The 104,720-nt window shown below is 41.4% G+C and overlaps 1 protein-coding gene across 2 annotated transcripts; it reads right to left on the minus strand.

Moving 5' to 3' along the window:
* Window positions 1-476: 476 nt before the first annotated feature.
* LARP4B (La ribonucleoprotein 4B) lies at window positions 477-56,438 on the minus strand. Of its 2 annotated transcripts, XM_050970668.1 has the most exons (18): window positions 56,390-56,438; window positions 56,105-56,120; window positions 37,891-38,025; window positions 25,411-25,558; window positions 25,060-25,221; window positions 22,986-23,067; window positions 22,406-22,542; window positions 20,987-21,090; window positions 19,145-19,255; window positions 18,584-18,637; window positions 18,037-18,246; window positions 14,997-15,103; window positions 14,262-14,516; window positions 12,809-12,854; window positions 9,640-9,804; window positions 5,591-5,712; window positions 4,855-4,966; window positions 477-4,317 (listed from the first exon to the last, which is right to left on the minus strand). In XM_050970668.1, exons 3-18 carry the CDS (start codon window positions 37,969-37,971, stop codon window positions 4,036-4,038), a joined length of 2,178 nt encoding a protein of 725 aa, XP_050826625.1. In that variant the 5' UTR covers window positions 37,972-38,025; window positions 56,105-56,120; window positions 56,390-56,438; the 3' UTR covers window positions 477-4,035. The 2 variants fall into 2 exon arrangements, with proteins under 2 accessions (XP_050826625.1, XP_030085929.1); XM_030230069.2 differs by lacking the exon at window positions 56,390-56,438 and having other exon boundaries at window positions 14,262-14,399; window positions 56,105-56,265.
* Window positions 56,439-104,720: the final 48,282 nt, after the last annotated feature.

The raw sequence follows: 104,720 nt of genomic DNA on the forward strand, positions 1-104,720 counted from the left end.
ACAGGATATCCCAGAAGTTCTTTCCCAGATGCAAGACCTTCTTCGAGAAGAACTTTAAAGAACAGCTAAAGCCAAAAATAATCCCCAAGACATTTCCAGATTCAAATGCCATACAACCAAAGCACCAACCTAAACATTAAAATCCATATTTAGGACCAAGCCAATACCTTATCTAATAAATTGATGAAACCAATGAATAGAACCTTCAGTAAACAACACATCAGCTTTTGTGTTTGCTTTAAAAATGTTAACCAGTCATAGTTACCGAATAAAGACACTGCAGCCTTCAGATATATCACAGTTCTTGCTGCTGATACAGAGCCTTAGGTGATGGTTACAGGAGCTGGGTTGAACAGGAAAGCAAAAGGGGTTTTTTTTCCCAAAATCAGAAATATACAATTTCCAAAAATGGGAGCAAAAGACAAAAGGTAATGAAAAATACTGCTGAATAAATGTTTAATTAAAAAAATCAGGAATTCAACAGTGCCTAAATCTTTATTTTTCATAACCTACATATTTTTTTCAAATTAGACAGTTTTACATTTTTATGACACAAAAGGAAACTTAAATTACTGATAGTTTACATGTAAGCTTGATTCCAGTCTTAATGGAAGAAGAACAAAAACAAAAACCCTCAAAAAGGCTCCCATATTACACTTCTATTTTGTGAATTGGCAGCTGTTAGGTGTCCTCAGAAATCTTGGATTGTCTGCTGCTATTAGTGTAATAGGTTCCGAAGCACAAAACCCCTGCCTGTAGCTGAAGGAGATACAGAGATAGGTGTGCACCATTACAGTCAGCTGTTGCTCCTGATACACTGCCCCATGCTCCAAGGGCCTTTCCAAGCCAAAGGCTCGAGGCTTTGAAGGACAAGGCAGCAACATAAAAAATTTGCCACTGCTCACATGTTTCCAAGTGACAGTGTCACGGGGCAGGACTGATCTGAAATTACATTCAGTTTTGAAAGCAACCTTTTTTTTACAATTCCTGGAAGAACCTCAGATCCCATTTTGACTCATTTTCAAAATGAAAAGCATCAGCACACAGTTCTAACAGGGTAAAATGCCAATTTTAATTACTGGAACCCTGAACCTTGACCTCAGCTACTGCTTTTGGGAGATTTTTAATTTTAAAAGCTATGTTTTAATCCCTCTCTGTATCATAGCAACAGTCTGCATGCAACTTCACAACTCTACTCCGAAAACTCCATTTTGTCACTGAGTGGGGGGGGGGAAATAAATGTCAAAGCAAAATACAGTAAGGAGAAGTTGTATTGTATATTACACAGCGATTTGGCGTGTCACTTTTTTTAAAAAAAAAGCTATAAAACCACATCAGAGGAAGGTTTAAACTTTAGATGCAACAGACTGTTGCTGGGTAAGCAGTAATTACAGTGTATTGACCTATCACAAATGGCAGCAGAATACATTAGAACAGCACAACACATCCCACTGGCCTCAACAGATCACCTCGGGCACCGGCTGAGCACCAGGACGAGCCGCTCACAGCCGCTGGAAGGGACCACTTGCCACTGTTTGCAGCTGGTAAAGCCTTTCACTTGCAGCAGACAAACAAAATGAATCATACAGCTGGCCTAAACCATACACAAATCTAGCTACCGCTTTCACTGCCGCTGGGGAAAGGAGAAGGGGATAAAAATCCAATGACAGAAGTAGTTGAGCAGTTTTGGTGATGGTGTCGGGGTCCTATCTCCTCCCACAGCATTCACAAAGTGCGCTTTTGAAACAGAAAAAAAATCAACAGACTCCACATGCCCTATTTTGACCAATTCTGCAGCATACAACAGGCTGGATTTACAATGCCAACTAGTTACCAATTGATGCTTGTAATAGGAAATTTATCAGGAGTCCACTTCTATAGTTACTTTACAGTTCTATGAACCATGCATTGATACTCTTTGAAAGCAGACAAGTAAGCTTCAAGTGTATATTTTTGCAGCAGTCAAGTTTTTCCCCAATTAGACTTGATTTTTATTAATGACTTAAAAACTACAGTTTGACTGCTGAAATTCATTATTTACATTGCAGAACACTTTTGAATTGGTTAAATTGTTTGGTTTTAAAGGGACTTTAGGAAAATATTTGAGGGCTTTCAAATAAGACTTTTGTTCCATTTCCCTTTTGCAGTGAAGAGGCAGAGTCAGTTCAACACACCAGAATAAAATAAGAAAAAGAAAAAACAACAAATTAAAGTAATATTCAAACCACAACATTTAGTTTATCTACATCCAGCTCAACAGCAACATTTATAATATCAATAATTTTTATCAGATTTTTTTCTTTAGGGTACCTTTTTATATGTTCTGATTATTTACAACTGTACAAGCAAAGCACACACTTCCAAGTGCACATATTTAATACAGTATTGACTATTTGCATTTACAGGTTTTTCAACAATCTGAAAAAGATCAACTGTTTAAGATCTTTAAGGTATATTACAAAAACTGCTGCTAGTTCCTGTACTACAGTATGTTTACCCAGTAAGACCAGTGACAATAGATACATACTGTAACTGAGTAATTCTGTATGCCATTCATGCTAACCCTCCACGGGGTCAGACCTCATTAACTCTAAACTGTCTTGTACAAAAGTTAAGGCAAAGTCATTTTCAAGTTTAAATAAAATTCAAGTCTTTAAATATTGGATGGAAATAATTCTTTAAAAAAATCAGTTGTTTAAATAAACATTTTTGTGGAATAAACTGTACTGTCATAGTCAGCAGGAATGAGTTTTGTCTGAACTTCCTGCAGTTTAAACACTTAAAGAAAAGCTTTAGGCATTTTAAAACAAAAATAATTTATATTCAACTTTATTAGAAACTTGCTAATTTAGTGCATCCTTGTCCTTCAGAAAGCGCATCACTTCTAAAGTAAATAAGTGTGAGAAACCTCATCCCAGAGGTAAATATCAGGGATCTCTTCCTCCACCACACAAAACAAACACCATTATCTCACGGCTTGAAAAATTTAAATCCGTATGCCAATGCTTGTAGTTACAGGAAGATGTCAACACAAGGCTGACTAAGATATGAACTCTTTCAAAGAGCACTTGGGGCAGAGTTTTAAAAAAAAGTCTACACAGAGCACAGGGGTAACCAGAATATACAGCGCTGACTCAGTTAACTCCCTTACAAGCATAGGGAAGCTAAGGTTATCACAAGAAGGCTACTCTGCTTTCTCCTGATAACATCCACTAACGGGCTTCACCACCATAGAAGCTCACAGACTTGATTCTTTCTATTCACAATGTGCTTTGTATTTGCAAATTATAACATCAGTTTTATTCTGGAGTGAGAAGATGGTTACTTGCTTGCAGTAAGTCAAAAAAGGAAATATTTCAGAAAGACTGCTATGGTGCCCTGTAGAATTCATTTTGTGTGTGCAAAACATCAAAAAAAGATTAAGTTTTTAAAAATGCTAGAAACAGCTACTCATTTAACCTAAAAGTGCAAGTTCGTTTGCTGACACTTAGTACAGCAGCCCAATAAAAAAAAAATCTTCAAGGTCACGTACTAATTTGTAAAATATATCTACTGTCTTGCACTCTACACACTAGCTGCCATTATCAGTCTTTTGGACACTAATTTAGATATGTACTTGCAGACCAGTTTATTAAAAATATTGCAGCAGCATGTTTCTGCTTAACAGTTTAGAAAAACTCACTATACAGAGCTTGCACTCACACAGCCACAGAGAGGCTTAATAAAAAGTCGATTTTTTTTTAAAGACAAATATTTTACACCTTGGAAAAAAAAAATCACACTAAGCTTCACCTCCAATTAAGCACCAATCTAAATGTAAGGTTTAGAACAACTATCCAGAAATACCCAGAAAAATAGAATGCTTGTTCAAGAGGGGGAAAAAGTATTTCACAAAAAAATAACTTACAGGCATTGTTACATGCCTAGTATCACTGCAAGCTCCTAACCAGCAACTCATTCTCAGTATCTTAGTGGGAACATGGGTTTAATTTGTGGGAAACAGACCTCTTCTCAAATCCCTCCCAGGTGTTATTTTCACTGAGGAGATTTTGGAGGGGTACTCTGTTCTTTATTTAAGCGTTTGCCAACGGCTGGAGGGGACGATCTGCGTCCTGACTGTCTTCTCTGGTCTTTGGGTTGTCCAGGATGTGACTTTGCAGGAGGAGGTTCTCTGTTTTTCTCTATTGTTTCTGTGGGCTTTTTTTCTTCTTTCCCACATGCTACAGTGTTTGGCTTCTGTTCTTTCTGGGGTTGCAATGTAGGAGGATCCTTAGTTGTTCTCTGGCAAATTTCCGCATAACTAGGTTTTCGAAGTTCCTGGGAAATCAGAAACAAACAGGATAGAGTTAAACAAAGCATCCTGAGGGGAAAAAAACTTTTATGAATAAAAAAGGGTGAATTCCTGTCTGAAAAGACTGCTGCACTTAAATATGCAGATAAGGGTCTGAATATGAAGTTTACAAAAGCTGCATAGACAATAAAGCTGAAGAAAAGGCAAAATGTAAAACAGCATGCCAGAAAAATGGGGTACTGGCACAGGGAAAACTATTTCTCCTTCAAACTCTAAACCAACTGAAACAGATGAATACTTGGTTTCAATATCAACATATGGATTAATACTTCTACCTCAAAGATACTACCAAGAAAAAGATTCAGATAAGAAGATCTCTTTTACACTGTTAATTGCATAATACTGTCATGCAAGTAATCATGAAGCCAAACAAGCAAATTTAAAGCTGTTGGACAAATTCTACGATGCTGGGCTCACATGATTAGGCAACATTGGGTAGCAATAAGTATTCTGTTAAATGTAAACTGGATCATTAAGCAAAAATTAATAATAAGGTCACTTACTATGGCAGTCCCATTGACTTGTACCGATTTACATGCAGTACTCTGAGTGGAAGAAGAAAGTCTCTCTGTACTCTGTGTCTCTCTCTGCTGTTTGTCCACAACTTTGGAGTCCCTGTAATCATCCAGCAGGAAGCAAGGCTCATGAAAAATAAAACTTAAGGATAGATGAATAGTTTAATAATAGCTCTAAAAAGTTTGGGTATCACTGCAAGCAGTTACAGCTATAATTTGCCTAGCACATGTTGACTAGCATTGCATTAAAAAACGCTATTGAAAATAGAAAAATATATTCTTGTGCAATGTGACACTACCTCTAATTTGTCATGTTCTAATAGCATTTAGTTACTCAGCTATTTGATTTGCAGGTTCCAAATAAAGCGTTACCAAAAACCTTTTTTTATGGTATGGATATCAGTACTGCCCACAGGGCCATGGGTTTACTCTCTGTGTTTCAAAGCTATCTAAATACAAGACAGTAAGATATTCATTAAACTTCTACTCACAGAAACTAAACCACAACATGAATTTTTTTTCTGCTAAATGACTATTATGATTGAATCACTATTATGATATTGTTCAGAAATTAAGCTTTATTGCCTTTACTACAAGTACAACAAAATATAACTTCTTTCATTGATTAAAATTTTAATAGCTATTTACATTGTTCTGCCTGATGAAAGAAAATGCAAATGTGACGCAGAGCACACTAATTATACCCATGTAATTAAGTGCTTACTCAGTAGGCTGGGGTGGCGAAGGAGACCTTTCAAAGGTCCTGGGCAATGTAGTAGAAACTGGTAACGGCTCTCGAGGAATTCCTGATGGAATAGTGTTTGTACTTGCATCCACATTAATGTTCTGAAGGAGGAAAAAAGGCACAGAAAGATAATCAAAATATCCAATTAATATGGTCTGCCTGAAAATTACAACAACCAGGAAACACTTCATAGTTTGATTTATACTGGTAAAATGACTATAGGAAGGTACAGAAGGAGCCAATATTGATATTGTAATGAACATGTTATTTTTTCCTTTACATTTATTTAGAAACACAAACAGATAAGACACTGGGGTTATTTCCAAAGAAGTTAGAAGCTTAAGTCCATTTGGGACACATCTGAATGACAAAATCACTTTGATCATTAAAGTTAGAGAAGACCTTTAATCAATCATCACCTTGTCAACTAGACCACGGCACTAAGTGCCACATCTGGTCATTTCTTGAACATTTCCTAGGGTGGTGACTCCAACACTTCTCTGGGCAGTGAGAAGACTCCAACACTTAACTTGCCGTACAGTAAAAAAAAATTTTTTCCTGACTTTCAACCTAAACTTTCCCTAGCACAGCTTGCAGCCATTTCCTCTTGTCCTGTCACTGGTTGCCTGGGAAAAGAGACCAACCCCCACCCGGCTACAACCTCTGCTCAGGCAGTTGTAAGGAGTGATAAGGTCTCCCCTAAGCCTCCTTTCCTCCAAGTTACACCACCCCAGTTCCCTCAGCTGTTCCTCGTAACTTGTGCTCCAGACCCTTCACCAGCTCCACTGCCCTTCTCTGGACACACTCCAGTACCTCAATGTCCTTCTTGTATTGAGGGGCCCAAAACTGAACGCAGGATTCCAGGTGCAGCCTCGCCAGTGCCCAGGACAGGGGGACAATCACTGCCCTGGTCCTGCTGGCCACGCCATTTCTGATACAGGCCAGGATGTCATTGGCCTTCCTGGGCACACCTGGCTCATGTTCAGCTGCTGTCAACCAGCACCCCCAGGTCCTTTCCCCACAGGGCCACTTTCCAGCCACTCTGTCCCCAGCCTGTAGCACTGCCTGGGACTGTTGTGACCCAGATGCAGGACCCAGCACTTAGCCTTATTGAACCTCACACAACTGGCCTCAGCCCATCAATCCAGCCTGTCCAGACCTCTCTGCAGACCCTTCCCTTCCTACTCTCCAGCACATGAGCACTCCTGCCCAACTTAGAGCTGCCTGTGAACTAACTGAGGGTGCTCTCGACCCCCTTGTCTAGATGACTGATGAGGTTCTTAAACGAGACTGGTAACAATACTGAGCCCTGGGAAATACCACTACTGACTGGACTGCTTTCCACCTGAAAAATCTGCACCTGCTGGTGACAAAGCAGGCTTTGCAACTATAGACATAACCACAGGCATGGGTTATGAAGACAGAACCATGAAGACAGAAGTCTCCTAGTGCTGTGCACTAAGAACTTTCAAAGCCCTAATTCTGTATCATCCCAATATAATGATTAGCTACCAAGCAAATGCTTTTTCCATAGCCCTCAAAAGATTCTGCTAGTGCCAAGTGATACTGTACTTCCAGATAAATGTCAAACAGGTTCAAGATGCATACATTAATTTAAATGGTCACAAAAAAAAGAAAAGGACTATTTTGTATCCTAAAAAACATATCTCACATTTATAACCATTTTGTTTGTTTTAAAGGGTGCTATGTTCTTTGTATTGCTTCTGATCTGCTTCATACTAAAAACTCCAAACCCCAAAGAGATTCTGGTATGCAGAAGGGGAAGCAATGTGAGAACACAAGCTCAGAAGGAATAAGATAACCCTCCTTTTCCCTCAGCCAAGTCACCATTCAAAAGGGCATAAACCCTAAGACTCCTATGGTTGCTTTTATAAAAGAAAATGGTATTTGATGGTACTGTTTTAAAATCAGGCAGCAAAGATTATTGCTGTAGATCTAAGCCTAGTTTGATTCAAAGCAAAAGACTGCAAAAGGTGGATATTTAGAAATAACAGAACAGCTTTTATAGTTTTATTTACTGCAATAGTGTGTGCAAAGGCTTGAAATTGCAAGCTGTTGAGCATTCTGACCCAAATGCATCAGAACTTATAGGTACATGGTTAAGTGTGAACAGCTTCAAGTCAAGCAGACGTGCAAGAGCTTTTCCTTGCCAAACACTCAGCCCTTGATCTGACAGTGCTGCACTTCCTAGTTACAAAATGTGGGATGATTATTACCTGCCCTTCCCCAGAGCTACTTCTAGAAAAGCATCACTAAGCAAAAGCATAAAGATGTGATGCTTGCATAACAGCTGCTGGAAATGATAGACCTTTAGTCCCCTCAGCCTCCATTGGACTCTCCCATCTACATGAAACAAGGGAAGCACTGTGTAATTCTACTTTAGTGCTTTGTAATACCACATCAAGTGACACGAAAAAACATTGAGATCAAGGTGAAAAGCAGCCTGTATACATTGGCAAGACTGATGTTAGCTCAAACAGCTTTGTAGCAGAACACAATCATTCTTTGGAGCCAGCTGCTGTTATCTTACTCTTTACTTAAATGCCAACAAGGAAAGGCAGCATAATCCCTTTTTTCCACACAATGGTACAGAATAACTCCTGTATGGTGGAAAATGAAACCGGTAAATTGAAGGATGCTTTTTAATGTGGCAGTGCACTGCAACTATCATAAAGCCTAAGTGCCTGACTGATATGAAGACTGCCTCTACAGGAGAGAAGTCTAAGCTCTTTACCATAAATACAAAGCAAGTACTAGATCTGTAATGCTAGATCTGTAATGGAGGAACAAAGGGTTTTCAGCTGCAGCATTAAAAGCAAGTGCTGGAATTATATTTAAAACCTAAAATACAATAGTCAAAAAACACTTCATAAGTAACAGAGGTAAAATACTTCATAATTAATAGATCTTAGCCAAGAACAGCCTACCATCTGTAGTACTGGCTGGCAGTAAGTTAAACACTGCTCTTACCACGGCTCTGAACTGCACATTCCCCCTAAATTTAATCCTGGAACACAGCAGCCCCTCCTACCACTTGCAGGAGACGGAGTTGATGGCTTCTCTGTACAGTCACAGCCCTGGGTGCAGGCTCCCCTACTGCCTCCCCTTTTCTTTACCAACCCCTGACACATGGGCACCAAAGAAAACATTCTAAACCCAGCTTATTGCAGGAGAAGACACCAGAGAGTGAGTTCACCACGTCACTTTGCACTGCTAATCCAGGGCTTAACTTCTTCAGTTGTGGCACAGCTAGAAAAACACAAGTTAAATTTGAGCTATCAAAAACAGCCAATAGCTGTTTCATAGCCCAGAGAATTCCACACTGCAGAGGGTTATTTGAGTTTTCCTGGAGAAAAACATACTGCCACTCACAGATGGCATGGCAGAGACAGTTCTAAGAATGAAATCTATGAAAAACTACTGAACATTAATTTTCAACTGCATCTCTACTACATCTATACAGTAGTGATTGCCAAGTTATTCTGGTGGTTTTTTAATCTTTCTGAGCAATTTGACAAGACAACACTGGGATCCAGCTGGTTTTGGTAGCAGTTCTTGTTCCAGCTATGATGCCTAGTGTACTGAGATTATGTAGGCTGCTTCTTTACTTTGGTGCTTAGAAGTTTGTCACTTTAAAGTGTTTTATATAAAACTCAGAAGTCTCACTTTCAAGCAAGAGGGAAAATGTATCACATACTTTTCACCTGAGTCTATCAAAAAGCCTGAGGCAGTTATGTACAGCAAAGAGCATATTTTCTAATCTCTGCTATTAACATCTACTTATTAAACTGGTGCCCATATTCCACACCATTTCAAAGAGAATTCCCAGCAAATTCTAAGATAAAAGTGAAGAAGGCAGCAGTAGATCATTTGACAGCTCTTTTTAAAGAACATTTCTTACAACCCATGTAAACCCACAAGTTTTTCCATGTATAGACCACCAAATCAGAAAACAAGAGGTATGCAATTCTTTGTTTTCCCAACAAAAATGAACATCCACTACTCACTCTTTCTTTTGACGTTCCTATTACCACACTGGACAGTCTGTTTTCAAACAGGTCTTCAGTCTTTAAATTGCCAGCAGCCCCAGGTAATGGAGGAAAGCTAGATAAACCCAATTCAAAGCTGGGAGATGGAGGTTTTGGGGGTGGTGGAGACTGTGTTTGGCCTCTCTGGAATAGAAATACCATGCTGGGGTTAATGCACTAGATGACAGAGAAGATACACAACTCTAAACTGTATTTTGCACTTGATGAGTATCAGAAAACCCTTGGAGAAGGCTCCCCCATCTCATCTCCCAAAAAACCCACAGAGTACCAAGGAATAGATGCTTTCGTTTTCCATTGTTGCCCTTAAAATATTTAATTATTATTTAAATGTCATGGTATATGCATCAGCTTTAGAGACACTGGCATAATAGGAAGTTTTCTCACTGACTCTTCCTTGAGGACAGACACACAGAAAGGAAAACAGACTGGTTTATGTATCATGATATGGTGAAAATATAATGCCTCTTTATGTACAGTTAGTAACATCCTAAATAAAAAGACAGAAGTCAACAAGAATCTTATTTTCAGATTTATGAAATAAGGGCAAGATAACATGCCTTGTATGTAGTACAGACAATAGCAATTTATATCTAATTAGTATTAATCTATATTGCCACTGTGTAAAAATAGAAAAGTTAAGTGTGAAAACTATTTTTGAAACAGAGACTTTCTAACTAATTCTAAGAAGAAAAACAATGTCTCAGGCAAAAAACAACACCTGTGTGCTAAATGCAACTATTTTGTACTATAGAGAGCAGTTCAGGAGTTAAAAGTACCATGGTTTAAATCACTTGTGAGAACTGCTGGTAAGGATTTGTAAGTTATTTTATATTTACAAAGGAAAAATAAAACTCCTTTGTAATATGCTGTAACTGAAGTTACCAATTAACTTCACCTACATCATGTAAACAAAGAAGTTTTTCTTCAAAGAACTGTTTCTTGACTGTGCTGAGACCTATGCTAAGATGGTGTCTGCTGCAAAATACCAAACACAAACCAATCTCTGAAACAGTTCCTATTTTGAAAAGGAAAATATGAGTATATAGTCAAGATGGTGTGAACATGAGAACAATGCTTCTGAACAAAAAGAACAACAGATATAAGACTACTTTTGAGGTCTTTTCACAAACTACATGTAATGTCCAAAGACTTGTGTGTGAAGAGGGAAGTAGGGAAAGAAAAAAATAGAGAAGCAAGAACAATTTTAACTCCAAGCACTGCTACTGACCCAGCATTACCCCCTGGAAGAATGCGACAGCAATGGAGACTGAAAATCTCCAAAACTGAAGTCAGATGACCTGTCAAAGGTCAGGGAGAGCGACTACACTAATCCAGCTCAAACTGCAAGAGGAACAACTCAAATTTTTAAGTAATTCTTCAAATCACAGCACTTACTCTTCTTAAAGAGGACTGCAGTTCTTCAATAGCAATTGCTTTTATGCTACATTTTAAGTTACACAGTTGAATCCTAAAACCCTCAAAATATTAAGAGTGGCATTAACATCTAAAATTAGGATGATAAGGGAGGACTTCAATGAGTTTTAAGCTAACTGCATAAAATTTCTCAAGCTAACCTCTTGTAGGTTCAGTACTTGGCTTATGTCTACAGCCTCAGAAACAATCTGATCAAAAAGTTTCATACTCTTTTTCAAGCAAATGTGCATACAACTCCATACTTTTTCCTTTATAAAGAAAAATCCTCTAAAGAAGTCATTACTCCATTCAAATACACTGGTTTTAGTGTTGTCCTGTGTACACTATCTAATTGCTACAGCATTACACAAGAAATAGGATACTGCATTCAAGTCTAAAGGGAAAATTTTAATCTTTTGGTTCTAAGTATACTTCCTTACAGTCCTGGGTGTGCAGCAGCTCTCACCTCTGCTCAAAGTGCAGCACTGGACACCACAGACTAAAGATTCGTGGCCCAGAAGAGACTGGAAGGAATCTGGCTGCACAGGCTACAATTACAGCCTGGTGCTGACAGAAGGGAACTGTGGGTCTCCAAAGAACTCACATCTACCAGTTTTTACACTCAAAGTTCAAATAATCTCTGCAGTCAACTCTGTCAGAAGTGCTGCTCTGCTCAGGGAGGCATCCAAGGTAATCCTTTCACCCCAGTCACTCATATATAACCTGTACCACTTCCTTGTTCTTTTAAATATAGAAAAAAGTTAATAGGAAAACTTCACTCTAAAAATTCAAGCAGCTTTGAAAGGGCAAAAGGAAGAAGTACTGGGAATCCTACAGGCACACTGGTCTCACCGCCCCTGGGAAGTTTGATGAGAACTAAAAGCAATCAAAAAGAAGGAATCACTTGCAAAACTTTCCTGCTCCTTTATCTAAGTTCACTCAGGCCAATCACCAGCAGGAGCCACAAACACACATATGCAGTGTTTCCAGACCTTTAGGAAAGTGTTATGCTCATGCAGAAGTGTTACTTTACAACTGTAACATGAATAAAGAAATAACCTGGTTCAACTACATGAATACGCCACGTGTGGCAAAAATGAATTGCAAAGAAATGACTGGTTTTATCACACCAAACCTTAAAGCCTACAAAAACATATTTTTTTTCTCTTCTACACTTAGTGAAGCCCTTTCAAGTATCAAGTCTACTTTGGTATTAACCTTGAATTTCAGTTTCCCCAAACCACAGTATTTTAATAGTGTTAGCATACCCTTACCTGGTGGCACTTGAAGAGGCATTTAAGAAAATGAACTGACCACTTCATAACAAATATTTTAGCTACACATTATGCCACAAGGATCTATATAATGTTCTTCACTGTCACCATGATTGATAATGAAGTATCAAGTGTTTTGAACTTCAGCTGTTTAGCTATCCCTGAATGTGAACGCTGGCATGTTGTCAAAAACTAAGATGGAAATTTTTTGCTACTGCTAGAGTAATTTTAACTTTTCCCTGACTTCTGCATTAATAGAAAATCTCCTCTGATACCCAAATGCAGTAAACTCATGTGACTAATGAGCTGTTGTCTTTAATCAACTGTGATGTACAACTGCTTCTGCAGTAACTTATGTCCCCTGCTACTCCATGTAATATCCACACTCTTGCCTTGTTATCCTGCTTTTATTAGAGACAAATAAGATCATGAATACTCACTGTAAACTTGTCCTCCCTTTTCTTTCGGTAGCCATATGAGTTTTTCCTAAGAGAAAGAATGGAGATATGAGAACTTTGCCTATAAATGGACAGAAAGCAGTTAATGAAAACAGGAGAAATTAATTTCAATTGCTATTTAATCCATCTTCATTCTGCACAGGTTATTAGAAATGTTTTAGGGAAAAATTTCTAGCAAGCTGTCCTTAAAATAAAGGGATACATCTTATGCAAGTCAGAGTAAGAACACACTGGTTACAATTAATTCCTGTGTTAAAAGCATCTCAGCAGAGATTACACATAAGCATTAGACAAAATGTTACAGTATCTAAATAAGGGGGTCAAGAATTTTTGTATACCAATGTAACTTCTCAAATACAGATAACTATTTTCAATCCAGGTAAGGCTCCTTCAAAATATTTTCAGCAATTTGCCCCAGCCCTGCTTCAGGTAAAGCCCCTCTAAGCATCACAGTAAAATTTTCTAATTCAGTTTCAACATGTTTTCTAGGTCTGTTTGACCTTTATTCTAAATGTATTGAATACTGAAACATCAAAATAATATAATTTTAAGTACTGACTATTCCTGCACATTTTGGTAGTCTACAGTTTGAGCAATCTTGTTTCCTGAGTTCTTAATCATACTTTCATCCATTAGTTATAACACAATTTGGTAAATTAGATTTAGAAAAGTATTACAACCCTTGCACAAAATACCCATTTAATTTTGCAATGATACAAGTCTGAAATAGGATCATCTGCAAAACACTTTACTTATCTTCCAATTCAGTAAGTCACTCAAAATGTAATTTACTTGGAATCATAACTACAGCATTATGAAAGCTGCACAATACTTTTATGAAGCACTTATTAGAACTGTATTTATAAATATCCCAATTTTCAGCTCCCCCGGTAGCTGGTTCTGTTTTTTGTTAGGCTGCTTTTAAAACAACATAACAATGTTTCCTTAGTTGCCTGTAGCAGTTTTTCCTCCCTCCATACCAATCCATCATCCTTGCTGTTGTATGCCCAATTTGGTCAAAATTCTCATCCTTCAACTTAAAAAGTGAAGAATGAGCACTGCTAACACACATTCAGGTGTACAACCTGTGATGCTGAACAATGGAATTGGGCAGAACTTCTTAAAGTCAAGCAAATAATATACAAAAAACTTTCTTGCCCCAGAAGAAATTATAGAAGATTAGATCGTATAGATCTAAATAGCTCATCAGTTACCAATAAAGTTTTGATCTGGTAGGAAAGCATGCAAGTCTGCTTTGCCTTTGTTCTGCATTTAACACTTTCTGTGAAGTACTTTGCAAGACTTTAGGTTTGAGGAGAGAGCCTGAGTTTAAAGCAGCATTGAGAACAGTAATAATATCACACCTCTATTAAAGAGAGCAGTTTAGAAGCAGCAGTACTTGGCTGTTCAGAGGACAACCACAGAGCACACTCACCTTCCTCTCCCTAATCCAGGGGACGAGTCAAGGCTGGTCTGTTCCATCCGCCCAGTTCCCACTTCCCTCTTGGTGTAACTGGTGGTGGCACTCTGCACCCGTGTCCTGCTTTGTCCCGGCTGCCGCGTCTGTGGACTCCTGACGCCATTGATTAAACGATCAGCAGAAAAGTTGAATATTGTAGGACTGTCTAGAAGCCCAGGTCCCCTTTCTGCACTGGGTATTGTATGGCGTATATGTGACTTGCTAGGATTCCTATAAATTCAAAAGTCATTTCAACATACGCGCACTAGCAGAGACCTTCTGAGGCCTAAGCCTATTCACAGAATTCAGAAGAAGCAAGATCTTCAGTCCTTTATCACTTATTTATAAGAATGATCAACATTCATTGTAACAGGTCATGTGAATTATCAAAATTAACCTTTTCCCTGTCTGTTTTCAACTAGAGCCTTACTATATGAAAAATCCTGCTGATGACATGCCATCTCCCAGAATATTTCAGCTTAATACCCTAAATCACAGAACAGACAAGTTCTCAGCTTTCAGACTGTCCATTTACATTTTGAAACACTACATCCATTAACATTAGGAGTACCATCTGCCCTTTGGCCTCACCTTTGGCACCAGGTTCAGTTTCACAAGTATTCTCAATTAGCTGGTGTTACTAAAATAAGCAGATGAAAACCCCATGTGCCAGATAATACAACAGTATTGTTAAAAGATAGATGAACTTGCCTGTTCCTGGGAGGATATTGTCTGAGTGTTGTCAGTGGAGAAGCAGCAGGCTTGAAGGTTGGAGATGTGAACCCATTGATAAATCCAGTATTTGGAAATGGTGTTACCTAAAAAAATGTATTGCATGCTGATCACCATAAACAAACTGAGTATTACTTTTCTTAACCCCATATTTTATGTCATTCTGTGCAGGACAGTACTCAAAAGATTGTCTCAAACAGCAACAGAGCCTCTGTCTAGTGCCTTGCAGCTGACTTACAAAATTTCTGGAAAAACCCCAAGCTTCTGTTTTTCTGAGAAGTCAGCCGCTATACATATTCAACTTATGATAGCTCAAGAGGATTGAAAAACATCAAGCCAAAATTCTTGTCTGTAAGTTAAACAGCTCTCCTCCTATTTCACACCATACTACACAAGACTTCGGAGTACTGAGATAATACTTTGTCAGAGCCTCTAATCTACATGGCCTGTAACTGTAGATTAATTCCTCCCTTAAAAAAAACCAACAACTTCCTTTTAGTTCCTCATTCTACTTCCATGTGACATCTAAATAAAGCCTAGAGAATAACTGGATGTTAAGTGGAACTCTGGTGCTTTTCAGTTCTTACCACCTTATTCTACATGTGAAACACTGTCTTCTTGTCTGAAAAAACAACATTGGCAAAATATTTTCTGGGGTGGGTGCATACTAATGTCTTGTAGTAACAAGATGCCTCAAAACCTGAAGCATGTTCAAATTTCTCCAACCTCACTAGCACATTTTTGTCTTTTTTATTTAAATGTGTGAGTTTCATTTAAGGAATGTTACTGTTAGCACCAGCAAATGTTTGCTTGTATTTTCCCCCTGAAAATAACTACAAGGCAGAACAAAAAATTCCTCTCTACATTCTATTAAGCTTTGAGAAACAGCTGGGATTCAGACCATTTGCTATAAAGGTACATTTAAACTTGAAAAAGGTTTGTTGTGCAAGCTAAATCACTAACCAATGGAAAACAAAACTTAACACCAAAACTATCATATCAAACTACTGCTAGCCTAACCTAGAATGCAGTACAGCAAATGCTTCCTCAGGCTTCACAAAAAGGACATTAAAGAAAGCCTGTAACAAAGCTCCTTGAGGAACAAAGTTTCATCAAAATAATACTTTGAAGTGTTTCTGGTTTAAGAGTTACAACATGAATGCTGCAAAATTCCATCAAAGCTAGTAAGCAACCACTGAACCTGAAAAATGAGAAGACTCTGAACATATTAGGGACCCTAGCAATATTCAACTCTTCTTTTTTTTATAATGATGTGTGATCCTTTTGGAGGAAAAAAAATTTTTCCCCCATTTTCCAATAATACTTAAAGCATTCACAGAAGTCAACTGGTTCAAATATACTTTCTTTTCAAATTCTTTTTTTTCCCAAACAGGAAAAACTAGATGTTTTCTCAAATATGATTTAAGTACATGCTGAAGAATGAGGTAGTTTTAGAATCCTGAGGCCATATTCAAGTTTCAGAACTAAAATGGTATTAACCACACGACTGGGGTATTCAATCTCAAATTAGAGATGAGAGAGAGTAGAGTTTATGTTGAAGCAGAATAGAGAAACTTTGCTGTATTTTCACACAAGTCTCTATATGCAAACTGCAACCCTGTCTCATGAAAATTATTGCTGTGTCATGGTTCCTCATGGTCCCTGTTCTCCTCAAGTGATTTCTATTCAAATATAGCTCTTCCTACAAAAGAATCAAGAAACATCATGTTACAGTCATGTACATAAAATGCAGCTAGCCAATGAAAATACACTGCAGAACAGTGAAAAGCAAAGCACAGACATTTTGACTAAGAAAAGTTTGAGACCTTCAATGCTAGCAAACTCATCAAGTCTTCCCCAAAGGACAGGACTAGTAAGCTTTCTTGGATACAGAAAGTTACAGGATAACACAAGGTAGATACACAGTATGATGTGCTTGAACCTGTGACTTAATAATCTTTGTCTTTATATTATTCCCATCCAGCTCTTTCAGTATCCCAGAGCACGACTGTGCACAGTCAGTCTCAGTTTATCTACAGGCAGATTCAAATTCATTGGTGCTTGACAGCTTTTTCCTGGAATAGCACTGCTCACTGTGTTACCTTGTCTCCTCCACATTCTTCATCCCCCCCCAGAACACCTCCCCCTGCATGGCCTCTGGTTCCCTTCCCGGTGTGTGAAGTGTTTAGCACACCAACTTTTTAATTAGCTGTGTTCAGTTCAGAGGACGTTTGCTCAAGTTTGTTCAAGGACACTTTAATCCTCTGCCAAAAAAAAACATCTGAAGAACTTCTAATTTTGAGCATTGCTCCCCTCATTTCTTTGAGCCACAAGTAAAAAAGCATCTCCAGAGGGGAGAAAGAGGCTCCAGATAGGAAACCTGAGCCTCCCAGTCGTTACAGGAGATTCCACGTATTTGTAGGGTAACAAAGGCCAACTAAAAGGGGTCAAGGTAATTTTGATGAGACTGTCACAATGCAGAAGACGGAAGCAGCATTGCAGGATATAGCAGATATCTCATTAGAGTATTTAAGGATTTATTGCTACCACCCTAGCTTCAAGCCTTACCAACAGCCCCTTTAAGAAAATAACTCAAAAAGCAATTTAAAAGTGATTTTTGTAATTAGCAAAAGCAATTTCACTTTTCATTGTCAAAAGAGATGTTACCATTGCACAGAAAATATTCTGCTTTAAGAACATGCCAAACAGGGCTATTCAGCATGTTAACCTACAACCTAACTTCCTGTTAAAAGATCTTAGTATCTTGACAAGTCTTTACTAAGGAATTGCCTCAAAACCTAAAAGGCTTAAGAAGAGAATCACACTCCAGTCTGAGATCAGACACAATTTTCAAATAATCCATCTTGTACACCATGGCAAGGATTCTGAAGGACTGTTTTTCAAGTGGAACTGGAATCTGAAACTCCCCGCTTCAGGATAGGTATGTTTCCCACACCTCAATAAGAAAATAGTATCAGCTTTGAAAAGAACACAGCTGTTGCAGAATCAAGAGACTTACCAATGAAGGGTCAAGGTAGCTGTGTGTGGCTGACCAGGTCTGTGGGCCAATTAGGCTGTACAGTGGGAAGTGCTGCTGGGGACTGTATACTGGAGGGATGTAAAAGGATGTTGTGTAGCGCTGCTGCGTGTAGAGGTTCATATCCAGAGGTCTATATCCATTCTTTGGCAAAAATGTGTTTATAGCTATTGCCTTTGCTTTTATCCTTGCCTGCAAAGGAGATTAGATTATTTAATTACAGCAGTGTTTCAAATTTTATCAGGATGGTTCAAATTAGCAGCTCTCAAACTTTTACTGGACACTTATCAGTCACTGCAGAGACAGCAGGAATGCACCCCTGCTGCCTGATGCTGGGCTGGATATACCACTGCCAGAAATGAGGAAGAGGAGAGCTGAAGTCATATATGCCACATTTCTAAACCCACCTCCAGGTCAAATGGCTGCTGAGATTGGACTACTTAAATTTATATTAGAAATCACAGTGAGCATCACAAAACCCAGAACATACACACACACCCCACCCCTAACATCATAAACCTCTATTTACCTTAATTGGTTTTCCTTGGAAAGTCTTTACTTCTTCTCTAAGGTATCTGTAAGCCTTTATAAAAAAGAAATTGTTAAGATTTGTCAAACATAATTTAAATAAAGGGAACTTAAGTTTTGACAGGCTAAGCCCAACAATAATTCTTGGAGTGTCTGCTAATATTACACTATAGCAAACTCCCGTACATCACCTGCACTTAGCAACATTTAACTTATCATTAACTGCTTCAGTAGCATTAAAACAAGATTCTAATGGTTATGATTGAAGCATTTCAATGTGTCACCAAAAAAGTCAACACTCTCAGTACAAGAAAAAAAAAATCATAGCTTTAGCCAGGAAGCCAGGATATGTGAACGAGATAAAAAACCTCTTAAATGTTGTGTTTAATAGTTACTGAAAACTGGATACTACCTAAGGGGAAGCATTACTGTTTTTACAGTGTGGGGTATTTTTCTTTTCAAGTTGTTACACATTTGTAATACAGTTTACAATGTGTCAATTCATCCTCCTATAATCTTTATTTACTTTTACATACTAATAAGCTTCAAAAAACAGCATTACCTGCTGTGCATCAGCTTCCGATTCAAATGTGATGAACCAATTGTCATTATAGGCAAACTCACAGTTGATGAACTTAGGCAAATTGTCTCCTTTGAAAAGTGCTTCAACCTCCTGGGGAAAGTGGTTTGATAAAGGAGGTGGGGAGGTGAGGGAGTAAGGATGGAGAGAAGAAAACATTAATGTAAAATGCAAAACTCTGACACTATGAGAAAGAAAGACAGAAAGCACTGTTGGGCTTACAAAACATAATGGAGTAATTCAGAATATCTGCAGCAGTGTCGGGTCTCTCCAATCTCCCCCTGGAAGGAATTAAAACTAGCCCTATCTAAGGCCATACTGCAAGAGAGGTCTGGCTGGGAGCTTTTTAGGCCAGAGAAGACATTTAAACTTGGTATCAAGTGCAGAAAGATGTCTATTTCTCCCCTGTCCCCAAAACCATGGAGCCACATGAAAACCTGTGCATAAGGCATGGGACAGGAAAATCCTCCCTTTTCAGCAGAAACCTGCAAGTAAGCTTTAACTCAAATGTCTATAGATTCATGTATTTGAAATAGGGCTTATGTTAACTCAAACATAACTGGCTAGTTTCCACAGAAAAAATAGACCCTGGATTTTTTATTTGTTTTAATTCATTTGCATACTTTTTTGTTTTGTCACAGATCTGAGGTGAGCAGCATCAAAAGGCAACACTACTTGGGAGGCCTTACAGCCTTTGCTGCTTTAATAAAGCCTGACTCTGCTTGACATAGGCTACTAAATCTGGTTTGTTAAGTCCAGATTTTTCCAGCACAACAAATTTAAGCATAATGTATAAACCATTGCACTGGAGGCCAATTCTTCTGAAAATAAAGACTCCTCAGAACTTTGTTGTCAAACATTTAGGAGTGAACATCCAGTGCTAATATATCCAACCTGATGAACTCATGACAGAAAAAAAAAAAAATCTGCAATACTAAAACTTAGGCAGTCTTTGTAAGGCTACACGTCATTTGGAAAGCTAGAAGTAGCCACTGTTTTAAAGCTATGTACATAGCACATATCCAGCTTCTTCCCTCCAATTCCTTTTAGCATTTTAAGGCCACTTACTTTTTTCTTACCAGTTTCTAAACTGCAGTACTTCTGATTTTTGTATGATGGTTATTAAGAGGAGCAACTCTTTCAGAATCTTTAATTTTCCTTGTAAAATTAAATAGAAGAGAAACTAAAATATAAACCCATCATCAAGAATCTGCACCTTCTCCTTCTTGAAGATTCAAGATGGTTTAATTACGACCCCATAATTTTTTCTAATATTTCCATCAGTCATAGTCCCTGATTCAACAGAATGGCATTAAGCATCTTTCAAAGAATGAAGTTCTCCAGTCTTGCACTCATTCCACAACCCAGGGGAGATCCTTAGTGACTTATTGACACCTCTCACCTCAGCATTATGGAAACGTTTACAAAGCTTTAACTATTTTACTTGAACAAGCTTCAAGGGGCAACAGTGGCATTTTCTAGTCTAAGATTTATCTTCTTTCACCTTTGTCTGTTTATCCAAGGATCTGAGTACGAAGTGCATATAAGTAGGACAAAGCCCAAGAAAATGATGTATCTCTACCAAAGACAGCACTATCAGTTTCTCAGCCCTCTGCAGAACTACAGGTTCTAACACAGCCTTGCTATGAGCAACATGCATCTACCAAAAATATTTCTTAACCAAACAAAGAAAAATAAACTAAGAAGTTCTGTTAGAAACTAACAGTGTAGTAAAAAATGTGATGCGATTATTGAAATCTAAAATAAATCTAACTTTCAAGTCCTAAGGGAAAAGTGTTCTTTACTGAACAAGAGAACACTTACTTCAATGGGAGTAGATTCAGGTACTTCACGTAAAATCACAATACAGCGATTCTGATTTGGCCGAACTTTTTCCCCCTTTTCATCCACTTGAACTAAAGGCAACGCTAAGAGAGAAAAGACAAGAATGCATTTCAGCTGTCAACAAACCTAGGAGCTTTGCACTCCAAAAGATGCAGAGCCTCCAATATTTTTGAACATTAAGAAACAAGCAGACAATGTTTCTGCTCATCATTTACATGCCTGAAGAACCCTTTCTAGTTTTTTATAAAATTTGTAGCTCTAACCAAATACACTCTGAGCTGAGGTTTTCCATTTATAACTGCATCTCTGCACCCTGTCAATGCCCTTGTAGCTCTCACCAGGTATTCATTCACTTTTCCATCTCTGGTATGCCTCATTCTTGTTTTGAGCAGACTCAGAAGCACAAAGTTAAGTCAAGGGGTTCTCTTGATCCTCCTACTTCCCTTACCTTTACAAGGGATGAAATGCTTCCAGGAGAGAACTCCCAGCACTAGTATAGTTAGTGCCTTTATCCACCATGGAAGCTTCCCACAGAATTCTTCCCAACTGTGCTCTGAGCAAGCTGAAGTTTGCTCTTGCAAAATATAAAACCTTAGAAACGCTCAGTGTGCTCAGCATGACCCCAAACACCACAGTTCTATGATTGGTGCAGCCAAGGCTCCCACTGACTGAGACATACAAAGCAGGGTTTTCTCAGTTTCTGAGCAGTGAGTCCAGCAGTGCCTCATTCCTGGTTGGCACATCTAACATGTGTATGGGGAAACAGTCCTCTGCACGTTCCAGAAACTTGATGGATGACAGGAGTTGCTGTATTGTTCTTCCAACAAATATCTAAGTCATTGAAATCGACTGTAAGAACTAGGTTTGGCTGACCCAAAGCTCACTTAAGCGAACAAATATTGCTCTGTTGGCCTTATTGTCCTGGTTTAGGTCAGCAGTTGATGCCAACTGTAAGATTCCCCTTGGAATCAACCCCCAGAGTCTTGGCCCACGGGTACTCCGTAGAGCTTCCATGACTGATGCAGCTGACTTCTATCCATTCAAGGTTCTCCTTAACAGGGTGAGACTCCTCCATCCCTTTTTCCCCACCTGTCTTTAAAGAACAGTCTAGAGATATCCATCATGATCCTCCAGTCATGTGAGTTGTCCCACCACATCCCACAATTTAAAATCATTAATTTTCATGTGCATAGATCATTATTCAATAGCTGGAATACGGAGTAGCTTTGATAAAACTACACTCCTATAACTGTGATGGTCTAAGCTGCTTGGGCTACTTAATGCTGTACAGAAACATAATGGCATTCTACTGCAATACAGTAAGAGAGCTGAAAAATTCAGATTAATAGGTCTACACCAATAAAAAGTGCTTTCTAGCACTGAGGAACTTCTACTTACATCTCAGCACTTCAACAATCAAATCCATATCAGTACTGAGTTTCTTGACATGATCAAGATTTGCTACTGTCATTATTGGCACATACTGATCACTGTCCATCTGTGATATAAGGTACATGTCACTGGCAAGATTTTCTCTGTTGGGAGAAAAAAAAATAGGGAAATATCATAGATTAACTTTGTCCAATAAACTTAAGACAAAAATTCATCACACAGTAGAAGGCAGATTCCTTCAGCATTTTTGCTAATTAATGAAAATCACTGGCTTAAAGCTTGTTAAATGGCTTAAATTACTCAGTTTTAATTATGACTAGTAAAGATCACAAAAATTCACCTGATCTGTAATTGCTTGCAACTACTCTCATTTCAAACCCATATTTTTGCTAGTTTATGCATTAGGCACAGAGCTTTCAGGTAAGCTTTAAGAGGTACATCAACACAACACTCTGAAATTTGTCTGTTACTTTTTCCAAATTTTCATCCTTTCCACTCAGCTTTAAGTAGCAACTAAGAAATGTAGTAACATACATCCCAAGCTGTTAGTCATCTTCCAGCTTGGTACATTTAGGTAAATACATACCTAGATAAACAGAATTCCAGTGTCTTTTTCAGTAATTCTCGTAAATCTTCCTGACCTTCTGGCTGCAACTGTTCGTTTCCACCTAATAATTAAAATACTTCAAATTAAAAAGTAGCTCTGCTATATTACACAATATCTATTTTAAACAAGCCATCATGTCTATTACTGACTACATAACTAGTAATGAATTTTCAAATCCAATAGATGGTCCTTATGTATTAGTTACCAACTCCTGAAATTGCAGGGCAACTTTTTATTTAAGATAGGAAAGACCATGTCTGACTTGTTAACCTCTGTTCTCCAAATACATAAAAATCTGAAGCACTTTTAGAACAGCTACAAGCACATCTCAAAGTAAACAGTGAAGTCATCTGGCTCGTAGATCTGTGCTCCATTCTCAGGAAAGTAACCAATTTCTAGGTGACGAAACCCTGACTAGTGCATTGCAAGGGAACAATGCAATGGAGACACTCCATACTTCTGGTCTCACTCTAAATTACCAACACATTTATTTAAAGAAGGTTTTCAAAAATATAGTTATGGAATATCAGCAGATATCCAATCTACTAGCAACAAATCAATTTACAATCTTTTGGTTAAGAAGGCAAAATGAATTTTTTCTTATATGTGGAAGTTTAAAAATGATCACATGGAAAACATGAACTTCATGCTCTTTTTAGTTTAGACACAATATACCAATGTCAGTAGAGAGTAAACTCATTGTGTCAGTGGGAGAAGTGTTTAAAGAGTAGAAGTTTTGTGTGAGCTTGAGAGATTTGTAGAACATTTGGTAGAACATTGTTCATGTAAATATGTATGTATGTAAATACATACATATTTTAGAAGTATTTCACACCAATTGCTGTCCTCTACACCCTTCCCTTCACTATCTTTCATCCTTTTATTCAGCTCTCCTTAGCCTTTCTTCTTCCTAAAGCAACTTCTAATTTTCTCCCACCATGCTGTCCTCCACGTGTTCAACCAACTCTGATGAAGAGAACACCAACACCTGAGAAATACATGTATCACGTTCTAACCATATTTCCTTTTATATGCATTTTTAAAAATAATTACTAAAAAATGAAGGATCAGATTTCAGACTTGGGACCATGTGTCACTATTCATCAAATGGAACAGACCCAACCTGCTGCTCAGCTCTTTACCCCACCATCGAACTCATGTCAAAAGTTAACTATTTTGGGCACATAAAGGACACACTGACAAGTTACAGCATTAACCTGAAGAATGTTGTTCCCTTCTAGAGTGTGAGGCACTAGTAATACAATTTCCTATGTGCTAGCTAGTTACTATTTAATATTCCCCAATACTACCCTTAAGTACAAGAGTCAATGAGAACTTTCAGTTTTCAAATAAAGGTAAAGATGATGCCGCAATGATGTCTGATTTCAGTTGCCTTGATTTGTAGCTATTATGGATGCTATACTGGTAATTTTAAATACTATATCAGCTAAGCATAATGAACAGACCTGCTGTGAATCTCAAGAAACACCCAGTACATTTTCCTCTACTTCCCATCCCTCATCTCAGTTCAAGTAGTAATCCTACATGCATCTTGCAGACCGTCTGTCCCATTCAATGCAATATAAGCATGGTGAATCTCTAAGCTAGTTTCCAGAAGCTTCTTAAAACATACCACCTGGTATAGACTAGAGCTTCTAATAGTTGCACTGAAGAGAAATTCTGGAAGTTGATTGAATAAGAATGTGAAGAAGTTAATACTAAAATGTTGCTTCTTTTAGCATTTCAAGTCCAAAGCGGATCTTTCCCCACATTAACATTACTAAGTGAGATACGAATTGTATGTGAATCTCACCTCAGTACCTGACCCAACTAGAAACACAGCTGACCCAAACTAGAAACATTTGTTTGATTCTGGGCAGCACCTTCTAAGATTTAAACCAGGACTCTAAACGTGTCCAAGTTTGACTGCAAAACAGACAGGAATTCCTAGGGTCTGTTTAAAGAATGCACATATTGAACGTCAAAACTGGTATAGTTCAGGGGGCTTTTTTTGTAAAAAACTAAGTCCAAGCACACCTTAGCTTTCCCTTACCTGTCTGGGTGGTTTCGTGCATAGACTCATACTCGGAATGATCGAGAGCCAAAGGGTTCATGTCCGCTTGCTCTGAGCCCGGCACGGCCGCGTTCGGCTCCGGCAGCTCCGTCAGCACCGCGTTCTGATGCTTCTTGTCGCCATCGCCATTGGCATCCAGTCCTGCAGCACATGTCACACACACACTCAGAAGTGCTCTTCCTAATCACAGTAATGCCACAGTTAAAATTACACCTGAAATAAAGGTGCTTACATACTTGCTTTACGTTTTTTACCAGAAAATTAAAAGAGACAGTGCTGCACCAAATTTTAACTTCTGCTTGAGCAACAGCCAGAAACTCTTGTTCATACCTTCTTTACAGGAATCTGGAGGCTGGTCAGGTATTTCTTCCCACGTTTTGCTCACGCTACCATCAGTGGCACCACTTGCTTCCAAGTGTAACATATGATTTCCCCACACCTTTGCATTGGGGTTTAACTCAGAAACCTTGGTTGACTCCTGCAAAAAGAAATTGATTATGCATTTCAGGGATGCACAGCAGGCATCTGGTGCACAGACACATTCAGTTTCAAATAACAGTATCAGGCATACAACTCACGATTTTACTGTCATGGTTTTTCACACCTGAATATATTAACTCCCATAATTATAGTTCCCATAATCATTTCAGGTACAAACACAACTGAATTGTGGTGCACAGTATTCACTTCCCTGATTAAGAACCACCAGAAAGGCTATCCAAGCAGAGCAAATGACAATAAACATTTCATTCTTTGCCTCAGACAGACTAACTCAGCCTGTACTTGACCTAGACTTCAGACAGCTCTCTAATATACATGTCTTCTTGATGTTGATTATATCACTAATCATATGTTACACTTCTATCTGTAGATCAATCTAACAGATGTTAGATCTGTATCTATTGTATCTGCAAAATAATACTTGAAAATAGATCAAGAAAATACAAAAGTACAGGGATTTTTCTGAAATTATATACACATGTAACAGTTTTAATGAAACATTATAGAAAATTGAAAGCCGTAAGATGTGTATGACAACTTCTGTTACTACATTTAGAGGAGGAACAGAGCATTAGGACATAAAGAATGAATAACCATATCCAGTTAAATCTTGTCAAGATAATCTCTTTTAACCTGGATTGGAAATGGACACATCTAATGATTACATATGGTTATAAACAACCATCATGGTCACATCTGTGCTTAAGAGAGATGGCTCTCTGCAGAGCAAACATCTACTACAATACTTTAAAGCAACATGAGACCTGTTTGCTTATGTTTGAGCAAAATGCATTGAATTATTCCACACAAAAAATATATGTTGAGTGTTTTAATGTAATTACACTGGGAAAGAATATTGCTTATGATAAGATACACTAAAAAAGCTTATTAAAAAAATCTGCTTTCTAAATTTACAGATGCTAGGAACATTACAGTGTTTAAAGACAGGCACTCCAAAACCCCACAAAGCTTTAAATCTTCTTAAACACACACATTCAAATACTTATTATCACAATGCTTAGAAAATATATCCAGAAAATTTTAAAAACTTAAAAAATTTTACTTAAACACATCTCTTGAATGACAGAGAAGATTAACAAAAAGTGGAAGTGTTTGACATAACCACTTTCATAGTAAGATTCAAAGATGACAGCAAGATCCATCAGTTTCCATTTTTAATATAAGAATTTCACCCAGGAGAGAGCAAACAGCACAATGCACTGCCCACACTGCAAGTGCTGGGCAAGGTCAGAGCAGCTGTTCCAACACAGCCAGCGAGGGGAACAATTTCAGGGAAGCTCAGCAGGGAAGGAAAAGGAGCAGCAGCTGCTACAGGTTGACTTCTGCAGAGTGGGTAAGGCTGGAGGGGACCACTGGAGGTCATCCAGCCCAACCTCCCTGCCTGAGCAGGGTCACAGAGCAGCTCAGGATTGTGTCCAGACAGTTTCGCTTGTTTCTTAGCCCAGCTAGCCAAGATCCAGCCTAGCTCTTTCCTCTTACTTTTCCTGCAGCCACTCCTCTCTACATCACTACTCACCTCCAGAAGTGAGGAAAAATTTCCTAATTGCTACCAAACAAGAGCTTCAGGAAATCCACAAAAATTTCTTCCATACAAAGCTAAAGAGCACTAAGAATGATTTCTAGCAAGCTTCCTTTCTGCACACTGTTTATTTAAAGTTCAGTTGAAACTGAGAACCTGCAATCAAGTTATTTTGTCAATGATTGAACTTTCACACAAAGCAAACAGAAAAAAAAATCAATATTCAGCAAAATTTTTTACTTCTGCATTCTGTACAGCATTCGGTTTTTCAAAGGAAAGGGAATCATCATGTTCAGGACAAAATAACATCTATTTAACTAATGAAACCACAGTTTGATTTGGCTTAATCAAACTTCTAGCTTCTGCTTTAAGCTTTAAGAGCAAATCACTTCTGCAGAATACTTACAAGTTCATCTTTATTGTGCCATCCCCACGTACCAGCATATTCCGGTGCTAGCAGCTGATATGGGTATGTTTCCACTGCATATGAAGCACTTGGTAAATTTTCAGGTTCATTCTGGAAGTTTTCATTAACTATACACAGTCTGTCATTCTTCATGGTATCATTAGAAGCTGCATTATTCCATAAAAAGCCCACTAGATATTCACCATTACCAGGAGGAACTGTGTCAGAAAGCAGCTGATTTGTCCAATCAGCATTGCCAGTCTGAAGATTGATGAAATGTGACCACATTTCAGCGTGGGGATTTTGTCTGTCCAGGTCATAGGAGTGCTTCTGGTCACTTGATCCATCTTCCATCAGACCTAACATGCACTGCTCTCTGCTTTGCTGAAATCCTGCTGCACCAGCAGAGGCACTGGGTATTTCATAGGAAGGAGTAGCAGCATATTTGTCTACCTGCTTTGGGTCAACACAAACTCCAAGCTCTTTGTTTGAGAAAATCTTGTGATCTGGCTGCAACTGTTCCCAGCTTGTGGTCAAGTCATTCATCTGAGTATTTAATGTGTAACTGGTGTTTTTCAGTTCAGTAGTCTTGGCTTGCAACTGCTCCAAATTCCCCCTGGTAAAAGGTTCTAGATTCTCAGCTGATAAACCAAAACCAGTGAGGTTCTCCTTTGTGTGGTTGCTGACATACTGGTTTACTACACCATCCTGTAAATTACATTCATTTACATCACACATACTTTTTTCATGAGTTTCTGATCTTTCCTCAGTAAAAGGCCCAAGAGAAACTTGAGTGTTCCCAGCTTCTGGCTCTGGACTGGCACAGTGACACAACTCAGGCTCTTCTGCTGGTTTGTCATGCTCATGAGAACACACATTTTGACACAACACAGGCAAAAAGTTACGGTCTGTCTTCAAGACTTTACTGGCATCTTCCAGATTTTTAGTGGCATCTTTTAATTTTACGCTCCTGTACATAGAACTGTCCGTGACTGCAGGTACAGTGGAGTCAGAGGGAGCATTCTGACTGTCAGCCAACCCTTCACTGCAATTGAAGATGCCTTTATCACAATCAGCAATGTTAGCATCCAGACTCTGTTTTACATTTTCTGCCTTGCTATCAATGGACTCCTTTAGTTGACCTTCAAATTTCGTCCGTTTTACAGATTCTACTACGTGCCCAGCTATTTTGGTTGACTCAGTCTCTGCACTGCATTGATTTTCCACTGTGTGGAAGGAACATACATCCTGTTGTTCATCTTGTCTGCCGTTCATATCTGTTTTATTCATATGCTCACATTCCATAGACACAGAAGAGACAATGGATTTGTTATCTGAATTTGAATATTTGCATGCTTGACCTTTACTCTCTATTAACTCTTGCGATACGTGACACTCTATGCTGTTTTCCTTTCGGAACATTTCATCTGTGCTTGGATTATGTGCATGAGATGTCACAGTGCCATCATTTATCCCTGATCTAGTTCTGCTCAAGTTACCAGCTTCCTCAAGAAAGTCACCTTTTAGTTCAGTGGCACTCACACAGATCTCCTCCCCCATGCCACTGTGGATTGCAGCTTCCGATGATGCCCTGATATCAGTGCAACCCTTAATATGAGATTGAAAATCAGAATCTTTCTCCAAGTTTAGCTGTGTTTCAGTCATGTTCAAAGCTTCACAGCTAGGCAAAACTGTACCAGTGCATTTCTCTCCCTCTTTCAAGGATTCTTCAAAACTGCTGTGATGTTCACTAGAGTGTGGTGAAAATGTTTGGCTATCACCACATGTTCTTTCAAGTGTTTTCTTTTCCACATTGGAGTTTACTTCACTTTCTGGCTCTAGAAAGCAGACTTCATCTTTTTCTACATTGTCCATTTCATGTAACCCTAATGATAATTTAAAGTTACCCCCTATGTTGTCTACCACCTGTCTGGTATTTATTTGCTCTACAACACTTGAGGGATGCCTAGTTAGTGGCACAACAAGTGGTACAACATCAGAATGATTACTTCCCTCAGTTTTTCCTGAATTAGATACTCCAGTGTTTAACAATACACTAGAAATATGATCACTGGTTTTCACCTTTTCTGAGTTAGGGCTGTATTGGTCCTCTCCAGCAGCATTCACAGGCTTCACAGAATCACAGGCTGTATGCCGTGATTCATTCCAACTGGCAGCACTACCCATGGTATATACCTCCTCTTGCTGATTCTCAGGGATGATTTCACCAGGCACTTTTGCTTTTAAGACATCTGTTACTGTACTGTCAGTATTTAACCTCTGCACCTGACACCTGTCAGTCAGTAAGTTATCAAAAGAACACTGGATGTCTAGGCTACAATATTCCTTTGTATCCTTTTTCTCCATGTTTGATCCATCCTCTTTTTTATACTCAAACAGTTCTTTCTGTGAATTAAACTTAGCTTCCACTTGTGCCAACTGTTGCATTGGAAATTCCTTCCCTCTGTCTAGAGGTCGTGCCATGGTGCACATTCCTTCATCAGTAACAGCTGAGTTATCTATGTCTGCTGCAGTCTCTTCATGCACAGTAGCTGGCACCTCTTCATCCCCTTTCAGATCTTCGGCATCTACAACACAAATGCTGTAAAACTCCTTGTCTTTCACATTTTGACTGTTGTCTACATCAAGACAGGAAAATGTTGGAGACATCTCTCTATATGAACTCGAAACTTTCTGTAAGCTGTCACTCTTGCTGTCTTCAACATTTACTCTTGTTTCATTTTGCCTTGAATGGTCACATGGAACTGCATAATCCTCCAGAGAATTTCTATTTAAGGAAATTTCACTCTGTAAGCCTTTGTCTACGATATCTGCTACATGTGAATTAGAAATACGATCAAACAAGCAATGCTCTTCTGAAGGTACATTTTCATTATTAATATTGCTATTACTATTTTCTACATTGTTCACATGCAGACCATTACTAATAAGTTTTTTAGGTGCTCTTTTTTTAATAATCTTATCTTTCTTTTCTTCACTTCTCTGCAGATTTCCATATGTACCAGAGACTTTCAAGAGGTGACTAAAGGAATTAAAGAAGCTAAAAGGTCTGCCATACGTCCTCCTACGGCTGCCATGGGGAGTACTCCCCGTGCTGTTATATGATGAATATTTTCCTTTTCTACCCCAAATCCCAGATTTAGAATCTGACACTGCACAATCATCACTACAAACACGTTCAATGCCAACTGTCACAGCTGCCCCATTAACTGTCCTTCCCACTGTATGCAGATCCTGGCTTTCCACAGCTCCAAAAATTGAAGATAAAGTTTTACTTATCCTTGACTTTGGTGCTTCTTCTTCCACAGATTTTTCTAACAAGCTGGTTTTCTCCTCACTCGTGCTGTTACTCAATTCTTTACTGAAGCAGCAGCCCATGTTTAATAAGTAGTGTCAGAGGGTCTTCTCATTGCAAATCACCTTCCTCTTTACACTAACTTTCTATGGCTACTGAGGAGACAAGCCAACACCCAACTGCCAAAAATAGCACACTTTAAAACCATGCAGGGGTTCATATGTCATTGCCACTCAAAGTCCAAATCCCAGTTACTGAGCAATGTTTCAGTATTTCATCATATACACTGTAATATTCAAGCCAAATACTCCTTCTAATGACATTACAGTCTGTTTAGGAGTATTACTGAGTTTTACAAACTTCTATTGTTTCCTAAAAAGTTTTGTTCATCCAAATAGTTAAAATATTTAAATAACATCTTTCACAAAACCCGTATGTGCCAGAAAGTACTTGTTTTCATATTTACTACAACTCCCACCTCCTATACAAAGAAAAATGCATTCTGGCTTGACAGGTTTAAATCTGACATGTAGATCAAACATTTTTTGGACCATTTTCTCCTTCTCCTCCCTTCCCCCAGAGCTGAACCTACACCACAATTACTTCTTTAGGAAAAACAGGCTAAAGATAGATAAGACCTCATGTATTCCATTGAGTAGTCATTGTACGTTATCAGAAGCTAATTCTGTTCCAAGCCTTTTTTTAAAATGTGTTATCTGCATGAAAAAAAAAAGAATACACAATTCCTCAGTGACTTATAGCACTGAAGGGGGCCTCAAGATTATTTACCCACCTCATGATACTGTGACAGGATTAATTATACTTCAGCTCAGAAAAAAACTATGTATCCTTTTAGAAAAAATCAGAAATATTTAAAAAGTAATTTGACTGAATGCTACTCCTTCCAAAAGTCTTTCCTCAGTATAATTTTTATTGTTGTACATATACAGACTCCTTCTGACCTCATAACAACTAAGCCTTTTTATACACATGTATTTACATACTGAAATACTTCTATTACTGTAAGTTCTTGTAGTTGCTAATAAAAAGTGGTTCTGTTTCTTCAAACATAAAAGCCCAATAAAAAAGCTGAAAATACCCAGCAATCTTCTTCTAAACAGATTTGTTCTTCTTTGCCTTTCCATTACCTCATATCATTTAGACCTTCTCTCAAATGCATTGCTTTTATTTCAGATTTGGACCCCATACTTCAGAGAGCTTACAGAGTGTACAACTACAAAACCACCCTACTCCGTCACATAAAGGATATTGAAAATCAGTAAGAGAGTAAGACAAGACAGACCCTTAAACTCTATTTCAAATGTTCTTTCAGACAAACACTTAACTCAGTGCTATTTTTCCACTGGTTGTGCACCTTATGCAACTAATATTCCACTAACTCTCACCATAAAAGATTGCTGAATTGACAAAAAAGTACATTCCCTCTTCAGCAAGTCAGCTTTGAAATTGTAAAGTAAGATCAGAGGAGAACTACCCTCCCTCCGCCCTTATCTGACCCAGGAAGACTCCAAGTGCCTGCAGCTACACTGTTCCTAAGGATAGGAAGTCTGATGCATCATTGCTGCCATCTGCTGCATTTTTTTCAATTCTCCCCTGGGACAAAGTTATTCAACATGCTTGGATCCAGACTGAAAACTATGCCAAGTCACTCCTCTCTTTAGCATTCCCTGGAACTGAGAACAGGCAAAGGGGGAGGGAGTTACTTATAATAGTTTTTTTGAAGAAATGCCATGAGCAAACAATTTAACTGTTTTTAATGTCAGCTTAAAGTCACAGTAATACTTATAAAATTCACAACTATTCAGAAAACTCCCTTATCAGATAAACAAATAGCAAGATTTTTCCCTTTGTGATTTAACCATTACTAACTCGTGCTTTCTGGAGAGGAGCTAAGTGTCTTTAAGAGACAGACCAGGGCAAAGTCCATTTTTCCAGTGCCTTAACAACCACTTCTCCTATCAAGTAATGGGAAGAAAAGAGCTGAAGCAGTTCAGGCAAGCAGAAACTTATTCCAGTTTTCCCATACCGTTCTCATGTGCAAGAGCACATTTTGTACTTGTTCCTTTGTTTTTATCTTAGGGTTCCAGGGATAATTTCTATTTTAAAGCAGCTACAGAGCACATTCATTAAGTCAAATTTCTCAATACTATTTAGTGTGGGATTACAACTTTAAAAAAAAAAAAAAAAGGCAACATGAATTTAAGCAGAAAATGCCACTCCTGTTACGCTACATCACTCGAGGCACCTTCTGGCTAAGCTTAACACTGCCACCAACTTGAAAAGCACTTAACAGAGTTCATGCTCTGCTACTTCAGAGCCCAACTTGTCTGGGGAGCAAATTTTGTTATTTTGTTTTGGCTTTTTTCCCCCTTTATTCATGCATATTTTAGCTCTGGTATATTTCTCATCTACTCAAAGCCTAAACAGGTTTTCTGACTGCATGAAACAAAAGTGCTCTGAAGCAGCACTTTCATAACCTGAACAATTACTTTTTGTTAATAGGTATTTAGTCCTATGTCCTGTACACACCTACACAGAAGGCAAGAAGTCAACATGCTTATTAACTAGAGTATACTTACCCATCTTTCATTTCTCAATGTACTTATTCTTTGCCAAGGAGTAAGGGTTTATCCCAAATATAGCCTTATGGGCCTAAATTTAAAAACATATCTAGATTCAAAGTTACAATAACACAAGCCAAAACAGTCCTTACAACCTACCAAAATCTAACTTCCTTCATTCTTTCTCTATAACAAAGCCATGAAACTGTAACAAGTTCTGAAGAAACAGTGATTATGCTGCACTCCCAGGCCACACCTGATGCCTTGCCCATCACCAGTGAAGGGAACACAGAAGAGCAGCCTCACAACAGATGTTTCAGCCACACTGCTGCAGGCTTCTGAAACAGCTGATCAAACTGCCTGACTTTCCCTCCAACAGATCATGGTTAATGTACACATTCTACACACTGAAATAATTAAACATGAGCATCAGACATCATGTACATGTAAAAAACTATTCTTATGGCCTTAATCACTTTTCTTATGGCCTAAATCTAGAATACCATGACAGAAAGAGCAAACACCAACCAGTATTGATCCTTCATGATGCTGATACTGTACATGTTCAGTTTAAAGTCTAATTCTCCCATTTCTTGTTTAAAGCTAGTCATGGTCTCTTGAATGCCACCTACTCATTATACAAACTGCTGCTTAACATTAATTTGGCACACACCACATGTAACACTGTGTATTGTCCAATGATCTGAGGTTTATACGGCATACTGAATTTTCACTGAGCACATGGGTCCTGTATTAAACTAGTTATCTTGATTTCCTCAGTTCCTTTACATTTTGAGGCTTATTCTTGAATGGGCTGCAAAAGGATTTTTGAACAACATAATCTAGCAGCAATAAGCCTGAGACATCCTTTTATGGTATTTTCTAAGAAAAACATTTTTGGGAAGTACAATTAAGTGCCATCTTTCAGGAAGCTAGAGATATTTTTTCCCCTACTTTGAGCAACAGCAGGATTGAATTTTTGTTTATAGCACCTATAAGGATTGACAAAAATCAGTGTACCACACAGATTAGAATTCCCATTAACAGAAACCCATGGCAGCACCAGGTAATTATTCAACTAGGGAAAGCATGGGTGATACTAGTATTGCAATCAGATGGCAAATTTAAATGGCCTCACTGTAATATCTTGCACTAGAACACACATTTGCAGAACTTGTTGTTGCTTGGTGAATCCCTTCTAAATATATTTTCAAATTTCCAGATCAGGTCTTCAATTTGACTAATCAAGGAAAGAAAATTCTTTGGTCCTTGGAAAGTGCTCTGAGAGGCCACACATTCAAATGTTAGCATGGCAGAGGAAGAGTTTAGGCTCAACAATCAAGGAAAAAGACTGTGAGTACCTTTAGCACTAAAGGTCAGTTAAATCTTACCTGGCAGAGACAGGACATACAAACTACCTCCACCATGGGATTTGCATCTTGGTCTCTTCCCTCAGAGTAACCTAATTTCTAGCAGCAAAGAGTTACTATTGAAAAGGAAGCACAGAAGTGAGTTAAAATGGAGTGAATCGCTTCCTAAACGCTGACTCTCCTGGGTCCGGTCTAACAAGGGCTCTCTCAGAAAGAGTAGTTGCCAAATCAGGATACAAATAGTCTATTGGCAGATGTCATCTGAAGTCACAAAGCCCATCTCTAGGTCCAAGAAGTTGAAAAAACAGCACATTTAACTCCCAAAGCTAAGAAAACCATCAAAGTTAAGAATCTGCTAGTGTCCTCTAAGCTATGTACCTCCAATGTGTAAGTCTAAGCTACTATTGACAAGAAATCCATGAACATCCTCAAGATGCCAATTTCCTTCAAAGAACTTGTGTGGGCAAATTCTGCTGTTAAATACCACTAGAATCAGCCAAACTGATTGGTTGTGTTAGAAATGAACCAACTAGACTAGAACCATACTAGGCTTGTGATTGATCTAGATTATGCTTTAAACAGCATAATTTCATAGCTATTTCAATGCAGAAGAAAAGACTGCCTCACTCACTCTGAGGTTAAGACTTTGAAACATGTTAGTGAACAAATGACCTGTGTATATTTAACTAGCAATCCTGAAAAGTGATTTCTGAAGGATTCCATCCAAACATCAAAACCTTCATTATAATTTAGTCACTACTGATTACCTATTCAACATTACTCACAGCAGAATGTCTTCAGTTTTGTTCTCGCCAAATAACAGAATGACTAAATTCATAATTAGAAAAATTTAGTTATTGTTCAAAGAGAAAACAAAAAATACTTTATATAACCACTTCCAATGGAGAATTAGCCTAATACCTATTTTTGCAGGATCTAGAGAGGCGCATCAAGACTCCCCCATTGAAATAACTTTCTTCCTGAACAAAAGCATTTGGACAAGGTGTATCAAGATATCCCAGTGGAACAGCACAGCCAAAACAGCTGGGAGCGCAATTCAGTGCATTTGTTTCTAGGAGTCTGTTTTAAGTCATTAAAAACAGACTCCTAGAAAGCTCACTAGGTGCCAGGGCAGTATGGACCCAAATCAAATGCACACTGAAATAATGATCGGCACAAACATGCATCTAAGTCTTTTTGCAGTCTAGCCCTCTGATCTCAAAATAATTTAAACACAAGAGACAGCAGGTGGTTTGCACCTGATCTGAAGTATGTACTTGCTAAAGGCAACAGAGCCAGGATTCCAGAAGTTTTTTCTCCTTTCTATCACATTTATGGAAAAATGGAAGTGTCAAATGATTTCACTTTGCTAATTCTTTCCTGCACTCTGTGAAGTTTTTCTCCAACTATAATCTTGTGCACAGAACTTGCAAGTGAAGTCCTGAAGCACTGACAAAAATCAACTCATGTAAGCATGGCATTACAGAAGGGACCATTTTGAAAACACCACTGTTAACAGAATATATTGGTAATTATGCTCATACCAGAATGACCTTCTGATGTTGTACACATAAGAGTATCATACTGGCATAACTTAAAGCCTAATAAGCTACCTTATTAGACCTGAAAGATCTCATCTTTCTCAGATAAAATATTTAGCCAAAGAAAACCTTTAATCACAACAGAACAAGTTATTTGAAATGCACCATTATAGCACTATGGGTACATTCCAAGATATCTAAACTGAAATCAGCTTTCTCTTTGCATGAAAAGAACACTAAGGTCTCCTGAAATATAAATAAATGATTATGGTTATGCTCTTTTTCTCCAAATAAGTAGGGAACAACAGGAATTAAAATTTAAATACATTCTTTTAAATAAAAATTCTAGTATGTCAAATTAAATGAACTAGCACCCATATGAAGACTAATGCATTGTCTTTGATGCTAATGCGTCTGCTGAAACGCACAGACAGCTTCAAGCTCTTGAAGAAAATCTGCAAGCCACTCTTACTCAAGTTTACTGGCACTAATGCCCTGGGTACAGAAAAGAGAATGCCCCCCGCACTCCACCCCCCCCCCAAAAAAAAAAAAAAACAAACTGCCAAAGAAAATCCCCAGCACATCTCAGAAGTTCAACTTCCAGAAGTATTGCAGAAAACCAGGTTGAATTTTTTCCTCTACCGTCAAGTAAGTAAAAACTCACATCTAAGAAATGTAAAACTGAGAACTCAGATAAAAAAAAAAGGGGGGGGGGGGGAAGGAAGAGGAACAAGCAAAAAGTGCACCAGCTTTCTTAGAAAAGAAAAGCATGAGTATTTCAGAATGCTCCCTAGTGCTTGCTCCAAGCTAAGCTGGAAGCAGGAAGTATCTGCTGCTTAGCATAGCACAAGCGAAACTTCTACCAGAACATACAATGAAACCAAACCCTTCAAGATGTCCCAAGAGGAAACATTCCTCCCAATATACAGTTAACAAAGACAAAAATTTAAACATATTTGAATAAAAATCAAGTCTTTAATCTTCTTGAAGACATACTACTACATTATATATGCACACAGTACAATCTACTGTATGATCTGCCAAAAGCATCCCATACAGACACTCCCTGGATCCTGCACAGCAGCACAGCAACAGCAACACGTGCCACTTGGCACAACTGCCTGAGCAAAATTCCTGTTACAGACTGCCAAATCCTGCTTGTATGGGTTTGTGCTTTTTTCAATTACACATACATACAAAGTGCATTCTCTGCATTTTCCTGACATGGCAAGGTGTGAGCAAGAACCCAATTCAAGATTAGTGATACAATTCCTGCATAGCCTAAAAACCCCTGTACCTTAAATGACTGCAAACTGTCATATCTTGAAGTTTATGTAAATCCCCAAAAGGCTAAAGCAAAGTTAAGTTGAGGTTCCTAATCAGTATGGAGAATTCACCACCTATAACAGCTCTGCTCTGGCTGTTTAATGGTTCAATGCTTTCTGTCAGCCAACTGTCTTCTAAAATGTTCTTACCTACAATTTTGATTAAGACATAGTGAAAACACAATGTTTCCTGTAGCACACCAGGGGAACATGCAATTAGAATACTTACTAGATGAGAACCGTCCTTAACTTCTTGTACTTGCTGCACCTGCGGTTCAGCCACAACTTTAGTGTCCTGATCAGAAGTCATGAGCTGTCTGCTTTTTGGCTGCTCAGAGAGAACTTTACTGGTCACCTTTGTAAGCTGCAGAAATAAGAAGACAAAAGATTCTGTAAGTGGTTGCTGAAATTCCTGAGAACTACAGCCACTCCAGACACGCCACCCTGACTCAGAGCAAAGGCCCAAAGAACTTCCACACAATTCGGTCAGGATTATGCATCCAGAGAAAACATAAAATGAGGATAAAGCCACCTTGCAGATACACTCAGCTCCCAGTCACTGGCTGCCTTGGGATTAGAGATGAACACTTGCCACAGCACTGGGCAGGGAAATTCCACTGGGAAAGTTTCTCTTGATTCTCACCTTTCTTATTCAGACTGCATTTCAAATCACGACTTCTTCATCCCACCTGCAGACTGCACTCACTAAGAAGCATTTAGTCACAAACTAACCCTTCTTCTATAACTACTTTCATGGTCATTTTATCTTTGCAAGATTTAAGAAGCATGTTACAACAGTTCTGCTAGACTAGTAATGATCAACCAGTTCTTCTGCTCTATCATCTCAAAATCTTATTTCATTTGATTAAACAAGTAAAAAAACTCAGAGTTGAAAGTCTGATAGTGACATTGCTTTGAAATTTGATGCTATTATCTAATGCTGTTATTTTTAAAAGTTACCAAAAAAACAGTAAAAGCTAATTTAAAGCGTGAAGTCTTAAAGTAAATATTGAGGTGTGAAAAACAGGCTTTTTATTTTTTTCTTTTCTAAAAAGATGTAAAATGCATTTTCAGTTTTTTATTCACAGGGAATTCCAGTACTGTATCTGTAACAATGAATGAGAAAGACTTATTGCCTTCAAGCTGGTGACACCAAACATGCAATCTCCCTAAAATGAAAATGTAAAGATTTGTAGCACATGTAAATTAATGGTAATGTTCCATTCTTTAGGAACATAAGCTCCTTTTAGGCTACTTGACTCCAAGACTAGAGTTAAGACTTTCAGTCTAGAGCATTATGGCTTTGCATGAGTCTCCTTTACACTGTATTTTGAAATGGACAAAAGCAAATATCAAATGCAGCTGACTGAATATATTCCAACATTTTCAAAAAAATCACTATGTTCAGCTATAAACTGATTTGAGCACCTGTATTACAGAATTATGCAAATGGTATTTTATACATATAGCTGAGGAAACAAATATACTGACACCCCCAAGAAGATGAACATTTCAGCTTACACAAACAGTTGCTTATTACCTCGTGCTATTGATGGGAAGTTAGCATGAAAAGTATGTTTTCAAAAGAAATAAAAGTCCCTGTAATATTCTCAGAAGTTTCTTTTCTTAACACTATGTTTCTCACCCAAACTACTTAAGGAAGAAATGGCACAGACAAAAAAACACACTAAAATGGAACTTCCAAAATTACAGTATCCCTCACAGTGTTACACACAAATATACTCAGAGGTTATATAACAAAGTCTGGAATTCATTCAGGATATTTATATTTTATAAAATAACCAAAAACCATCCTCAGGATGAAAGCAATTTTTCAAAAGGAGTATTAAACAGCCAGACTCTGTGTTGCTCAAAGCCATGCACGGGAAGAGGTAGACACTTTAGCAGAGCACGAAGTGTCTTAGCCTCTTGGAGAACACTTCTGTTCACGTTTTTCAAAGAAATTGTGTTTAGCCTTTCAGAATTTTGGATTAATTTTTCTTTCTAAAAAGAGCCCAAGGCTCCTGACTCATTTCACGTTCACTGTGTGTAACCTCCACTGCTGTTCATACTACCCTTCATAAGCAAAAGGCTACTTTAGAGAAACACTAGCATGTTTCAGTCAGCAATGGTGGTATCTACTCAGCATTTTGATTCCCATATCCATCCCCATATTCACGTCAAGGTACCTCTTTATATCCTTCTGTCACCTATTTATCACACATATTCCCATTCCCTTCTAGTATCAGCCTGTCCAGAGCCATGCTGCAATCTCTTCCATCCTCTGGCACATTGTGTTAACACCAGAACTTTGTAAGTCTATGGATAAAGGAAGGGAAGGGAAACAGCTGCAATCATATGAATCTGTCAAACAAAAAGTAAAGTTCCACTACATATATGTCCTTGAAAGCATTTGCTGACTAGCCATCAAGCACAAAATACCCAGCTAAATCATTAATTGCAGCTGAGGATAGACAGGTTGTCAGCTAACCTGACATCACACAACTGCAGTGTGTACACTGCAACTTCAAATTCCTTGGGTAAGCCACCAGCAATTAGAGCAGCATATCACTCTACTGCTTTTCACAAGTCCCTTAGATGAGATTATGCAAGATGCTTATCACAGGCCAAGTCTAGATTGAAGCCATAGGTAACTTTGCTTACTCAGACTAATAATCATATTCTCATTAGACACACGGATTTGTTGTGATACACACCATACTAATACCACTCACCTTGTAAACAAATTATTTTTAGCAATTACAATGTCAAACCCATATATTTAAGTTGAATTTTGATCACTAAGGATCAAAATGGCACTCCAAAGAACAGCAATAAAGTAATTTGTTTGAAGAGGGTAAAACCTGCTTTCCAAATCCCGCGATTTTAACAATGATCAGCCTTTGCCTTTCTGTAAATGAGCAAGCCATACAGAAAGGTCCCAAACACAGAAGGAGGGAGCTTCTGTTGCAATTTTTCTTCCCTTAATACATCCCACTGCTACAAGTCTGCAGGATGTCAAGTGCTCAGCTGTAAAATCCCACTGGTTGTGAGATACCTCAAAACGACTCCACATGCAGGGCTGTTCTGGAAAGTTAATGCCACCTTTTCTACTACAGAGCTGCCACTTATTAGACTCCTAGAGAACAAAACCCACATGACAGCAGACTCCCATAACTATCATGTCAGAGAATGCAAGGGCTGTAGAAAAAGGCAGTGATACTTCAGGAAAGAGAAAACCAATAAAAATCATGGAATGTTAAAAGCTCTCCATATGACATGTTTTAGCATGTTTTTCATTAGTATTGATATATCTTTTCATATAAAAGCTTATTTATACAAACCACAATCAATAACTGGCAATTCTAGAAACCACAGGTATATATTCACTGAATATTTTAAAGAGTTTATCAGCTGAATTAGTGACAAGTTAAATGGAGCATTTTAATGCAGCAATAAAAATTATTATCCAATTGAAGAGTTAACTTGTCCATGACTTTAAGAGATACGGTTTACCAGTCAGCAGTTCAATGTATCTTTGCATAAACAAATGTTGCAGCAATAACCAGGAAACATTCAAGAGGAAAATGCAAGTTGGCAAACTCTTCTGGGATAGAGATAGCACTACCTAGAGCAGAACACTGAGCTATCACAATCAAATGAAATTTTTTCATCACAGAATCACAGAACAGTTTTTTAGTTGAAAGGGGCCTTTTGAAGGTCATTTAGTCTAACTCCTCTGCAAGAAGCAGGGAGGGACATCTTCAACTAGATCAGATTGCTCAGAGTCCTGTTCAACCTGACCTTGAATGCTTCCAGGGATGGTGCATCCACCACCTCTCTGGGCAAGCTGTGCCAGTGTTTCACTGATTTAGAAGCACCCATTAATTTCAATTCTGCAAATGCATCTAGTAAACCATTGTACCCTTCTGGCTTGCCATTTGGCCATCATGGAGTGATAAGTCAAATTCAGCAACTTGAGAATAAGTCTGTTCTTGACTCTACGACAGACATTTAAGTACTTATTTCTACATCTATCCCAAGAGAAACTGCCTAGCTTTTATTGAGATTTACCAAAAGTAGTCCAAACTTGATTTGTAAATAGCCAAGACAGAGAAGTTTATAGAGGAAAAAAATTTTTCTTTAGAAACAGCACAACATTCAACCATGTTTGCTTTCCCCAAAACTGTAATACACTGCTCCATCTGCAAAACTAGTAATTGCAACAGCAAGAGCAAGAGTGCCTTATTACTCCTTTTCTCATTAGTCACCCTTCACTTGCACAGATCTGTCCCTGTGGACACCTGGTGAGTGGTTAACCTGAGCAGTTACAAGAATATTTTCAGGAGGGACTGAGACCATCTGGTCAAGAAACATGGTTATTTCAGCCTACTGCAACATCCACAATCACCTTTCACAAACAGAAAGATATGGGGTTTGTTTCGGGGGGGGGGAGGGTTGATTTTTTTTTTTTTTTTTTTAGGTTTTTGTGAGGTTTTGGGGCAGTTGTAGTGTTTTGGCTTTTTTAAGGCTGACAGCATGGTTATTCTCCGTCAAGTATTTTCAAAGCCATCTAGTTATAAGAACTTCATAATTTCAGAAGATACAAACCAGCAATGGCCCACAGAATGACTACACAGATAAGTGCACATAACCACATGATCACTCTTGCCTGGGTGCCAAGCCAAGCAGAGCTGGGACGGCTCTCATCCAAAAGCCACATGTGTGTGTTAGTGTGGTGCCAACATCCAACTAACCTTTACACTGCATTTAGTGCAGGTTCAGGTATCTTAGTATGAGCAGAGTTAATGTGCAACTGTCTGAAGGTATTTATAAACACACTGCATCCACATGCACCACAACCTTGCAAATAGTTTGGAAAAGACATCCATCTCCTTGATTGTTACACAGCAAACGAAACCCCTACTGCTCTTGCTGACCTCCCTAAAAACCTCCCTGGGGTGTAGCCCCCAATCCTCCTGCTTTCACTATAGACATCTCTACTTTTTCTCATTCATATTCAAAGTGTGCTTTTCTGCACTCTGTTTCACTGTCTAGAGTTACTACAGTCTGAGTAGCAGCATGCATTCTCTCAATCAAATCAGTCACATAGATCTGTTATTTAAAAACATGCAAAACCCCAAACAATGCTCTAGGGCTGAGATCTTGCCTGCCAACTTTCAGCCCAGAGTAATCAGCCCTTAAAAAGAGATTTACAAATGCAAGTGCTGACAACTAACTTTCACCCTGCAAACAGCAACAGCATAAAACAAAAAAAGCTCACTAGAATAAAAGAACTTTTCACTGCTCTTCCAGCAAGTACAAACAAAAATAGATTTGAGTTTGGCTTTGTGCAGAATTCTTTCTAGCAAACATTTTAGAAACTTTAAACACAGATTAAGTTTTCACAAGGCTAATACAGAAATACACTTCATTTTAAGCTTTCTCATGTTACTGTTTTCCAAACAGAGGTACATCGCTTGACTTGAGCCTCATAACAAACTTCCACCTGCAAGCCAGAAATCCTCTCTCTACTGTGAGAGAGAACATTCTTTCTCACCATCTACCACACACTTGTGTACCTATGAGGGTCATGACACCACAGCAGAGGTAATCAGAGCTATCACTGACTCTGAAAAGTGTTAGCACCTGCTGAGGACATCACATAGGCATTTATATGAGAAATAAGAGATGCCTTTCCCAAAAATATGCTACAATTTTAATACATTAGCTCATCTTTAAATGAAGTTTAAGTTTTCTTTATTAGTTTCTCCACCTTTGTGAATAGCCAAAGCATATGTAATATATCATGAGTTAATCATGTTCTCAGTCCCAGTAAAGGTGCCAACTCAGATACCGGATATTTGCTTAAGCTTATACAGCATCATCAAGAAAAACTGGAAAAGCCCTAATCCTGAAAGGCTGAGAGTGTCCCTCTTAGTGTCATAAGCACTGATATAAACTTGCAATTTTCATCAGGTGCTTGTTTGAGGTTACTTTCAAAAAAACATCTCAGCTGTTAGAACTGACCCATCATCATCATTCTGCATGGGGCACATTCTGTAGATGAGTAACATCATCCAAGCTGTATCATGCCCACAGAGAAAACTTGTGACAGAACTCAGGGGTTTCCATCTTTCCCTTCAAAGCAGGAAATCAGTTTCTTTACAGAGCAGATGTGACAAGCAGTCTAGCTTTGAGGGGATGGCATTATTTAAAATAAAATATACTGTGAAGAAGTTCCATTCCCACAGCAGATACTATAGCTGTGAATAAGAAATCTAACAGCACCAAAAGCATATCTGTTTGTGGCCATCTCTGCAATCATCACTGCGCCTACATCAGTTGTAAAATCTCTATTACACAACAGCAATTAAAAAGCTGACATGACATAAATATTTAGTCACAGCATGTGTCTACAGAAGTCTTGAATTCACTACTATTAAAAATCATCACAAGGTCCTCAACTTGTTAAACTGCTGATTAGCTCAACAGCTGGGGAAAAAGTTGAAAATTCACCTCTGGAGTTTAGTGTTTAGACCCAGTGATTTATGCAAGTCCATCAGATGAAATTTCAAAACGTACAAGCATCCAGTGTACGTGCCAGCATGGTGGCTGGAAAGTTAGATTTCAAAAAACCCAAGAGAAGTACCATTGGATTTGTTTCAGTTTTCCTTCCTGCCAAGAAATTACTTATGCCCCAGCACTCTCCAGAATAATGCAACTTCTGGGTTCCTGAAGAGGAACATGGACCTAAGCACTGGGGGCAAACCTGCAAGAGAACACTTGGAAAACTCAAGGCACTTCAAAATGCACAAGGCCACCAGGCGTTAGCAAGAACTACAGTGTCAGAAAAACAATTAAACCTTAATGCTGTACCTTTTTTAACATCCTTCAACAGAAAACACAAATCATTTAGAGCTGCTGCACCTACTTCACAAGTTTGATTTTTTTTAAAATCCCTTCTGTTGTTTATAAGGTTGACAGCCTCCAAAATTGTTCTGCAATTCTATTAATTATCCCTTAAAATGTAGTCTCTCCTCTAAAAAAGGCTGAAATAGTAAATCTCGCTGTTTAAAAAGAATGCTGCAGTTTTTTATTTAAAGATCTATGAGGCATTTCTGTGTGAGACTTCCCGAGCAATTCACAACTCTCATCATTTACTGAACATTCCCACTCACACAGAAACCTGTGCTATGAAGAGCACATCAGAACTGATTACTCTGCAAGTCTGGAAATCCAGATCATTACAGTAATTAGCTGTTCAAAAGATGCCAAGCAGCAAGTTACTAAGCAAAGGCGATAAAATACCAAAGAAATCTGATACTGGTAAATGATAAGGACTCTGTACAGAGGCATACGAAAAACTCTTTCAGTAAAGAGCAAGAAAAATGGGAAGAGGGTAAAGTTACAGTTTTACTCAGCATCTCAAACAAGAAGATGATGTCAACAGTATACAGAAGATAACAGGATGACCTCCACCAATAAAAATTTATAATTATAATTTTCGTATATATTTTTGTATCATTATTATATTTTTTGTATCTAGCCTTTTATGCACTCTATTTTAAATATACATCCGTAACAAAAATTAAATAACTTCACAACACTCAATGGTCTCTCACAGAATTTCTGCAGCCCTCCTGCACACCAAGTAACTAAACATGCAGTTATTATCTGATGTGCACTCAAACATCACTCCAGAGATGGACCAAGAAGCCTGTGGCTCACATCCTCCTCAGTAATGCAATAAACCAGATGTTTAATGATATATAACCTAACAAAAACCTCACCATTTAAGAACACTAGGAGTGCCTACCAAGCAGGAATAAGCCACTAGGAAGACATTTTTATGCCTTATAAGAGTGTCATGTGCCTTGAAGACAAGAGTGATTGTGTCATGAGCAGTTTTCAGTTTGCTTATGGCTTGTTCTCAGTTTTCAAGTCTGAAGCAGCACTCTCTTGACTGCAGGCTGAAGCATATTACATTAAGAAACTCAACTCATTAATTAACAGGAGTTGCTTCATGTTGCACTTCCATCACAAAGCCACAAGCTTGTTTTCCTCACTGTAAGTGGACTAACAGCACACACCCTGCAGGTTATTCATAAAGATATATATTTAATTTCTATTATAACTATCATGTCAGATAAGATATTTATCAGATGACGATTTCAAAAGTACCACACTTAATTAAAATTCATCTCTCAACTCTCTGATTTGTGTATTTTCTAAGAAACCCCTCAAATGGCAGAGTTAAACTGTTAGCAGGTCAACCAAATCATGACAATTCTGAAAAGTGGAAAGCTAACTTAATATAAATTAATAATGATAGTAGTTCTCCACAACCTGCTCTCCATTGATAAGCTGAATGTAGAATTACACATTCTATATTCATTACAAAGGCCTACAAAGAGCAGAAAACATCTCACATTGAATGAAAAAGGTCTTTTAACTTTCTCAGGAAAGAGATCAGGAATTTAATACTCAAGTTGATTAGGTAAGTACCTTGAAGTATAATGATTTTCCACTAAAATGCTCCATCACTTGCCCTCCCTTACATTTGTAAGCATTTGACTTCCTGCCTACCTCCCAGCTCTGGTGCAACTTTTTACTTTTCCAGGACAGAAAACATCACCAGCAAGAACAGAATTTGAGTAAATCTGAACACCCTTTTCTCCAGTTAAACAGAGAACTACACAGTAGTTGCCTGCACATGCACTTCACTTCTGTGGCCACCAAAACAGCAGTAGAGGAGAGAGGACTCAAGCTGACTACCTGGTGGCATTAACCCTTCTGTCCTACTCTAAGAAACCAGAAGAGCAGAGACCAGTACTTCAGTTCTGAGTGGAACTCAACAGCTTAGGTCCACATCACTCTGCTGCTGCTGTTACAAAGCATCACCAATTAAAAAAAACCCCAAAACAACCCAAAACCAAAAAAGGAAAGTAAAGGCTACAGTAACATATCTGCAGGACCTCTACAACAGAAACCCCAGCAGATTGAACATTGCCTGTACTGAATTAAAAAGTGAAAGGACAGGCCAGTGCAAGCCACTGCCTCTTCTGCCCTGAAATAATCAGAAAACTAATTAAGCCTAAATACAGGGCAAACGATGCTTTAAAGTAGCTACTGAATGACAAGCTTGGAGTTGGACCCCATGCTCTGCACAGCATTTCATATCTGCCTCTGCTTCCAAAGTACATTTGGAATATATTTGTTAAACATGCCTATCCATAGAGGCAGACTAATTCTTCATATAATCTTCTAAAACCAGCCAGCCTAAATAATGACTAAGTATATAAATCCCCTTATATTTATGACTAACATGGGTTAAGAGAAACTGCGAGATGTGATGGAGGCTCCTTCCTTCAGCAGGATTTTTTCTTTTTTTCTTTAATTAATATATTTTAATAATCTCATCAGAGCATAGGCATCATGTATTATACTAATGCACTATTCATACTGATTTCTTGTAACATTCCCATCCACCTACAAGGCAACAGCCTATGTTCGCAGTGTCCAGCGCAGCAGGATTCTCATCTGCAAACACAACTCACAGCTGAGGCAATGCAAAGAAAAGTCTTGGTATTTTTACTAATATGCATAAATTTAACTGCTAAAAATGTTTACTTTCTACGCCAGTACTAATTCTAGATGTTTTAGGGTGGTCTTTGATAGGCTAATTGGATTTTCTCTGAAAGTCAAAGCTTTTCAATAACTTCAGAGGTCTTTATGCCAACAAATTAGCTGGGAGACTGCTCCAGGCTTTTAATGAAATACCAATATTTAATATCAAATACTGCTCACTGATCCAGAAATTGTCATTTCATGCAAATGTTAAATGATGGGGAAAAAAAACTGATGGAAAGCATCACAAAAGTATGTTTCTAAATTTTAGCACCATCAAATACAAAACCTCACCTAAACCAACTATCATCCATGTTGCTTGTCTGCACTAATGTTACATGAGTCAAAAACTGCACAACACTTCCATACACACAGAAAGCAGAAGAGCAACTGATTAGAAACAGTAAATTGAATTGGTGAGAAAATTCCAGCTTGCCCTGGAGTAGACAGAGCAGGAGCGAATACCTGTTAGCACTAATGACTGGGTTTCCCAAAAACTTGCTCATTCCTATACTATTTTTAAATAGTCATTTACAGAACACTGCATGGTAGCTTAAACTCTGGAACTCTTAAAATAGGCCTGTATTGCTCTTTCCCATAGCCAACCAAAACTTCATGAGGAGATGAACATGGATATCAGAAAATAGATTTATATTCTATTTCATTCAAACTACTCTCTATTTTGACAGGTATCTTATCTGCAGCAGCTAAGTTTACTCTGGCACTCTGGACACCAAGTCTGTCTCATCCTACCATACCTTCTCTGAATTCATGCACACATGAGGAATGCTTTTGCAAAGACATTATCTTGCATAATAATGTATTTTCTTTGTTTCCCTTCCGTCCCCACATAACTGGCCTGCTCTCATTTAACCAGTGGGGGGGGGGGATGTTTGGTATTTGCTTTTCTTTAATGTAGCTTTTGAAGGGAAGTGTAAGAATTATTTTCCTATTCCTGTGCTGAAGGAAGCAACAATTAAGCATGCTAGGAACTCACACAGAGCAGTGAAGTTTAAGGAGACTGTTGCACTTTCACTGTGAGAGACAGTTTCAGTCTAAGATTCCTGACTTGGAGCAAAAACTAGAAAGATTCTGAACTTTGCTGGATAACATACCAGCACCTCAGCATGTCAGGCTCACTCTGAGTGGACCTGTCATTTCATAAATTCTGTTTGTTTAACAAAACAACTGCCAGTTCTACGATATTTTACTAGTTGCTTCAAGTTTTTAAAGCTAAGAGGCAGCAACTGATGGTCTTCTCCCAGTTCTTCAAAGAAACACTAAATCTTCAATTGCTGTAACACATGACAAGGTTCCAGGAGGTTTAGCACTTGCTTAGAGGGAACAAGTTAAATGTTGTGCATGAAGAGTCCGAGTTTGGCAATGCTGGGAACAACGAACTTCCTTGTTTCAATTACTGAGTGTTCCTCCTTGCGATTTACCAATATCAGCTCTGAGTTTTCCGCATTCTTCACTTCACTGCTAACCAAAGAGTGGATGAAGCACTCAGAGCCTGCCTGTGACTCCAGGCAGGACACTTGGCAAAGGTGAAGGAAACAACTAACCCAGCTTTGCTGGGCAGGATTTTATGAACAATATCTTTCTCAGAAAAATTCTGAAGTTGGCAGAAGCAGATGCAGCATTTTATGATGAAAGACAAGACTAAAAACACCATTTGAAGATATAGGGTTAATATTTAGTGCAGTTCCAAGGGTGAGGTTAGAAGTCTAACCTTCTTTAAAGATCTTAATAGTCTTATCTTGGAATATTGCTATTACTTGGATTCCACTTTTCAAGTCTGCAATCAGCGTTGCACTTAAGCAAGACGAGGTCAAAAGCTGCATATGAAATTTCCAGGATCCTTAATATTTTCAGTACTTTGAATTATTATTTAAGAGACACATACAGACCTTCAAAGCCAATTTGCCAGGTTCTTTATCATGGCATTCTGGGACCATACAATAAACTCCTAACTCAGGGAAGCAGAAATCCAACCCCACGGATCTCAAATTCAAATGCACACAGAACTAGAATTCTGGAAAAGATTTGATGCAAGCCAAAGGGACAACCATTACAGTCCTCCTGGCATATATCTTCCCTCACAACAGGCCTGAGAAAACTAGGAGAGAAGAGGATCTATACCTACCTAAAGTCCAAGTGAGAGGCATATATAACCACATATGATGTTGATAATGCCAGTGATAAGCAAAAAGGTACAGAGGCAATTTTTGTTCCAACACGAATGTATACAGCAATACTTGACAATACAAAGACTATTTCAATAAACAGTCATTCTGCAAAACAAACAGCCTGGGATGAACTCCCCTCAATCTCTGGAGTTTCATTTTGGCTTTTTTTTCAGATGACTTGAAAAGCATTCATTGACCTAGAATGTTTAAGTTTTGAAACATCTTCAGTCCCAGTCTAAACTGAAATTTAACTAATTACAGAAGAAGCATGATTTAACTGTAAGGTTTTGTAAAAGTAAAGGAAACTGATGTTTTTTGCTAATGATTATTTCATTAACCTCTTCACCAAAAATAGAATTTAACTCCAATAATCCACTCATTTAAGTATTACTTCCTCTTTTAATAAAGGCTACCATCCTCCATTGCAAGCTTCACCGAAACCAGAAGCAGCTCCTGCTTAGTTTTAAATCATTGTATGAAAGACTATCACCTCCTGGGTGCACATTTGTTCACAGTTAGACTACCCCACCTTCCTAGAGTATCACTGTAATCAAAACTACTGGTAATTCAGGTTTTGACTCACAGTTAAAGGATGGACTGCCAATATCTTAGCTTGCATTTAATGACAATAATTTTTCCTTGCAAGTCAAAATAACTGGGCACAGACCCTTCTAAAAATTTCACTTATTCCTGAATACAGTTAGAATACACAATGATAACTAAGAAAATTATATTCATAATATATAGACTATAAGCTAAGCTGTAACATATGTTCATTAAAAACAGTCCCTTCCCTCCTTGATAGCATAATTTTTTTGACATTTGTTATGAAGAATTGGACAAGAAGCTTTAAATTTGAGCAGGGACACAAACCCAAGATCCTGGAGAGATGCCAATGTAGACAATGATATTCTGACCAAATTGTTTGCCTTGCTGCTTTAAACAGCCACATGGTGACCATTTTCTGTCCCTCTCTGTTGGGCAGCAACAACATTGAATGGGAATGAAACTCTGAGATAAGACTGCAAATTCTGCACATACAGGTAGCTCAGCACTTGAAGTAACTGTGACCCTGTACAGTCTTCACTTCTGCTCCACTTTTTAATTCCTAGAACAAGAACCAGAAACCAGGAGGATACATTCAAACATTTGAGCATAAACCCTCAGCACTAGGGTATGGAAAAGCAAGCTACTTTGGACATTGGCCTGTTGATTCATCAGTTCCTTGTTTGAACAACAGTCAGAGTCAGACTCTGTTGTGGGGCAACCTGTGACAGCACCACAACCTGTGAAAATACGCATATGGATACCAACAGTGACCGAAAACAAAACCATAAAGCTGCCAAGAGTCATCACTGTAAAGCTTTCAAACCTTTCATTAGGTTTCTGCCAAATGAGATTTATGAAATGATTTTTTTTCTCAACATAGTTACTATTTAACTAATATTTTGTTTCTCAGGTTTCCCTGTTGGATCACTGGCATCCTGTAACTACAAAATACTTTGCTTAAAATGGACTGCAGAACATTAGCTGGGCTGAGAAACACTGATAAACACTTTTAACAGAGTAACAGAAATCTACAGTGTTTGAAGCAAGTTTGCAATTCCACTAACAAGACAGATGAAAGTCCGTCTTATGAATAGTACCAATAAAGTATTCACTATTGTTGGTCACTTCCAGAAGTCAATAAGAGAGAATTAACCCATGCAAAAGGAAAATATTCTTTAGATACTTGTGCAAAAAACCACAAGAGATCCAAAAGCCAAATAAGGTGATACAGTATTTCGACTTCCAAAAAGCCCAGCACTAGCTTTAGATAAAATAACTGTATGTTCTTCACACTGAAAACTCAGTGTATTCCTGAACGTAATCTATGTGAAATTCTGATTGGATCTGAAGGTGTAATTTCCGAAGTCCGTGTTGCCAGTGTTTCCTGTTTTCAACAATGAAAATGATACTGGAATTTTAGAAAAGAATCCCTAACAGATAAAGCAGTTGTGTCCAATTCATCCCAGGCTACCATGGCAGACAGATGTCTATACATTTCTGTAGGCATCTATAATTCTATCTATACGTGCAACAGTCCAGAACTCAAAGTTGTGTATACCTGCTGTTACCTTAAACACACGGACACTGAACTTGATATATCTGTGAACTCTACATGGCCATAGAGGCAATCCAGAATAATCCTTTACTGTAGGATATGCTCTCTGGAACACCAGCTCCTTACATGCCAACAGCCTTATGAGAATAACAACAGAGCTGCTGGAAGTGCAGAGGTGGCAATCCATTCAGCTTATGAACAACTGATTCCTTTTGTATTACATCATTCAACTACCCATTAAGGAGCTGGACTGACAGGATCCAGAATATGCATAGCCCGGCCCTCCCTGGTAAACGAGAGCGTTCGAAAAGATTAAGACTCAAAGAAATTGGTGATTCATCAGGGTGTCAAAACAGCGCTTCCCCAATTCCCGGCAATGTTCTAGGCCAAGCAGCTAGCCACATATTAGTAACCTCTGTCAGACTTCCAATTTTGGAGTTAATTGTTGTTCCTGAAACACATACCCAGACACAAAATACCTGCAGCAGCACACATCACAGAATGAACACTGCCACGGCTATCCTAATCACACATTTATGACGTATTACAGTCACACCTAATTTGAGCACTCCAAAGTACCTTTGTTGTCTGTAGGTATTGCTCTGTAACACCTGCTTCTGAATGGGGAGGCACCCTCCTTTAAAAGGTATGGAACAGCTACACACACAGATGTGAAAGACCAATGATTTCATAAATCCTTGGCTCCATCACATCACCAAAATTTAAGTACCACCAGCTGGGAACCAATTAACAGAAATTGTTTCTATCTTGTAATACTTTTATGGCACTTAAGTAGATGAATGGGTGGAACAGAAATCAACTGCTGGTCTCCGGTTTCTAACGAGTTTCTCAGACTTGTTGGTTGTAGACACATTTTTATCATTGGACAGTCAAAGTCATTATATGCTTAAAGAGAAAAGAAACAGCTTGTTGGAATAGCAATGTGTCTTCTTCAATTTTCCGGTATTTACAGTAAATGATTTTTGACCAGGTGAAATATCACTCAGTTTTATATTCAGAGGAGTTGCTTCAGAATGCTGTTTTTGTGTTTAACTATTATGATACACTAGCTTGCCTTGAGTTTAGCACAGAGGAGTTAATGCACAGGAAAAGAAAACAGAGCTTTCCCAAAGCATTAGCTTGAAAATGCAAATACAGTTAGAACTCGTGCCTTTGACAAAGCACATTATCAGTTCAGGGGAAGAGGTTGTGCATGTGTGTCTTCTCTTTTTTGAGGGATTACAAACTTTGAAATAGTGCTAAGTTTTAAGTTTTACATCACTTACCCCATCCTAATTAAATTAGTGGCTTCTGTTGTGAAATCCACCCGTCTAGACCTTGTATATGGACTAAATTCAGAGTATTAATTTCAGCACGTGCATGCCTTGCTTTCAGAACAACATTGCTCACCTTTCCAGGGCCTTTACTACAAGAGTAGCTTTTATTCTAATCTTCTACACAGCTCTCCACACATCATTGCCTATTTCAAAACTGCAGGGAGAGGGTTAATTTTCTTCCTTATAACGTCCTGTTTTGTAACATCCTGTCCTTCCTACTCATACCTGTGCGCCCATTCTAAATGCAAATGCACAAGACTTCCAATACACCTGGTGGCTGAGTATCACTGATTACACGCTGGAAAAAAAAATGCAGCCTGAGATTATTTTCTACAGTTGTGTCTAAGACTTAGACAAACTTGTTGTCCAAAATGTCATTTTGCTAGTAAATGCTTAGAGGAACAGAGAACTTTGCAAACTACACTTATTACACCTTATGGCATGTAACAGTTTCTCACATGTGTGCATACATGCATACACACACAAATCACACTCCCAAAGCTTAATATTCTCCAGACTCCAGAACACATTTCTTTGCTTGTTTCATCTCTTTCTGCCAGCAACAGCCTTCCTGACACTGCATTTGTGAGCTACCTCCAAAGCCACCTTCGCACCCCCAAGGCAAGAGTGCTCTTCTTCAAGATCGATAAGGCTGTGCCCTTTGCAAAACCTGCTCCTTCCAGCACAGGCACAAGAAAAGTCAAGTCAGGTGCTTTACATTCTTATTTGTGTGCCTTACCTGTTAATTTACGAGAATGTGAATGCCTGATGAATATATATAGACACCACGGAATTAAACATTAATAGTGCTGAAGGTGCTAAAAGCCACCTAGTTTTAAAAAAATCAAACTGATGGAATACATCTACACCTAATTACTTTGTTTTTTGTAACTCCTTTTTTGCTACCTTTAAGCTGTCACTTTAGATTTGTCCTGCACTATGGTCATAAACATGCCTTTTCCGTGTCTAGCATGTGCATTCTGTGAGGCAATGTAATAAATATTTAACAAAGAGTTTATATTACCATGCCAATTAAGCTCTCAACTGATTTAAAGCCAAAGCTGCTGCGAGATATGAGACTTAATAAGGGACGCAGCAACAGATCAGTACAGAACATGTACATTAGACAAACCTGACTCTATTGACTTTGCATTTCAGTAAATAAACCAAGGATTTAACTTCACTCTAATCAAAATAAAACATCACCATCAGAAACTGACTACATAGTTTCTGTATGTCTCAAAGAAACAAAAACCCCCCAAACAAAATCCCCAAGCTCCCATAATTGCCTCCAGTTCCAGATGTTCTGTTTTGCTCTGTAATGAAACACTTAAGATACAGCCCCATATCTAAGCACTATATATAATAAACACACATCAGTCATCTGTGCTTTCTGTGTGTATATTGCACTACAGCCAGCCATAAAAAGCAACCAAGGCAGCACATGCTTGTGTGTGCTTACACCTTTAGTCCTTCACGGTGTTTGTGTATAAATGGGTAAAAAAAACCTGGAAAAATTTACAAGGTAAACAGTTCAATCCAACCCAGAACATTGTGTGCGCTTAAGGACCCGCTTACATACAATTGTTTATTAAGGAACATCCAAGAGATCAAATGCTTTCAATTTTCTGCTTGTAAATTCAATGTTTGTAATTCATTTAAGAAAACTTTTACCTCCATTTGAATAAAGATTATTTTTCCCCCAAAATGTAAGACCAATTAAACACAGAAGTAATTGTGGCTTCCATCCACATGAATGACAACACATCTAGAAGAATAAAATTTTCTGTAGACATTATACATAAAATATATACTGCTTTTTGTATGCATATTATCAGGCCTCAACCTAGTTTTCACCTCCCTTTCACTTCCCACAAAAAAAAAAAAAACCTTAAAAAAAAAATAAAAAAACAATGTTGTTCTAATAGCTAGAGTGAGTAAGCTGATTAGCTTTATATCTTGAGAACTCACTTGAAGAAATGCTTACAAATCAGCAGGGAGAAGCGAAAGTTCAGCTGATAAAAAGTTACCAGACCAGAATCAAAACCCAACAGTTGTGAAATACCAGCAAGTTGAAAAAAAAATATATAACACGCTTTGACCTTTGAGAACTTATCTAATCTGTAAAAAACAGATAAGTCTGACATGAAACTTCAACCACAAGACAGACCTTACAATAGCAGTCCAGTACTTAAGAAAGATTCCTTCTTCAATTTTACTAAGGATTCAGAGGCCAACAAACTAGGCCAGAGACAAGACACAGAATTGGAAGTCAGAATTCCCATGGTTTTACCCCAAGAGTGACTCAAGTTTAAACAGTGGTTTTGCAACCAGCTCTCTCTCTGTGGCCACAGGCAAGTCTTAACCACTTTGCCTCAATTTGCTTACCTGCAGAATAAAAATAATTATACTTATCTGCCACACAGGAATCTTATACAACAAACACTGTTTGGCAAGTACACATCTGTTTAAACTGTGGACAAAGCTACGTAGTAACTTTGAGCACCTGGACAAACTGAAACCGAGAGTGAAAACAACTCCGCTGAAGCAGCTACCGAAGGCCCAACAACAACTAAATCCTGGGGGCAGCGCAGCGCTCCCGCAGGTAGCGCTGTGCAGCCTGGGCGCTCCCCCGGCCCGCCGGCAATTCACCTGCTCAGGACACGGCTCGCGTGGAAAGTCAGCGACGTGCCCGGAGCGACGGACCAGGGGCCGGCACCGCCCGCTGCTCCGGAGGGTCCCGGCCGCCCATCCGCCCCGGCCGGGCAGCCGGGAAGGCTCCAGGCGGGTCCCCCCGGCGCTCGCCCCCTTCCCGCTCGCCCCGCGGCACACGCGGCTCTCCCGCAAGGCCCCATCGGTGCGGGGGCAAAGCTCACCCGCTGTGCCCGGGGCGGCGAGGCCGCAGTGCGGGAGCGGCCCCGGCGGCTCGCCCGCCCTACCCCCGCCACCATCGCGGCCCCGAGCCGGGATCCTCCTCCTCCCTCCCGTCTCTCCCCCGGGAACCGCCTCGGGTAGGAAGATGGCGGCTCCGGCCGCCTCCCCGGTGCGAGGGGGCGACGGAGCTGGGGATGTCGCTCCCCCTTCGGCCCCGCCATCCCTCCGCACCGGGAGACGCGGGTGCGGAACGGCCCCGGCGGGCGCCGCCGCCCGGAGGGCGCGGGCCGGGCGGCCCCTCGCACTCACCTGTCACCAACAGCCGCCGCCGCCCTCGGGCCGGGGCTCGGCACGGGGGACGCGGGCGGGCACGGGGGAGGGGGGGCTCCGCCGGCGCGGGGCCTTTCGCTCCTGTCGGGTTCCCGCGGGCGCCGGGGCCTCTCGCCGCGCCGCCGCCGCCGCTGGGGCCTCGCCGCCGGATGCCGTGAGGAGGAGAGCGGACCGCGAGGCGGGGCCGAGGGGGCGCGGGCGGCGGCAGCGCCGGGGACGGGCGGGGCGGGGGGGGGGCGCGGGGGGGCGGCGGCGGCTCCGGGCCCGAAACGTCTCCGAGCCGAGACTCAACCACCCGCTCGCATGAGAGACCCGCTTCCGGCTCCCGGCGGAAGTCCCGCCCCCGCCGGCGGAAGGGATTGGCCGGCGCCGCTCGGCCGGGAGCCGCCGCGCGCGGATTGGTGGGGCGGGGAAGGGGGGAGGGGGCCCCGGCGCGCGCGCGGCGTGTGACGCGCGGAGCGGCGCGTGAGGCGCCTGACGTCACCCGCCGCGGAGGGGCGCGCGGGGGTGGGGGCGGCGCCGCCCGCCTTCCCGCTCCCTCCCCCCGGAGGCGTTTTGTCCCTTCGCCCTTGCCGTAGCTCCGCCGGGAAGTGGCGGGAAAGGAGACGGGAAAGGGAAGGGGGAAGGGAAGGGGAAAGAACGGGAAGGGGAAAGAACGGGAAGGGGAAGGGGACGGGGAGGGCGGGTCACGGCTGGTGTCGCGGAAGCGGCGCCTCCTGTCCCGCTGTCTCCGCCTTGTGTCGGCGGGCAGTGTCCAGCCGGGCCCGGGCGGTGTTTCAGGCCGGAGGGACGCAACGGGCCGGGGCAGTGCCCGAGGCCGTGCCCAAGGCCGCGGTGCCTCAGCGAAGGCTGCGAGTGTGGAGCACGGCCAGGTCTGTGCTGTGCTGACACTGGGCACGTTGTCGCCTTCTGAAACCCTGCCATGGCAGCAGCGGGAGGGGCCCGAGCCTGTCCGGATTTACCGCAGAGTGTCCCAGCTCCTGCTATAGCAGCTCGTGTGTGAGTGAGCAGTTGTGGCTCAAAGGGAGGTGATAAACTTAAAAAGGAGAATTTTAGGAGAAGAGTATTTTATGTCAGAGCCTTGTGTTTCACGTGGGTTGTGAAAGGCTGGAGAGTCTCCTTTCATAGAATCACAGAATGGTTTGGCTTGGAAGGCGCCTCAAAGATCATCGAGTTCCAGCCCTCCTGCTATGAGCAGGGACACCTCCTAGTCCGGGTTTCTCCAAGCCCCGTTCAGCCTGGCCTGTAACACTGCCAGAGATGGAGCATCCACAGCTTCTCTAGGAAATATGTTCCAGTGCCTCACCAGCCTCCCACTATTCTTTGCATAGTGGAGGAAGAGGAGGCAGAGGAAGCAAAGGGCTGAGGAACAATCCTGGGAAGACAAGGGCTGCAGCAGGAAGGCAGGATTGTTTTGTAAAGCAGGATCCACACGGTGCTTCCCTCCAACAGCAAGTTCCAGTCCTCACAGAATGGCTGCTCTCTGCCACTGCCAAGGCTTGACAAAGCAAAGAAACTGCTGGAAAGTACAAATGCATTTTGTTTTTAGGTACTTGCTTCCTCCTGGGCTGGAGAATGCCAGGCTGGATTGAACAACATGCATGGGAGGAAAATGGAATGTAGACAGAGGCAGGCACACAGGTGCAGGCACGGGACATTCTGGTTGGAACATGAGGACTTTAGCCAGAGGTGAAGTCTCTGTAGGACTCTCCCAGCTTCTCAGCCTCAAGCTCTCTTACTCTACCCAAGCTGGGGAATAGAGGAAATCTTCAGTTATATAAAACTGCAGTGAGCCCCACAAGAATCAAGAGTTCTTTTGCTTGACCAAGGAACAAACAAGTCTTGGCAAACAGTTCTAGTTATTTAGTACAGATCATCATCTATTTTTAACTACAGTTAATTGGGCAAAAGGAAAACCTGTGGTTTCCTCTTGGGACTTTGGGGGGAAAAAAAAAGTCTAGAAAGGATCATCTTCCAGGGCTGCTCCCAGTCCTCAGCTTGTCTTCTACTTCAGGTGTGGCAAAACTACATCCCCTTACAAGCAGTTGTCAATAGTTACCTGTACCATGCATTGCTGCCTATCTGCATCTCAGAAATTAATCCACATAGGATGATCCAGTTTTTAATCCTTACTGATAAGATTCATATGCCTGCCTTCCAGGTGTCTGCCAGAAATTCCCATAGAGACAATGGAGCAATTAGAAGACCTATTTTAAGGACACCCAAGCAGCCTTTTGGAATTATTTTTGTGATAGTTTTAATGTTCTTGATGTTACTGTATTGTTAAAAATCCCTTGCTGTAGGAGCAATAAAGAACATCCTGGTGCAAGAAATGAACTCAGACCCCCCTGGACACAGAGCTTTGCTGTTCATTGAGGGAAGTGCATCTCAGTGCTCACTCTGGGGCAAACAAGGGCATGTTTTCCATAGTCAGTTGTTTCACTTTTGCAGAATTGTCATGAGGAAAAAGCCTTGAGCAGAGAAAGATGGATAGGATGGAACTTGATCAGGAAAAGGAATAAGCCGGCTTTGAGAGTGGGTTTTCAGAAGGACAGACATAACTCAAGCAGTGCTGGGAATGTCACTGATCCACAAGGTGGTCACCACATAGCCACTGTATAAACAATTCATTGCTTAAAAGTCTACCTAATGTTTTAAAAAAATGTGTTTTATAAAGGAGATCGATATAATTTTGTTCTTTAGTGCCAGACCATTTTTCAGCGGACTGCAGTATGTGTCAAGAAAAGAAAAAAAAAAAAAAAAAGAAAGATCTGATTTTAAACTCTCAAACATGATAAGCCCCATTACATCCTTGTTCTTGTTCAAAATTCCTTGCCCCTTTAGGCATGCAGTCTTCAGATCTTCCCAAGCTGTATTTCCATGCAACACTTGGTGAAACACTTTATCTGGGAAGTAATAGGAGTTTTCTACCTGCCTGACCCCCTTCTGATTCTCACTGTGGGGGGGTGTAGAACCTTATCCCTAAAAATGCTTCTGTTTTTAATGGCACACTGCTGAGATCAAAGAGGTTTGATGTTTTCCTTGGTACCCTGGTAGCTGAAGAGTGTGTGCCCAGATGGGAGTGAAATATTACAGATTTCATGGGTGCTATGTGTGGTAGACACTACTCCTGTTTCTTCTACCTCTCATACTCAACAGTCAGGAGAGAGAGTGCACCTCTGAAGGAGCAATGTCCATGAGTAATTGGACCCTTAGTCCACAAAAATCAAGCTAGACTAGACTAACTTATTGTTTTTTCCTTGATCTGTGGTCAGTCAGATATAAAAAGGACTATGTAAGTTATTTCTCAGTATGTTAGTGATATATTCTTAAAATTGCATTTTGGTCTGGAGGAGTCTCAGGGGGAGCCTCATTGCTGTCTAAAACCCCCTGACAGGAGGTCAAGGTCAGTCTGTTCTGTCAAAATTCAAGTGAAAGGGTGAGAGGGAATGGCCTTTAGTTGTGCCAGGGGAAGTTCAGCTTAGATATTAAAAAAAAATGTTCACTGGAAGAGTGGTCAGGCACTGGAATGAGCTGCCCAGAGAGGCAGTGGGGTCTTTGGAGGTGTTCAAGAGGTGCTTGGATGTGGCACTTGGGGATATGGCTTAGGGATGGTTTTGGAAGTGCTGATTTGATGGCTGGTCTAGATGATCTTGAAGGTCTCTTCCAACCTCTTTCATTTTGTGATTCTGTAAGTCTTTAAATTATGATTCATAGTTCAGGGGGAAAGAAAAGATCTTTGGTATGCTCAAGAGGATAACTCTGTACAAAGAGGAACTGCAAATAATGCAGTGTTCCTGAAGCTAAACCTAGAACTGAGCAGTCAGAAAATCAACCCCTCAAAAGTCACTGGATGTACTGAAACACTTGGGCTTTACAGTCTTTATGATTTCCTCTCAATATAATAAAAAGGATAATATTTCCTCCATCACAAGAGCATAGAGGATTAATTCATTGGAGTGTGTGAGGCACTTGGGTGGTATGATAAGAACTTCCACGAACACAGAACTTGATTTGTGCTTTGTAAGGAATTTCCTGGTTTGGACTACCTATTTTTTTTTCTTTTTTTGATTGTTTGTTTGTTTGTGTTTTTGTTGAAACACACTCTCATAAAATATTTTACCCTTCAGATCTATGGGACAAGGCTTCATGAATCATTAGTATTTAGGAACTGCTGACCTAGAACATTTGCCAAAAGTCACAGACCACTTAGTACTCTGCAATTTTGTGAGATCTTGTGAGTCACGTAGTATTTTACAATTCCTGAAGCTGTTAGCCAGCTTTGGAGGAAGAGAGGTATTTTGAAACCTGAGATACTAAATGATGGTACACAATGGGCTATTCCTGTCATAAAACTTTAATAGAATCCTGTAACCAGTCTCTATTGCATGGATTTGATGAGTGACATTTTAAGTATATACTATTTCTATGTCAGTATCTTTCATAAGTCACAAGTAAATATATGACCGTGCCAAAGACAGTCCTTGTTCCAAGTAGACCATCTCAGCAGTCAGTGTGGAGGAGATGAGGAGAAGCTAAATAATCCTTCCAAAGGGATGGGAAATAAGAGAGATTAGGTGACCTGATGAAAGATTATACAAGATAGGCACATCTATGTTTCCGCTCCAAGTGGTATCCTGTAGTTTAGTGAAATGTTCAGGCTTCCTTTGTGAAATAAATTATCAGGTAAACTGATGAAAGGCCACTATTGATCAGATTTATTATCCCTGTTACCTCATGCATCTCTAACTGAAGGAATGATCCAGGTTCAGATGAAGTAGACAGAGATATGTTCCAGTATAACTTTTCTTGTTTGATGTTTAATGGCATGCTCTTCACTTTCTCAGCTAAGTGCAGGTGTGTAATACAGAGTATCCAGTCTTGATAAAAGCAGGTGATAATTTAGATCTGGTTCTTTTCTAGTTGAACAATCATTTTTAACACTGTTGTGAGGCTATCAAGAAACAATTCCTTAATTACATCCAGTGCCAAAAAGCAGCTGGACTGCAGTGGTGCCTGGTGCCCAGGCAGCAGCGCTGAGTGCCCACACGTGCTTGACAACACAAACACGTGCACTTTGTGTCTTTCTTGGATCTTGATATCAAACCTTCTAAAGTGCTGCTGTAGAACCAGTTCAAACAACCTCACTCTCAGCAGATTTTCCCTCTGGCCTTATCCCTGCAGCAGGTGAGTCTGAATTCTTTAAGACCGGAGACCATTTTAAAATGAGGCTGTAGGATGGGTGTGAGCCATTGTTAAACCTGGGGTTTTGTGAACACTCTGTAAAAAAAGTCTAAGCTGCAGATGGTTCCATAAATTCTAAAACTGTTGTTAACAGCAGCTGATTGCAAACTTTCAGGAGGTGGTTTAACAGTGATAATTACTGATAATTGAGTATAATCGCAGATCTGAAAGTTGCCATTCTGTTTCATGGACCTTGCACTACTATAAAACTGGCACAGGCCTTACTCTGTGTATAGATAGCAGGTCTGTAGCAGAGACAGGGCTTGAAACCCAGATCTTGCATATTCTGGGTTTGAGCAATATTCTGTCTTTGATTTAGTTATTCTTAATCTGTGACATATTTATTTCTTTAGCTTGGGCCCATTTTTAGAGCCTAATTAAACCTTAAAAATTGTATAATTTATACATTTTCTGTCTAAGTAAAATTTTTAAGGGGTCTGGAATCTAATATTTTCTTAGCACTGAGGATGTTAGCAATTTTCTGTCTTTGTACCTATTTTCATCATTTTATCACTACAGTATCTGAGCACTTCACAACAGTCTTTAAATATCATTATAGCTCCTGTGTGAAGTATGAGTGTATTTATCCCCTATCAACAGCTGGCAAACTAAGGCATGAAGATGTTTGAGCTCTGTATTGTTACAGGTTCCATACAAATTTTTATATGCTCTGAAAAATGATCATAATTCTGTATCTCTGTCCTCTTAAGCACTGTACTAAGTTTCTTTGGGATCATATAAACATAAATTTTTATTTTTATTCCCCAAACTTCCATTTTCAAGCATGAACATCTTTAATTGTATTTCCTGCTTGTGTTCTCAAAGATTTTAAGATTTTCTGTTTCTATGTCTTGTCTGTGTGTGTGTTTGGATGAAATTTTAATTCTCTCATTCTCAATTATGTTGGACATCCTTGAGGAAAATTACGTGAAATTGTCATGCCCCTAATGAATGAATTGCAAAGCTATGAATATCAAATGTTTCTAGTTATAGAAGGAAAATATTGGATAAGGCATAATAGTGAGCTGGGATAAGGTGGTAACTTAAATACTCAAGACTTGAAAAACAAGTATATTCCCTCTATAGAAAGATATTTGTGGCATCTTCATTTCCAGTTTTCAGGAAAAACGTGCTCCTGGCTTGAAATTAACATTTTGTTTGGCCATTAGTTAGTTTGGCATCAGATAGACTGTTTAATAGGACCCTCCTATCATAGCAGAATATTATGAACAAGAGGGCCAAATAGAATTCAAGAAGTGTCTCTTTTTTGAAGTTAATATTTGGGCCAAGTGAAATATTAATTACATAGAATTGTTTCTAAAGCAATGCTTTTCCCTAAATCTATTATCAGTCATATCACTAAATATAATAGCATTAACATAGAACACAATAAATCACAAAACTCTCCTAAATTTTTAATTTACTTGGAGAAATGTGGTTTTCCACTTTAACTCTGCATAAAATATCTCTCTGTGACACAGAAATGGTCTCCAAATTTCTTGTGTAGCCTGTATGGTCCAAGTGATCTTGCTTCAACTGGGAAGCCTCAGGTTCTCCTTCCTGTTTCACTATAAAATATGTTCAACACTGGGATGCCAAGGGCATAAATTTATCCTGACACCACAAAAGAAAACTGCTGCAGGCTGCTATTTCATCTGTGTATTGGATACAAGACAGGTTTTGTAGAGGGAAGTGGCTAAAGTTTCAGATTTATAATCAAGAACTTGATGGAGACTGGTAAATTGATGAAAATCAGGCCCAGTTTAGTGTTTCGAATACCAGAAAAGAGTGACTATTATTTGTTAAAAAAATAATTTGAACTACTCTGGTCTAGCTGTAGGGTCTGAGAGATGCTTTTATGTCAAAATGCTGGATGGTCCTTTTTGCCAGGCCTTCCTAAAGGCATAGTTGCAGTAATATAACACTTGTTGCTTTTTAGGGTCACTGTGGCTCAGGTTAGAAAGAAGTCTATCCAAAAGCCCTTGCAGTGATTCCCAGGTGCTCTTTTGTCCTTTGAGACCACCAGCAGCTGGTGTAGCTGGGAAAGGACTTCCCAGGCCATGCCAAGAACAGTGAAGCTGCAAATTGTCTCTGGTAGCAGTGCAAGACTTGAGATGCACTGAAACTGCTCCGTGCAGGCAAGGAGACCATGTATCCTTCTGCCAAGCACTGGCTGTACAGTCCCTGACACTTCATTTCATGTCCCCCAAGATGATTGTTCCTGGCCTTGATTGTTTTTTTAACACAGCTCTGAGAACTGAGCTAACCTACTTCTTATAATGAAACATCCCCAACAAAAGGGATCTTTTGAGAGTTTTACACCTTATGGCTGGATTAGGAGGTTACATGTTTCTAAGTGGTGCAAAAAGTGCTTTTGCTAGAAGGTGTGATTAGGGAGGATAGCAGAGAAGGTGGCAGGAAAGCTCTGGTTGTTGAATTTATCAGTAAGGACTGAAGGACTTCTTGGTTTGTTTCTTTTCACATATCCTTTTGAATTTTGGGCTTACTGCTTCTGAAGCTGCAGGGCTCAAGGTGATTATTAGATAAGTCAAAAAAAAGGTGTCATTCTTCCCATGCTGCAATGTTTAAAGGATAATTGTCTTGTAGATCTCCTCTACTCTGCTATATAAATGAAAAAAATGAACAGCTTGTGCATTACAAAAAAGAATCACATGAAAATAGGATCTATAGTCCCTGAGAATTGATAACATCCACTCCTGAAAATCTCAGATAATTCTTGAATACTTTAAAATAATTAAATGATTTTATGGTGAGTTTTACCTATACTTGCACATATATTTCAAGATAGATTTTTTTTGGGGTATATTTCAGAGATGCTCACTAGCCTCTGTGTGCTCTCTGATAAACTGACACCAAGTTCCCTGTAATTCTAAGGAAAGGAACAAAAAGGGGACAGAGAAGAGCTCGCTGAGCTGTTTTAAAAAGACCCTTGTCACCTGTGGCAGAGGGACAGAGTGGCCTTGAGTCTTGCACTTGGCAAGCTGGGCTTGTAAATACTTGGGAATTGCTGTACATCCCAGCTGCTGGGGATTTATCTGTGTTAAAGAAACTCTGCTGTCCTGTCTCCAGTGATTTTATGCCCATAGTTTACAGATACAGTGTAGCACATACCCACCCTCACAAGGTTTTTTGATCTATCTCTTGTGCTCTGCAAGAGCTGGCAAGCCCTCAGGGAACAAAGCCAGACTTCAAAAAGAAAAGACCATCAGGTACTGATATTCTGTAAAATCACATCTGATTGTTCTTTGCGCCTCTTCCCCTCAGTCAAAGAAGACAACTAGTCTTTGGAGGCCTGTAAAAAAAATACTCCATGCTGCTGAATCCTGGAAATTGTCAAGATGATCTATTCAATACAGCCCTATGAATCCTCTTCCCTCTGGCAGAGCCCTTTTCCATGGCGTGAGGATTCATTTCTGGTTTGCAGCCAGCAGAAGGATTCCAGTGAGAGGGACAGTTTTCACACCTGTTATTTTCTAATGCTCAGAAGGATAATGCAGTTAGATCCTGTTTGAGAAGACACAATGATTTCTTCTCATTTCATGCTTCAAGTAGTGGTCTTGGCATCTCAAACATATTCCATACCAGAGGGCCTTGATCCTCTGGATGTTTTCAGGGGAAGCATTTTCCTGTATAAACTACTGTTGCTCTCATAAAAATTTCAGATTGATCTCTTTCCTCATCTACCACAGAGCTTCTGTGAAGGCTGCTGGTTGCTTCAAAACACAAAAACAGAGCTCCTGCTGAAGCAACTATCTCTGAGGAGGCAGGGCTTTAGAGTTTTTCCTGCTCTCTTCCCAGTGCTTCCTTGACTCACCTGCAACGCTGACATCAACACCAAACTCTCTCCTCTTCCAAATTATGATGGTAACACTTGATTTCAGGCAGCTGGTTTGCTTGAAAACTTGCTATCTTTCTTCCAGTGAAATTTCCCCCTTCTTAGGATGTTATGTGTTTTTTCCATCATATTGATGGGTCTTATCTTTAGTCCATGCCTTACTTCTCCCTGCTAAATCTGTACGCGTGGCTCCAGCCAGGCAGAAAGAATGTTTGCTGTTTGATTAGTACTTGTAGCTCCTGCCCAATTAGTGGAATCACCCAGAAGGAGAAAAGGTTTTTAAGTCATCCACAGGTTGGGCAAAGTTAGGCACATGGTGGTGATGGATTAAGTCTGGAGCTGAAGCTCCAGAGTACCCAGGCTGCCCCAACAGTGGTTGCTGCCCATGAAACAAGGATGAGATGAAAGCACAGCTGAGTGTACCAGACTGAGAGCTGTGGCCACCCCTGAGTGGATAACGTGGGCCAGATTTTGGGAGTGGAATGACCTGTAAAGGGAGGGGAGGGAACCCATATGAATGGTGACTAGAGATGTCTCATTATGACCTCCTGAAATGTATATTAGACATCTGAACTGAGCATACTTACCTAAATATGGGGAAATCTCTGTGCACCTCAAGGTGCACATAAAAATTGTATCATTTATGCAGAGTATTTTGTGCATTCTCAGTTCTAACTTCCCCTTGGGTGTAAGAGAAAATAGAAAGCTGTTTTAAAGGGAAAAGAAAGAAGCAGTTTGTACTATAGGAAGTTTGAAAAGCAAGCTCCAGCTGACTGATTCACTAAGCTAAGTGCAACGTGGAAAGTTCAGTGTCAGGGAAATAACAGAGCTTTCTCTCCTGGTGGCAGGCAGCCATGGATGTTGTTACTGGCATGGTCAGCTAACACAGGCTGGGGACACAAACTTAATATTCATCCTTCTGGTATTACTACAGATGGATAAAATCATCATGAGAACTATCCTGTACTGAAAAATACCTGTTCATACTGTTTTTCTCTCCTCAGTCTGCTGAGGTCAGTTCTGAGCTGGGGCTGGGAACATGTCTGGTGGCTTCTGTGATGTGCAGGTGGCTCAGTGTTCACTGGATAAATACATCAGGAATTTCTCTGCATCACAGCCTGGCTGCCTGGGACAGGCCAATGCCTGGTGACACAAAATGAGCTCAGATGAGACAAATGCAGTGTGACCTATGCATCCAGGAGATGTTTTCTTAACAACCACTTTCTGGCACAAATGAGGAGTATTTCCCTCCAACCTCCTGTGTCTCTTCTGTGTTTGGAGAGGGGAGCTCTGAGAGTACAGCTGTGGAATCTGAATAGGAGATAACAATGCAAATATGTGTACTGACTTTCAATACAAACCCCTGATTTTCAATACACAATGATTTTTTTTAAAGCTTCATGCTGCCTGTGATGCCTTTTGCACTTCTAGTGCCTCTTCTCCTGCATGTGGCACAGCAGCAGCATGTTTTGGTATCTGCTATAATATGGGTAATACTTGCAGTCATATGTTTCTGATTTTTGTCAGATTGAGTTATAAGTGGGGGTATCCTGCAGAGATAACAGAAATTATCTTTTAAAATGAATGCTAGAAGTGATCTTGTATTTTTCTTGAGAAACTGTGTCCATGGATTCTGTGGAGTGAGTTGGATGGCAGATAGAAGTGAGCTGGAATTCATTGGGATAGAATAATGGTGGGTGATGTCCCAAGACTCAGAACAGGACTGATGGTCCCAGGAAATCCAGAGGAGAGAAGCCAGTGGGAAACCTACCTGCTGACACATAGTCCAGCCTGGAGGCAAACCAACCAAGAGGAATGGAGGCAGAAAGGGTGACTGTGACCTACCTTGCTTCACAGACCACTAGGGAAAGAAAGGCCTGGTATGTCTCTGCTGATAATCCAGCACCAAGCTTGGGTGAGACACCTGAACCAATGGTATATAAGCAGATGGAAGTTATAAATGTGAAAGAGAATCTTAAATAGGATTAAATGGAGACATCAAATTATGTAAAGTCCAGTCTTTCTACAGAGAAATACAAATTGCAATGAGAAACAGGAAGGGGGGAAAACAAATGAAGCATGTGTGGTTTGGTTAGTTGTTTGGGTGGTTTTTTAAATTGAAAAAAATGCTTTAACTGAAAACCATATAATTGTAAAAAAGAAACAGAGTAGAATAAAAAAAAATTTACTTCTCTTGACTTTGTCCCTCTTACCTCTTCTGTTCATCAGTTTTCTCTCTTGTTTTAAACTCCCTGCATGTTGTTTTATAATTAAATTTTGAGTTCTTCAGGGCAGCAGCTATATTCAGATATGGAGCAGTAAACAGCCTGCAGCAATAAATCCTTACCCTGATTGGCACCAGTGAGCAACATAAACACTATGTAAGTAATGAGAAAGTCTGAGAGGTGCTGAGTCCTGGACAAATACTGTTGTTTTTCAGCAACTTACATTATAGTGGCATTAATTCAAAGAGTGCACAAAACTGTGTCAGTGCACTGGCTATAGGCAGGCTGGATACTGCATGGAGGTATGGAAAATCATGAAGAGCTGGGTGAACCCTATGATGTCCTCTGGGAGGAAAGATGCTCTGGGGAGGAGCTGATTTGGAACTTGGAGCCAAGCTTCCCATCCTTTGGGAAGGAAAAAAATTGACAGTTGTCTTCTTTTGTGACATTCAGGAAGGATGAAACGTCTCTGTATAAGAGAGATCCAAACTCCCATCCTAGGCAGGAAACCTGAAGAGCTTTCCTGTTGACTGCTTCAGTTGTCCACATTTATTTATTTAGAGCCATTTGAGATAACCTGTAATAGGCCCCAACTTCCAGCTGCCACTAGGGAGGGAGAAAGGTCATGTTTAATATTTGGCAATTCTGTCTAAATATCTTGGATAACAGAGGCAAAGCTGGCACTAGACATCTAAGTTCAGCCAGCTAGTTGGTGTGCCAGGATGTCTGCTGTGGGGTGAAGTGGGCAGGTCTCTGGACCCCACTGGACATCCAATCCACATGTGGACACCTCCTAGGTCTCCTAACCTCCAAGGGGAATATTATTATCCTTTAAGATGTGCCTCAGGACAAGACTTTGTATAGTGTCCTTGAAGATAATACATTAAAAATTGATTGATGGTGACATTGTGAAAGTTCTTTAATCTCTTTTTAAAAATGAGGGGTCTTAAGGTGGAGCTGGAGTTGCATGTGAGAATGTGAGCCTCAGCCCTGCTCTGAGCCGGTGTGGTGGCTCTGTAGAGCCAGGCAGAGCTTGGACCCTGAGCTGGCTCACACCCTGGGAGCACCAGGGCTGGGCAGAGGGAGCTCAGGGACAACCACTGGCCTGTCATCGTGCTCTGGCTTGTGCACAAGGCTGTGCAGAGAGCACATCTCAGATGTTACTGAAAATGCATACCACATTTTTTTTTTTTTCCTTTGCCTTAATTTTTTTTTTCCTCAGAAATAATTTCCCTCTGAGTATGTGAATTTACTGCAGCAATAACTGGTGTTTGCTTACATGTTTGTACAAGAGAAGCACAAGGAGCCCCTAGTGTCTGACAAGGACGCTGTGGCAAAACAAATTAAAAATAGAGACAGAAAGCCAGAGTGCAGAGAGAGAGGTTATTACACCAAGGATGACAATGGCCCTCTGAGACAAGTCTCAGGTCTTCTGAGGTTTAACTCAATACCTGAATCAAAAAAAAAACAAATTCCATGCATAATATCAAAAACTTGTATTTGACTGGTGCCTGAAAGTTGGTGTTTCTAGATATGGGCATATAGAGAAAAGAAACAGTCCTTGAACACAAAGGACTACAGCGTGAGGTGTAATCAGACAGGAAATGAGAAGGGTATTTAAGATCACAGGTATTCTGTCCCAGTGCTGGAGCAGGACAGATGGACTGTCTCTGTATCCCCAGATGTTCTTAAAGAGAGAAGGAACTGACTACAACTAAGAGGTTTTTTATTGGAAAGTCAGCCCCAGTATGTTATTTCACCTCATATAAACAAAGAAAAAGAAGGGTTTGTTCTGCTTCACTGGAGCAAAAAAAATAGCACAATGGAGTTCCATTCAGGCACACAAATAGCAACTGTCCTGTGACTTCTCTATTTAAATGGGTCTCCATGGTGAGATCTGCCTCACTCTCAGTAGATGGCTGTGGAGCAGTGCTGTGCTTCACACTGCAGGCAGGGAGGAAAAGGCATCTGAAACATTCCCCTTGCAATGAATGAGTGAAGAAATGCAACAAGATACCAAGTTTCATGATGCCTGTGCTCTCCACCACTGCTTTTCCAGGCCCATTCCAATTAAATGTATTCTGTACTTGCAGGCACAGCCCTGACCAACAGATGGTACATAAATAGGTGTAAAAACTGCAGCATCACAAGGGGCTTCCTTGCCAGGCTGCATTTCTTGTTTGCTTTCTTCTTTCAGTGTTGGTAGTAGAGATTACTAATGTGCTCTGTGACAGTCAAGCCTGGACCAGACCCCTCCAGGGTCTTGCCCAACTCAAAGCACACAAGGATGACTTGGTGCTGTAGGAACCACTGCAGATGTCTGCTGTGCAAGTGGTTTCTAGCAACAAAAGGAAAAGAGGAGCTGAGAACAAGATTGCTGGACTTCTTGAACCACTTCTTCTCTAGGGAGAATGGCAGACCTGCCTGAAATTCAAGATACTACTGGTATGGCATCAATGCTATTAATATGAGGGATCTGTGAAATAAAAGTAAAAATCAGCTAAAGAAATCTGAGCAACAAATGATGGCTTCCTGGTGCTGAAATAATTATTACAATTGATGACAACAAAGATCAGCTGTCTTGCCAAATACAAGCTTTGAAAAATAGTACCTTATAGTTGTAAGGTATATAGTTATAAGGTTCAAAATAAGCCAAAACTGGGTTAAGGAGTTAAATACAAAAATATTACCCTTGGGCTGTTATTTGTATTCTGCATTAAAATACTGAGGGTTCACACTCTTCAGATCTTATCAGCTAGAAAATGTCATGTATCATTTAAAAGTGTTATATTCTGCTAGTAAGTTGAATGTAAAATCCTCTTATAGATCATGGCATTCACTGTAAAATTATTAGCAATGCTAATGCTGATACAAATTGTAGGATATTGATACACCAGTGTTAATGCATTGAACTTGAATTCCATCAAAACCAGTAGAAAAGATGTTCTGACTTTAATTGAGACACAGATCTGACCTACACATTTTTAAAAGATTATGCCTAAGTGCTAGAAATGGAAAATATTAATAAAAATGGAATCTCTCTTTGCTGTCATCCAATCAAAGCCCCCAAAGCTTTTGCATGTACTTTTTACCATTCATTGTTGTATTTTGCTTCCATGTCAAGCCTGGAAGCAGACTCATCAGTAAGCATTTGGTTTATTCAAACCAAGTCAAGAGTTAGGTGCTAACTCCAGCTGCTACCAATACAGCAGCCATTGAAATGTGAAAGCACAGTTCAAAAGACCTGATTTTGAAAGTGCTTTCCTGTGAAATCCAGCCAGCTTTTGATATCAGACTTTCACTGTCTACCCTAAACTAACCAAATGTTACAAAATCTGGAAAAGCAGCTAAGGAATCCTGCTGGTGCAGAATGATTATCTTGCACAGCTTCTCCCTTGTCTGTCAGGGCATGCCAGGGTAGGTGTTTGTGGTGTGCCATGGTCCTCACTGTTCTTTAGGTCTGTGCTCAGTGTGGTCTCCGTGGACAGGCTGCCCTTTGATCTGTGTGGCAAGTATGGGAAAAGGCAGAACTCAGCAGTGCTGGCAACAAGGACTAGACAGGAGGAGCAAAATCAGATGTCTGGGGTTCTGCAAGGGGGAGGCAGGCAAGGCTTATCAGGAGATGGCAGGCAAGGTTTATCAGGTGGCAGAGGTGGATGCTGGTGCAGTCCTGAGGGACTGAGGGCATGGGTGTGACAGCAAAGCCAGGTGAGCCAGGTCCTGGATGGGTCTGCACTGGGGAGGCACAGGCAGTGCCTGCTGGGTTTGATCTGTGCTAGGGAAGCAGATGCTTGTGCAGTCAGAAGCAAACTCTTGTGGTTTCCAAGTGCTCATGTGTAGCATTCTAGCAAGTTGGAGCAGATGGCAGGTCTGGCTACCCCAGGCCCCATTCCTGGGCAGTGGCTTCAAACTCTTCCAGCCTCTTGGAAGAATGGCTGCTTAAGGAATGGCATCCCAGGATTTCCTGCTCCCTTCGACTGTCCCTAGGTTTTCTGGCATGCTCAGCACCCTGGAACACGTGCCCAGTGCCATTCTGGGAACAGCCCCCCTGAGCTGCACGGGCAATCCCGTGTGCCCCAGGTTGTTCAGCAGGGGCAGGGTGGGTGTGGCTCCAAGCCAGAGGAGTTGCTCTGCTTCTCAGGTGGAGACTTGTGAGAGCAGACATAGCTGGACTGTTTGAATGCCTTCCAGAAGATAAATCATGCGTGAGCACTGCTGAAGTGAACTCAGCAAGCACAAAAAGTAGGGCACAGCTGACTTTCCATCACCATTGCCTTCCAGTAGCAGAGTAGATGTTTTAGAGCAGCCTTGGTCACTGACTGGGAGGATGTCCCAGCCAAGGGTCACCACCAAATGCATCCCAGCATGGCTGAGGGCTGAGACAAGCAACACAAGTTTTGTGGCACCTGACTATTCCTCTAGAGAGGCTAAAATATATGTTCTTTTCCCTTTGCAGTTTGAGAGGACCTGTACAGAGGAGGTGGAATTGAAAGCAGGGTTTGACCTTATTATGCATGTAGCTTCCACAGAAACCTCCAGTGTTAAAGGGATTCTTAAACTCTGCTCATTAGCTTGTAGCAAACCTCAGTGTGCAACCACAGAGCTATCCTTAGGCAAATACTCTCTCCTCCTAAGTGAGCCTTCTTAGGTTCTCCAGCTAGATATAAATGCTAGATGGACTTAGCATTTATATCTTTCATGGTGTATTATGTGTATCTTTGGAGACAACTGAGGGTGAATTTGTCTAACTTACTAGCCATGTGGCAAGTCAACCCTGTGCTTGTCTTTTCCACAGGTCTCCATCACAGACAAAAAGGGGAAGGAGGGAAAAGGCAAGGAGAACCTGTCAGAAGAATTGAAGGGGAAGCTGGAGCCAGTTCTGGTCAGCCCCCCTTTACAAAGTCCCATTTTGGGTGACTTGAACTGGCAGGTGAGGGCAGCTCTAACTCTGAGGCCTGCACAGAGTGTGGGGCTTTGGCAGTTTTCTGGAGGTTTGCCAGCAAAACTGACTCTAACAGAAGGAGATGAAAAGCAACTCAGAGGGACAAAGCTGCAAAGGAAGTAATAGAAAAATAACATTATGAGAAGAAGAAAGCACCTCTGAAAGCTGGCAAGCAGAAAATTAATTTCAACCTGAAACTGCCACTTTACCTGGATGAAATCATAGAAGTTCTCTCAGGAAATAAGCAAAATGCTCAGAATTCCAGGTTTCAACAGTGAAGTTCAACGTGAGCTGCAAATGCCTGAGGGAAATGGCAGGTAGATCAGCAAACAACGAATTACAGAAGTGAAGTCAGGATGTAATAAAAGCCTCAGTACCCCTTTGAGATAACATTTGCTTTTACCTGGAGAGGTTCCTGAGAGGGTTGTGGGAGCTTGAAAGAAAGCACTAGCTCCAAAATTGCAAACCTCAGAAGCCGGAAGAAAAGAATTGCCTCCCAAAGAAACACGTAGGTAAGAAGATGCCTCCGCTGGGAGAGGTCAAATCAGTAACAACCATGTCTTTAGTCATCACTGAAATCCTGAAATCAGAAAGGCAGTCATGCAAGACAAAAAAAGAATTGCTTAAAGGGCTGAAATATTTTTCTCTATATTAAAGGTGGGACCAAGCCATGAAGTACAGCTCTAACTTGATCTCTAGACCCAAAATTCACTTAAGATTGGATCTGGGTTTTTCTGGGCTGAGCAAATTCATCTGGATCTCTCAGAGTTTGGTAATGTTTGGTTCTTTGGGTTTTTCTGTCTCAGGTTGTGCTCCAGACCCAGACAGGTGTATAAAATCCTCTGCAGAATAGAACCAAACGCAGATTTGGGGCACATGAATTTTGTGTTGTCATGCACCAGCTCTGAAGAGCCAGGACATTGTTCCATTGTCACTGTGGCAGTGCTCATCCTGCTTTTTGTTGAATGTGGTAGCACCACACAGCTGCTGCTAGCACTGCAGGTGTACATTCATGCCTCTGTAACTACAGGGATACTAATCACAGTGGAGGCTGGTAAGCTTTTGGGGCTGAGGGCATAGATGGGAAGCTCTCTCCCCTCACCAATCCCTACACCCATCAGCTAATCTCATCTTGCTGGGACACACAGTTTATTTCTTGGACGCTTCACCATGGGAAGCCACACTACAGAATGCCATGGGGTCAGGAGGAACCTGTCACCATCTGCCCCCTCCACTTCCTCATGTGGGGACCCAAACCCATCAGTCATCTTGACCCAGGACCATTTTGGGCTCCTCTGATTCCTCAAGTGTGTTAAAGAAAGGGAGGGATCCTGCTGGTAAGGAAGCAGGAAGGGTTGAAGGGAAGGGCAGGTGGTGTGGAACCCTGCCTTCACGGTGGCTCAAAGCACAGCCACACTCAGCATGCTGGCTGGGACTGGTATTACAGGAAGTTCTACTGGTGCTGCAGGTACTATTAGTGCCTATTAGCTGTGCTGTTGTTTGGGGCCGTGTCCTTTCAGTCACAGCCCTGCAGGATGTCACCTGTCACTGCTGCAAAGCCGCTGATGTGCAGGCAGGTTGTGCAGCTGCCTGCTCCTCCACACTGCCCAGCTCATGGCAGCACAGCACAGCATCCTTTTGAGGATCATCCTTGGATATGGTGCTCAGGAGGAGCTGTAGCCCAGGCCTCCCATGGGGAATGGAGTGCTGGAAGCCATTGAGTTGTTGCAAGAGGATGCCAAGGAATCCTTCTGGGATTTCTGTACATGGAGGGGTGAAAGCTGCCATGGTCAATGCACACCTGAGAGTGTATGAGCAGTGCTGGAGGGGGAGAGGGTGTCATGGAGGGGAAGTGGGCAAGGGTGTTACTAGAGAGGTCAAAATATGTGGGTGGAAAACACAAAAATTGGAGAGGAATTGTCTGGAAAATCCTCCTCATCAATTTCTTCATTTTGTAAAAGGACAATTAGTCTATCTTCTAGGTGAATTTTAACTTTATTTGGTATAGATTTCCTGTCTTTCTGATAAATTCAGCCAAAAACATCAGTTAACAGCTGCAGCACAGTCTTGCATGTTCACAGATCCAATACAGTTTGTTTTTACCATGGCCAGACACATAGGAAGGACCTCTTTTCTGTGTTCTTTTCTCTTACCAGAAGCTTTTGTCCAGGCATACCCAGGCTGTTTTTGTTCTCAGACAATAAGCTGCAATATCCAGAGATTTAAGTCAAAGGTCAAGGTCCTGTTGTGCAAGGCAGGATATTTTTCCCAGAAGTTAGTTCCTGCCCTGAAGAAGTTCCAGAGACAAAAGAAGACTCTGGCCCAGCTGACGACAGAGAAGTAGAAGACACTGGTGAGACACTTATAATTAGTCTAATGAGGATCAATCAGATGACACCAGCTGCCTAACCATCGTCAGGCCATTTTATGGGCATTTCAGCAGCAGCATGGTTGTAAAGAGAAATGATAGAGGTATTAAGCAGTGACTACTTTCAGGACAGGCTTTTTCCACTCATGAATGCAGGTTTATGAAATAAAGTGTAGAGTAACAGCAGGTAATTGGGATATACCTGAAATGTGTGCTCCTGTTTATTGAGTGCTGCAATCTCCCATCGAATGCCCACCTAATGCCTTAGTAAGGCCCTGATTCCTGTGCACACATTCCCTATAATTATCCCCATTTATACCTTTTCTACATGCAGTGCAAATGTGGATCAAAATTTGGTCTTTCTAAGTCCAGAAGATGCAGGCACAGAATCAATTATAATGCTGGAGGAGAATTCTAACCATTGGAATTACCTGCTATTCACAAGCAACTTCTTTTAAATCCAAATCCGTCTGGGAGGAGTCCATCCAAATTTCCCACAATGGTTTCTAGAACATCCACCTACTCACCTCTGCTTTACAATCACTGCCACAAAGCAGCCAGTAGGTCCTGTGAGTAGTTTTTCCCTTTGCAGTCTCTTCATGTCCATACATAATTTTCCAAGGGTGAGGTTTTTTCCAATAAGGAAGGAATGTTCATGCACTAATGGCAGTAGGTTGAAACGTGCGTGAGTTGAGCCAGCCTGGAACTTGTGGTTTAATAATCCCTTAAGACATTAACCAGGAAGGGACATTTGCCTTCTTGTGTGTTGTATAAAACTTAAAAGAGACTGAGGGAGGGATGTGAATTCATTATTCATGCATTATTCAGCACTCATTATTATTTCCCCTGAAGACTGAGTGTCTGAGCTCACTCTAGACAATGGAAGTTCAATCACTACTGGCAGCAGACCTAAAGCACATGCAGGCTGACTGACCAGTGCTGGTGTCTGGTCTGGGGGAGCTGAATCCCCCCTCCCCACTGAGCTGGTGGACATATGTACTCAGGGATGCAGCTACCTGTGAGCTGAACTGAAACTGTGCATTAGATGTTGTGTACTGTCAGCAGGAAAGAGGAACAATGTGCTTATGGAAGTTTTATCTCTGCTGCTGCTGAGCTCACTGTAGAGAGGCTATGAAGAAACAAACTCACAGGCCATAAAAGGCTGAAGATTATGTTGTATGTAAATGAAAGGTCATTTGCCTGCGTTTGGGATGAAAGTCACAGACCTGCTATAGCTAATTCTTGGAAGGAACTGTAACTTGTGAATTTTTCATATGCCTAGTTCCAGGATTAGTGCATCACTTCTATGTGATATGAAGAGGTTAAAGAGATGCAGCATCAAGGCATGCAAAAAGCCACACTCTCTATCCAGATATATTAATAGTTATCTATTAATAGATCCTGTTACATGCAAATATGCTTGATGCTAACGTTATTTAGCTAAAATGCAAGCAAAAAATACTGTTCTCTAAGGCACAGGAAATACATTCAAAACCAGTCTATGCTTTAATAGATTTCTTGTGTCCTTCACAGACTTAAAGTTAGATAATCTACATACCTGACACAGTTTAAGCCACCAAGGCAAAGTGTGAAAAACTTCTCAGCATTGCTTCGTTGAAATGACAAGAATACTTTTCCAAAATCAATGCCTTTTCTAATATTCACTCTCAACAGACATTTTATATACACAATTCTTTTTTTTTTTTTCCTCATATGTGCAATCTAATACCAAATCTGACTGAAATGAGAAAAACCTATTCAGCACAGTGGCTAAGCAGTTAAAATGTCATTCAACAATTTGCCAGGTCACTGTCACAAATATGTTGCTAGGTGACTGTAGATGTTATCAGCCACTAAAATACATGCATTTTCCAGATGTATTCATTAAATCATTTTCTGTTGAGTGATTCTGTGGTACAATGAAATTGAACGACTTATTAGGACCCAAACATTTTTAAATATATAAGGACCTAAATATTTTTAAATATATAATGTAATCTGAATTATATTGAAAACTGTCATTTGTTGTGTAAGTGGAGGAAAGGGATCCAAATTTGGGAAATTTGACTAAGGGTTTCTAGCGATTCAGCTCCCTAGAAACTGCAATTTTACACTATCCTCTTGGGTTTTGTAACTTCTGTGCATACCTAATGCTCACATTCTGCATCTAATTATTCTACAGCTGATCCCTGTTAATTGGCATTTCTATCAGCTAGTGATATGACTCATTAACCCTTTGGAAAGCAGTCTTTCAAAAGTTAATAACTGTAGAGTTTGAAACTTCGGGCTGACGTAATACCCAGTCATAAAAGCACTGGCAGTGAAGTGTGAACTTGAGGCAGTTTCAGATGTCATTCTGGGAGCTGATTGTATCAGCCAACAGAGCTCACCCCAGAGTCAAGTTCCCAAAAGCCGAGCTGGTTTTCCAGGTTCCTGTTCCTGGCAGTGGAACCATGCAGAGGTCGGTCTCTCTATCAAAGTGAGCCAGAAGAGCTGCCACCCTCCTGGCAGTGTGCACTGGTGACATTGGAAATGGCTAGGGCACACATTTAGGAACTGAGCTCAGGTATAAAAACCCATGTTACAGGGTTCTAATCTGCAAGCTGACTCCACACTTCAAATAATGGGGGCAATAATTGGATACAGCTATCTGTTATAGTGCAAGTCAGATCTACAAATTCATCCTGGCTCTGATATCTACAAATGTACATTGAGTAGATATGAGGCAGGGTTCAAAGAATGTGTTACTGGGTGCATTTTTCCTAGAGCTTTGAACTGTAACATCTGTGTGTGCTTCCTGGTTCAATGTTCATCTGGAACGATCGAGAGATTGCTCAGAGACTTGCAAGATCACACTTTTCAACTCAGACCAGCCTGCATCAAAGGTCTTCCCACGTGCATTTTAGTGTAAACTGTCCAGAGAGAAAAATGTGCTGGTGTTAAATCCAAAATTATCTCCTCTGGCTCAGGGAGTTCCCAGGCCACAAGTGATGGCAGACTGAGTGTTTATTCTGAGAAAATACTGCTATTTATTATTTTTTTGCATTCAGCAGATTTTTCCCTAGGCATTCACTTTTGGCCACATATCAGAGGTGAAATAATGCACCATATGGATCTTGACCTGGTCTCTGTGGCCAGTTTTATGTTCTTAGGCCTGTGCAGCTCTGACTCTTTGTGACAGTCTAGGTGATTTCCAGCAGCATGGGGAGTTCATGTCATTGGTCTCCAGGGGGTTGTAATAGGTACAGAAGGAAAATATCACAGAATAGATCCTTAATCTTTCTGGCAAAGCTGAAGGGGCAGCAGGTTGTGAGGTTTATGGTTACAGTAGTGCAGTTTTTAAGCATAGCTTAAATAGTTGTATGTGTTATGCCTCAGCTAACTGTCTTTTACCACATCAAAAAAAAGTTTAGACAACATATAATGTTCTCTCTTCTAAAAGAGGGAGGTAGCACTTCACAGTCTGTCTGCTGGAGGTTGTGCTGTCCTGCCATTGCTCCAGGGAGAAGTGGTGTTGGAGGAGATTCACTGCTCTTCCTCTCAGCCTCACTGGCACCAGCTCATGAAACAGGAGACAGTGGCCATGAGCTGTGGCTTGGGATACTCAGACAGGACTGTGTGACCTCTTGAGCTCCCTTCCAATCAACATTTCTGGAGTCAATAGAAGGCCCGCACTCACCTGAATCAGTAATTCAAGGCAGCTATTCCAGGGCATCTCAAATGGCTTCACACATTTATGTGGTGGCAGCTGCATCATCAGCAAAATTCACTGGGAGTGATGCAGCTGAACTGGGTGTTGGACACTTCCCCAGCCAAGCAGGTGGATATAATCCACAGCCTTTGGGATAAGCTGGCACATCTGACCTGCTCTTCAGATGTCACTTCAGAAGGACCTGTGTCTATTATGATTCTGTGTTGTTTTGATTCTGCCCCTTCTACTCTGCTTTTGCGAGATCCCACCTGGAGTATTGCAAGAAGTTCTGGTGTCCCCAACATCAGAAGGATGTGGAATTGTTGGAATAAATCCAGAGGAGGGTCATGGAGTTGATAAGAGAACTGGAAAACCTCCCCTGTGAAGGCAGGCTGACAAAGGTGGGGCTGTTCAGCCTGGAGAGAAGATTGTGTGGAGACCTCAGAGCAACCTTCCAGTATCTGAAGGGGATCTGAGAAGCTGGAGAGGGACCCTTGATCAGGAACTGCAGCCATAGGAGGAGTAATGGGCACAAACTGAAAGGGGAGAAATTTAGGTTAGGTACTAAATGTGGTTAGACAATGAAATGAATGGTTTGCCCAGGGAGGTTGTGGATGTCCCAACCCCAGTGTTCAAGGCAGAGTTGGACAAGGCCCTGAGCAACCTGATCTGCTGGGAGGTGTCCCTTCCCATGGCAGGGGGGCTTGGGACTAGCCTGTCTTTAAGGTCCATTTCAAACCCTTACCATTCTGTGATTCTATGAGTATCTCATGTGTCCAGAGATATCTCCAATAACAGGACATGCTTGTCTTTAGGAAACTGAATCAAGCCCTGGATGTCTCCTGGGGTGAACAGAAGCAATTTTGCTTTTTCATCTGCAGCACAGAAGGTATCAGGAGATCCTCAGTGGCCTGTTCACCTTAAATAATCATTCTCTGCAAGGCTGTGGTTGGTAGCTTTAGCTTGCAGACTCCCAGCACCAGGTCAAACAAACACCCAAATGCTGCAGTGCACAAATGATGATCTGGGATAAAGCCCTGCTGTCAGATTACATTTGTTCAACAACTGCAGTTGCCTAACCAGGGCCACAGGCCAGGCTCGTGTGCATGGTACCTCACTGACACATTGTTTGGGTTCTGCCTCCTTCTTTCTGCTGTCACTCAAAGGAGCTGGGTGTAGGTACTGGTCCTGCTGCCATTTGGGAACAGCCAGCCTTCAGCAGTTCCCACGGTGGCAGGACAGGGGGTGACACAGCCTGGATCCCACTCCCACTTCCACCGATGTTTTAGCACAGACCCCAAAGGGACCCTCAGTGCTGAAAAACATCTGTCACAAGGCCAAGCACAGAAGGATGAGCCCTAGGGACAGTAAGGTGGTCTCTAAAGTTAAAATTACTTAAATCAATTGTTAACCAAGTGCAATTGTAGCTGTAGCTTCCTTGTGGTGTTTCCCAGAAGCCTGAATACCATTGCTTTTCTCAGTACAGACAGTGAAGTATCTTAAATAAAATATATTCCTATTGACATTTCTTTTAATGCAATGTCAGAGGTTTCCAGAAAGATGCTTGAACTGTAGAAATTTAAGTCAATATTACTTAAATTTAAAATTAATTCTCTGTTTTGAGTCTGAGCAATTGATTGCCCTGGTCTTGGAATAAAAGTTCCAAAGAGAGCTTCCCACAACATGACGTGGAAGGATAGAGAGGTGCTCCACACACAGGAGATGGAGGGAGTACTGTAGTAGAGCCAGCCTGTTTCCCTGGAAATCAAACCACCTGAAACTTGGCTGTGCTATCAGAACAGTGCAGCCACTGCCAAGGTCCCCTCTGCATATTTTAATTTACACCAACTCTGTGTTGTGACAAAGTGCCAAGCACTGATGGGAACCTTCTGTCTCTAGTAAGAATTTTGGACACATAATAACAACACAGGATTAATATAGCTTTGCTTGAAAGCAGAATTTAAATGAGGTTTTTTAGGAAAAAGCAATCTTATTTCTTTGAAATATTATTTCATTATATGAAGATATAATGAATTAACATTTATCTGGAAAATGGGGTTTTTTTTGTATTTCACAACTACTTTTCAGCATTTCCAGACTAAATGATATTTTCTAGAATATATTTATTCTGGAATGAGCTTTTGCAGGTTTGAGTGATAGAATTGATCAAGAAAGTGACTGTGTGTGTTTAACAAGAAAAACAACAACAGTAATAGTGGTAGTAATAAACCAAACCTAATTCTGAAAAAATGTGGAAAAACTCAATTTCACATTTTGTCTTTTTTTTTTTATGACACATACACGAGTTTCTGATGCATCATTCTATCCTGTCTTACAAACTGTTTCAATAGACTGAGATTTACAGGGGTCTGTTTAGTTTATCCTTGCTTTGAGAGTCAGTTTGGTTATAGCATAGAAGCATTATCAGAGGAACAAAACACTGTAAACTAAGAGCTGTTTAAACTAACAGAGACAACAACACCACAGACAAAAAATGAGACTTACATTTTTATTAGCAATGAATATTATTTTAACAACACATGCAGATGAGATCACAACAGATTACCCAATGAAAATGGTGTTTTCTCCACTGGTTGTGTCTTCAAACAGGCACTTGAATGTCAAGGTGATGGGGAGCTCTTCTGCAATTGTCTTGTCTCTGGACCACTCTGTGAGACTGAGGGACACCTGAGGAAACCTGCCCTGGGGGAAGAGACCTGAACATTAAATTTTCCTCTTCTCCTAACACAACTCCCTAGTCACCATTGAGCAATCATCCCTTTCCATTTGCTCTAAAAAGAAAACAAGTGATAATGTAGGTTAACTTAAATGAGTAATGATTATTCAGAGATGTAGGGTCAACAAGGGTTTCCCTAAATTGAGCAGACTGGATCCTGCTGTGATATAAACACTTTGTGACCAAGGCTTTAGTATTTCTCCCTTGAATTCAGCTTTGCTCAGTCTTCCAGAGGGGCTGCACATAGCAGCACCTCTGCACTGGCAGCCTGGTACATTTAAAATAAACTCTGTTATTGGTGGGTTGTTGTAACTGTCACAGAATTTTTAAAAGTTACATTTTCCTACAGCCCACGAGAGGTGTTAAGTCATTAAAATAATGTGTGGTGTGTTTGTTTGTTTATTTATAAAGGACATATTAATGGTAGTTTATGGACCAGCAAACTTTGCTGTTTCAAAATAAAAGTACATAATTGTTGAATGTGCTTTCTAAAGCTGTTGCACTGGCATCTGCTGTTCAGGCTGTTAATATTTTGAAAAGCAAGTTAAATTAACTCTTGAGTGCATTGCATGTACATTGCACACACACACAGGTACCCCCATGGATGAGTCCATGACTTTATATAGACATTTCAGAGAAATATATTCACTGGTTTATCTTCAGCATAAAACACCAAATAATAAGGAGCTAATGTTTTGATTTTTCACATGAAGCACTGCAGTACAGTCCCACTCATTCCAAGATTGGTGCTGAGAGGAGTAAGGCAGCTCTTGCAGGATGTACCTCCCTTGCTGTGTGTGGTTCATGGTGCACCCCAGAAGCCTGAAAATTCTTGCTTTTCTTAGAATGGATGTTGAGTTATCTTTAATAAAGTGCACTCCTACTGAGATCACTTTTAATGCAATGGTGGAAGTTTCCAAAAAGACATTTAAGCTGTAGAAATCTGTGGGAGTAGCAATGCTTAAGGACTAAACCTTTCTACTGTGCCACTAACAAAGTGCTTCACTTTCTACATAACTTGTTCTGTTACCAAGGGGCATTTTGTATCACTGAAAATAAAGAGAGTAATTCTTATTCATAAAGCCTGTCTTGCTGGCCTCATTCCTAATGACTTTGGTAATGCAATAAACTTTTACCACTTCCACTGTGCAGGAACTGTGCTCTCCAGCATTCCCACCGCCTCTGTGCATCAGGTGAATTTGATTTTCCTGTAGGTTTTACTCACCCACATTTTGTTGTCCCCGAGCCTGATGCAGCCCAAGTGGCTCAAGGCTGGTGTTGGGAGCATGTGTGGTCCACATGAAAGGCTGAAAGCAGGACAAGGCAAGGTTTGAGTTTGAAGGATGCTGATGAGTTGTTTTGGAGCATGGGTTGATGAGAAGGAGGCTGTGAAAATGGGAAGGCTACCTGGTGGTTCCAAGGTGCAGGGGGAGCTGCAAAGGGTGGGATTGGAAGGATTGTACTGATGCTCTGCTAGAGAGAACATAAACTTGGAGCACAGGATGAAGTAACTGGTATTTTTTTTGCTCTTGTGTTTTTACTTCATTAGGCCTGTCTACACATGTCTAAGCCTCAAATTCCAAACCACGACTTAATCCCTTCTCCTGTGGAGCCCTTGGAGGGAGAAACAAAGTTGTGGTAAATCATATCATTAGACTTTAATAGCCAATACCCAGTAAGTAACATTTTTCCTCCCAAGGGAGTTATTTAATGTTTAATGAAAATAGCAATTTGCATAATTCACTTGCAGTATAAAGGTCACCAACAATCTGTCACTAGGATAACAGGATAATTACTTTAGATAACTATCTTCCATTGACAAAAGAATGTTAATTTAAAATTATTGTATTTTAATTATTATATCAGCTTTATTCCATTTTTAGGAATGTCAGAACTCCTGCAGCAGAGCTGTGCATCACTTTCTCAAAGGCAGTGGGTGTTGAGACCAGGCAGACCAGGCCTCTCTATTAGCTGGTAGATGAATGGCAAAAATATCTCTAAATATGAGAAGTCTGAGGAAACCTGAGTGATGGACCAGTGTAGAAGAAGGTGTTTGGGTCAAAGACACAGCAGACCCACACCATGTCCCCTCTGTGCTGGGATCAGGAAGACCCTGATGGTCATACTCCGTGGCCACATTTCACAGAGAAAAGCAAGGCACAACTCCCCAAGGATATTTTCTGGGAATCACAGCGAGGAACCTCAGAGAAAGGAAAAACAATTCTTATCTCATTTGCTGCTCCTCTTGTTGTGCACTAGTGGAATGCATTGTGGAAGATTGTTTACCTGAAGGGAATTGGTAATTGGGTTCTGGTGTGAGAGTTTTAATTCATTGACCAATTGAATCCACGTGTGTGTGTGTTGGGACTGTCACAAGATTCTGTGCAGTTGAGTGGAGTTGAGTGCTTGTGCAGATTCAGTTTAGATGAAGTGTAATATAGTATAGAATAATGTAGTATAACAAAGTAATTAATTAGCCTTCTGATATCAATGGAGTCAGATGCATCATTCCTCCCTTCGTCGGGGTTGCCTTGCTTTTACAATAATACTCCATCACCCAAACCTCTTGGGTCACAGATAAAGTATTCTCCAAACCAGGGCTTTTGTATTCAAGTTGTGGTCTAAGAGCAAATTGAGAATGGTTCTTAGTAAAGCTCAACTCAGCCAAGCACTGGACACCTGCATGAGCAAGCCCAGCCAAGGACTGGACATGATGGCATTCACACAGGAACAAGCAGATGATGGGAATCTCTGCTAGGGCAGTGTGTGGAGCCCAGCACTGATGCTGACAGCTGCAGACTATAGGCTGCTTTGGGCCAGGGGCCACCACCACACCCAGAATGTTTGCCAGGAATATCCAAAATTGGCATCCAGCTACCAGCTGGGCTGGAGCACCCTGCATTCCCAGGGGAAATGTGCCAGAACTGGCCTGCAACACAGACTTCCTAAATTGTGAGTCTCAGCAGCGTAGCCACAGCCACACAAGAGTACTCCTGGGCTGGAGCAAATGGTGTCACTTTGTACCTCATTGTCCTGCTTCTCTGCAGAGATCCCTATCAGGGCCTTCAGCGGGGCTTGTAAGGATGACTCAGTCTAATAGAATCCTTTTCCCATTCACTGCAAAGCCAGGAGGATTTCTCTCTTATCCTATGGGTGCACCATAAGGGTGTCTTTAATTCAGGGAAGTGCCCCTGAGTGAGTGACACACTGTTTGCAGAGGGACAAACCTACTTCTGCAACTCAGCACAATAGACCAAAACCACACTATGTTTCATTTAATGATTACTCCTGCACAAAGCTTTCAAATAATAAGCACTAGCATATTTTAAACCTGAGCAAGCTAAACATTTAATTTACTATTCACTTGACACCACTTTAGTTCATTAAAACCTCTGCAGCACTGGAGAAGGGGAAGAGGGCAATATGATTAAGATAGCACGATTAGGGCAGGGCAGGGGTTTCTCTCAGCTGAGCGTTGAGGGAATCTTGTTCTTTCCTTCAAAGACAGCAGTGCTGGTTCTCCTTGGCTGGGCCAGGATGGAGCACCAGGTTTCCCTGCTCTTGGGCACTCTGCAAGGTGATGCTTTGGGCATAAGCCTTGCACTGCACAGAATGACCCCAGCTGTTTACCTAGATGTCCTCAGAGCAGTGTTTTTGAGGGATATGATATTGATAACTCAGTTCACCTCTGCTGTGATTTAGAAGGCATCTAATTGCATTTATACAAATAATAATATACATGTATATATTTTTTAATATTAGTTGCCACTGTGACATAGAGGTGATGTACCAACTTCATTAATAAAATCCTGGCAGCTATGAAAAGATGGGGGATGCCACAGCAGCAGTGAGGACCTGCAGGTGCTAGGGCTGATGTCCTGCTCTGGCCTCAGTCTGAGCCCACCCCCAGGGAGGTGTCCAGTGCCTAGGGCTGGGGCTGCTCCTGCTCCCCTTCCAGTCCTGCTTCCTCCCAGGGACCTGAGGCACCACACACAGCCAAGTGCTGAATGTGCAATTTCTGCAAAATCTGTCTTCTGCTTGCATTTAATCACAGAACTTCTTTTTCCACCTCCTCACAAATCAAGACCCCGGAAAACAGCCTAAGATTCAATGCTGGATTCAGGCAGATTTCTGGTCAGAGGCTTCTCTACTTTGCAAGCCCTCCACCCCCTATGGTGAGCATGGGCATGACCATTCCAGGTGTAGCTTCCCAGCTACTGGAAGCCATCTCATTTGACATCTGTGGCTGGTCACTTCTGTTTTGAATTTAGGTTCTGGGTGATTTCCCAATGCAGAACTCTCATTAAAGAGAATTAGAGCACAATAAAAATAGGCTTTAGGGGACCAGCCTGTCCAGTCATTCAGGAGATTCCTTACAGGATTATTTTCTTGATACACAAATGCATGCAAGTAGTCACTAGTGACTCTTTGGTATCCTTCCTAAGAGTGGCCAATAGCAGACATACAGAAGAGAGCTTTCCAGTAACAGACATATGGAAGAGCTCCCCAACAGCAGCATTTCCACACAGTATCCCAGCTTTAAGCTGTCTGAAGTTTAGGCCTCCTTAAATGACAAGTGGCATATTTGTCTTAAAAAAAATTAATGCAACACAGCATCTAAAAATAATCCCATGGAGTCATACATTCTCTTGTTCCTCAGCATCTGAATCACTGCAGCTGACTCCACAGTGTCATAAAACACATTTTGAGAATGAAAAATATCCAAAAATTTCCTAGAGCAAAATATTTAAAAATAAACAGAATCTCTCACTCTGTAAAGCACAGTCCTAAGTTGTGCTGTTTCAGAAAGGGCTAAAGGTTCTGGATGAGGATGAGGAAGTTCTGGCCACTCCTTGGTGCCCAGAGGCCACACATGGCCAGAGCTGTGGGCACCCCACCAGCTTGTGCAACTCAGCCTGCATCAAGCTCTTACAGTTGTTTTCCCACATGAGCTCAAAACCTGAAAACGATTAAACTGTTAAAAACCTGATTATTCTCCAAAGCTGAGATCTGTGGTGGAAGTCCCACTTGTGCTCACAGAGGAGCAGTGATCAGCACAGGGCTCAGAGCAAACACCAGAAGTGCCGCTGGGGGACCAGAGCCATCCCTGCTGGAACGATGCTCCCGCAGCCAAGAAAACCGGCTCGAGCTGGCAACGAGCAGGGGGCAGGGAAATTGCCTTCCCTCGTGCTACGGATTCTTTCCCTCTTCAACCAAGAGTTTAAAGGAGACACAGAGAAATTACTAGACCCCAAATACTCTGTTTGACTGACTCTACAAATAGGCAAACCCCTGTTGTTCACATTCTGCTGCTCAGGTGGTTTCTGGTAGCCCTTAAAATGACGAGACTCATCTCCAAAATGCCCAAGTTGTGAAAAATAACAGTATCCTGTTCTCAAATATAGTACAATTTCATATTAATTTTATCTGGGAGTGTATGAAGGAAAAGAGGTGAAGCCAAGCCCTGGATTTAGGTACGCGATTTTTCTTTGACTACAAAAAGGAAAAGGCTGAGACACCCTCATTTAGGTGGCTTTGATTCATACCCCAGCGCTAGCTCTGAACTGGCTGTGCTTGGTCATCACCGCGTGTGACAAACACCCCCGAGCGCCTGGAGCAAGGTCTGTACCCAAGCACTGAGGCACTTCGCTTTGGGAAGCTGCGAAGCGTTGCCCTCAGAGAATGCAGGTTCTAGAACAAAACCTGAATGCGAGGTGCTAGGGGGAAAGGAGGCAGAAGTCAGATAGCATCTCCCCCTGCTCCACCCTCTTCACACTAATTATGTGACCCGAAAGCTCGTGCCTTAATTAGCCCGGAAACAAATTACGCTGGCTCCTCCTGGTGGCTGATCCTGCTGAGCTAACCCGTGTAGGTTGTGGGTACCGGGGATGAGCGCTCGTCTCCTCCTGGAGGAGCGGCCGCTCTCTGCGCGCGCTTTGGGCGCTCTGTGCGCTCTCTGTGCGCTCTCTGTGCGCTCTCTGTGCGCTCTCTGTGCGCTCTCTGGGCGCTCTCTGTGCGCGCTTTGGGCGCTCTCTGCGCGCTCTCTGTGCGCTCTCTGGGCGCTCTCTGTGCGCGCTTTGGGCGCTCTCTGCGCGCTCTCTGTGCTCGCTTTGGGCGCTCTGTGCGCGCTCTGTGCGCGCTCTGTGCGCGCTCTGTGCGCTCTCTGTGCGCGCTTTGGGCGCTCTCTGTGCGCTCTCTGTGTGGGCGCTGTGTGCCCGCTGTGTGCCCGCTGTTTGCGCTCTCTGTGCCCGCTGTGTGCGCGCTTTGGGCGCTGTGTGCGCTCTCTGTGCCCGCTGTGGGCGCGCTTTGGGCGCTGTGTGCGCGCTCTGTGCGCGCTCTGTGCGCGCCGCAGCGGGGCCCGAAGCCGCCGAGCGAACCCCCCCCCAGCCTCTGCAGTGTCCGCCAGAAGCACCTGCGGCCACCGCTTTGCCCCCGTGGTCGGCAGGGCTCTGCTGCTCGTGGGCGGTGGTGGCAGTGTCCCTGAGCACCGCAGGAGGATGGGCGGTGGGCTGTGCGTGCTGGGGCTCTGGGTGCTGCTGCTTCTTAAGGGGCCATTCGTGGTGTGCGCTGCTGGGACTCGGCCCTGCACACTCAGCTCCAGAAGGAGAGCTGGAAGAACACAGCTGAAAAGCTCGCTGGTGCAGGGGGTAACACGTACAGTTCAATAATAAAGGAAAGCAGCTGGATTAGGAATTGAGCCAGTTTGTGTTCCTTAAGCCTACCCAGCGCTCATTTTTTGAACGGAACAATTGCCCTCTCAGCATAGAGGAACCGGCGTCCCCCCGCGGGAGGCTCGCCGCAGGAGGGGGTGTGGGCAGGTCAGAGGACACTGTGCACTTTCATGGTGAAATTTGAATAAATGTTCTGCATGGAAACAGGCCCAGTGACTGAGCACGCTGGCAGGCTAGCCTGGAGACCTGGCTGCCTTTGAAGGACTGTGGTTATAATTACTGTCACCATTACTTGCATCAAGAATTACAACCACATGAGTTTGGAGCCTCATCACTTTTAGTCAGTGCTTTAAAGCTGCCTCTCTCTTATGCACACCCAGAGGTTTTCTTGACCTATTTTTGGACAGTGAGGAATTATTTATTTTTATATACAGACTTCCCACTTAACCATGATAATGCAGTAAACAGGAGCTGGAAGGAACAGGAGTAATACACCTGCACTCTCACCCTGACTGTACAACTCAACAGGGAGCAGCCCTGGAGTAATGCTGACTAGTGTTACAGAAATCCATCATACTGAAAATGCTGGTGCCACAAAATACAGGAAGGGGATGAGGATTACCTCAGGCTGTGTATTGAAAGATATTCTGTATGGAAGAAATTCACACAAGCCAGAACGTTTTACAGGTGTGAGATGTGAAACCTCTACCAGTCCCCTCTTCATCCCTCTCTTTCCTGACAGCTGAAGTGTTGAATGGTATCAGAGGAATATCTGGTTCCTAGGGAGAAATAATATAAGAGCCCAGTGGTGCATTTATATTTGTTCCAAGAATAGGATAATTATTTGGTTTATAGTTAAACAAGAGGATCTGTGCTCCCCATTTCCTCTGTATGTTCATCTGTAGCTCCAGTATGAGGGCTAGAGAGGCAGATCTTATGGTGCCCATGAATGGATCTAGGTCCATTCATGGGCACCTTTGGCCCCCAACACTTTATCATCTCCATGGACAGACACAGCTGAGGAGCACAGTGACACAAGAGAAGACAGAGGACATCAGAGTTTTCAACAAGTAAGAAAACCAAACAACAAAAACCCCAGACAAGACTCTCCTCTTCCATCAAGAATGAGTAAATAGTCCAGCTGAAACAAAAAGAAAATAAAAATAGAAGAATGTATAGATGTGGTGGCACATTTCTCCTGTATTTTTCTCAGTTTGGCAAACAGGTGAGGGATGAAACCAAAATGTATAAAAGAAAGAAGGTTTGAAATAATTTGGATATATATTTTAATGGGGTAAATGTAATTTAAACAAGCAGCTATGAACAGCCAGTGGGTTGCCCTCAGGAGCTGGGTGCATCTGTAAAGCACAGCATCCCATGGATGGCACAGGAGTGAACACCCCTTCAGGTGCAGTATCTCTGTGAGGAACCTGAGCATGGGCAGCCTGGGTGGGACTAAAGCTCTGTCCAGCCCTGCACGCTGCCTCTTTTACTGTTTCATAGCAGATTTCCAGCAGAGCTCGTGAGAAAATGTCCAGCTTTGCCTTCCTGAATTGAATATACTGTGGCCCGGCCTCCAGCAATGTGCAGCTCAGGGACTTCCTGAGCCAGAGGCAGTGTCTTTATGTCCAGCAGTAGCTCATGGACACTTGGCTGAGTCTGTTCTCCCAGAACATGAATCCACACTGTTCATGGGTGTACAGCTGTGCCAGCTCACTAAGCAGTGCCCCACTGGTGACACTGTCCTAGATAAGTGGCATGTGTATATTTTCCCTTTATCTAGGCTATAAAGTCAGTGTGAAATTTGTATAAAATGCAGCACAGATAAAAAAGAGAAGATTATTTCTATAGGTGGAAAGACTTTGAAGGTGGCAGTACTATATTTCTTTAATACTGACTTTGTGTTTGTTCCTGCAGTGCCCATTATGAGGAGATCATATAGTATGTTGGGAATAGCTCTGTGCTGTAAAAGATCTCTTTTCCTCCAAAACATATCTGTGTGTAGTTCCCTTCTTCTCCATATTTAAAGCAAATGGTCCTTTTTCATATAATTTTGTGTGGAGTCAGAGGCAAATATTGATAGATAGTGACAGAGTTTAATTTATTTCTTTGTTGAAGATTGATTTTTCTTGGGTTTCGACAGCACTGGCTGCCTTCCCAGAAGCGTTTCTGAATTTATCACTGCTGGGTGCCAAACTGAGATGGAAAAAACAGCCTTTAAATACAAAACCCCTCAAACTAGGGGGGCATTTCAGCTTGGTGAAGTTCTGGCCATAACCCCGAGTGCCACAGGGTGAGGACAGCTGAGAGAAATTGAGGCAGTGATTTATTTAACAGTGTCAGTGGAGGGAGATCAGCCTTAGAGAGGGATGCTCCTGTCTGCCATGGGGTAATTACTCCTCACTCCTAACTTTTGGTTCGTGCTGAAGATCTTTTCCTTCTTTGTCACAGTTGTGTCTAGGCACTGAGCAAAATAAACGAGAGTGTAAACTGAGACAGACTTGCCCATCTGCAGTGCTTTGCAGTATTCCAGCACTCAGAGCCACTGTGGGAATCCAGCTGCCCAAATTGTTGATGGGCAGAAGTTTCACTTCACATTGCCTGGTAGAGGAAAGCTCCTGGCCTTGCTTTTTGAGTCTTCCTGCTGACCAACCTCATGAGTTTTAAGAGCTCCCTTCTGATGGCAGTGTCTGCAGAGGGCAGGGTGAAACCCACTGCTGAGACATAAGGGAGGTGACATTCCTTGGAGGCACACAGGGATGCAGCTGCTGATGTGACATGTGTAACACCACATCACTGGGGCTGTACACACCTGTACACAGCTGAGATCAGCCGTGGTGCTCCTCTGGTGAAGTACAGCTGCTCTGTCTACTCTTGGTGTCATCCTACAAGACAAATCAGGAGCCAAAGCATAGTAAGTTGAATTTTGTACTAAACTGGAAAGATTAAATACTTTTATCAGCTTCACCAGATTGGGCTCAGAGTGAAGATATTTAGGTTTTGTGCCAGGGTCTGTGGTGTATGGCTCAGGCTGCCAGCAGCAGTCCATGTAAGCACCATTGCACCACTCTGCTGGTTAAGTTACCACGGCTTCTCTCTGTGTAAACCTCTTGTAGCAGCTACTCCTTGTTATACTCATCTGGCTGGGAAGCTCTCAGCACATCCCTCCTGAAGGGGCTGCAGCAGGGGGGATGTGGAACAAACATAAATAGAGACAAGAGGCTGTAAAGCAGTGGCAGGAGAAGCACCCTCTTCCATCACAGGAAGATCAAGGCAGTTAACAAAAAGGCCGGGCACCCTGCAAGATCAAACCAAGCTCCACTGCTCAGTGTGCTCAGAGATCCTCCCCTCCCTGCAGCAATGCGGCAGAGCCTCTCACTCCCTCTAACGTTACAACAATGCTTAATTTAAGAGAAAAGGAACTACGATTGTTCTGATCTCTGGTTTTCACCACCTCAGGGAAAATGCAATGCCCCTCTCACTTCCCAGGTGGGAAAGTGAAAGCCCACCAAGGAAGTTCTTTCCCAGTCCTTCCCCTTCGCAGTGAGCCCCGTCCCGGTGTGCCCGGCTTCCCCCGAGACAGGAGAGGTCTCCGCGCTGCCAGGGGAACCTCCCGTCTCCTCCCACTGAGAGGCACCTCCCAGCTGATTCATTCGGGTTGAAGAGGAGAACCTCTCTTTTTACAAGGATCTCGCCTCTCTGAAGACTCGTTATAATTAATTCTGCTCCTCCCTGAGCTTGGCAGCAGTGGCTGGTGCTGTGAAGCGCAGCAGCTTTCGCTGATAAGCCCTGCACTGTGCATATCTTCCTTTCTTTGAATGTTTTCTATCAGGAAAGCACCAATTTGTATTTCCTATAGAAATGGCTCCCAGCAGCCGGGCTGGATGGGCTTTTCCCTACCAGAAGTGGAGGTGTACTGAAATGTTTCTGCTCTTCTTCTGTGGCATCAAAGGAAGCAGCAGGTGACATAGAAAAAGGACAAAGGGGACGCAGACACCGGGTCCTGCTTTCCAGCCTAGCAAAGGTGCCATTGAAGAGTTTCCCTTTCCCTTTGCCCTTCCCAGCAGATGGTTCTTCTGAGTGAGCACAGGAGTGCCACTATGCCACTTTTTCTCTCGTGCCAGTGTTAGGTTCTACCATTCAGTTTTGAGTTTTGACAGCACTCCATTTTAAAGGAAGCACATTCCTCCTTTAACCTCTGCCCTGGTGATGGGAGCTGCAGACCCTACTGGTCCCTTTTAGGGGAATACAAGATGTTCCTCATACTGAAAGGACTGGAATGTGTTTCTGGTTTGAAATAACAGTGTGCTGGGTGGCTCCATCACAAATGGAGGGGAAAGAAGTTTGTAATCCCACATCTTCCACTGTACACAGGCTTAGGTCCTACTATGGTGCCCTTTGCAGCATGATAATACCTTAAAGAAGGTCTGAGGAGCTCAGGTTGAGTACAGAGAGGTCTCTCTTCCCATCTAGCCAAATTCTAAAGCACAGGGTAAGATTTCAGCTGTTTAGGTAACAAATACATTTTCTGTATGAAAAGCCCCAATGACTTGCCTATGCACTAAAGCATACTTTTGGGCAGGTTTAAAACTGTACAATGTCCTAATGCTTCAGAAATCATCCAAAACATGGTATGTACAAGAAAATGTACACTGTAATACCAAAGCACCTTTCAAAAAATTGATCCTGGACATAATCTCTAATTACTTAAAACTTAACCACAGGAATTAGCATTAAGAGGGATAAAAATTGCCTAACTATATAAGAGCAGAACAAGTTCACAAGCAAAACTCCATTAAGGAAAATTCTTTCTTGGTAAACTACAGTGGAAATGACTGGAGGGATTCAAACCTGTGCCCTTGAGATATGTCAGTTCTCTGAAAACCTAATACAGAGTTTAGTGTATGCAGACACCTTCCTCAGAAATAGCAAAGAGAAATCACAGTAAAACCAGGATTTCTCTTTAACTTGTACTGCTTTCTGAGTTCCTCTTGATATATGTTTTACCTAAATCTTAAGAATTTAGCACCTAACCATGCTGGTTTTGTCAGGGCCATGGGGTAGAGAAGCTCCAGGCAATGTCCTACTAAAACCTATTTCTAGTGTGCAAAAACAAAGCAAATGGTGCTAATTAACCTCTAGGGTCTGTCAGACTGCTGTGGGAGCACTGATGATATTTCTGAACATTCATCTCGTTATCAGCATAGGTTGTTTTGTCACTGTTTCATTTCTGTTGAAGACAATCTTCTGGAACAGGCTGTCTGTGTTCAGAGAATTCCACTCAAGATGTCATGGTCCATTTAGCTGATCTCATCCTATCTGCACACACCTATAGCCCAGGAACTTCTCCTTGGAGCAGAGCATCATTCCATTCACTTCCAGATTCCTTCAGAAAAATCAAATCATAAAAAGCCCTTTAGCTTAAATGATATTCCCACTCATCCAACATCCATCTCACTTAAGAGGTAATTGAGCAGGGGATGTATTCAACACATACAGAATTTAAAGTAAAAAGCATCTAGAATCCAGTGTTGTTGACTGGAAAATATTGTACTCATCCTCCAGCTGTTTCTAACTAGAAATACGTATTATGAAATATCCATTTATTTAGACACTGAAGGGAAGATGAATGATGTCATCATTCATGATGTCATTGCAGGGAAGATGAATGATGTAATCAGAATTCCTTTTCTTTTTTTCTGGATGAGAGATGTGGTATTCCTGACATTAATATGCACCCATTGTGCAAGATCCCTTCATAGGGATATGTTGATCTGCATTTGAAAATGGGTAAAATCAGCACTGTCATGATTGTTCCTGGAGGAACTCATTTTAATTGGGCTTTTGTTGTGAGAATAGTGAAAAGTGACACTGAAATTTGAGAATTTGCTTTAACTTGCAGACATATCCAGAATTTAAATTGAGATCTCCCATCTGGGAAAAAAAAAAAAAAAAGAAAACCTCTGGGATATTGTATTGCCCACTCCATTACGTGGTAGTTAATAATTAAAAACATGCTGCAGTTCCTTTTATGAACTCATAATGTGGAGATGAAGGATTACTGCAAGTCGTAATTTGACATACAATAATCTTGACTGTATTTCAGTTACTTGCAAGCAAAGCTTAATTTCCTTTCTCAATTTTGATGATACAAAGAAAGAATTAACATCAGACGTTTCCTCTGCACTTCCGCAATTCTGAAGGGCCTTCATTTAGCAGAAAATAAAATTGCACACAGTTTGCTAGAGCACTTCTCCAAAGCCCATCTTACATGTCACACAACAGACCCCACCATCCCTGGGGGGACAGGCCCATGAGTGGCTGCCCTGGGGGCTGCTGCTGCTGCTGTGATGGATGGATCCCTGCAGGCTTTGGGAACGCACTCGGATCCATCACGAACTTGAGCAGGGTGGATGGCCGGCAATTTCCTAAGGTAGAGTTGTTATATTTGTGTCCCCAGACACTGCAGCCAGCACCTAACCCTGGGTACAGCAGGAGCTCTTCTCCCAGCTGGGTTTACCTGCTGGTAAAGGTCTGGCCAAGCTGAGCTTGGGAGCAGCTGGCACAGAAACACCTCCTGCCCAGCAGCTTCCTGGGAGGGGAGGGAAGAGTGCAGACAAATAAATGGACTCTGGGGTTAGCAAGACAGCATGGTTTCCTCAAGTGCATTTTCTGTGCTGGTTGTCACAAAGAAGCCATTCCCTAGCTTGAAGGGGTAAAGGAAGAAATGCTGAAGCATCTGGAATGGCACAGTTGGACTCTGGTAACTCCGAGGGGATGGGTACAGTGAGCCATTGTGTCCCAGCCCCTAGGACAGCACAGCCCATCAGCAGTGCCTTCCTTACACAGCAGTTCCACTTACACAGAGGAGGGCGTGTCACAGGTAACCACATCCAAAGCCATTAGGGTTTTGTGGGTTCAAATCAGTGTCCTGGTTTCCACCTGTGCACTTAGCCCAGGCCTGGGCTGCCAGGAGGGATCCCTTGGCTGTGCCCATACTGACAGGCACCCTGCAGTGCCCAGTGCCCAGACCATGTGCTGGACCACGTGTGGACCTGGCTGTGTCTGTGGCCCTGAGCTCCTGAGGCCCGTAAGTGACACATGTTGGGCACATCTGTGCTGGTACACTGAACAGCACCAGGGAATGTACCTATGGGCTGCACCTACATCATTTCTGATGGATGACCCAAAGCATGGCTTCAGACGTGCAAGACAGTCCTCTCCCATCCCCAGTGCTCCTGCCCCATGAGCTGGACATGTGCTCTTAGCCAGTATTTCCAAGTCTGCTTCCAAGGATGGTGGGGAGGAGGAGAACAGGACCTGCCTGGTCCTCTCTCTCCCTCCCCCCCACCTCTCTCTCCAGCTGCCATAGTGAGTGAAGAGTCTGAAAGGGCAGATGTCTGTCATTAGTAAAGGGCTGGCATGCAGCCCTAACTGCAAAAGGTTGCAGACTGTGTGAGGCACCAACAAGGTCTCCCTAGTGCTATGTGCAGTTTGTCACAAAAGCTGGCATTTCTGGCTGCAGCCAAGGACTGGTGTCTGAATTTCCATGTCTGCATACAGCTTCCAATACCTTTAATCCAAAACAGCACTGCTCAGTTGTAAAAAGCTCTCTGTACTTTATGTGTCTGGTATTTCTTCATATTGCTGCTGGCAAATCTTCTTGCCAAAGAAGCTGTGGGTACAAACATGGTCCTTGCAGATGTGGACCACAGGCACAGCTGCTTCCTAGCCAGTCAGATGTGGCTTTTTGCAGTGTAACCCTGGATGTGAAGAATGTAGATAGTGGCATAGTGTATGTGGGTCTCACCTCCAGACTACATAGAAAACCGCTTCTCTATCAGTAACTTGCACACCTCACTTCCAACAAAATGCCAGTGACTGGATGTGTCAGGGTCAGCTCTCTGCATCACATGCACAGGATCCTTCGTGATCCTTGGTGTTAATACAGTGAAAACAGGAGTGACTGAACACCAGCTACTGTTCTGTCTGCACACTGCTGTCTGCAGGAGCTCATGCTCTGGGTCAGAACACAGGCAAACAGGAGCACTGCATCCCCTACAGCTCCATCCACAATCCCCTTGTCTCTGGAGCCCTCTGTTGTATCTCCTGTTGGGCTGCCTAGATATGTGCTATTATTTGAGAATTATTTGAGCACTTACTATGTTGCAAAGGTTAATTAATTATTTTTTAAAGTTGGGAAAATTTAAAATGCTGTGTAAGTGTTCCTAAGTATTATACAGCAATGGTCCACAGCATCAGGTTTTTTCCAGGTATTTCTTTAGGAAATAGGAAGCTTTAACTTCCTATCTTGGTGCCACACAAGTGTCAATTACCAGTACTAGTTCAGTAGACCATGTATCAAATGATAAATCTCAAAACATGTGAGAAATAAATTCTAAAGGCTAGGAGTGTTTTGTCATTATAAAACCATTTGTTATCTTACATATAAGACATATACATTATCACATATGTATATATTACAAACAGGTATACATGTGTGTATGTATATACGTATGCATGCATATGGACAATATTACAAATTATTATATGATAAATAGTAATTATTCACAGATGATGCTGTGATAATATACCCCTGAGAAATAACATGCAGGTCCCTTTAAGTTCACAACGTCTGTGTTTCTGATACTGCCTTAGTATCAATGATTCATAGCAATTACAAGATTATACAGTAAATTATGCACATTAAATCAGTTACCATCATAGTTTGCTATCAAGGCTCTCCTGGATTTAGCTCACTATTATTTTAAGAACTGTGAAGACATACAGGTGCTGCTGAAAGGTTCTCTATCAGCACAGTGACAAGGTGACCTTATAAAGATCCAGTCAGAAACTGGTAAGGAAAGGGTTTTAATTTCCTCTGTCACACTGTGATACAAATGGCTTCTTTTCACAGTGCAGTGTGGTTGTGTGCCATATGCAAATACAGAAGAAGTAACAGTGAAGGAAAGCCCTAAATGCTCAGGAAAGCCAAAATGCTCAGTACCAACTCACATTTATGTCTCAGGGAGTTTTGCTGATTTAATGGCTAAGAAAAAATACTGCAAGGACATTCTCATTGAGCAAGAATCAATGAAAGGTTTAAAAAAACCCAAAAAAGAAATTAATTCTGAAAATAATGAGCAGTTCTACAGCAATGTAATTAGCAGGTATTTTTAGTTTTTCTTCAGAAAGAATGCCAGGCAGCATTCATGTGATTGACAAGGACAATGCTGGTGTGAATGACGTATGGATCTGTATAGGCAGGAGTGAAAGATGTGAAAAGAAAGGGTTTGTGATGGGTGGGGAGACTGGCAGCTGAAGGGCTGTGGGAGACGGAGGTCAGTGACTACAAGGTAATGAAAATACAAAATCAAAATAGTGGAATGTAGACTTGTTTGGTGACCTGTGTTGAGAGAAGGGAAGCTCCTGCCATCCAAGGGAGTCTCTGTTTCGAATCAAGAGAAATGTCTTTTGTCTTTTGTCTCACCTCTGTGGCTGCAAGAATAGGAGACTGCAGAACTATTGCTGGCTGGCTAAAACCAGCTTGCAACCAGCCTTACATGCTCTAGCTTAGGGCAGCTGAGTCTGCAGACACTGCTGGCCTGACATGGCAGGGTGACTTGCAGAGCCAAAACCATCATTGGATGGTGGCAGACTGGCGATCCTTTGGTGGGATCTGCACCAGGTAACACAACTGACTTGTGTTCCAGAACCTGGATAACCAGCAATTGCAACCCAGAAACGTGAGGTGACAGGCACATGAGATCCTGGACCACCCTCTGAAGTTAGGTCCATGAAGAATGAGTCATTAGGGCAAATTATAACAATATCAGCAGCTCTTGGCAAAAATATTGTTACTGTGCCTTACACTGAAACAATAGATCCAGCAGAATGTCATAAATCTTCTCTGAAACTACCTTGAAACTACCCAGAGGATTGCAGTGTTGGTTTTGGGAGTGTGACCACAGTATGACTCCAAAGCCCCACCTGCTGAGCCCACACTGTACAGAGTTTTCCCAGCTGCCACCTTCATCAAATATTGTTTTATCTACTTGTAGCTCCTTGGCTTTTTCAATGGATTTAGCAATATCAGGGTGATATTTTGAAAATGTCATTGCTAATACATTTTAACTACAAGTTGACAAAGATTTAGTATTATTATAAAACCTGAAACCTGCTATCTTCAGTGTAGCAAAGTGAGGATGAAGGCATTACTGTTGGAAAGGACATCAGCTTCATTTCCAATTTTATGTCAAAAATACATCTGTAGATAGAGTTTATGTCATAGCTGATTGCAGGCACATTTGGATGTCAAACTGCTCATTTGCCAGACAAAACAAAATAGGCATCTAAGTACAATAAAATGTGCCTGCAATTATTGTGCCAGCAAAAATGACACCTGCAAATGTTGTCAAGATGTTGTAGATGCAAACATCTAAGAACACTTGAAATCATTTCCAAGCATGTGAAGTTTGAAAAATGTAGGACATGAATATCTATTGTGAGTACAAAGCACACCCTGCTTCTGCCCTTGGAGAAATATCCACTCAGTAATCTTGACTCCTTCTGATTTTTACATTTCTGGATCTTAAAGTCTTTTAAGCCTTAAACAAGATAAATAAAATAATAATTAAATAAAATCTTGATATGGTCCTGCTCTGTGTTACTTTCCAACAATCCTGTTATTGTTTGTTCTTTTTTCTTCTTTTTTTCTTCCTTTCCTCTCTCTCTCATGGCAAACGCTGCATTGCTGATTCCTGCTGTCAGTATTCAGGGAAGGTTCACAGAAGTGGTTAGCCTTCTGTGAGTGCAGTTTAACCCTTAGTGCCAATGAATCCCACACCTTGGACCTCTATGTCAAGAGCCTCTGATCACAAGGAGTCTCAGTGAGGTCTCTGCCAACACTCCTTTTTCCATGGAGCTACCATGAGTCACGACTGGGTCAGCAGCCTAGGATGTAATTTAAAAATGAGGGTGGCAATAAAAAATTAGAAAGTGAGCTAGTGGAACACAAAAATAACTCTCTTGCACCTCAGAGCTGGGCAATAGCCCACCATTCCCCTCAGGTGTCTTGGGGAGCTGCCCAGGGCACACTGTTGTACTGCACACTGTGAGCACTTTCTTCCAGTAAAGGAAGCCTGGACCTGGCTGATTTTGAAAATGTAACCCACTGGTGCCACTGTGTCGGGGCCAGAGCATTGACAAGGCTGACATGAGGCACTATTTTTGCAGAAGAATTACCTATTCCTTAAAGCATGACAAAACCCTGCCAGCTCAAAGATTGTGTCCATATTCAGAAAGATCAGCAAAGCAACTCTTTCCTGACCATAAGAATCACCAAACTTCAGATGGTCCCAGAGGATTTTTTTTTTAGAATTAGGAATGTATAGTGTAGCAACTTCCAGTATGATCTGCTGAGGGTCTCACTCTTTCAGTTTGGCTGTTGACTCCTTGGGGAAGGGAGGGTGAGACAAGACACTTCAGAAACTCCATCTGGGGCTCTTTAAGGCTTTTAGAGGCTCTCTAAGCCCGTGTTCTTGGCTGAATTCCTGCAGAGGACACAGGAGAAGGCAGCTCTCCCCGAGCCCTTCCCTGCCCATGACTTTGCCCCTACCCCAGTAGCATGACGTGCCCCTGCTTATCCTGACACTGGGGATGAGGGGCTCCCTCCACAAGGCCACCCCGGTAGCCTCCAGCAGGAGCTGCCAGACACAGAGCAAATTCTCCACCCACCATGGTTATTCTTTGTAATGCTGCCATGGCAGATCGTGGAACAAAAGGACATACTCCCCCATCTCCATTTTGGTAAAGCTGTCTCCTCCCCCAACAACCACAAAGAGGAGTAGCTGGGAAAGACAAAACATTCTGTGTCTTTACTGAAGACTTCCTTAAAGAACTCCAAAGTTTTTCCAGGATTACACAGTAACTACAGCTATTAACATTGTACTCCTGAGTGTACTCCTGAGTATGCCCCAGCCATCTTCCCGAGATGCATTAGATGGCATTACTCTTCTGGGACAGTATTGTCACTCTCCAAAGCTCTTTGATCCATCACCATGCATGCCCTTTGTAATGATAATTTAGTAAGAGAGCCTGATACTTAATAATTCAATTTTGGAACTTTCCCTTTGTGTGTGATGTGCCTTTTGTGTGCTGATATGAAATGGCACCGTTTCAAAATAAAATTGAGCTCTTGATATTTCAGATACTGCAGATAAGTGTAAGCACTATTGCTTGTTTATAGCTTTATTTTCTGTATTTAATGTGATACTTCTGGGCTGGTAGTTCAGAGATCAATGTTCTCTGATGAAGACTGAAGGAGTTGCTAGAGAAGAAACAGTAGCTTTTTGTACCTGGCATCTACCAGTGTCCCTTGGCCCTGACCTCTTGCATCCAATTTATAGAGCAAAAGGTTAGGGAAGCTGCCAGGTCTGTTTGGGGCCATGCCTTTTCATTGTGAGGACCAGAGTGGGACTGGATATGTTTCTCCAACTTGGCTACTAACATGGAGGGGATTTTCAAAACCAAGAAATTAAACTGAAGCAAAATTGCTTCCAGAAATACCATTTTCTGACTACCCTGTTAACTTTTAAGCTGCTGAAATCAAAAGTTGAGGTGGGCTGCATATTGGTGTGTCTTGGTTTGGAAAGACAGGAGTCTGCTAAGGAAGGCAAGAGCCTCCCCTGAAATGGAGAATGTAAACCCTCCCCACCCCTCCAAATTGCTATAAATTTTAAATTAAGGGGCTCTCAGGCAAAAATATGGGAGCAGGAAATAAGAGTTCTTTAATAGGGAAGAAAAAATAAAAGGATTAAATAAACAATGCAGTGCACTAGAACAACACTGACAGAGTCAGAACTCAACCTGAAACCCTGTTGGTCAGGGTGTTGGTAGCAGTCCAGTTGGAAAAGTGGCTGCAGTCCTCCTGGAGAGCCAAGTGTGGTTCTGTTGGAGCAGGAGGGTCCTGTAGAAAAGGGTGTATTCTTCCTCTGCAGATCCATGGAAGTAGAAGCAGCTGCTGTTCCTCTGGGGAATCCAGTGGAGAAAAGTCGTGCTGGTGTGTCAGAATCTCCAGATTATATCTGGGTAGGAATGCTTGGCTCCTCCCTCTGGGCTCACATCTCACAATGGGATATCATAGTTCTTATCAGCCATGCAGTGACATTCAATAGCTTGTTATCAGCAGATGTCCCCTCCCTGGGAGGAGTGATTGTGATCACTCAGAGAGAGAGATAAGGAAAATTGCCCACTTGACAAAAGACAACTGCCATACAGATGGTAATAGAATACATCTTGCCTTGCAATCTGGAACATGCTGCCAGACCAGGTTATCACATAACCCCTCTGAAAAGCTTTTTTCTGCTATGGAAACAGGAGGACAGCAAGGAAGCTGGGGAAGGAGCTGGAGCACAAGTCATATGAGGAAACAGCTGAGGGAGCTGGGGGTGTTTAGCCTGAACAAAAAGAGGCTCAGGTGACTTTCTCACTCTCTACAACTGCCTGAGAGGAGGCTGCAGCCAGATCAGTCTCTTAGACAGTCAGCAACAGGAGGAGAGGGCATGGCCATAAGCTGTGCTGGTTGAGTTTTATGGTGGACATTAGGAGGAATTTCTTCATGGAAAGGGTGATTAGACATTGGAATGGGCTGTCCAGGGAGGTGATGGAGTCACTATCCCTGGAGGTGTTCAAGAGAAGACTGGACGTGGCACTCAGTGCCATGGTGTGGTTGACATGGTGATGTTGGGTCATAGGTTGGATTCAGAGATCTTTTCCAACCTTATTGATCCTGTGACTCTGTAATGCCACATCTAGTCATTATAAAAATTCCTGCGTGTGTTCTGCAGAAGCATTTCTTAAAGAGGAATGCTTGGGTGGCTCCCTGGGCCTTGTCCATTCTTGTGCCTGTTTCTGCAAGTTCCTCCCTGGAAGATTGGCACAGCATGGTCTGAGCCTTGCTGGTGCCATTAGTCACCCTTGCACAATGTACAAGAATAATTTTGTGTCATTGAATTTCAAATTTATATGAATTATAGTCTACTAGAAAGGTGTTTTAAACATAAAATAGAGAATAAGTGTTACATGCCTGAAATTTATCATAAATATGAATGAGAACGTGTGAGTGTAGAAAACCAGCTCGGATAAGGAATTTTCTTAAATTAAGGCACTTTTAAGGCACTTAAGGCACTTTTCTGAAGTGCCATGGACTAGGGAAGGCTGGGTCTGCTGGTCCCAGCTGCTGGGCAGTCTGAGTGTCCCAGGCCACCTCGTGGAAGATCTTTCCAGAAATTGGGGAAATGTGGGGATATATTTAGAGAAAACTCCTTCTATTCCATAAAATGATGTATTTGCAGGCAAAATGCAATATAATAAAGTGTGAAGTCAAATCTTACTGCTCCAGAATGCTTCAAGAAGGCAGGCCAAAGTGGTCCTATCAAAATGTTTAGGAAGCCGCATGTCCCTTCAGAAGGGGGAAGCTGCAGTCCCCTGTGAGACCTGAGACAGGAATGGCTCTAACAGCATGTTTATGATCCAGCAGTGCTCATGCAGTCATTACTGAAGGTAATTGCTGGAAAGGATTAACTACCATCTGATAAAATTAATTCTTACTTTTCAAATACCTTACAAATTTCCACTGCACTGGACAGCTGTTTGGAGCATTTCAGAAAAACCAGGAGCACAGCTGAATAATGGAAATGTAAAAGGAGTTATGCATTTAAATTTCTAGTAGTGTAGAAAAATGTGCAATCACAGATTAACACATAACTAAATTCTCTGAAGTGAAAAATGTCATGTTTTGTGTGAGGAGAAAAAACCCCAAACCAGTGTGGAAGCCAAGGGAAATACTAATTTTTAATCTAGTTTGCCTCCCAAAGAGTATAAAGTAATTTTTATTTAAAATTATTTTTTATTTAAAATTTAAACTGATGTGCATGTCAGCTTACTGTCAAGTGGAAAACAGGAATAGACATGCAAACTGCAGGACACATCTACATTCAGGTATCTTAGATATCTGGATTTCTTGTTTGCTGAAGATACATAAAAACCCTAGAGCACAAGGTACAGTCAAATTCATAAACTGCTCCAGAATTCACTCATGCTTTTTCTTTATCTGAAAGGATTTACCATTAAGTATGAGACAAGTCACTAAAAGTTACTATGAAAAAAAAAAAATTAAGGAAAAGCAATAAAGAGGGAAGTAAGAGTGTGTTTGTTTGGAGTTAGGAGTTCATCAGCCTGATGGAGATGAGGCTGCTGCAGCCCCATGACAGCAGACCCAGCTGAAAGGAAGACTAAGACACACATACAGAGATATTCCTTTGCATGTGTCCACCTCCCACAGACACTGGGATCATTCTGGCCCCTTGGAGGCCCTGCTCTCCCAGTTGCACTCACACACACATATAGAGTGGTTTGGGTTGGAAGGGACCTCAAAGATAATCTCATTCCAACCCGCTGCCATGGGCACAGACACCTTCCACTAGACCAGGTTGCTCAGAACCCCATCCAACCCAGCCTTGAACACTGCCAGGGATGGGGCAGCCACAGCTTCTCCAGACAGCCTGTTCTGGGTCTCATCACCCTCACAGTGAGGAATTTTTTCCTACTATATAACTTAAATGGCTCCTTTTTGCAGTTTGTACCCATTATCCTTGTCCTGTCACTCACTGACAAAGAGTCTCTCTCTGGCTTTGCTGTAGGCCCCCTTTAGACTCTGGAAATTTCCTGTGAGGTTTCCACACAACCTTCTCTGAACAGCTCTGAGCTTCTCAGCCTGTTGAGTATGTGTGTGTGCATGTTCATGTACACTGACACACAGTGTGCATGCACCACGGTCCCTCCAGCTCCTACCACCCCAGAAACAAGGCCACCATTGAGCTCTTTTCCTGGGGCACTGGCAGGCACTTGGCTTTTCACAGGAACAGAACAGAGAGCCCCCTCAATCTGGAAAAAGATCAGGAATGGAGTTCAATAAGAAGGGCAGACTGCAGTGATAGGATGTGCAGGGTAAGATCAGACATTTGTACTGACCATGGTGTGCTACCAGCCTCTTTATCCCCTTTTCTCTCCATTCCCCTACACTTTTCCTGCCCTTATCAACATTAATCCCTTGGTCTTCACAGCTTTCGTTCTTCCTCCTAACATATGTCATTCAAGACATTCTCTGAGACATGACATTCTTCAATGAGGACACTCAGATGCTGGATTGTGTCCAGAGAAGGGCTATGGAGCTGGAGCAGCATCTGCAGCACAAGTTACACGAGGAACAGCTGAGAGCTGGGGGTGTTTATGCTGGAGAACAGGAGGCTCAGGGGGGACCTTACTGCTCTCTACAACTCCCTGAAAGGAGGCTGCAGCCAGGGGGGCTCGGCCTCTTATCCCAGGCAACCAGTGACAGGACAACAGCACAGAGTCTCAGTCTGTGCCAGGAGAAGTTTAGGTTGGATATTTGGAAGAATTTCTTCAGAGAAAGGATGATCAGACACTGGAACAGGCTAGCCAGAGAGGTGGTGGAGTCACTGTCCCTGGAAGTATTTAAGGAAAGACTTAAGGATGTGGCAAAGTGGCATTTAGTTGACATGGTGGTGTTTGGACTGAGTGACCTCGGAGGTGTTTTCCAAACCTAACAGATTCTGTGATTCTTGCACAATCCCAACATATTCTTCCAGGTATCCCATGGGTGACCCAGAGCTGCTCCGAGATCCATCTGGTGGGTGCCTCTCCTGGGCCACAGCACTGACTGCCAGCCGTGACAGCCTGGGGACAAGGCCACTTGTGGGCCCCTTGGCCCCTGAAAAGCTTTCGGGGTCCCTTCCGCCATCCTTATTCTATTATTAGCTCCTTCGTGCTAATAATAGAA

Source organism: Serinus canaria, chromosome 2 (assembly GCF_022539315.1).
Source record: "Serinus canaria isolate serCan28SL12 chromosome 2, serCan2020, whole genome shotgun sequence".
NCBI lineage: Eukaryota > Metazoa > Chordata > Aves > Passeriformes > Fringillidae > Serinus > Serinus canaria.

Coding starts and splice junctions, on each gene's coding strand:
- LARP4B (XM_050970668.1), bottom strand. CDS start 37,971: ATGACTTCTGATCAGGACACTAAAGTTGTGGCTGAACCGCAGGTGCAG. Junction 22,543..22,985: donor CTGGAATTCTGTTTATCTAG/GTATGTATTTAC, acceptor TTCTCCCAACAG/AGAAAATCTTGCCAGTGACA. Junction 14,517..14,996: donor CAATATCCTCCCAGGAACAG/GCAAGTTCATCT, acceptor TTGAATTTATAG/GAATCCTAGCAAGTCACATA.